This window comes from Mustela lutreola, chromosome 8, assembly GCF_030435805.1.
Source record: "Mustela lutreola isolate mMusLut2 chromosome 8, mMusLut2.pri, whole genome shotgun sequence".
NCBI classification, from domain to species: domain Eukaryota; kingdom Metazoa; phylum Chordata; class Mammalia; order Carnivora; family Mustelidae; genus Mustela; species Mustela lutreola.
In genome coordinates this window covers 133065123-133209301 of record NC_081297.1, presented here as the reverse complement: position 1 = coordinate 133209301, position 144179 = coordinate 133065123, and the positions used below count along the sequence as shown (strand labels likewise).

General features: G+C 41.7%; 3 protein-coding genes across 3 annotated transcripts; 1 reads left to right on the top strand and 2 right to left on the bottom strand.

Moving 5' to 3' along the window:
* Positions 1-39359: 39359 nt before the first annotated feature.
* ASCL1 (achaete-scute family bHLH transcription factor 1) lies at positions 39360-42291 on the bottom strand. Its single transcript, XM_059186688.1, has 2 exons — positions 40904-42291; positions 39360-40529 (listed from the first exon to the last, which is right to left on the bottom strand). The coding sequence occupies exon 1, from the start codon at positions 41659-41661 to the stop codon at positions 40951-40953; it is 711 nt and encodes a 236-aa protein (XP_059042671.1). The 5' UTR covers positions 41662-42291; the 3' UTR covers positions 39360-40529; positions 40904-40950.
* A 24188-nt stretch (positions 42292-66479) lies between these two features.
* PAH (phenylalanine hydroxylase) lies at positions 66480-138251 on the top strand. Its single transcript, XM_059186686.1, has 13 exons — positions 66480-66721; positions 72808-72915; positions 87395-87578; positions 101364-101452; positions 118128-118195; positions 123571-123767; positions 125915-126050; positions 127107-127176; positions 130646-130702; positions 132499-132594; positions 133042-133175; positions 136371-136486; positions 137651-138251. Exons 1-13 carry the CDS (start codon positions 66665-66667, stop codon positions 137692-137694), a joined length of 1356 nt encoding a protein of 451 aa, XP_059042669.1. The 5' UTR covers positions 66480-66664; the 3' UTR covers positions 137695-138251.
* On the bottom strand, positions 92881-93260 carry LOC131839338 (large ribosomal subunit protein eL39). Its single transcript, XM_059186687.1, has one exon. The coding sequence runs from the start codon at positions 93233-93235 to the stop codon at positions 93080-93082; it is 156 nt and encodes a 51-aa protein (XP_059042670.1). The 5' UTR covers positions 93236-93260; the 3' UTR covers positions 92881-93079.
* Positions 138252-144179: the final 5928 nt, after the last annotated feature.

Sequence of the window (144179 nt, the reverse complement as noted above, 5' to 3'; positions counted from 1 at the left end):
CCCTCAGAATCCGTGTTTCTGTTTTATTACTGAGGGAAGGAGGAGATTCTAATCTCCAGTTCTAGAAACTGAAGGTACCTAGGGATCTTGAAGTGTGCTGTTACTGCTGCCACATTGAAGGAAGAATGAAACCAGATGGCAGGTGAACCTCAATTCCAAAAAAGAAGGTCAAGGGCCACATTCCTGAAAATTCAGTCTGGATTTAGACCTAGGAGTCGAGCTGTTTAGACCAAGGAGTTGAGGGCTGACTGTGGAAGTCTCAGAGAACAAATAAATCAGAAACTGGCAAATGGGGCCTGGATAATCACACCCTCTAGCATATGGTCTTTTTATTGACTTCGTAGGCCAACAAGGTAAACCTAGTGATTGGTAGGTTTAAAGGGCCATGACAGGGAAGACTCCTGGAAGGTTTTAATTTTTCTTCTTAGACATTTCTTGATCCACCAACCTCTCAGAAATATTTATTATCCTGGTATCTTCCTTCTCTCTACATAATGATGTTCCTGGATTTTTACACTGAGTTCTTTTTTTTTTTTTTTTTAATTTCTTTTCAGCGTAACAGTATTCATTGTTTTTGCACCACATCCAGTACTCTATGCAATACCTGCCCTCCCCAATACCTACCACCTGGCTCCCCCCTCCCCACCCTTCAAAACCCTCAGGTTGTTTTTCAGAGTCCATAGTCTCTTATGGTTCACCTCCCCTTCCAAGTTATTATCAACAGTTATATGCCAATAAGCTAAGCAACCTAGATGAAATGGATGCATTCCTGGAAAACTATAAACTCCCAAAATTGAACCAGGAAGAAATTGACAACCTGAATAGACTAGTATCTAGTAACGAGATTGAAGCAGTGATCAAAAACCTCCCAAAAAACAAGAGCCCAGGACCTGATGGATTCCCTGGGGAATTCTACCAAACTTTCAAAGAATAGATAACACTTATTCTCCTGAAGTTGTTTCAAAAAATTGAATCAGAAGGAAAACTTCCAGACTCTTTTTATGAAGCCAGCATTACCCTGATCCTTAAACCAGGCAAAGACACTGAATTCTTTTCTTTCCTCATTACATCAGACTTTCCTCCTCTCCCCCTGTGGTAGGCTGAACAATGCCCCTGCTCCAAAGAATATCTGATGTTCTAATCCCTGGAACCTGTGAATTTGTTACCTTACATAGCAAATGGGATTCTGCTGATGTGATTAAACTAAATATCTTGAAATGAACGGATTAGGGGTGCCTGCATGGTGTTGATTGAGCATCCGACTCTTGGTTTTGACTCAGGTCATCATCTCAAGGTCAAGAGATTAAGCCCTGCATTGAGCTCTGTGTTCAGCTTGGAGTCTACTTAAAACTCTCTCTCCCTCTGCCTCTACAACCCCTTAGAATGAATAATTAAGTAAATATTTTTAAAAGAGAAATTAGAGGATTATCCTGGATTATCTAGATTGGCAGGTAGATCAAATTAAGAGAAGGAGATGTGATAGTGGAAACATTGCTTGGTGGTGTACTTTGAAAGTGAAGGAAGTGGCTATGAGTTAAGGAATGAAGGCAGCCTCTAGAAGTTGGAAAGGCTAAGGAAGTAAAGTGCTCCTCTGGAGCCTCCAGAAGGAATATAGCCCTGCTAACTTCTTAATTTTAGTCCTGGAAACTCATTTCAGGCTTCTGAAAGATAATAAATTGGTGTGATTTTAGGCACCAAGTTTGTGGCCCTTTTTTATAGCAGCAGCAGGAGCTAATGATTTTCTAATGATTTCCAAATCCAGTAACCTTCCATTCTGACCCCTCCCTGGGCTCCAGGAGTCATCTGTAACTGACAACTTGGACATCTCCACTTTCACTTTTTCCAGGTTCTTCAAAGTCAACACATGAAGATCTTCTACCATTCTTGTCCCTCTACCTGTGTCCTTTCCCATGTTAGCAGTATCAACACCTACCTAGGAGATGCTCATTCAGGAAACTTAAAGCATTCTTTAGTTCTTCCTTTATTGCTTCTTTCGATGAAACATTTCTCTGTCATGCTCTCTATGAGTACCTATAACTCCCAAATACCCTAGTTCAGGTCTCTGAAATGTAGATTATCTGGACAACCACTTAACTCCCTACCTGCCCCCAGTCTCTCCCCAAGAAGTCATACTAAACAATGTTCACTAGGTTATCACTGATAAACTGAGCAGATCATGATCCTACTTGAGATGCTAATTGGCCATATGTCTTAAGCCAATATAGCAGCAAAGTAAAGCCTGAGCTCATTAGCATAGTCAATTATCTTTGGCATTTGTTCTACCCATTTGAGCCTCATCTTTCCCCATCAAACATACACATGCACACACACACACACACAGGTTCTAATTGTAGTAGACCATACACAATTCCCCATTTAAAGAAAATACACAGTTTTATATACCTCACATGCCCTTTACCCCCCACTTTTCTTTGTCAGCAAATTTCTAACCTTTTCTACCAATGCCACTGTGACATCTTCACCAACCCCGCCACATTCCCAGCCACAATGAAGGGTCCTTTTGTGATCCCACACCATTTAGTTCATGTTTTGTTATGGCATCTATCACATCATGTCATTATCTTTCTTTTATACACTTGTGTTTTCCAGACGAAAAGGTGAATTCCTCAGTACAGGTACTGTGTCTCATTTCATCTCTTTTGTCTTAACACCTGAATTATGCTGAATTACCAACCTTGTTCCTGTGAGAGGCTAAAGAAATGAAATGGACCAGCAGTAGGCTTGTTTCTTATGTCTGGAAAGCATGATGGCCAACATATAATTGAGGAATAACAGGTAAAGCAAAGCAACCCCACTTCTCTGCACTATATGACTTTTTGACTCCATAGTAAAAGGTGATTTGCAAGCTATAAGACAATTAAGTAAACATTTTGTTCCTCATTTAAGGTTTAAGGTTTATTGGCACCGAGAATATATTTATGTCCTTAATGAAGTGGGTTAATGTTTACATGGAAAATGTTAAGAAGAATAAATAGATGTGACTATAATTTTCACTGATGGGGAGATCTCAACAGAGACTAGACCTGAAAAGTTTCTGCAATTTTCTGTACAGCTTGGAGACCCAAACACACATTAGCTCAGCTTCTTTGGCAGAACTGAGGGTGTGAAAAGTCATCAGTATATGTCCTTATAATTCCCCATCTTATGCATACCTCATCTAAAGTGTGACTTAAACAGAATAATACGAAATGGAGAAAACAGACTAAAGAAGGGTGAAATGTCAGATATTAGGATCCTTCTGGAGAGTAAAGTAGAAGTTCACATTAGGGAGATTAGAAAAAATATGTTCCTTAGGAGAGAATAAAAACTGAGAATGGGGTAGCCAAATTAAAATATTGGGATATGTCCACTTTTAAATGATTCTAAAACCATGCCTAGCACATAGTAAATGTCAAATAAATAGTTTTTGAATTTCAGAAATGAAGGATTAAGCGTTTTATATGCTTTCCCTTGGACTCTAGAAAAGTCATAATTATCATACAGCTTTTAGATTTCCCCTTCCAACATTATAATTTTCCCTAATTACTCCTCAACTGTTCATTAAGGGAAGCCATAATCACTGCTGCAGCTTGTGTGAAGCAGTGCTGGGAGGTTAAAGGGGCAGGACAGTCAGGGAGGAGAGTGGTCTGCCCTCATCCATTTCTCTGTGCTCTTCCACAGTAAATCAAGTGGTGACCCAGAGTGAAACTGGAAGTGACAGAGAAAACAGAACACTGAGAAATAGATTCCAAAGCTCAGTTTTAGAGAAACATGGGAGGAAAACTCCTACTGTTCCAGCTACTTACTCAAAGATGGCCCTAGAAAGGCGGGTTAGGGGAGTGGTAGATGAAATAGAACAGGGCCTCAGAGTTGGCTGATACTGGCTTACAAGAGCCAGTTGCTAAGTTTTCCAAATTGTGTGAGCCAGTTTTTAAACACAGCCATTATTAAACATTCAATAAACGTAAACAAAATAAATTATATTAAAAATGAAGATAATGATATCCAAAACTCATCACACGCATTCTATTACATTTTATTATTGTCTATGCTCTTAAGGTGATTTGCATCTATTGTATATGAATCTGCATGATGGAAATATTGTATAATGGTGTGTTACTATTCATCTCTTCCCAGTTCTATGTTCATTGATGTCTTGTTGATTGAAAATCAGCTAGGACAGAATTTTCATCAAGATAATGAGAAATACTAACAATCAGGATGCTTTTTCCCCCTCTCTAGAGTTGGTTGTTAAATATTTTCCAGTATATTTCCAGTGAATCCTGACTGCAGGGTTTTTACTGGAATAGTTTACTGGGATAGTTACTGGGATAGTTTTTTTTTACTGGGATACTTAGACCCATTTACTGGGATAGTTACTCTGAATGAGAGAAAGGTTAACTCATTTTATTAAAACTATGGATACCCAACTTTTGTAGCAACATGGACGGGACTGGAAGAGATTATGCTGAGTGAAATAAGTCAAGAAGAGATAGTCAATTATCATATGGTTTCACTTATTTGTGGAGCATAACAAATAGCATGGAGGACATGGGGAGTTAGAGAGGAGAAGGGAGTTGGGGTAAATTGGAAGGGGAGGTGAACCATGAGAGACTATGGACTCTGAAAAACAATCTGAGGGGTTTGAAGTGGCAGGGGGTGGGAGGTTGGAGGAACCAGGTGGTGGGTATTAGAGAGGGCACGGATTGCATGGAGCACTGGGTGTGGTGCAAAAATAATGAATACTGTTATGCTGAAAATAAATTTAAAAAAATTAAAGAAATGAATTGGGAAAAAAAACATGGTGTGTTAAGGCACCAAGACATACATTTGGTAAATGATGACATTTAATAACCATCTATAATAACCCAATAATATTGCCTCCTTTTTTATAGACAAGGAAACTGAGATTTAGAGACCGTTTTCTAGAAAGTCCCAATGTCACTCAGCTACTTTCTGGTTTTAGTTGCCAGGAGAGACACAAAAAAATTATATTTGGTCCTTGACCTTTAGGACTTTAAATTTTAAGTGAGGAGTCAACACATATGAGTGGAAAAAGTTTAGTATAAACTTAACTTTTATTCTCAACTGAACATCAAGAGATGAAAATCACCGTGCCTCAGGTAAAGAAAAACATTGATAGGATTAATAGAAGACTGGACATTGAAGATTACTTAAATTGAAGCCAGCAATAGAAACTGCCTAAAATGAAATGAGAAGGGAAAAAAAAGATTATAAAAAGTGAATAGAACATCAGCGGGATATGAGACAATATGTAGTGCATATATGTATAATTGGAGTCCCTAAATTCCAGGGGCTTAGGGTGGGGGTGGGACAGTGTCTAGAAAAATAATATGTAGATAAATAATGGCCAGCATTTTTCCAAATTTGGAGAAAACTACAAATTCAAAATTCTAGAATCTCAAGTACCAAGTCAAGAAACATGAGGAAAACTATACTAGGGCACAGCATGATCAAATTACTTAAAATCAATTATGAGTGGAGAATCTTAAAATCAGAGAAAAAAAAAGAAATATTTTGTACAGAGGAACAAATATAAGAATTCCATCAGATACCTCATCAGAGAGGAACACAAGTGAGAAAGTAATGAAACAATATCATCATAAAACTGAAAACAACAACAGCAACAACAATAGCAACAAACCCTTACCAACCTAAAATTCTGTACTTGGTAAAAATATTGTTCAGAAACAAAGATGTGAAATAAATAATTTTTCAGACATACAAATATGGAAAAATGTATTGTCAGGGGAAAAAAAAAGTTAGAAAAAATGCTACATGTGGAAGGAGAATGACACCAGATAAAAATCTGGATTTACCAAAGGAATTAAGAAGATCAGAAATGATAATTACGAGGAAAGAATAAGTGCATTGAAAGAGTTCCAGAAGTCTCATTTCTTCAAACAGTGGATCAGGTTGCATAGGACATACATAGTCCCCACAATGTGAACTGCCACTAACACGTGTGCAAAGCACCTCAGTATAAGAAAAGCAAAAGTTTATTCATGGTAGGCTTCTCTTATAACAAGCTGTTCATATAAATACATTGTAATTGTGTGTCCTACCAGGCTTAACCATTGAACCTCCCAGATCCACTGAAACAACCCTGAAATTGTAAGTCCAATCATTATTACTAAAAAATGATGACAATCTGATACACCCTGTTATGAAACAACTCAGCCAAGGCTGCAAATATGATTAGCTAAGAGTTAATATCTCTGGAGACAAGCATGTGGTCACTCCAGACCAGCTGAGATTAATCTATTATATAGAGCCCTATCTATTAAAGAAATTGAATTTGTAGTTAGGAAATATTTTCTACACAGAAAACTCTGAATCCAGATGGTTTCACTCATACCAAATATTTAAGAAGAAAATAATGTTTATTCTACCCAAAATCCTCCAGGAAAGTGAAAACCCAAGAGAAGGGAATATTGTCCAACTCATTCTTTCAGGCCAGCATTACCTTGATACCAAAATCAGACAAAGACATTACAAGAAAACTGCAGACTAGCATCTCCAAAATATAATGATGATAAATGTACCATGACCAAGTGGGATTTATCCCAGAAATGCCAGGTCATTTTAATACCTTAACATTTATCAAGGTAATTCACCATATTAATAAACAAAAACTGAATATGTATATGTATACATATGTTTTTTCCATCTAGGAAGATTATATATATATATATATATATATATATATATATATATATATATATCAGAAAACTGTAATTAAGAGGAAGTTCTTAAACTTGAAAAGTGACCTCTATAAAGCAGTTTCAACTAATGTCATACTTAATCAGGAAAAACTCATACTTAATCAGGAAAAAAGGTATTCTGTTCAACACTGTACTGAGGGTTCTAGAAAATGCAACAAGAAGAAAAAAAGATATCTAGATTAAGATGGATAAAGTAAAATTGTTATTATTTGAAGATAACATAATCATCAGTGAAGAAAATCTATATGGAAAATTAGATGGAATTTGTGACATAGAAACTAGAGCTAATAGGTTGCAGAATATAAGATAAAAGTACAGAGGGGCACCTGGGTGGCTTGGTGGGTTAAGCCGCTGCCTTTGGCTCAGGTCATGATCTCAGGGTCCTGGGATCGAGTCCCGCATCGGGCTCTCTGCTCAGCGGGGAGCCTGCTTCCCTCTCTCACTCTCTGCCTGCCTCTCTGCCTACTTGTGATCTCTCTCTGTCAAATAAATAAATAAAATCTTTTTAAAAAAAAGATAAAAGTACAGAAATCAGTTTTATTTCTACAATGAGTAATGGACTATTGGAAATTGGAATTTTACAAAATCAATACCATTTGCAATCCTATAAAAACTGTATTAACAGAGTGAAAATAGAATAAAAAATTGAGCAGAACTCAGAGATCTGTGGAACAATAACAAAAAAACAATATCTATATCATTATATTATCAGAAGGAAAGGAGAAAACAAGAGAACTGAAAGAGGATTGAAGAAACAATTACTGAAAATGTCCTAAATTTGACAAAAGACAAAAAGTTGCAGATCCAAGAAGCCAAGTGAATAAACAGAATAATCCCAAAGAATTCCATGCTAAGGCACAACATAATTAAACTTTGAAAAACTAAAGACAAAGGAAAGAAATGGAAATGACACATTATCTATAGGAAATAGGATTTGAATGATCAATTTGAAATTGACAATGGGCTTCTCATCTGAAATGAATGAAGCCAGAAGCCACTGTGCCAGAAGTGGCACACCATTTTTCAAGGGTCAAATTGAATTCAAAGACCTGCTAACTATGAATTTTGAATTCTAGAATAGCTAAAATGATAGTCATAAAAAAGAATAAAGTAGAAATAGCCACTCTACCCAATAGTCAGGCTCACTATTTACCTACAATATTCAAGACAGTGTGGTGCTGATAGATCAATACATAGAGAAATGGAACAGAAGAAAGGATCCAGAAACAATTTCACATAAATATGCCTGACTAATTTTTGGCAAAAGTGCAAAAGCAACACAAGGGAGAAAAGATAGATATTCAACAAATGGTCACCATAGCAATAGGATGTCCATAATCATAAGAACGAACCTCAACCTATACCTCATGCTTTGCAGAAACATTAGGTCAAAATAGACCATTAGCTTAAACACAAAATGTTAAAACTATAAACCTTTTAGAATAAAAACAAGAGAAAGTGCTTAGATCTGTAAAAGGAAAGGTTATTAAATTGAATTGTGACAAAATAGAGACATTTTTACTTTATGAAAACCTATATGAAGAGGAGGAAAATATAAGCTAAGCTTGGGAGAAAAATCTTTGCCCAAAAAAAGGTAAATATCCAGAATATATGAGGATCTTCCAAAATTCAACAGTAAAGAAAATATTAAATTAGAAAGCAAGGGACACGGATAGACAGTTTACAGAAAAGGTTATGGACATGGCAAACAAGCCCATGGAAAAAAATATTCTACATCATTAGCCATCGGGGAAATGAATGTTAAAACCATAATGAGATGTCACTACACACCTATTAGAATGACTAAAATGTTAAGCACCAAACAATAGTAAGGATGTAGAGAAACTGGGTAGTTCATGCATTGCTTGTGGGAATATATGATAGTAGAGCTACTCAGGAAAGGAATTTTTTAGTTTCTAATAAAACTAAACTTTCAATTATTGCATAATCCAGTAATTGTACCGTTGGGGATTTACTTCCAAGAAATAAAAACTTACTTCTAAACACAACATATACACAAAAACAAAACAAACAAACAAACAAAAAAAACCACAACAAAAAAATGTTCATAGCAGCTTTATTTGTAATAGTCAAAAATTGACATAAGAGTACATATTCTTCAACAAGTGAGTGGTTAAACAAAGTGTGGTATATACACACTATGGAATACAACTCAGCAATAAACAAAGAGAAAACTATTGAAACATCGAACAACTTAGACAAATCCTCAGGGAAGTCTACCAATTGGGAAAAAAGAAAGTCAAACCCAAAAGATTAGATTGCATATATATAACTTCTTTAAAATTGCATATATATGACTGCATATATATAACTTCTTTATATTGCATATAGATAACTTCTTTAAAAATTATAAAATTGTATAGATGAAGGAATGATGAATAGCTACCCACACTAGAGATGAGGGGAAAGAGGAGGGTCTATAAAGGGCAATAGGAGAGATCCTTGTGGTGATGTAACTGGTCGGTATCTTGCCTGTGGTAGCAGATACAGAACCCTGTACATGTAGTAAGACTGCACAGAATTAAATACACACACAGAACTGAAGATAAGAATAAGCATACTCATAAATGAACACATTGAATAAGATTGCTGGATTGCATCGACATCAATATCCTGGTTGTGATATTATACTATAGTTTTGCAAAGGTTACCATTCGTGGAAACTGGGAAGAGTGTACGTGAGATCTCTATTATTTTTTACAACTGCAAGTGAATCCACCATTTTCTCAATAAAAATCTCAATTAAAAATAAAAAAAGGGGATGCCTGGGTGGCTCAGTCATTGGACATTTGCCTTCGGCTCAGGTCATGATCTCAGGGTTTTAGGATCGAGTCCCACATCTGGTTCCCTGCTCAGCGGGGTGCCTGTTTCTCCTTCTCCCACTCCCCCTGCTTCTATTCCCTCTCTCCCTGTATCTATGTCTGTCAAATAAATATAAAATCTTTAAAAAATGAAAAATAAAACAAAATCATATACCTACCCTACAATCCAGCCATTCTACTCTTGGGTATTCACCCAAGAGAAATGATAGAGTTTGTCACACAAAGACTTTTACATTAATATTTATATTACTGATAGTCAAAAATCTGTTAGCAACTCAAATGTCCACCTACAGGTGGAGGGAAAAACAATGTACGTTTCTTCCATACAATGGGAAGCTACTCAGAATTTTAAAGGAATGAGTTATTGATACAAACAACAGCATGATGAATCTCAAAATAATTCTGCTGAGCCAAAGAATCCAAACAAATAAAAAAAAATGAGTATATGCAGTATGTTTCCATTTCAAGAAAATTCTAGAAAATGTAAGCTAGTCTACACTGGCAGAGAGCAGATCAGTTGTTGCCTGGGTATGGAAGGTCAAGGAAAGAGAAATTACAAAAAGGCCCCAGGAAGGTCTTCTGGGTGATAGATCTGTTTATTATCTTTTTTTTTTTTTAAGATTTTATTTATTTGACAGAGAGAGATCACAAGTAGAGAGAGAGAGAAAGGAGGAAATAGGCTCCCTGCCTAGCAGAGAGCCTGACGTGGGACTCGATCCCAGGACCCTGAGATCATGACCTGAGCTGAAAGAAGAGGTTTAACCCACTGAGCCACCCAGGCAGCCCAGATCTGTTTATTATCTTAAATGTGGTTATGGTTCATGGCTACACATATATGTCAAGCTTATATTATCCATCTTACACACATGTAATTTACTTATATCTACTATTCCTTAATAAAGCTGTCTTTTAAAAGTGCTATAGGAAAAGGGAAGTAAGAAAGAGATTATTATTCCCATTGCCCAAATAACCGAGGCTCAAGGAATTTTCCCCTAGAGCTCCATAGCTAGTAAATATTGAAAGCAGAATTCCAAAATAAGTCTTATTACAAAATCTTATTTCCATTACACTTTACTGAATGGCAACATATATATATCAGCTATCACCATAATAAGTCTGTGTAATGAGCCATCTCCAAACTAAACACATCTCCCTGCTCAGTCATCTGCAGGTCAGCTGGAGGTCTGCTGATCTAGGTTGAGTTCAACTGGGCTTGGTTCCCAGGTGCAAGGTACATGAGGGTGTGTTCTGCCGAACTGCCAATGTCCTGCAACCTGTAGGCTACCTAGATCACGTCGTTTTTCTGGCAGGATCAGAAGTCCAAACGGACAAAGCCCAGCTTCTCAAGCAGGATTCAAGCCTATGCTTCTTTCCATCTGCATCCCAGTGCCTGACACAAGTCACCCACACACAAGGGGCAAGCAAGTCGGCTGGTCCTCTAGCAGGAGGAGCTGGAAAATCACATGACAACAGCCCTTGATACAAAAAAGAGAAAGGGAATGGGGACACTAGTGCCCTCTACTAATGCCTGACCAATAAAACAAGAAAAAAATTCAGCACCATTTCAAACCAGGTGCAAAGCTTGAATGGATAAAGCAGGACCACTTCTGTGAGACAGGTTCAGGTAAAACTGGGAGGTTGCAGCAGGGACAGGAAGCAGGGTCAGCAGCCACACAGCCAGACTGAGAGGACAAGATGTCTATTTCTTTGTTCCTACCAGCATCCAGCCCACCCATATTTCTGTCAAGGAACCCTAATGTCTGTCAAATGAATTTTCCTACAACTCCCTCATCACAAGCAGGACCACGGTACTATATGCGGTCTATCTCAGTGAGGGTTTAGCTCTCAAGTGGGGGTGAAGTCAGAGTTGCGCTGGACTCACGGAAGAGGAGAACCCGGGATCCCAAGCATGTCGGCCCTCTGCTCTCTGCCAGGCCTGCTTCTTCAATCACTCTTCAGTTCTATGAGCCTTCTCACAGCTTTCTAACACACTTCCTTTTTCCTCAAGGCATCAGAGTTCATGACAATTGCTTATAGCCTAAGAACAAAGTAACAGAGTCAGGATTACTATTTGGGGTGCCTCAAAAACCACCATGTCTGAATTGAGTCTCTGGTGGCTCAAGAGCCACATTAACAACAGTTCCCTCAGAGGGTCTTCATCACAATTCCTCTGTACTCAGGACTCCTTCCCTCTCTCTGTCTCTCCTCTACTTCTCTCTGGACAGGCCTTCCTCTGCTTCTTAGTGTCTGCCTTGTTGTGGCTTCTGGTCACTACTTTCCCTCAGCTGATTCCACTTCACAGGCCACATGTCTTTAAGGGTGTCTCCAGTCCAGCATCTCAAAAGAGAGAGGTTGTCTGGGCACTGAGGTCACCAGGAAGAATTGAGCTCCCCTGCTGGCCAAAAATCTTAAACCAAAGCAGGCACTGGTCTCAGGTCTACAGAGCTGTGGTCAAATTCATGCGGTTAGAAAATATTAAGATTTATGCATAAAGTGACTTCCCTCAGACAGGGCTGTAGGCACGGCAGTCACCCTGAACCTGGCACATGTATCAGTCTTTATCTGAGGGAGGAAGAAGTGAACGTTTAGAGAAGGGAAGGGAATGGAAGCTAAAAGCCCAACTTTACAAATGAGGGCTCCCCGGGGGAATCAGCAGAGGGAGCCAGGCAAATGTTTTCAAGGCTGATTAGAATACCCTGGTGAATACCTTGGTAGACATTCTGTCTTGCCCTGAGTTGCTCGAGCTGAAACAGGTCTAGGGAGGCCAGCCACGTGACAGCTTGGAACAACCAACAGACTGATGCAGGCTGTCAGGTCCTGGAGTGTGCAAACGAGGATGAGCTAATGAGGGACTTGTCAGAGACCCTGAAACCTTATAGTGCCTCCAACAGGCTGGTGGCCCTCCCCCTACTTGGGGAGTGGAGCATTTGGGAACTCTGTGGCAGGAGCTTTTGTCCTCCTATGTGGCCAATCTCCAGCCGGAGAGTGGCTCTACAGAGGTTTAATTGCAGCTGATGGTCAAACCTGGGTGACATTCAGTTAGACAAAAGCCAGAGCGATCACCCTGTCCTCTCAGAGCACATGATTCCTTCAAACCCAAAACACAATGCAATTTTAATAACTGACATTAGTTAAAACTTTGTACTTTAGAAAATACTTTCAAATACCAAAATATAGATCATCTTTAAGGGCTTGCTTACTATTGGTAGATAATGAGCTAAGTGTGTTAAATATAGGATCTCATTTAATCTTTACAATAAACCTCTAAAGTAGGAGATATTATCTCCTTTTTTACAGATAAAGAAATTAAGGGTTGGGGAAGCATATACAAAATGCCCAGAGTTACATAGAGCCAAGACTCCAGTTTAAAGCTGTTTAAACCCAAAACCTAGCCCTTACCACTACATTCTACTTCAATTTTCTAGATACTCATAAAACCAATGAAGATGACATTTATTAGCTCCATTTAAAGAGGAGGGATTTCAGCAAAACTAAGAGATGGAGACACTTACTACAGGTTACATCACTTAGTAAATAATGGACCAGGGCTAGACCTTAGACCGGACACCAAAGGTGATGCACCAGGTATAGTAGAAAGATCATGTGCCTGAAATCAGAAAGACTTCATTCAAATGCCTCTTGTATTTACTGTGTGACTTAGGCAAATTTCTCAGCATCTCTGAGTTATAAGGTGGGATCTATATACCTACACCAAAGGGAAAAAGAAGACATACTGGATGAAGGTGGATCCTGATTGGTGACTGGTGTTCTTATAAGATGAGGATCCAGATTGTGAAATTTGGGATGTAGTGATCTGCCCTTTCAGATCACTACATTTGTATTTTGGGAGTAAATACTTAGTAGTGCAATTCTGGGTCATAGGGTATCTCTATTTTCAACTTTTTGAGAAACTTCCATACTGTTTCCTAGAGTGGCTGCACCAGCTTGCATTCCCACCAACAGTGTAGGAGGGTTCCCCTTTCTCCACATCCTCACCAGCATCTGTCATTTCCTGCCTTGTCAATTTTAGCCATTCTGACTGGTGTGAGGTGGTATCTCATTGACATTTTGATTTGTATTTCCCTGATGTTGACTGATATGGAGCACTTTTTCATGTGTCTGTTGGCCATTTGGCTGTCTTCTTCGCAGATATGTCTCTTCATGTCTTCTGCCTATTTCTTTTCTTTTTTTTTTTTTTTTAATTTATTTTTATTTGACAGACAAGTAGGCAGAGAGGCAAGCAGAGAGAGAGGGAGGAGGAAGCAGGCTCCCCGCTGAGCAGAAAGCCCAATGCAGGGCTCGATCCCAGGACCCTAGGATCATGACCTGAGCCAAAGGCAGAGGCTTTAACCCACTGAGCCACTCAGGCGCCCTTCCTGCCTATTTCTTAATTGGATTATTTGTTCTTTGGGTATTGAGTTTGATAAGTTCTTTATAGATTTTGGATATTAGCCCTTTATCTGATATGTCATTTGCAAATATCTTCTCCCATTCTGTCAGCTGTCTTTTGGTTTTGTTGACTGTTTCCTTTGCTTTGCAAAAGCTTTTGATCTTGATGAAGTCCCAATTGTTCATTTTTTCCCTTGCTTCCCTTGCCTTTGGCAATGTTTCTAGGAAGAAGTTGCTGTGACTGAGGTGGAAGAGGTTGCTTCCTGTGTTCTCCTCAAGGATTCTGATGGATTCCTGTCTCACATTGAGGTCTTTCATCCATTTTGAGCTTATTTTTGTGTGTGGTGTAAGGAAATGGTCCAGGCCCATTCTCCTGCATGTGACTGTCCAATTTTCCCAACACCATTTGTTGAAGAAACTGTCTTTTTTTCCCACTGGGCATTCTTTCCTGCTTTGTCAAAGATTAGTTGACCGTAGAGTTGGGGGTCCATTTCTGGGCTCTCTATTCTTTTCCATTGATCTGTGTGTCTGCTTTTGTGCCAGTACCATACTGTCTTGATGATTACAGCTTTGTAAAAGAACCTGAAGTCCTGAATTGTGATGCCACCAGCTTTGGTTTTCTTTCTCAACATTCCTCTGGCTATTCAGGGTCTTTTGTCATTACATACAAATTCTAGGATTATTTGTTCTATTTCTTTGAAAAAAGATGGTGGTATTTTGATAGGGATTGCATTAAATGTGTAGATTGCTTTACATAACATAGACATTTTCACAATATTTGGTCTTCCAGTTCATGAGTGTGGAATGTTTTTTCCATTTCTTTGTGTCTTCTTCAATTTCTTTCATGAATATTCTACAGTTTTCTGAGTACAGATTCTTTGCCTCTTTGGTTAGATGTATTCCTAGGTATGAAGAAACAGTTTCTGAATTCTGGCTGAGAACACAGGGATTCACCTGTTTCCTCCCCTCTCTGTGTAGCAGTGGCTGGTCCCACCAGAAGGGACCATTCAGAGGGAGCCCCTGGGGATGACTGCAGTGGGTCTTCAGCAGCTAATGTGCAATAATATTTGCCAAATGCCTAGCATCCTGCCTGGCACATAAGAGGTGCTCAATAAATTGCATGTTTTGTATCCCATTATTAATTTCCTACAAATGAGTCTGTGAATCAAATCCAGTCTTATTCTTGGGCTGTCTGAATTAAAAACCCAGACTCTGAAAAAGCAATTTTTCCCTAGATCATCTATGACACATGCTGGGGAGTAAGGAAGGAGGGAGAAGAAGGTTGCTTGCTTGTCTACTTGTTGCTAGATTTCATGACATTTACGTTTTTCTGCTTATATAAATAAAATGTACTCTCACACAGGAAATATTTAAAAAGATAATTAAAACTATCTGAAATCCTGCTACCCAAGAATGTTAGCATGCTCTTTCTTTTCTTCCAGACTCTCTATGGATGGTTGTATACCTATATTTACACAATTGGGTTGAGTACATACTGAATATGCAGTTTATGGATCCTACTTTTTAAATTTCACTTGACATTTTATTGTGATCATTTCCAAATCAGTAAACAGACTTCAAACAAACACTTTTTTCTAAGATTTTATTTATTTATTTGAGAGAGAGCTTGTGTGTGCACAAGAGCAGGAGCTGGGGGGTGGTGGGCAGAGGGAGAGGGACAAGCAGACTCCCCACTGAGCAGGGAACCAGATGCAGGGCTTGATCCGAGGACCTTGGGATCATGACATGAGTTGAAGGCTTAACCTACCGAGCCACCCAGGTGCCCCAAACACTTTTTAATGAAGACCCTAATAGTTCTCAATTATGGCTCCACCATCATTTATGTTACAATTCCTCTATTTCTGGTCATTTAGATTATTCCCAAGTTTTTGCTACTGTAAGTCGTATTTCAATTATGGTCTTTAAAGATAAATTTTTCCTTATATTTTTGACTATTTCCTTGGATGTTAATCCCAATGAGTGGTATTTCTGGTTTATAGGGTATGAGATTGTCAAAATTCTTGATATATACTGTAAATTTTTTTCCCAAAGGGTTACATCAACTTGGATTCCCACACAGCATTGTGAAATATTTATTTATTGAATATTGAATTGAGTATTACCAATTTTTTTCATCTTTATATTTTAAATGGACAGAAAAATATCATTTACATTTTCATGTCTTTAATCACTGGTGAAGTTGAATATTTTTCGAATCTTTACTGACCAAGCTGGCCGGCTAGCTCAGTTGGTTAGATAGAGTGTGGTACTGATAATCTTTACTCACCATCCTTATATTTTATAAATGATCTGTTTGTGTCTTTTGCCTATTTTCTATTATAAACTTTTGGCATCTTATTGGTTTATAAAACTCTTTTCTTATTGAAAGTACTAAATATTTGTAATGTGCGTTACAAATACTTTTACTGGATCATTCTTCGCTTTTTAATGTGGTTATGACAATGTAATATACTTAATTTTAAATTGTCCTTACAGTCTAATCTATTTCTTCTCTTGTGTTTTTTTTTTTTTATAGTTCTTATGCTTAAAAATGTCTTCACATTCCTACAAGTCAGTTAAATAAGGGCCTATTTTGTCTTTTAATTGTTCATGGCTTTATTTTTTATACTGGTCCCTCACTTAAGCCAGATTATTGCATTATGGAGTAAGATCAGAAAGTAACTTACAGTTTTCTCCTCAAATACCCAATTTTATCATATGTTGAATAACATATAGATTCCCCACTGGTTTGTAATGGTCCACTATCTCATATTACTTTTTTTTTATTTCAAGTTTTCATTTAAATTCTAGTTAGTTAACATATATGGTAAAATTGGTTTCAGGTGTAGAATTTAGTGATTCAGGACTTATATATAATAACACTCAGTGTTCATCAGCACAAGTGCCCTTCTTAATGCTCATCACCCATTTACCCATCCCTGGTCCACCTCTCTTCCAGCAGCCCTCAGTTTGCTCTCTATAGTTAAGAGTCCTTTATGATTTGCCTCTCTCTTTTTTCCCCCTTCTCCTATGTTCATCCATTTCTTTTCTTAAATTCCATGTTTGAGTGAGATCATATGGTATATTTATCTTTTTATGAATTATTTCACTTTGCATAATACAATCTAGCTCCATCCATGTCACTGAAAATGGCAAATTTCATTCTTTCTGATGGCTGAGTAATATTCCATTGTGTATGTATACCACACTTCTTTATCCATTCAGTTCATCCAGTTGATGGACTTTTGGGCTCTTTCCATAATTTGGCATTGTTGATAATGCTGTTATAAACATTAGGGTGCATGTACCCCTTCAAATCTGCATTTTTGTATCCTTTGGATAAATACCTAGTAGTGCAATTGCTAGGTTGTTGGGTAGCTCTATTTTCAACTTTTTGATGGACTTCCAAACTGCTTTCCGCAAGGGCTACACCAGTTTGCATTCCAACCAACAGTGTAAGAGGGTTCCCTTTCTCTGCATCCTCGCCAACATCTGTTGTTTTCTATGTTAATATTAGCCAATCTCACTGGTGTGAGGTTATATCTCATTGTGGTTTTGATTTGTATTTCCCTGATACAGATTGATGTGGAGCATTTTCTCATGTGTCTGTTGGCTACCTGCATCTCTTCTTTGGAAAAATGTCTATTCAGATCTTCTGCCCATTTCTTAATTAGGTTATTTATTTTTTGGTTGTTGAATTTGATAAGTTCTTTATAGATTTTGGATGCTAACCCTTCATAGGATATGTCATTTGAAATATCTTCTCCCATTCTGTAGGCTTCCTTTTAGTTTTGTTGATTGTTTCCTTTGCTGTGCAAAAGCTTTTTATCTTGATGAAGTCCCAATCGTTCATTTTTGTTTTTGTTTCCCTTGCCTCCAGAGACATGTCTGGTAAGAAGTTGCTATAGCCAAGGTCACAGAAGTTGCTGCCTATGTTCTCCTCTGGGATTTTGATGGTTTCCTGTCTCACATTTAGGTCTTTCATCCATTTTGAATTTATTTTTGTGTCTGGTATAAGAAAGTGGTCCAGTTTCATTTTTCTGCATGTGGCTGTTTTGCAGTTTCCACAACATCATTTGTTGAAGAGAGTGTCTTTTTTCCATTGGATATTCATTCCTAATTTGTTAAAGCTTAGTTGACTTTACAGTTGTGGGTCCATTTCTAATTTTTTGCTCTATTCCATTGACCCCTGTATCCATTTTTGGGCCAATACCATATTTCTCATACTACTTTTTGTAAATATTTTTTCAGATGTATTCCATTCCATTGATTCATTTACTAATTAGTGAATTATTACTGTACTATTTTCATTATTGTAACTTTCTAAGAATCTTTAACTTCTGGAGGTTGTACCCATACTTTTGATATAATTATTCAGTTAAAACTTCTAAACATTCTGGTTACACATTTTTTTAAAAAGACACTAGTCATTAACTCTGAGATACAAGAGGCTTTGTATCTTATCTCATTAAACAGACAAGTTTATTCATGTCAAAAAAGCTGAAATGACTTGCCCAAGATTTCTGAGTTCCCTAGAAGCTGGGGTAGAAATTGAATCCAGACTGCTACAACCGATTAGATGGCTTTCTACCACTTCATACTAATTTTTGCTTTCACGAGGTGTCAACAAAATGCAGGACTGAATGGTTTCAATTCAGCCAGGGTAAGCATTAACCAAGATGCAAGTACTCTAATATCGTTCCTGATACTGGGGGCACTAATAGGCTATAAATTTCTTCAGTAAAGTATCAAGTGTAGAAATTTTTAAATAAAGGGTAGAGAAGGAAGGAGAGATTCATTCTAATTAGAGGTTGGAGGTTTCCAAAAAGAGATGACCTCTCTTCTGAGGCTCAAATGATGATCCACATTGAGAAAGAAAAGGATGAACAGTACAGAACGGACAAAAACACAAAGCATAAAACAACAGTATCTTCAGGGGCTCTATTTTGCTCCCTTGCCCCCATACCACCCAGCCAATCCATCAGCCCTACTGCTGACACCACTTTAAAAAATAAATCCCAACGATGCAAGTTCTTCATCATGTTAGTGATCATCCCAGATAGCTGAATGTGGCCCTTCAAAATGCTATATATCTCCATGGTCCTGTCTGTCTGCTGAGCTCCCAAAACTGCCTCCCTGAATCTTCACCTTACCTCTTTACCTCATTATTTCCAACTAGTTTTCATGTTTCCATCAATAAAAAAAAAAAAAAAAAAATCTCCATTCTCTCAGAAATCCTATCTTCTGCAGAATCAAGCATTTGGGATAATAGGAGTGTGTTTTAGTAACAACCCAATGAGACTCTTAAATCAAGTACAGCAAGTCACAGTGCTTGTTCATAGTGCAATTGTCTCAACTGTCAATTCCGTCAGTTTCTTAAGTTCTTCCCTCCCCACTTTTCTAATCCACTGGATTATGTGAGTGCAAAATGAGACAACATATATGAAAACACTTTTTAAAAAATATTTAATTTATTTATTTGTCAGAGAGATCACAAGTAGGCAGAGAGGCAGGCAGACAGAGAGAGGGGGCAGTAGGCTCCTCGCTGAGCAGAGACCCCCCCCCATGCAGGACTCTATCCCAGGACCCCAGGATCATGACCTGAGCCAAAGGCAGAGGCTTTCACCCACTGAGCCACCCAGGCACCTCTGAAAACACTTTTTAAAACATAAATGAATCTCCATATGTCACTTACCATTTGTTCCATCGTTAAGATCCTGTGTAATGGCCCTTTTGACAAGTACTGTATGTAAGATTACTATTGTCTGACATTACCTGTTCTCACCTTCTCTGTCACAGTAATGGAACCACTGGTTTTTTTAGCTGAATGCATGACTATATTAACTAACCAACCAACAAACAAACAAAACTCAACATTTTCCAGACACCTTTTCAGATATATGTGGCCAATTGACTAAATTTTGTGTATGAGCAGAGTAAATGTGACTTCAGGGTGTGTCTTCCTCCACCACCCCCTGCCCACCACTATCCTGGCTGGCATGTGGATGTGGTGGTGCACCATCTTAGACCAGATGGAACAAAGGAACACCTTGAGAAAAGTGGAGGAAGATACAGTGGTTTGGGTTCCTACCACCACAGATCTTCAGTGCTATCCCTGAACTTATTAGATACTGACAGCTATGTATGAGAACTTATTTTCCAAACTTATTTCAGCCACTATTATTTTGGAACTCTGTTCTCTGTCATCATTAATGCAATTTGAATGTGCTGGAAGTTTCACAGCTTCTGTGATTTTCTGCCCCTTACTCTAAAATGATGGCCTTCTGTTTAGTTCAGTTGGCCAAAGCACAGTGCTCAGATGAGAAGTCTCATCCCTGCTTGGGCCAGACAATTCCAGTTTCCAACCAACTCTAACAGGCTTCTCTGTGCTGCAGATGAGAGTGTGGATAGGTCTAGGCAAATATATCCCTTCCATGGTGGGTGAGAAGATTTCAATGAACCCACTACCTACACACAGTGGTGCTACATGAAAAACACAACTAAGAAGTGGAACATGATCCTGTAGTCTGGTGTGAGTTGATGAGGTTCTTTTGGAGGCTGATTTGGCAGTATATATTAAAATTAAAATGCTAATGCCCTATATCCCAGCAATTTCACTTTTCAGTATCTATCCTAGAGACAGACTCATTGATGTATGACAAAGTGGTGTGCAAAGCATTTTCATGGATAGTAGGCAATGTTGATAGTGAATATCTTTAGCATATAGATGCATACTTTGAAATTTTGAGAAGCTATTTGTTTAATAAGATGATTCATTTATATCGATTTCACAGGTATTGATAAGGGCTATGGCAAAGTAATAATTTAAATAGAAGCCAAGAGTCAATTTTACATGGATATGGCAAAAATCATGAAGTCATAATTTGAATGAGTTACGTTTGTGATAAACTGACATTCAGCATCCCACAGCAGGATTTACTGAGCTATGTCAAGCTCAGTGAAGAATTGTTACATGTCTATCATCTCCCGAATAGCATGAGCCTTGCTCTCCTTTGCATGGCCAGTGCTACGTATAACGCTTATGCATAAGAAGCTTTAAATGAGATATTGCCCAAGAACCAGGTGACCGTTGCTTTGATATAGTGAATTGAAAGAGGGCATTCCTCAGTGACGAACAGCCTTAGGGAGGTTTATGGAAGGGTTGACATGCTTGGTGTAGATCAGTGGTTCTTGACCTTGATTGCATGTTAGAAACACCTGTGGACGTTTGTAAACTTTCTATGCCAGGGCTGCACCCCATATCAATTAAATCAGATTTTCTGGACATGGGACTGAGACCTCTGTATTATTCTGTCTCCAAGGTACTTTGAACATGTAGCCAAAGTTGAGAATTATGAATTGGGTGATAAAGTTGCAACCAGCCAGCTAAGTGACTGAAATCCAGGGGTTATCAAGGTAAAATAACAGTACCCATAGATTCTCAGACTGTTAAGGAGTTTGCTCTGCCAGAATGTTTCCCCTTTGGATAAATGCATGGCTGACCCTCTCATCACCTAAAGGTCACTGCCAAATCCCACTTTCTCATGGAGGTCTACTTTGACCACCATATTTCATATTGCAATCTGCATCCAACTGCACCCCCACATGTCCTTGTTCCCCCTTATTCTGCCCTACTTTTTCCTTTTCCGAAGCACTTTTTACCCATGAATGGATACCATTTACTTATTAATTACATTTATTGTTTATGATTATCTCATCCCTCTAGGAGGTAAGCTTCTGTGGCACAGGGATCTTTGCTTTCTTCCCTAAATACCTCCAGATCTGAAAGAGTGCCACATACATGGTGGGCCCTCAGTAAATACTTGCTAAATGAATACAACTTAGAGCCAGCAAAGGCCTACGAGAGCGTTTGCTCAACCCAACCTTCTCTTTGAACTGATAACAAAACCAACCGCAGACAAGAGAAGAGAAGAAAGGCATCCAGGGCCAAAGAGTGAGACACTGGCTGAACTGAGACTAGACCATCAACCCTCTGAGTCCCAGCCCAATCCTCCTTCAGTCCAGTAAACCGGTTGCCTGTTTAGAAGTGTTCATGCAAACCGTTCCAAACAGTGAACTTAAAGAGCAGCCTCTGCAAAACTCTACCGGGGTTTTCAAAAATCTCTTTGCTTTTAGAGGGCATTATCAGCATTAGGCATTGATGATTGTGATTTGAGATTTGAGAACACCACTATACGCTGTATTTGTAATCACTAAGAAGCTAAAGACCATATGGAGACACTGGTTTTTTCCAGGCTTTTCTTTTTCTCCTTCTTCCTTCCTTTCTTCCCTGCCTCCCTCCCTCCCTCTTTTTTTCTTTCACAATTTTTGTTTGTTTTTTGTTTTCATTAATCTGGGCGGAAATAAAGAAGCCATGAGATCTGCACTCTGGATTTTGTAAATGAGCCCGCTGCTCATCACACTTTCCAGCAAGATAAGACCCAAATAGCATTCGCAGAAATGCTTCGCTATCTCTCAAGCAATCCGGCTCCTGTGTGGGCCCCTTGGTAACAGCTTGGCAAATCCGCAAAAGGAATGCGACTATATAGTTTGTGTGCGGACCGCGGAGTTATTATGGCTTCCAAATTGCCTAGCAGGTCATTAATCATAGGCCAAGATAGGCCATCGCCGCGGTAGTGGCGTGAAAGCGTCCCGCATAATGCCGGCGAAATCATGTTTAACAGGCAGCCCTTGCTGGCGTAGATATGGAAGGGGGAGAGGCAAGGGAAAAAATCAGTCCCCTTTTAGGAAAGAAAACTTCTACTTATCTTTGATTTGCATTCAGTCCTCCCTCAATAGTCCTTAAGCCTGTTATTTAATTCATTTTGGTGCCAGGGTTCATCACAAAGCAAAACCCCTAAGCGAGACCTATGCAGTCTGTGACCTCCAAACCCCCTGTCTTTTCTTGTCAGTTCTATGTCATTTGTGCAGTTGAACTCCACCAATTTGAAATGCTGACCTCTTCCATAGACAACCTTATTCTCCTCCAGTGAAAGAAAGGCCCAGGGCCGACAAACCACTCAAGCGGAGATGGTAAGAAAAGTGAAAAGTGGTTGACTCGTAAATCAATTTCCACAGCCCACCCAAAACCCACACACACATTGAATTTGTATAAATTTAAAAAAAAAAAATGCTGAATGGATTTATAAAGAAGAGGGTTCCAAGAACAAAATAAAAATATATGAATTGGGGCCAGGAAGAAGGATGTTGGATCCCTGCTCCGAGTGGGCCCACACAGTGCTGAGGGCCTCCCCGCACTTCTTCTACACCTGGACTCCCTGAGGTTGCTTGAAAAGAAACGTTGTGAATAAAATGCTGGAGAAAAGTTGCTTGTCACTGGCAAGGCAACAAAAGAGAGGGGGTGGGGACACGACCAGAAAAACAGAACTTGAGTTATAGAGCCCAGAACTGATAAGCCTGAGACGTGGGATGTGTACCAGGTCCTCCTGCACTGGGCTGTGCCTCAGGACCTACAGGCCACATTTCCCCAGTGCTGGGTGCAGGTCTGGTCAGCCCGTGAACACAGAACTAGGTCATTTCCTGTGGCCTGCAATTTCACACAGCCACTGTTTTTTTTTTCTTGCCATGTCTATTATTTCTCTTTGATTTTAGATCTTTTCTCGTCAAAACCAATCACCCACTAGATAATGTTATTTAATTAAAATCTTCATTTCTTGAGCACCTACTATGGTTTCTGAACTAGGCATTGAGGATATCAAACATAGCTCCTTTACCAAATATCTAACAATCTACTGTGAACTCAAAATATAAAAGCTTCTTTTATAGGAGAAAAAAAATTAGGAGAACAGAAATATGAGTTTTTCTTTTAACATACGAATCCATTTTTTCTAAATTCTCTCCACACCCTTTCTCCTTTCCATGTTACCTGGATTTTTGGGGGCTGAGAAGAAAAGTCCCAAATCAGTTTGAACTTTGCTACAGATGTTCTTACTGTTCTCTAGATCTTAAAAAAAGTTCTCTTCTTGTGTTCTGAAAATTGAGGGTTTCTCCCTAATTTGAAGCACACACTAATAACCTTTTATTCAGTTACTTTTAAGACTTGTGAAGCATTGTTAGACAATAAATGAGGATTCACAAATTGTTAGAGTGAGTGAGAAGCATCATGGAGTTTCCTGGCTCCTTTTCTTAAGAGCTATTGTTCTCAGAGCTACAAAATGCTCATTGTAACTCCTGGTGGTCAATATGAAAATTGCCATCATTTCTCTTCCTGATACAGCAGAGTCTACTTAATAAAAGTGACTTGGGCAGCACTACTGAATTTTAAACACAATTCAAAGTCCTTTTGTTTTGATTTCTTTACAAAGGAAAGGAAGGGCCGTAGTCAAATAAATTAGGGAACATTGTGATAAGGACAACTAAATAACAACAGAATATGTAAAAGTTCCAGAGAAAAAGTGGTTGATCTGTGTAAGGTGAGGTCAAGGAAGGCTTCCTGGAGGAAGCAATGTCTGAACCAGAACTTACAGGGTAAATAAAAACACCAGACTAACAAAGCAGGCATATGCAAAGGTAATGAGGGGAGAAAAAGTGAGAGCGTGCAAGGGATTATAGAGTGTTTGGTGTTGCTGGGATATAAAGGTCACCAGGGATGATTGAAGATCTGCTTGAGACTGTAGGCAGGGGCTAGGTTATCAGCCATTCATAAGTGAGGTAGTATCATGGGCAGTGGGAAAACCATAAAAGATATATGGTCACATTTCAGAGCGATCACTCCAGTGGCAATGGTGTGGTCTGCATATTATTTTTAAAGTACTCTGCTGTCTGCGGTATGGATTGGATGTGACACAAACAAGGGGTTGATCTCAAAGACAGAGACCCAGGGAGAAATGAGAAGGTCCTGAACAAAGATGGAAGCCATGGGCTGGGAAAGCAGGAGCTGAATCTAAGAGACAAATACAGGGTCTCTAAAAACTCTGGAAACAGAGAAAAAATACGTTTAAACAATATATTTTTTACGTTTTCAAATAACATATGGTATACGTTTCCTTCAACTTCCAGACACTTTTACAGACACAATATCTCTAAACTAAAGCCTAATAGGTCTAATCTTTGATCTGAGGAAAGAGATCAATCAATAAACTGAATATTTCCCTGTTTCTACAGATTTTTCAGATACCATATAGAACCTTTTGGATTTGGTGATGCTCACTGGTTACCAGTTGGAGCGAATGCAAGAGAGAATCTTGGAAATGACTCTTGGGTTTTTGGTTGAAGATACTGAGTGGGTGACAACATCAGAAACCCAGATCTGGAAAACAAGTTTGGCATGTTCTTTCAAGACCTCTTAAACAACTAATGAGAGCTGAATTAATACCCTCAGAGGCTCTAAGAATGGGCAAAGATAGGAAGGACTGAACTCCACCAATGTCAGTGTCATGGGCTTAAAATGCAGAATCCACCAATCAAGGAAAGGATTAGAAAAGATTCCATCTGGCCTTGATGGTTTGTACGTCTTTCCATCTCGAAATCCTACTGAGAACATACTCCTTGAAAGTTATACCTGGCAGCCACTCCTCGGGTTCTAATCTTAGAAACACCCCTTTCTAACTGTGTGATGTTGGGTAAGTCAGCTAGTATCTCTGGGCCTTCATCTCACCATCTGTTGCTCAGAGGGTTGAACGAGGAGACCTTTAAATACCCAGTGACTCCACAAATGAAACTGATGATGTTGTGTTGAGAAATCTGGTCTTGTTTACAAGTTAAAAGTATAGACAAATAAGGAAAACTGAAAGGACTGAGAGCTTGGTGGTGGGATCCATGAATTGGTGTAAAGTGTCTTTCTCTCTCTCTCTTTTTTTTTCCCTTAGATTTTATGTATTTATTTGAGAGAGAGGGAGCAAGAGTCTGGGGGTTGGATGTAGAAGGACAAGCAGACTCCCCACTGAACTCGGGCTCCACACTGGCTCGATCTCAGGACTCTGAGTTCGTGACCCGAGCCTCTGAGCCAAAGTCAGAAGCCTCCACCTAGACGCCCCAGTATAAAGTGGTTCTTGGTGTAGAATCTACTGTAGAGGGACCTTGAGTCTCTTTGATACCCAATATTCTTCCTCCTCTTCTTCCTTGCTAACAGAATCCCATTCGTGTTTGAAGCAACCGTGTTCATGGCTTAAAAATCCATTTCTGGCTACATTTGCCCCATTCCCTTAGCCATTTGATATTGTTCTGACCAAAGAGATACAATTGGGGTTTATGGAGGAAGTTTCAAGAAAACACTTTAAGGGAAAACAGCTTCAGCTGGCACAGCCCTCCTCTTTATCCTCGCCTTTCTCGTCTTAGAAACTGGATGGAATCTACAGATGGAGCAGTCCTCCTGGGGCCACAAGGCATCCAGCAAAATGCTAAGTAAGAATGGAGAGCTAGTCAGCACCTGCGGCCTGAGAGCACCCTGAGCCATTATACCAATCCCAATTCCTACTGCCAGACTTCTTGCTCAGAGAGAAAGGAAGGGAAGACGGAGGGAGGGAGCAAGGAAGGAAGAGGCGGGGCGGGGAGGAACAGGAAGGGACAAGCCCTCATATTTGATTTCACCATCACAGGTTGGGTATTCTGCACCTGCCATCCAAGGTATTTCTGGTAAAACTGTTGCCTGACCTCCCCCATATAGTGATGAATAAGCCCATTTCCCTGCAACATTTAGTACCCTTGGGAGAACCAGATATAATAAATGACTGCTTCTGGAAAAGAGCTTGCTTATAATGATAAAACGAATTACAATCCTCCAGGACAGAGACCATATTTTATTCATCTTGATAGCCCCAGTGCCCAATGTGGACATGACATATTTTAGGATCACAACCCCTGTGAGTTAAATGAATGATGAAGAGAAGGAAACTATCTTTTTCTGTCAAGGAGTTATTCCATCTATATGACAGCGCACATTCACCTGTGATGATTGGTCATTAAGTCCATAGGACTGACCCCCATCCCACCCACCCCCCAGGTCACATAAACCAGTCTATGGGAATGTCACGTAGAAAATATAAGAAGCTACTGATTATTTCATCAGTGTATCTGATAGGCCCCAGGAAGAAACTAATCCCCAGTCTCCTGGAGTAAACTAAGGGCTCTGCTGCTACCATCCATGTCAAACAATAATGGCACTTGACTTAAAAGACGGAGCAGTGCTGGAGAGAGAACCACCTGCAAGACCCAGAAGGCACTAGGGGTGACTGTGTAGCAAGGCAGAGACTAAGGAAGATCCTTCTTTTGTTCCTTCTCCTCTGCCATATTACTCACCTGGAAATTAGCCTCTCAACTAATGCTTAGATCTGAACTTCAGTTCTATTTGGATGTAAATAGCTTCTCTGTTTTTAACCCCCTAACAAGGAAATGATTTTCACAGAGAAACCAACAGTTAGGAGTGGCAGGAGAACTGAATGAGGAGAGATGTCTTGCCAGAGCACAATGTAAATATTGCTACTATCTCCAGCTGCATCCATTTCCAGCAAGGACTCAAAGGACAGTTTCTAAAGTTAACCCACTTGTCACCATCATCATCACTCTAAAGCAAATATCTGTAAACTATGGCAAACAAAGGCAAATCTTGTCTTTGTAAATAAAGTTTTATTAGGACACAACCACACTTTCATTTACATATTGTTTCTGCTTCTCTTACACTACAATTGCAGAAAATATCTACTTGTTACCTGTTTTATTTATTTATTTATTTTTAATTTATATGAACTAGATCAAGGGAGGGGCAGAGGGAGAGTTAGAGAATCTCAAGCAGACTTCCCACTGAGGGCACAGCCCACGTGGGGCTGGATCTCACAATCCTGAGATCATGACCTGAGCTGAAATCAAGAGTTGGATGCTTAACAGACTGAACCACCCAGGAGCCCCTCTATTTGTCACCCTTTACAGAAATAGTTTGATGACCCCTTGTTCACAACTGTTTGTCGTTTGTTAATTTGTTTTGTTTTGGGCTACCTGGCATCTGAGTACCCTTCCCTTGAGTGCTCTTCAGCATTTTGGTAGAAAGCAGAGCCTGTCTCCTACTATAAAAGTGGGCAAGGCCAGATAGCATTTTCCTGGTCCCCCTTGCATCTGTGTCTCAACCAATGAGAAGCTCCCACCCCAGATGTGGACTTGATAGCTACTGGCACAAAGAACAGAGATAGCAGAGAATTCATCTTTGTCACAATGGCAGGTGGGACCATGGCTACAGCCAAGCAATTTCCTGGTAATGGCTCCATGGTGCCAGTGGGACATCCAGTGTCTGGTCCTGGAGATGGTGACAGCATAAATGGTGGTATCCAGAGGCTGGAGGCAGAATTGGCTACAACTTCACCCAACTATTGCAGGGAATTATTTTAACCATGATTGTGACTGCTGTCCAGCCTCATCTCTGACCCTTGGAATCAGCCTTTCCAGTTACTCTGAAAAACTGAAAGCCTTTCAATAAGTTTCTTTCAGTGTAAGCCAGTCAGTTTATCTCTGCTGCTTGTAACTGAGAGGTCTGACCAATAAAACCATCTTTTTTTTTTTTTAACCTGTGTAGAGCAAATAGCAGATTACAAATCACCATCACATAACCTGTTTTGTTCTTCCAACACCCTTGCAAAGTGTGTTTTTATGCCCATTTAACAGATGAAGGAACTGAGGCTGAGTGAGATCTCTTTCAATTGACCCTTGGAGTCCCTTTTGATGCAAACATGGAAATTCTCTCTACTATGCCAAGCAAGCAGAGCTCTTTCATAATACCAGGGACATGCTCATTTGGTTATATTTATAAATTCCTCAAAGCCCACAGAGGGTTGAGAGCTCTGTTCATGTTTACCGGTATCTTGTCATTTTTTGCTTCCTTTATTCCAGTCCAGGTGGCCTTATTTTTTCATTTGAAAATGCCATTACCACGTCATTAGCAATGCAGTTACCTGGCAGTAGGAAGAAGCATCCTAGGCCATATGGCTGAGTTTAATCTACATGGTCACGGTGTAATCCCGTTGAAATGGCTTCCCTTTGCAATCAAAACCGAATTTCACACTTTACCAAGATGGGGACAGCTCTTGTCTTCCCCAGAGTAATATAGATCTCCCCAGGCAGCCAAGGCCAATGGAAATGGCTTTCTTCTCTAGGCCAGCAGCAGGTGGGGAGCAGGGCTGGGAGGTCAGCATGAATGGGAAGAGGCTGGAAAGGAGAGAGGCAGGAACACTCGGGGACTCAGAATCCAAAATAATCCTTCACATTCCCTACCTATGGATTACCGTCGGGGACATTCAACTTCTGGAACTTAGGAAATGTAAGTTTGGGATATAAATCACCTTTATGCTATTGGTCATTTTATCTCATTCACATTTGTTACTTCTAAAGCTGGTTATCTGAATTCTTCCCCCAGAAGGGCTTAACGTTACAATCACTTTCCACAAACTGGCCTTATTTCAAAACCACTTAGTTAATTAGACTCCCAGGAATATGTATTTTAAGCAGATAGGCCCCCCATTTATTATAATGCAGCTTTATGATAATGCAGTATAGTGTATGAGAATCCCTGGTGTAAGTAAATATGAAAAAAAAAATCAAATGTCACTAACAATGTAGGACAAGCCGAATGAAAGAAGGAGGCGTCACTTTAAAAAAATTGGTAAAGTTGTTTGTTTGCCTGTTTAAAATATAATCATACTTCATGAGGCTGTGAGGGAGTTGGTCCTCCTCATCCTTCCTGGTGAGAATGTAACTGATTCAGCTTTTCTGAAAACAATCAGGTAACATGAATCCAAAAGTCTTTTCTCAGAAAACACATTTCCTTTAACAGAACAATTCTCCTCCTTAGATACGTCCTCAGGACATAATCATGTATAATTGTTTGGTTATAAAGTTTTTCATCACAGGATTTATTCACAAAGCAAAAAATAAAGAAATCCCTGTATAAAAATACCCAGATTGGTTAAAATATTATGGTACATCCAATGAACATTTGAAATTATTTTTTTGTCACAGAGGATTATGATGAATCAGAAACATGGTAACTATATGATTTTTAAAGTCTTTCTTACCCTACAAACTGAAAGGGGGGGGTCGTGTTGGTCTCTCACTACTCTCACTCTGGTATCGTGAGGGCTTAGAATAGGGCTTAGGAAGATATTTGTTGAATTAATAACTAAACTGATTTATGTTCACATTTTAAGTAGAAAAGTGAGTTATATGAAGCCACTTTGTCAAAAAATAAATAGGTAATTGTACATTGACTCATTTTCTTGGTTGATAGAATTATAGGTGATGGCTATTGTTTTCACTTATGAAAAAATATATCACAAAAAGATAAATCTATATAAATGCTCATAAATATATATTCCATTTACAATTCTGTACAATATGCCATCGTATAGTCCTACCAATATTTATTTGAACCAGAACTCCGATAGCAAAGTTACAGGTTGTTTTATATTTTCAACACTATAAAAATAATAATATTACTACAACACGCTTCGTTGTGGGTCTTTTGAGCATAGCTGATTTGTTTTCTTTCTTAGGAAAAGTACCAAGAATTAGAATTAGCATGTCTATTTTCATCTGTAGAGAATCTCTGGTGACAAGCTGTTCACTGAAATGTTTACCATCTTTAGATACTGCAAAATTAATGCTCTTTGTTTGTGTGTCCCAGTGAAGCAGGTGATATTCCTGAAGATGGAGAGGTGGGTCCAGAGGAGGCTTCTTGGCCACTCCACCAGGAAAGGACTGTTTGGAGAAAGAACCCAATGTGGGCACTACGTTGTCTCCAAGCCTTGCTTCCATTCCCTTGAGAAGTGGAGACATCATGAACTGTCTGAATGCTGAAGGGGGACTGGTCCAGCCTGGCCTCCTCCTGGGGCTTCAGTGTTTGCTCCGGCTGTTTTTTCAAGGAAAAGATCTCATCCTTAGTTCATATAAACTATGACTGGCTGCATCACTGTAGCTCTATAAACCACAGGTCTCACTTCAGCAGTGTTCTATCATGGGCTTGTGGGGGGTGCTCCTGAGATTGACCTGTGCTTCAAACATCACTGCATCCTGAACATCTTCAGGGAATGTCATACTTTCATTAAATATGCTCAAACTAGACCTTGTGCTTCCACTCCTCCATTATTTCGGCAGTCCATGAGGTAATGATTATTTATCAAGGACAGACTCTGTCTTCTGGAAGACGAAGAAGGTTGCTCAGAGAATGAGGAGAAAAGAAACATGTGGGAGAGACAAAAGACATGCAGACAAAGGACATACATCCCTGTTCTCTGGAAACCAAAGCCTCCACAAAGAATCAGTGGAAAAACAATGATGGAGAAGCTGACTGTTGGAATTATTAAAGATTCCTAGAATTACAAACTAAAGCTTTGCTGGCCTGCCTTCTTTCCTTCCTACTTTCCTTCCTTCCTTCCTCTTCTTCCCTTCCCCCCTTTCTCTCTTTCTTTCTTTCTTTTTTTTTTAAATTGGTGTTTATGAACTTGGATGAGCTGCTGGTGGGTGGAATTACAGCAAAGGGGTGACAGCAAACCCAGACGCTTGGGAGTTGATGCAAATTTAATTAATCTCACCAGCGGGAGATGCAATGGGAATGAAGGCCATCCCTTGAATTTCTAAGAATGATTTTCTGAAAATTTTCCTTCTGAAGCTCCGAGAGGAGGCCAAAGTTCTGAATCACCCTCAAATGCTGAGAGGATAAGGCTCCTAGGAGGAAAGCACAACGGCCAGTTCTAACTTGTAGTGCTCGCTTGCTTCTAGCAAAGCTATCACTTCTCGGAACTTCATTTTTGCCTTCCACAAAATGAGCTGGTAATTTCCTGTCTGCCTCACCAGAGAGCAGTAAGCAATAGCAAAACCATTCTGCTCTTACTAGAGGGTGACTGCTCACTCTTGCAGGCCCTGAAACTCTTCCACTCCACCAGACATTCTCCCGAAGACCCACCCGAAGAGATTCTGCTTTAGCTCATACCATGCCCAGGCTGTGAACACCACAGAACAACAGAATACAAAATTGCCTGAAGACTTAACCACAGCCATCATTGTATCCATGGATCATTTTTGTTTCATGGATGTAATTGCCTGTGTGGCATTTATTTTCCTGGTATACACACACACACACACACACACACACACACACACACACACGCACACACACAAAGACTCTATAATTTTAATTTTCAAGTGAATTTTCTTTTTTCTCTTTCTTTTCTCTCCTTCCTTCCTTCCTTTCTTTTAAGAGAGGTGGGGAGGGGCCGAGGGCAAAGGAGACAATCTTAAGCAGGTTCCATCCAGGGCAGAGCCTGACATGGGGGGCTCCTCATGGGGCTTGATTCCATGACTCTAAGATCATGAACTGAACCAAAATCAAGAGTCAGTCATTAACCAACTGCACCTCTCCGGTGCCCCTCAAGTGAAGTGAGTAACCTACTATGTGCTAGATTCCATGCAAGGCACTTTTCCTGTTACACATATTCTATCTTTCCAATTCCCCTCACAGATAAGTATTAGTATCTCCCTTTATGCAGATAAGGAAACAAAGATTCAACCCCCTAGTTAATTGATGGTTCATGGAGAATCCCAACCAGATTTCTTGACCCCAAAATCAAATATCTTTTGGAACAAAATTATGCTCAAAGAAAATCAAAAGCACCATTCTAAGGAATCCCTCCTTTCTTCTTTCTTTCTTTCCTTCCACAGATTTTTGAGAGTCAAGCATACTGTTCTAGAAACAGGAAATATTCGTGGTGATATAAGAAAGATGGCTAAGAACATCTCACATGTCAATCACGTTTTCAGAAGTGGACAAACAAAGTTGATCTCTCGATCTTCTTGGAAAAACTGCAGGCTAGATTATGGTTGAAAAAACATGGAATTTGGAGTCAGGCAAAACTGAATTTCAATCCTGACTCTGCCACTACCAAGCTGTGTGAGCATGGAGAAGTTATATAATTTCTCTGAGCCCCTCGTTTCTTTTTCCATCTATAAGGTAAAAAAATGATAATACAACACTTTATAGGATTGCTCTGATTATGAACAAAATAAGATGCCTGGCACTTGGAAAATGTTCAATCAGGGGAAATGAGGGGGTGGTCATATGTGTAGATTTTTAACCAGGGTCATTGCAAGAAACGGGCCTCCTACACTGCCCTGGTCTGGGAGTGCTTTCCATGCACCCATCCACAGGACTACCTTGTATGACCCCTCCCAGGCATCTTGCCCTGAGTCTTAGAAAGAAGCAGCTGGGGGTATCTTTGCACACCCTGACACTACAGAAACCACACTTAGGCGGGCTCCATCTCCTTCGGCTTTCAAATCTCTGCTCCTTTGGCTGGCGGGTGCTTCACGGGGTGGAGGGCCAATTCGCCATGGCGGTTTGTATCTGCAGCAGGCCTGACAGGCTGGGAGAGGAAGGCGTTAATGTTTTCTGACAGGCGACCCCTAATTGTGGGAGCTTTTCTTCTCGGGCTTTCTGTGAAATTCTGACTTAGGCGAGCAGCATAACAAAGTGGTAGGGCATTGAGCGGGGCTTGCACTACACTGAGCTGGGGAGGCAAGGGGGGCTGGCCCGGCATTATTCATGAAGACTTTCAGCTGTTTTTGTCTTTTAACTAACCTTTGAGTTTGATCAGAGGGCTGGCCGGCCTCCCTTTCGCCAAAGGCCCTGCTGGCACCTGGACAATGGGGACAGACTGTTTTTCCTAGTAAAGAGCGATAGCCGGCGGAGGCCAGGGCTGAGTGTACTGGAGGTGGGAGGAGAGAGCTGCGGGTGAGGGAGAAGCCAGCCTTACTTCTCTCTTGGTCTTGGAAGAGGGGTGGTTACTGATAGAATTTCCAACTCCCAGCACCAGCAGCCACTCTAATGGTGAACAACTTTGGGTTGAACAACTTTATCCAGGAAAATTCACACAGGGGGCCGATTTTCTCATTTGATTTTCAAATCCCACACACTCCCTTTACCCCCCAGTATTTTTCTTCTTCTCTTCCTCCTCAGTCCATTCCCCCCTTCCAAAGGGTCCATGGACTGGAGTAGGGCTCCAGTCTAGAAATGTCTGGGTGGTGGTGTTAACTGTCAATAAGGATGGGAAAACCGCGAGAGAGTAAATGAGTGCAGAAAGGCGATGAGAAGAAAGAAAGGGAGAAAGAAAGAAAGAAAGAAAAAGAAAAAGTGACTCAAAGACGGGGACAGACCCAAAGAAAGGCAGGCAGAGTGATCCCGGCACCGAGTCTCTGGGAAGGTGAGCTGAGCCGCGGCCGCAGTGCCTGCAACCCGCCGGGCTGGGGAGCGCCGGAGTGCGGCGGCGCAGCCGACCGCCCGCCCGCAGGGGAGCAGGGCGCGGGGAGGGGGTGGCGGGGGGAGGTGCTCTCCAAGCGCTCTTGCTTTTGGCAGGTGCCGAGCTTTTGTCCCCGGCATCCACTTCCTGCCCTGACTGCCCGGACCAGGGCCCAGTCCTCTCCAGCGTACTTTGCAGAAAGTGACTCCCTTCAAGGAGTGTGGGTTGGCGCCTTTTCTCCCCATCTCATTCCCAAAATAGCCCTGGTAGCCCGCGCATCAAAGGCGGCTTTGTGAGCGGCCGCCTGCAGGCTGCCTGGAGGGGGGCGCACGTGGGGCGTTCTGGGAGCGCGTCCCACTCCCCTCTCCAAACTCTCTCTATTCTCCCATTCAGTCTTCTCTCCTCTCCTCCTTTGTTCCTTTCTCCTTCTGCTTTTCTCCACTTCTGTGCTCTCTCCACATCTCTGTCTCTCCTCCCCTCTCTACCCGGGACTTTATTTCGGAGTTGTTCTTCCTCCTCTCTGCTGTCTGCCACCCCCCGCCCCCGCCCCCCGGGCCACCCCATCCCAATTTCTCTTCCCCTTGTCCTCTCCCTTTCCTCTCCCTCCCTTTCCCTCTCGCCCACCTCCGGCCTCTTATTCCCTTTCACACCTCCGGGCTCCTTCGGCTCCCACGCCCCCCTCTCCCAGCACCCCCCTACCCTTGCGGTCAGGTAGCGGGGCGAGGCCGGCGCGCGCAGCTGACAGCGGACGCATGCCTGCAGCCAATCAACGCCCCGATGCGCTGCAGCTTGAATAAATCATTAAACCTGACACGCGCTCGCGGCCCGCGCTCGGCGCAGCAACTTGCTTCCTGCCATTAACCTACACACCCTCTTTTGTAACAACCTAATCTTGCATACAAAGGAAGAAGGAATATAACTTCGACCTGCCTTAGAGACCAACCCTTCGCCTGCGCAGCGGGAAGAGAACATTACTGCCAGCGAATCCACGTCCCCCCCCCCCCCCCGCCCCCACCTTCGACTTTGATAACCTGGAGTTTCTGGGGGAATCCGAAAACGGATCATTTCTTGACCCAGGAGTGGAAACCGGGAGAAAAAAGTTGAGAGACGTCTCAACAATAAGAAGAGGAAAATACGGTTGAGGGCATTCACTATATCAGAGACACATCCATAGTGTTTTAAAAAGAGTTTGCAATAAAATAAGCTTCTCAGAGAGCTCACTCTAAAAGATATATAGAAAAGTCCTAGAAATGTTGACTAAATTTATTAATTTGTTCCTCCATTTCTAAATGAGTACATAAATGCCCGAGTGAATGAATGAGTGGCTTCCCCACCGAAGCATGGTCTTTGTTTATCTTGGTACCAAAGCTTCCAGCACCACCTTTCTGAGTGGTTCAGAAGATCAAGAAAAACAGTTGTCTCTTGCACTGGTATTTCTTGCATTGACAACTTTAAAATCTTTTCGTTTTCTGCTTATCAAGGGAAGCTATTATCTTCATTTTCCAGAAGAAAACCCTATAACTGACTTCTTTTGCGATCCTTGAGGTAAGTCATTCTTAGCTGAAAAAGAACTGATTTACCAAAGTTAGGTTTAGAACGGAATTAGGTTCACTTCTGCCCTAGTTTCCTACTGATAACCCTATGTGTCCCTGGAAATCTTACACAAAACTGATACATCCCTGAGATCCTGTGGGAGAGTAAGTAGTCCATGCACCAGCCAAGGTCAACAGAACCAGATGGCCCGCTTGAAAGGGTAAATGAAAAGAGTTTAATGGAAAGAGGAGAGGTGGGTGGGGCTAAGGGAAGCAAAATGGTGCAGCACCCTGAGACTACTAACAAGAGGGAGCCATTACCTCCTCTGTCCCTGAAGAAGCAAGAGGAGGAAGCTGTCACTACATCTCAGCAAGATCTGTTCTGGGAGAGAGGCCTTCTGACAAGAGCTGTAGCCTTAGACCCAGGAGCAGAGAGCCACTGTCAAAGCAACTGAGCACAAGCAGTGAGGAACAGGGGGTATAAAGGACCCAACCTACCTCCCTTACTACCTCGCAATCTCCTATTGGTGCCTTCCACTGGCCAAACCCAACAGAAAGACAGAGGTCAAGGGAGCCCTAGTGATGAGGTCCATAGCAACCAGCCTCCTGAAAGACAAAGCAGAGCAGAGAAGGTGGGTTTGGAGAAGGAAAGGAAGATAAGCAGCACTGCCCTCAATCTGACAGGGCAGACCATCCATTCAGTCAGCAAACACCTGTCTCCCCAGGGGCTGTGGAGATGCCAGTGCTCAAGACAGGTATGGTCTCTGTCCTCCTGGAGTTTACCCTCTAGTTGGGGAGGGGGCAGTTGAGAGCAATCATATAACCAAAGATACAGTTTTTTCACATAGTAGTTAATGCCAGGAAGGAGAAACAGTGGAAAGGATAGAGAGTGAGGGTGGCCAGGGGGGAAGCTGCTTTAAACAGAGTGTTCAGGGAAACTTCTGGGAGGAAGTGACATCTGAAGTAAGGTGACCTGACCCTCCCAGTAAAGCCGAACTTAACTCCACATCTACTGCCAAACTTCTTTCTGTGTGGTTTATGGGTAAGTCTCAAATCTAGGCTGTGATTTAGATGCATCTGTGGACCAGTCCTGTGAAAATGAGAGGCAGGGCTGGAAGTCGAGAATAACAACTACAGGCACTCATATTTACATAGAGCTTGTAACCTCCCCCACAAGGCAAGTGCTAACTGCTTTACATTGTCTCCTCTTGCTGCCGTGGGTCCCATCAACCCCATGTTACAAACAGGAACACTTAAGCTGGGAAGGAATTGAATTGCTTCTGCTTCTGTGTTCTAACAGCCCCAGGTCTGCAAGAACAGCCAGGTGGGAATGCACATTGCACTCCCTTCTTATTACATCTCCGTCCTTTTCCTTTGATGCTTGCTGAATGCAGAGAGCAGACGGGTTTCTTCTCTCTTCTTTGGTGGGCCTGCCTGATGTGAACTTGAGATAAGTTCTTCTCCAGTTCTACTCCCAATTTAAAAGTTTTAAAAGGCTTTGTCACGGAGGTGCAACGTGCATCCCAGTGGCTCCAGCTCCAGCCTCCCATAGTACTGGGGTCCAGCACTTCGGCAGCCAGGGGCAGGTAGACCTTTTCTTTCCCCACTGCCCGCTCCTCCTTGTCAATTTCAGGCGTGTCTCCAGTCTTAACTCAGTGGTCTCCTGGCCTTTTTTTGCATAGGTAAGATTTCTCAGTCAGTCAAGTCAAGGCAGTTTTCTTCTCCAGTACCCACCTCAAAAAAAAAAAAAAAAAAATTGTGAGGTGGGGGCTAGGACAGGGGAGAGACCGCGATTGCTAGCCGCTGGGGTCTACATTTTGTATTTCGCTGACAGCCCAGGGCCGCTGCAAAGCCCGCCGCGCAACCAATGGGCAGCGGTGATTTATGGAGCTGACTAATGCTGGCTGAATGCGGCCTGTCAGAGCCCTGTGAATGGCTTCCCTTCCCCGCACAAGCCCCGGCTTTGTGTTGCTAAGCGATTAGAGCAGATGTAATGAGATTTTGCCCAATCCCCGCTTTGCCCTTTCCTAGCTTCGGCAAAATTGTGTGTGTTTTTGTGAATTTTTAGAGTTTGCCTTCGCTTTGTGGCAAACAACGGCTAACTTTGCCTCGAGTTTAACGAGACTGGATATTTCCCATTCAGAAGTGAGTAAAAGAACACCTGTCTTCAGAAGGAGAAGGGGGGAAAAATCCCCTTTGTGGGGGCTGAAACATTATCCTAATGTTATATTCATAGCCATAAATGACTTGCTACACTTTCTTTGCATACCTTATCTGGAAACTTGCAAAGGAGCTAAATTAAAAGAAAAAGAAATGGGGGGGGGGGACCTCCAGCTCTGGTCCTCCAAATGAGAAGATAAAAATAAAAGCAGGCATCACAAAAGCATTACTTCCCTCAAGTAAGCTCTAAATTGGCCCACTGCTGGCAGAAAGTCCGATTATTTATGGCGATGAGGAATTTACTGATTTTTTTTCCCCTTAATTACGCTCATCTCTTTGAAAGGGACTGAAGCTTCAATGTGCATTCTATAGAGGGTCATTTAGCAAAATGACATCAGACGCTGTGGCGTGCTCCGTGCATCGCGGCTTTAAAAAATGATTATTCTGTGCCACTAAATGGTATAGATGTACCAACACAGACTAGATTTTTAACTCTGGAAGACGTGCTGGCTCTCCGTTCTTTGTTGGGTTTTGTAAGATGCATTTTGCGCTAGGCTTTCCGCTTGGCTGGAGACACGCAAACTGAATCTGCAAGTAATGCAGGCGGCGAGCTAGGAGCTGGCGAGAGAGGGGGTAGGATTCTGATCACGTCCTTGCTAACTGACAAGAAGCAAGCCAGCCAAAAACCCACCAATTTCTTTTTGAATCTTGGTAATTGGGTACTTTTATACGCAGCTCACGCTATTCGGATAGAGTCACAAGCTTAGATAGGCCAGTGTCTCAAAGCGACCACACATTTCTAAGGCTTTCATTCATTTAAATCTAACTCCTTCTGCAAGGAATTCATATCATACGTGTCCTTTACTTAAAATCAACATGGAAAGTGTGTGGAGTGGGGCAAAGGAAGAGAAAATGTGTGCCTAGGAGTGAACGAAGAACACACCCACCACTGGGAGAACGGCGGGCGGGTGGGGGGGCGGGGGGGGGGTTGCTACCACCCCCATGCCCAGGCTTCAGTACCACCAGCCTTCCCTCCACCCCTAATGTCCATTATCCCATCCAGCCTTTCCAGTTTCACAAAAAGAAACTCCAAATTGGGGTAAGGGTTAGAAAGTAAGGTGAGGACCCTCTCTTTCCAGTTCACTTTCTGGGGGATTTTAAAAATGCACAATCAACCCATCAAAAGACATCACAGCCATTATAAGTACCTGTTCTTGAGGTGTGTGTGCTTGCAGCATAAAAGGGGAAGAAAGCTGTCTTTGCTTATGCAAGTATTTCCCCCTGCAGTCATCATAGAGTCTCCTCGGGTAGGACTTGTCATAGCACTTATCTTTGTCATTTCTGCCCCTTAGCATGGTTTATACCACCCTCTTGTCCACCACCCACTCCTTCCCTTTGGCATTTCGAAAATAACTTGGACAGGGACAGTGGAGTCAAGGAAGACTTGGAGGCAGCTGATTATTTTCATTTGTAAAAAAAGAAAAAAGTTTTATTACGAAACTAGTTTGTATAAAACAGGGTTATACACGTTTCTTGTAAGTTTGTAATAAAACAGTAAGAAAAAAAAAAAAAAAGGCAGTGATAGAAATTTCCCAAAGGGCAACCTATCAAAACCAACTGGCTGCCACACTTTACGTTTGGACAGTAGCTGCATAAACTTTGTTCTTTTTGAACAGTATTTGATAACATCATTAATACATTAACAAAGTTTCTATAAAGTAAGACACATTGGTGCTGAAGTACATCTGGTGGCCTTTTGATCTCACCTATGAGGAGAGTTCTTTACAAAACCACATAGGGGGAATGGCAGTTGTAACGTGAACTACACATCTAAAATATGCAGAGGTAATAGCATTACATGTTAAAGTATCAAGATATACACATTTTAAACCATTTGTACAAAACTCTATAAATTTTTTCTCTCTTTCTCTCTTATGTACAAAAATATCTTAATATATCCCCAAACTGGTTAGGATAGATACAAATAGATTTTTCTTATAATAAAAAAATTCACAAAAGATTGGAAGCATTCTATGACGAAAATGGTAGAAAAGATGGTGTGAGGAAATGGGATTTAGGGAGTTCCCCCCCACCCCCACCCCAGGAGGATCTGAGTTTGAAAGGACTGAGTAGAGCATGATTTCACTGCAGACAAATGTCCACAGCTTACTGGGATGGGGTATACTGAGATGAAAGACACCAACCCATTTCTACAGGGCTAAGAACTGCGCTTTCAGAGAGGGCAGGGAGGTGAAGGCACCCTAGCAAGTGCTTTCAGTTCTGCCTGTTACTGTGGGTGGGAGTTTCTGTGGGGCTGTGCTGCTCCCTTCTGCCAGGAGCCCACTGCTTTTGCACACAAGCTGCATTCTGGGCTTTGACTCAGGTCCTAGTCACCCTTCATAGCTCCGTTAATGACTGGAGTGCAAAGATACAGTTCTGAGCGTATCCCCGCCTTGCAAGAGCCTTGCTTCTCAGGCATGCCTGGCTTAGTTGGTCTTGGGGTTGGTTGCCTGATTTTATTTTGTTTCATTTTTCTTTCCTTCTTCTCTTCTTCTTTTTTTTCATTTTTTCTCCCTTCAACATCGCTGACAAAGCACTAAAGATGCAGGTTGTGCGGTCACCCTATAACTTAAGAAGAAGGGAAGAGGTTAGTGTGAACTTGGAGGATGGCGGTGGGGGAAAGTGAAGGGTTGGAAAAGGATCTGTCAGGTAGAGCATCTCTTTTGACAGGTCGGGGTACTCGAGTCTCCGGCATCCCTCCACCTCACTCCACCCTTAGCCCTCCGAGAACTAGGGAAAGCCACTCCCAGGGGCCAATATTGAAACAAACCAACCAGCATTTGAAGTCGACAAACTTTAACAATTTTTTTTTTTTTTAATCAGCCGCCACTCCTCGCCCCCTCCCCCCCCCCCGCCCAATCTCCGTGGAGAAAGTCTCTGTCCTCCAGACACTAAGAGGGAAGGTAAGAAAATCATTCTGTTCGCTCCCAAATGCGACCTACCTGCTTCCAAAGTCCGTTCGCATCAGAGCCTGACCAGGCCGAGCCCCTCAGAACCAGTTGGTGAAGTCGAGCAGCTCTTGTTCCTCGGGGCTGAGTGGGTCGTAAGAGCCCTCGTCTGACGAGTAGGAGGAGACCGGCGAGCCGGCCATGGAGTTCAAGTCGTTGGAGTAGTTGGGGGAGATGGTGGGCGACAGGACGCCAGCCTGGAAGGCGGCGCTCACCGCGTCGTGCTCGTCCAGCAGCTGCTGCAGTGCGCGTATGTACTCGACCGCGGAGCGCAGCGTCTCCACCTTGCTCATCTTCTTGTTGGCGGCGCCGTTGGGGACGTGTTCCCGAAGGGTGGCAAAGCCCAGGTTGACCAGCTTGACGCGGTTGCGCTCGCGCTCGTTGCGGCGCGCCACGGCGGCCGGCTGCTGCTGCGGCAGGCTGTAGCCGAAGCCGCTGAAGTTGAGCCGGCGTTTGCAGCGCATCAGTTCGGGCGAGGACGAGCGCTGTCGCTTGACTTGCTTGGACGCTGACTTGTGACCGCCCCCTGAGGGCTGGCCGTCGGCCGCCGGGCTCAGATGCGGCGCGGGTTGCTGCTGCGGCTGCTGCTGCTGCTGCTGCTGCGCGCTCTGCGCCGCCGCCGCCGCTGCCGCCGCCGCCGCCGCCGCCGCCGTGGCAAAGAAGCAGGCTGCGGGCGGCAGGAAGGGCTGCTGGGGCTGCGGCTGGGGCTGCTGGCCGGCGCCGCCGCTCTCCATCTTGGCAGAGCTCTCCATGCGCAGCGGCCGCCAAGGAGTCGCGGAATGGGAGCAAGCGGGGACGCGAGGTGCGGACGCGCGAGGCGACGCAGACAGGACTCGGGTGCACGAACAGAGAGGGAAAGAAGGGGAGAGAGGAAGAGGGAGGCCGGAGGGAAGTTACAAAAAAAAAAAAAAAAAAAAATCCCCGGGAGACTTCTTAGGGTGGGAGCAAAGAAGGTGCAGACGCTTTTCCTCCTCCCTCCACTCCACCTCCTCCCTCCCCTCCTCCCTTCGCGGGGTTGGCTTCAGGAGACTCGCGTGGCGCTCGCGTGTGAGGCTGCCGCTAGCGCCTTCTTGTTAAAAAAAAAAAAAAAAAAAAAAAAAAAAAAGCCGAAGAAGCAAAAGTCAGTGGTGAGCACGGTCTGTTGAGTCTCCCGTTCCTCGCCCCCTAGGACTGCTCTCTCTTGCGCCGGGCCTCGGTCTCTCCAGCCGTGGCTCAGGCTGTTTTTTTATTATTTTGTTAACTCCCTTTCTTTCTTATTTCCTTCTTTCACTCGCCCTCCCTGGCCGGTCCCCTGTCGGTGCGCCTTCCACGTTCCCTGGCCAGAAGTGAGAGAGTGCTGGGCGGCCGGAGTGCGGCCGCCTTTTCAATGGGACACCCAGCCCCACGCGCAGCCCTGGCCCCGCCTCGCCCCCCACTCCCCGCTGCTACAGCGAGCGGCTGCAGCCCCCACTCCCCCCCCTCCTACCTCCTCCTCCCACCCACTCCCTAAACTCTCCCTCCTCTTCTCCCCTTCCCCCCCGCCCGGTCCCTGCGCCCGCTCCATGCAAACTCTCCATTCAGTGGGGTTTGTTGTTGCAGTGCGTGCGCCTGGCGCGTGCCGGACTCCCGGCTGAATAAACAGGCGGCGCGCTCAGGGCGGGCTGCAGCCGGGGGTGGCTCTAGAAAGGGGGGGGCAGCGTCCCTGGAGGGGCCAATAGCCCTGGGAATTGGGGGTGTATGGGTGGAAAGGTTTGGGGGTGAAGTGCCTCGGGATTCTCCTGACAACTGGAGCAGAGCACAGAGAAGGGTTTGAGCAGACAAGTGCCATGGGTGGTGGGCAGGTTGGGGAGAATGGGGCTCTATTTTTCCTGCTTTCATCTCCCATCTACTGTCATTCTCTTGGGAGTCTTTGCTGTTTGGGGGAGCTGAAGCAAATTTGCAGTTAAAGTTTAGAAAGATGGGGAGAACTCCGTGGGAATTACTGGACTGTTAAGTAAATAAAATTGCGGTTAAGAGTGGGTCCCAACACACCCTCTCGCTAGCTCCGTGGCCCCTTGGTAAGTGGCAACCTCTCCGAGCCTCAGTTTCCTCATCTGTAGCAATAGAAGTTTGGATTAGATGGTCCCCAATGTCCCATTCAGGTGTACAAACTAGGATCTGGTCCCCACAACTGAGTAAATGTGGAGGGGACCCTCAAGACCAGAGGTGTTCTCATTGGGCGTGGTTGTGATCGGTGCTATACGTAGGGGTATGGCAGCGATTTCCGCCCTCCCCCCTCATGACCTCGGTTGCCTGTAGCAGGGACCCCCTTCCCAAAGGATTGTTTCCGGACCGGCTGGGGGATGGATAAAGAGGGGAGTACTCTTGGGGTATTCTCAGGGTAGGTCTGAGAAAAGAGATGGGGGTAGAGGTTGAGGGACCGGAGGAGCTTCTCTGGTTGTTCAGCGCCGCCGCAGGCACCTCGGCGGCCTTGGCGCAGCCTCCATCTCGCCCCAGGCGTGTGCCCGGCTGGCCGGTGGCAGGCGACTGGGAGCGGAGCCCGGCGGGGCCGCGTGCTGGCTCCGCGAGGGAGGGGGAGGCGCTTGCAGCGGTGGCTCGGCCGCTTGGACAGCGCCCACCCAGGCGCCCTTCCTGGGCTTTGGTCCTGGCGCTCTCTGGTAGGGCCGGGTCCAGCTTTGGGGCGCCTTGGGACGGGGCTCTGCAGAGAATGCGGACCCAGCCACCGGTCCCATCTCGGCACCGCTCTGGTGGAGGCAGGGGAAGAAGTGTGGGGCGCCTCTCAGGTCGAGTCTCCATAGACAGAAGGAAGAGGGCAATCATCCGTGGATTTGTCCGGTAGAGACAGACAGTTTTGATCAGAGACCTGCAAGCAGGGCTGATTGTGGGGGAATTATCCAAATAATTGCTTCTCATTGGACTTCCTTTGTGGAGAACGGTCTTTCTAAAGGCTCTGTGGGGGTGACCCAAGGAGCCGCCTTTGGTATGTGTGACTGGCTTGGAGTGTTACCAGAACAATAGCGGTGGTGGTGATGGGCAGTGGAGACGGATGGCTCCGGAGATGAAGCACCTCTCTTCTCTGCCTCAGTTTCCTCTTCAAAAACGTGTGGGTTTGGGAAGCATCGGACGGAGCCGTGACCAACAGAGACCAGTTCTGTGAACCTCCTTCCCCACACAGTAACCTGTGACTTCACCCCACAGGACTGCTGGACTCGGTGAGGTTTACACCTCTGTCCTCTCCTCCCACCCCCAATCCACCCCAGGAAAGAAGTTGAGAGGACTCCAAGATCACTTTTGTCTTCCCTTCCGGGAAGTATAGGAAGTTGTGGGGCCTAAAACAGAGCCACACCGCCGTCTTCCTCCGTGGAAGCCTCAGACCACCTGGAGAAGAGAGGTTACTCAGGCACTCCTCCCCACCCACGAGCCCCAGCTGGGAGCCCCGGGTGCTGGCCGCTAGGAGGCGTCTAGGAAAAGCCTCCTGGGCCCTATCCACGCCTCCGTAGCAAAATGTGGGGAGTCGCCAACACCGACCCATCTGACTGTTTTTTCTTTCCAAGGCGGATTCAAGCGCCCTTCCATTCTGACTCTAACATTCCACATTTGACCAAGGTCTATAATCCTGGTTTGCACTGTAACTTTGAACAAGCCCCTCTTCCTCGACTGCCCTCACTTGCTCCATCTGTGCAGGAGGGGCTACACCAGCTCATTTCGAGATGGGTCTGCAAGTGCGGAAAATCTGCCAACAGCCAGCACGCGTTCTCAGCTTCCTTTTCGGGTGCGGACTTCACGCGTTATGGAGATCCTAATTATCAAGGACTTCAAGGGCAGAGCCTACTCCCAACTCCCACCCCCCAAACACGCCATAAAATGGGCGCCCAAATAGAAGCTCCAGCTAGTGAAGCCATGCATTGTAGTGGCCACATGCGTTTGCCTCCGCCCAGGAGAAAAGATGGCGGGCACTGGGATCCTTCCGGCCCCAGAACATGTGCCCTTATTCTCCCTGTTCCAGCCCAGAACCAAATCCCATCCTCACCCTCCCCACACCAGCGTCCTCAGCCTGCTTCTTAAGGGCTTTGCAAAATCTCCAAGAACTCAGGTGTTCCCTTCTGCCTATTTGAGTAAACTCAAAGGATGCTCCTCACCATAGCCCTAACCCAGCAACATCCTCTCCATCTTCTCCAACCAAAAGGTAGAGTGGTTTAGTATTGTTTTATAGGGGCTTGGCCTCTGTCTTTGGAGACTTTGCACTACCAAAGTGAGTTTCCCACTGAAATTGATTTTTGGGTGGTGTCACCAGTTTGGAACAAAGGACTGAAGTTTAAGAGCCCCTGAGAATCTTGCCTCTGACCCTGGGGCCTAGATGATCACACACACACACACACACACACACACACACACACACACACCTCTGAGAGAACTGCCCTGTACTGTCCTGGGCCCTGGGAACCCTAGTCCCTGCACTGAGAGATGAAGCAAATGGACTTGATTTGATATCCAGTTTCCATTGCCTAACAGCTTTGACATGGAGCAAATAGCTTATATTCTGAGCCTTGGTTTCCTCACCTGTACCATGCCCATACCTACACTACACTACAGCTACCATAGTTGTAGTACGACCTCCAAGTGTTGTGAAGTTTCAACAAGATAGATGTGGCGCGCTCTGGGGCAGGTCTCGATTGGAAGGAATTGATGAGAACGGCCTTTCTAAAACTATGAGAAAGTCACTGTTCAGATAGCCCACCCAGGAAGGGGCTTGTGGGAGGATGCGGGCTCTAAGTTTCCTGGAACCACACTGTGATAATCAGCCATTTTCCAGCAGTTGGAGATCCACTGTCACCCTGTCCCGCAGTCCCAGCACCTGGAGGTGGGTAATTTCTGTCAGTTTGGAGAAATGGTGGTATGGTCAAAAATCAAGGAGATAGAGATAGGACCCAAGATTTTAACATAAAACAGAAGCAAGTGAGTTCAGATACAGACATGCTTCAGGGCCTGCACATTTAGGGGTTTAATAGAGCCATTGGCCCTTACCCTTAGCTTTCTGTGCCTTCCTTGTCAACCAAGGGTCCTGCCTCTAAGCAAGTCCCCGGGGCTTTGCTTGACTAGGACACTCAAAATGTCATTTATCTAGATGTGGAGGGAGAAGAAAATGCACAAAAGGAGTGTTTAATACTTTCCTCCATAAATGGAGTAGTGACATTTTCTTTGCTTATCTGTCAAGGCTGTCAGGAGAATTAAATCTGATGTTGTTCGTGAATTCACTTTTTAAATCCCTCCACACATGTCAGGGATCGCCATTCTTGTGATAAGGTGGCCGGACACTGACCTCCTTTGGTGTGTATTACCCAGAATATAGACATCCCAGAAAAATGGGAAGGTTTCTCTTTCTCTTCAAAAACAATAAAAGCCCTTCCCTACCTTCTCTAGCATCTCAGGCCCCTCTTGTATGCTCGGGAGTCCTGGAAGAGGACCTTACCTTAGATGAAACCTTGGATATATTCAGCTCCTGTACTTACGTGGGGACACAGCTTTCCTAGTGATGCAGGGGGATCTGCCCTCTAGGGCACCTGAGGTCCTGATGCCCCAAGTCTGCCACCTTCATTTCCACTCACAGTTGAAGGCCAGGCCCGTGCCACCTTTGTTCACACACTATCCTCCAACTCCAGAGTTGTGCACTGTCTCTCTGTAGAAAGGAGTTCAACCACATCTTTCTTAAAAGGTTCCATCTGTGCTTTTTTCTTTTGGAAGGAGGGGACTTACCATTAAAAGTGAAGCTAGCTTTTCCATCCAACAGATTATTTGGTAAAATTATATTTACGGTGGATCCTGAACCAAGAGCAAAGAAAGTACAAAGATGAACACAGGCCTTCGATTCTTGATTTGGAGACAAGACTTTTAGTGCAACCCTTAATTTGAGTGAGCGCTAAGCCTCAGAAGCCTCCATGCCTCAAGAAAAGTGAGTGTACAGGGTGTTCATAGCAGATACTTGGTTTCCAGTAGCTGGAACACAGGGTCGCTGGCCTGGGGTAGACACTGCTCTAAGTCTGTACTTGACACTATCCTATCCAGGAAAACGGAAAAGTTTCTGACTCTTTAATCTATTGTCTCCAAGCTCAGCCTTCCCAAGGTAACCCCAGAAACTGCTGCTGCCTAGCCTGGTTGGGTCTGACCAGCCCGGATTGGCCTGGGAAAAGGGGTTTGGGTGTGGGGGGAGGCAGAACAGCATAAACCGTGGCTTTGGCTTGCCTGCTTGGTCACAGCAGGCCTGCACCTGCATTAAGGAATCCAGGCTTCAAACAAATCTATTTGCTTTTTCAATAAGCCTTAAAAAAAAAAAAAAAGCTGGAAAAAACAAAACAAAAAAAAGCACAAACTATTATTTTATTGTGGCTTTTTGGTTGGGGAGGGGAGATTCGGGTGGGGTGAGGGAGTAATTTGCAGCCACTCTCACAAGTCCTTTTGAAGTTCTCCAAATAAGGAGAAGTAACGCTGCTAAGTCTTTATTTTTTTTCTAAAGCCCCATTTACATTATGATTAAATACCTTCCTGGGATAAGCATAAAGAAAGTCGTTAATCTATATAGCTCTCCAAAGAATCAATACATTCTAAACTTTTGTAGGATTTGTTACACTCTATTTTGTTACAGTAGGCCAGCTCCTCTAGGTCTAGGCACATGGCTCTCCTTCCCTCCTCCCTCTCCACCTCCTCCAAGAATGAAAATAAAGTAAAGGTCTTTCACGGTAAACAAAACCAGCTGATTCTTCACAGAGACCCCATGAATAGCTGGAGAAGAAAAAAAAAAAAACTTACAATAAATGGTGCATTTTTTTCTCTGCTGGGTATAGTATTCAAGGATCAGGGCAGTATTCAAACAGAGGTCCATTTTTTGCTCAGCAAGAGAGTTTAGAAAAGAAGCGTGGGGTCCATTCAGAGCTTTCCCCCCTTCACAATCACAGGGTTCTATGAAACCTATATTCCATGCCTTGTCGGAGTGTTTCTGGGGACCAATTATTGCTTTGTTGCATGGCTTCTTTGCTGAATCTTTGAGCAGCAAGAAAAAGCGCTCTCGAGTCTACCCTTATTTTGACCATTTCAGTCATTGCTCAGTGTAATAATTAATATGACAACTGGACGCTTGAGTTTGTATAGAAACACCTCAGCTACAGGAGCGAGCGTGCAGTGGGTGGTAACGAGCCGCACATCAGCCAGAGAAGCCACACACACAAAAAAAGGAATGAATGGCCAAAGAGAAAGAGAAGGAATAAAGATAAAATAGTTGGCACAACGCAGAGGAACATAAAACAGACTCGAATGGAGAGTGGGAGGGGGGAGGGGGGACAATTAGAAGGGGAGGGGGAAAACACCCTACAGAGGTTAACTTATTTTGAAACTGTTTTCTGAATAAAACCCCGGACGGGAGTGACCGGCTTTCAGCCGCTCCTGTTTCCCCCAGCATTTAGGAACTCTCTCGGAAGGAGGCGGGGGTGCTGTGGGAGGAAAGGAAGGCTCCCCCAAGCTTTAGGTTTCTCCAGAACAGGGACCCAAAGGACCACCCCTCCCAAGTTCCAGCTCCTTGTATGGCTTCCATTTTTGCAAAAGTGCAAAAATCCTTTTTCCTTCCTTCAACTTCAGTCTTTGGAATTGGCAATACAAAAGATCTGGGGACCAAGTGTAGACGACTCTGTGGGTCGGGGGTGAATTTTGGGGAGAGGGTCTTTCTGATGCACCCCAACAACTCCGCAACGTCGCCTCGGGGAACAGCGCCCTGGCCCTGTGGGTCTCCTGGAGGAGAGGATCTCACCCTGGGAACTCAGGGCTAGACTGGGCGCTGCGCCCCGGCCCCGCGCTGTGCCCGCCTCTGCGGGTCCCCTGCTAGCGCGCCCCGGGGTTGCGACCTCCTCCGTGACGGCATAATAAATAATTAGAGGGTTTAAGCGCGTTAGCCACAGCTCATGCTAATGAGCCAGATAAGGACTCTTGCTAACCCAAAGTGACAGTTTGCATATAGGAGGGGGAAAAAAGCCCTGCTATTTCCCCCCAACTTGATTGCTCCTTCTCAAATTCATACGCCTTCCACCACCTTCCCCCTTTCCTCTCCCTAGCCTCTCTTCCTACCCCCTCACGTCCCACCACACACACAACACGCACTCCACCCCCTTTTGACCCTTCCTCTTTCACCCTCCCTTGCCCACTACGGTGTCACAAAATCCCCGGGTGCTGGGTGCTGATATTTGACATGTGAGCAAAGTTCCCTCCCAGGCGCGTCCTGGCCGGTCTCAGCCCCGAGCCGAAACGGTTTCGGCGCTTTTCTTTACACAGTGTGAAACGCATCAGGACTCCCATGCTCTGCGAACGACTTTGAAGGTCAGGGGCCCTTCGGAGCTCTGGCGTCCCTGAACGCACTTCGGTACTCCCTGCGCTCAACAGGGTAACTAACGGGAACTACGGGCTGGGGCGAAATACGCAAGCGCCCCGGGTTCTGGAGTTCCCGAAGGGCTCCTGCCGCCTCCGGAAAGCAGGGGCAGTTTGCCGAAGTGACTGAGGTCAGTCGTGTGTCCCCATTGTGTGGCCACGTGTCCTGTGTCCATCATCACCTCCCAAAGTCCAAGCTCAGCCCGACTCCTTGCGGCGCTGCCCGGGAATGCTCTGGCCTATAAATCAGCCGGGCGGCTGTGAGCCATCTCCACCTCCCAGGCCGACCTGGACGACTGCCCCAAGGGCCAAGGGGAAGGTTTGCTCACGTGAGGTTAGGAAGGAAGCCACCGCCAGGGCCCGCTGTCTGCTAGGAAAACTTTAGGGCCCAGGTGGCCCTGTTAACTCTTTCCTTCTTCCACACTTTCCTAGGCCTGGTATTTGCAGGGTCTTTATTGGGAGGAGGGGGGGGGTGCAGGGGGAGGAAGAGGGTGATTTCTGATACATGGATATTTATTGACATGGACCCTTAAAGAAACAGCAACAAAAGCAAAATTAAATGAGTTAGTATTTGTAAAATGCTGAAGACAGTGCCTGGCACACAGTGGATAGTGTACACCCATCTGTTAAAAAGTGCAAGCATGCTGGGCGCCTGGGTGGCTTGATGGGTTAAGCCTCTGCCTTTGGCTCAGGTCATGATCTCAAGGCCCTGGGATGGAGCCTGCTTCCCCCTCTCTCTCTGCCTGCCTCTCTGCCTACTTGTGATCTCTGTCTGTCAAATAAATTTTTAAAAAATCTTTAAAAAGTGCAAGCATCCTGAATACATAACAGGAGGTATATGCTATTCATCTAACATGTTAGAAAATGCCACTGGGATCCAAAAATGTTCAAGGTTGTTATGCTCTTTGATTCATGAAATAACTACAGATCATAGTTAGAAATAAGAAAATCATTGCCTTCAACAAGATTGTAGTTTAGCAGGCAGAAGAGGAAATGTGTAAGAAAGGAAGACCATTAAAACCACAGTGGGACCACGACGGACCCTCTGCCTCAAGCTCCATTAGTCTGGACTCTCACCCTGCCTCATCCACCAGGTTACCCCCAAGGAAATATACAGTGTTACAAAGGGTGGATTTGTTATATACACACATCCTAACGCCGTCCCCCTCCCCAACCAAACAGTCATCTGGAGCTTCTCCCAAGTGGTGAGGAGATACCAGCAAACGAAACACATGGACACCTGTAGTGTTAGGTACAGTGAAAAAGCAAGCTACTTGAAGTCAAGAGACAAATTCCAGGTTCTGGAACTTTCTAGCTCTGTGTCCTCAGACAAATTACTCATCCTCTTTCTAGATTGTCCTTCCTCTACAAAATGAGACACTGCAAAGATACCTCACCTCCAGCTCTGACTATATAGACAATACAGGCATTATCATGTGAGCCTCTAGTGGCAAGGGCTCCCCTCTTTGAGCAGACCAACTTCTTTTTCCGTTTTTTATGGGAAGAACCTCAGGGAACATATGACCTCGTTCACAAATTCATCCTGTGGACCACTACCTACCTGCTGGTACCAGGATTATGGCTCCTGAGGCCAGGGAAAGATGTGGGCCATTGGTTCCCCAGGGTTCGGGTGTGAAGGGAAGAAACGCACCACTCTCACCGACAGTTTTGCTTGGGAAACAGGATTCTCCTTTTCTTGGCCTGACAAGTTTTTGGTCAGGGATTTGGGTCCCGGGAAATCTCATAGTCCTCCCTTGCGGGATGTGTGAGTCGCTCGCCACCTGCCGGTTTTTTCTAAAACTGCAGGGAGAACTGCGTGGAAATCTTTTGAATTCCTTCTTTAGGAGTCCATTCTATTAATTGTACGATTACAAATCTTGTACGATTCATTTCGACCATAGAGGGCTGTGCTCCTTGTATCGTGTCCCCACAATACCCACATTCGATATATATGAGGTGCTTGTTAATTTTCAGATTCTGAAGCTTCATCTCAGGCACATCAAGGCATAATCAGGGCCCATAGTCCCTTTTTTTAAGATTTTTTTTTTTTTTTTTTTAAGAGAGAGAGAAAGATAGCACAAGCAGGGGGAGGGGCAGAGGAAGAGAGAGAAGTAGACTCCTTGCTGAGTGGGGAGCCAGACATGAGGGTCCATATCAGGATTCTGAGTTCATGACCTGAGTTGAAGTCAGACATTTAAGCAACTGAGCCACCCAGGTGCCCCCAATTGTACTTTCTGACAAGCTATAGAGTAAGCCTTTTGTACTATGAAGATGGAGGACTAATACCCTACAGGTATTCTAGGTGATAAGATACAGCATCCATTATTCAGAACTGTGAATAACTAATCTCCCCATAGATACACTTTCTTTGCATAAAAGGACATCCTAGTGACTTCTGAAGTGGGTGGGGAGGATTAGTAAGTTATTACAGAGATAGTCTTTGATGTTGGGTATGAAGAATGGTCAGAAGCTTTCAGTCTGGATGAAAGGACCATGGGAACAACCCACCCAGCATGGAGCCTTTTGCTTCCTTGACTTTTGAGACTCCAGCAAACTTAACCTTCACTCCCCTTTGGCCACTCCTTTTTTTTTTTTTTTTTTTTTTAATTAAGTGATTTTTTAAAAAGATTTTATTTACTTATTTAACAGAAAGAGGGAGAGAGAGTGATCACAAGTAGGCAGAGAGGCAGCCTGAGGCGGGGGTGGGGGGGGGGGAAGCAGGCTCCCTGCTGAGCAGAGAGCCCAATGTGGGGCTTGATCCCAGGACCCTGAGATCCTGACTTGAGCCGAAGGCAGAGGCTTAACCCACTGAGCCACCCAGGCACCCCTGGCCACTCCTTTTGAGGCTACATTTTAGGCTTTGTCTACACCCAGAATAGCTCCATCTTGGAAATCATAGCTTTTATTCTCCACTCTGATTCCTTCTCATCCCCATTTTTGCTGGACGTCTCTCCAAGTTCTATTTGGATGTCTTTCTCAAGTTCTATTTCTTCCTATTCTGGTCTCTCCCAAACTCAGCCTGGAAAATGCGACTGATTAATTCCTAAACCTGTAACATAAAATGCTTATTTTCCCATCCTTAAAAACAGGCAAACCATTCCTTGATCTTATGACTGCCTTCACCTCTCCGTCAGATTTTTGAGAACAGTAGTCTACACCACAGTTCCATTTATTTAAATCTAATTCACAGTCTAAGATTCGTCCCTACTGGAGTTCCTCACTGTGAAGGTTAATTTTACATGCCAAATTGACTGAGCCATGGGTTACCCAGCTATCTGGTTAAACAGTATACTGAGTGTGTCTCTGAGGATGTTCTGAGCAAAATTAACATTTGAATTGGTGGATTAAGTAGATTGCTCTCCCAGTGTGGGTGGGTATCATTCAATCCATCTTTGGCCAGAATAGACCAAAAAGGATGAGTAAGGAAAAGATCTCTCTCTCTCTCTTCTTCTCTTTCTCTCCCTGATTGTCTTCAAGCTGGGACCTTGGTCTTCTGTCTTCAGACTTGGACTGGAACTTACACCATTAGTCTTACTAGTTCTCAAGCCTTTGGACTCAGACTAGAACTACACCATCTGTTTTCCTGGGGCTCCAGCTTGTTGACTGCCGTTTGGGGGACTTTTCAGTCCTTGTAACCATGTGATCAATTCCTTATACTCTCTCTCATTATCTATCTATGGGTACAAATATAGATACAGACATAGATACAGATATCTCCTATTGATTCTGATTCTCTGAAGAATACACATTAATACAACCACCGGTGTTCTACTTCGCTAAATGTAATAGCTACTCAGGTCCTGCACTTGGCCCTGCTGACTTCTTACCTCTTCTTGATGTTCTTTCCTTCTCTGGCTACCATGATTCTTATCCCTTGGGTGATTTTTTTCTCAGTACTAGTTTTTAGTTTTCCACTTAGTTTCCATTTAGTTTTAGTTTTTAGTTTTCCTCCATAAAGTTTCCCAATGACCCGTGTTGTCTGTAGGTCTTAGCTTCCATGTCTTTTGCTTATGACTCTTAAATTCTTTTTCCTACCCTAGGCCTCTCTGTGGATCTCAAACTGTGTGACCAGCATCACTACAGGGGGCTCCACTGGTATAGCCAGTGCGGCATGTTTGAAAATGGGCTCATCGTTCTGACTCCCTCAAATCTTTACCTCCTTTTTGTCCTGTAATTCAGGGCTGGGCATCATCTACTCATGCACTGAAAACACAATTGTGGGAGTTGTCCTACACTCTCACTGCTCTCCCACATCCCCTCCACCGAGCCTTACCTATATATAACATACATCTTAATTATATTAATATATTATTTATATTTATTAAATATGATAGATAGATAGATAGATAGATACCATTTCCCTCCTGTCTATTGCTAATATCATTGCCCTATTTCAGTAATCTTCCAACTGGTCATTCTGCTTCCAGTTTAATCTCCCTTAAATACATTCTTCTCACTGCCCCCAGAACAATCTAAGTAGATGACATAGTCAAATGTAAAAAAGGCACAAGAGTGTAAAGAAATGGTATTTTTTATATCCCAAGCAAAGTAATTTTTTCAAAGTGTAATGTGCCCTGTTGCTCCTCTACTCAAATCTTTAAATAGCTTCCTAATTTTCTTAGGACAAGAATCCACAGCTCTTGATGCTCCATAATAGTAGGGATTCTGCTTTACCTCCATTTGCTTGCCCAGCATGGTATCTGGAACAAGGCAGGTGTTCAAAAAATGCTTATTGATAGAATGAATGGACTTGGTATAAGATGTATGCACATCTGTAATACAGAGAATGGCATGCAATGTTTTCCATAAAAAATGTAAAGAACTCAGAAAAACTATCCCCCTCCTTTGGTGCATCTACCCTTTCACTTACGAGTTGTCGTAGGCTCCCTAAGATCAGCAGGACCTTTCTATGTGAGTATCTTCTTAACCTCAAGAAAGCAATCAGATCATCTCTCCAAGGAATACATAACCTGGTATGCAGCAAGTACTTAATCAGGATTAAAGTGTAGTTGACATTGATGGTATCAAATCATGAGGGTTGTTAACTTGTCAGAACTCTTCATGTATATTTCCACAAATGTGTGAGAAGGGGCATGATGGGAGGAGCAGGAGATCTACACTAAGGGATTGGGTTGGACTGGTTGGGCACGGTAGGTGGGGCTATGGGAAGCCTTGAATGACAGACCAATCTTCTGAGTGTTACAGTCTGGGAGATTTTTTTTAAGATTTTATTTATTTATTTGACAGAGAGAGACACAACAAGAGAGGGAAGACACGTAGGGGGGAGTGGGAGAGGAGAAGCAGGCTTCCTACTGAGCAGGGAGCCTAATATGAGGCTAGATCCCAGGATGCTGGGATCATGACATGAGCCAAAGGCAGATGCTTAATGACTGAGCCATGCAGGCGCCCCTGGTCTGAGAGATATTTATTCATTTATTTTTTTTTTAAAGATTTTATTTATTCCTTTGACAGAGATATTTAAACAAGAGAGTGACATCATTATGTCCACAGGGGAATTCTGGAACTAAGGAATAGGGGTTGGTAGAGACAGACTGATTAGATCAGTCACCTTTCCTACCATCTCTTTCTGTGAGCTGTTTTAGCATGCACACTACCATTCATCCGTTCTCTCAACGGACACGAGAATGTAAACCCCAAGAGGGCAGGGACTATGTCTGTTCGATTTATTAGTGATTTCCAGTGTCCAGAACAGGGCCTGACACATAACAGGAGCTGAATAAATATGATTTACAAAAACATTTATTGAATATCAGCTATATGCCAAGTATGTAGTATGCTCCAGGATGCAAAAATTAAAAAAAAAAAAAAAAAAGACTCAGTTCCTGTGTTTGGAGGGTTCACACAATATCCCTTTCGCAAGAGGGCAAGGCGAAAGGCTATTCAGGGAATCAACAAAAGAGGAGGAGTTCCCAAGCTGTTTAAAGTCATCAAAGGTTTCATTAAAAGCAACTCATGAACACTAGATTAGTTAGTGAAGATTTCATGCTCTTCCTATGTGAGGCTCAGGCTGTTCTTTCTACCTAGGACATCTCCCCTCACCTTTCTGCTTGCGTAATACCTTCCTTTCCTAACTGTCATCATGGACCCTGGACATAGCAGGGCACCTCCTCTGTTCTCCCATAGCTCCAGCCCTGACCTAGCTTACCCTTGCTTGCTGTTACTACTTGCTTCATTGTCTATTCTCTCACTGGACTTTAAGCTGGATTCAGGCAGGGTATTTTTCCTGTCTTAACCACATAAGTCCTATGTGGGGCAGATTCAAATTTTGGGATCCTGAAGCTTATAAAATTTTAGGGTTCTATTTAGGAAAAGATATATGGTTACAAATATTATATAGAAAAATGAATGTATCTTTAAAGCAGAAATACAAATTACACATGACTTAAAGCTAGCAAAATGCGACACATTTCAGATAAATTAACATTTTTATAAATTAAGTGTCAGATAAACTTCTGTAACTAACTTCTATATTTTTTAGAGCGAATGAAAATGTAAATCTTTTTTTCTGTAACATATGATTAAAATTTGTTCTTTAGTATTGATAGTTTGGATGCTGAAAGCATATCACTTCACACACAAGTTTGTAGAACTACTGTATATTTGTGCCATTTAATACAAGAATTCTGTTACATTTCCTTGACAGAATTCTTATCAAAAAAGGAAAAAATGTTGTGTTAATTGTTTTTCATACTTTTTTATCAAGTATATTCCTAACAAGGAAAGAAATTCTGTTCTTTTTTAATGACAGAGATTGCCCAGGCATATAATATTTTTCTCCAGCTATATTGAGGTATGATTGACAAATAAAAATTATGTATATTAAAGATATACAACTGGATGCTTGAATATTCATATCACTTTGGTCAAGTTAATTAACATACTCTTCACTTCACATAGTGACCACTTACTTTTTCTCCTTTTTTTTTCTGTGTGTGTGTGTGTGTGTGTGTGTGTGTGTAGTAATAAGAGTTAAGATACACCCTTTTAGTAAATTGGACAGCTATGTTTAGAAGAATGAAACTCAACCATTCTCTTACACCATACACAAAGATAAACTTGAAATGGATAAAAGACCTCAACTGAGGCAACAATCCATCAGAATCCTAGAGGAGAGCATAGAGAGTAACCTCTTTGACATTGGCCACAGCAACTTCTTTCAAGATATGTCTCCAAAGGCAAAAGAAACAAAAGCAAAAATGAACTTTTTAGGACTTCATCAAGATCAAAAGCTTCTGCACAGTAAAGGAAATAGTCAACAAAGCAAAGAGGCAACCCACGGAATAGGAGAAGATATTCATAAATGACACTACAGACAAAGGGCTGATATCTAAGATCCATAAAGAACTTCTCAAACTCAAGTCACACAAAACAAATAATCACATCAAAAAATGGGCAGAAGACATGAACAGACACTTCTCCAAAGAAGACATATAAATGACTAACAGACACATGAAAAGATGTTCATCCTCACTAGCCATCAGGGAGATTCAAATCCAAACGACATTGAGATACTGCCTTATATTAGTTAGATACTGCCTTATATTAGTTAGAATTGCTAAAATTAACAAGACAGTAAACAACATGTGTTGGAGAGGATTAGAGAAAGGAGAACCCTCTTACACTGTTGGTGGGAATGCACATTGGTGCAGCCACTTTGGAAAACAGTGTGGAGATTCCTTAAGAAATTAAACATAGAGCTTCCCTAAGACCCTGCAATTGCACTACTGGTTATTTACTCCAAAGATACAGATGTAGTGAAAAGAAGGGCCATCTGTACCCCAATGCTCATAGCAGCAATGGCCACAGTCGCCAAACTGTGGAAAGAACCAAGATGCCCTTCAGTGGACGAATGCATAAAGAAGATATGGTCCATATATACAATGGAGTATTACACCTCCATCAGAAAGGATGGATACCCAACTTTTGTATCAACATGGACGGGACTAGAAGAGATTATGCTAAGTGAAATAAGTCAAGCAGAGAGAGTCAATTATCATATGGTTTTGCTTATTTGTGGAGCATAAGGAATAACATGGAGGACCTGGGGAGCTGGAGAAGAGAAGGCAGTTGGGGGAAATTGGAGGGGGAGATGAACCATGAGAGACTGTGGACTCTGAGAAACAATCTGAGGGTTTTGGAGGGGAGAGGAGTGGGAGGTTGGGTGAGCCTGGTGGTGGGTATTATGGAGGGCACATACTGTGTGGAGCACTGGGTGTGGTGTATAAACATTGAATTCTGGATCACTGAAAAGAAATTAAAAAAATAAATAAAAATTAAAAAAAAAGAAGAATTAGAAAAAGAATCCATGCCTAAGATCACATATTTGTCTTACCAAGAAACTGAGCATTCCATGGTCTGGTAGGTTGAGTGCCTCAGGATATGTGTTTCCCAAATTTATGACTCAACAAGTAATGAGTGCAAGTGCCAACACCTTAGCTTTCTTTCTTTTTTTTTTTTTTTTAATTTTATAGTTTATTCTGTTGATGAGCAAGGTTGACTTCAGGAAAAACAATAAGTGTAGATGTCATCAGATGTATCTTCACTAAATACAATCGAAAAGAAAGTTTTTCTTTTTATTTTTCTATAGCATAGAATCATAAATGCAATCTCTGCACTTGAAATTGCATTCCAAGGGTTTCAAGACCCAGACTTCCCTTGTCTTTTCTTTTCTTTCTTACTTTTTTTTCTTTTACTTATTTTTTGTTTATTATTAACATATAAAGAGTTATTTGTTTCAAGGGTACATGTCTGTGATTCATCAATCTTACACAATACACAGGACCCACCACAACACTTACCCTCTCTAATGTCCAATGTCCACCACTCAGCCACCTCATCCTGCCCACTCCTCTCCCCGCCAGTCAATATTTATACCCCTAACATGGGAGCAGTCAATTATATAAGACCTTAGTTTTCTAATGGTCAGATCTAACGAGGCTCCACAGGGGCTAGGAGTTTCTGAGTGGACAGAGGTGTTTATACCACCTTTGCCCTCTGCAGAGTGCTCTGGTCATTCAAGAGTCAGAGAGAAAGGAGAAGGGATAATTTCCCCAACCCTAAACCTCAGCACCCCAAGTCTTTTTCTTCCTATCCCACAAGACCACAATTCCTCATCCATCCTGTGAGAATACTAAAAACCTCTCTTACTGGACTGTAGCAAGGATTAAATAAGATAACCTTTGAAGTGTGCCTGGCGCTAAATAAATATTTAATTGCTGAATAAATATTTGTCCCTTTATCTTCCCAGAGAGAAGGAGATGGAAAGTAACACTGAGAGATAGCTTCATTTATATCTAACGAAAAATCCAGTATTGCTTTAGGCAAATTCTCTAGGCAAGCTACTTTCTCCCTTTGGGACATTTCTTATTCCTTACGTACATAAATATAAAAGCATAAATATTTGGAATATGCATAAAAGCATAAATAGAACCAAAAAATCTCTTAAAGAAACTGATAACATCTGTTGTCTTTGGGGAAGAGACCCAGGTGCCTGAAAGATAAAGGAGTGTGAGAAAATGTTCACTATTTATGTTTTAACTTTTTGATTTTTGACTTACATGAATATTTAACTCTTGAAAAATAAATAAATGATATAAAAATTATATCTAAATAAAAAAATGAATGACTTAGAGATTACCAGTTTCTCAGGCAGTTCGGATTGCTATACCAAATATACTACAGACTGGGGGGTTTAAACAACAAATATTTGTTTCTTACAGTTGTGGAGGCTGCTGAATCCAAGACCAAGTGCTGGCAGATCCACCATTGGGTGAGGACTCCCTCTCTGGTTTGGTCATCTTTACATGATGGAGAACAGAGAGAGGAAGCAAACTCTCTCATGTCTCCACTTGGAAGGGCACTAACCCCATTCATAAAGGCTCCACTGTTATGACCTAATTACCTTCCAAAGCCCTCAAATACCATCACACTGGGGATTAAACCTCCAATATAGGAATTTGGAGGGGTGGAGACACAAATATTTCAGTCCATATAACCAGAAAATGAATAAAAATAGAAAGGAAAACTTTCAAATCAACAAAAGAAAAACTGACCTATTCCTCCAGTCGAAGGTTAAAAAGGAGAAAATGAAATAAATATAAAGTGTGGGAAGTGGAAAATATGAAATAAAATGGCAGAAATATGTACTAGCATAAAAGTCTTTATAATAAAATTTATAGGCTAAACTTACTAATAAAAAGAAACTCTTAGATTAAATTAAAATGCAAGTTATGTGATGAACACTGGGTGTTATATGTAACTAATGAATTGTTGAACAGCATGTCAAAAACCAATGATGCATAATGTTGGCTAACTGAACACAATAAAAAAATAAATTAATTCTAAAAAAATAAAATACAAGTTTTATATATATATAATCATACATATTTATAATCTGTGTATAAATACATGTTATACAACTTTTTGTCTGATTGATCTATTCATTTCTTAAATAAGAATTTTAGAATATCATAAATATAGGGGCTCCTGTGTGGCTCAGTTGATTAAGTGTCTGCCTTTGGCTTAGGTCATGATTTCAGGGTCCTGGCATTGAGCCCTTTTTTGGGTCCCTGCTTAGCGGGAATCTGCTTTTCCCTCTCCCACTCCCCCTGCTTGTGCGTGCTCTCTCTGTCAAATAAATGAATAAAATTTTTAAAATCTTTAAAAAAATCATTATATATTCATACATCCACACATATATATTGGTATCTTCAAGAAATAAAGAATACTAGCATACCTGAACATTTATAAAAATGGACTATAATATGCCTGGTTACGAAGCTTTGACAAACTCCAAAGAATCACAATCATGAAGATTAGGCTATTTAACCATAATGTAATATAGTTAGAAATTAAAAAATATATATATATATATCCCAAGTAACCTGAGTTTAAATAATACACTTCTAATAAATCTTGGGTTATTGAGAAAATTTTATTCCAAACTTAAAACCAAACAACAGTTAAAAACACTAACTGCATCGAATTAATGATACACAGCTAAAATGGTACTTAGGAATATTTCATTTACAATCCATTTCTCAGGAAACAAAGAACATTGAAAACAAATAAGCTAAGTGTTCAACTCCAGAAATTGGGAGAAGAGTAACAAAGCACGCTCAAACAAGGAAATAATAAAGAAAAGTGGGGAGAAAATGCAATAGAAAACATTAGGGGAAAATGCAGTAAAAAACCAAACATTAGGGAAGATCAGTCTTATGAATGTTGATTCTTCATAGACAAACATCTGGCAAGATGAAAGAAAATACAAATAAGCAAAATATGGAACTAAAAATTGAAAATAAATACAGAGACAACAAACTTTTAAAAAATAAAAGGATGCTATGAACAGGAATATGTCAGTTTTGTGGAGACCTTGACAGACTGAATTAATTTCTGAATGAGAAGAAATAGAAAGGATAAGAAGACCAATAATAGTTAAATACGTTGGAATATAAACTTTTCCTTTTCTTAACCCCTCAAATTCTAGACCCACTGTATTTATAAGAGATCCTACCAAATTTTCAAGAAACAAATAATTTCTACCTTGTGTAGTTGTTCCAAAAATGATAAAAATAGCAAAATATTTTTACCACTCCTAGTGTGACTACTGTAATCTTTATTTTAATATGGAAAAGAGCTTCACATTTAGAAACTCTACTAATGTAAATTACCATGTTAATAAACTAAAAGGAATCCATCATGTAATTTTGCAGAAAAGGCACTTGCTAAGTTCAACACTGTGATGAAAATGAAAAAACCTCAGTACATTAGAGACAGAGAGATTTCATAAATTTAAAGATGGTTCAGACATTAAAACCCTATATCATGTATAATAGTAATGGAGAAATTTTGGCTGCATTCATATTAAATAGGAATCTAGCATGTATGTCTGCTGTAACTGCTACTGTTTAGCACAAGTGTGTCGCGGCCAGCGTGACAAATCGACCAGGAAAACGTGAGGGTTAGAGGATGGTGAAAAGAAATTAAGAGACAAAGAGATGGGGCAGGAGGGACTCTGAGGACGATGTCCAACAGTGCTGATTTTATTCCACCTCTTACAAGCATTTATAAGGCAGATCACAATAGAAGGAGTAACCGCAAGTTCCTATAACAAGTTTTGCATTAACTACAAACAAATCTCGTGATGTCAGGTAGTCAGGGCTAATGCCATTAGCTACTATTGATACAAGAAGATACAATCAACCAGGGAGTGGATTATGGGAGGGACGGGAACAACAAGGACCAATTAAGAACTCATGACCCTGACCACATTGTTCCCTTCTGTAGGGAGAGGGTGTGGGAAGTCACGCGGGTGAGCAAACGACACATAGCACAGACCCTCTCTCAGTGTTACTCAACTTTCCCGTCCTTGTCCTTAACCCCTTATTAAGGTGTCTGGACTTTGAAGGAGACATAAGTCAGGGCCTGGTTTGGTCCTTGTCTCAAGCTTTATCGTGGCCTCCAACACAAGTGTCCCCAGATTAACCAGTAGAATCAGAGGAAAATCAATCCAAATTTCATCTGGAATATGAAAGAATCAATGTGTATTAATCGATAAGTACATTTTGGGAAAGAATGGGGACTTGCCAACTAAATATTAAGATCCACTATTGAAGCACCTGGGTGGCTCAGTGGGTTAAAGCCTCTGCCTTCAGCTCAGGTCATGATCCCAGGGTCCTGGGATCGAGCCCCACATTGGACTCTCTGCTCAGCAGGGAGAGAGAGCTTCCTCCTCTCTCTCTCTGCCTACTTGTGATCTCTGTCTGTCAAATAAATAAATAAAAATCTTAAAAAAAAAAAGACCTATGAAATCATACTGTAATATCAATAAATGCGGTATGATAATGACACAAGAAGAGACATAATGGAATAAACCAACACGATAAAATTAAATCTTAGAGACAGACTCAAGTTTAAATGGCAATTTGAAAAATTGTACATGTATGGGGCACCTGGGTGGCTCAGTGGGTTAAAGCCTCTGCCTTCAGCTTGGGTCGTGATCCCAGGGTTCTGGGATCGAGCCCCACATCAGGCTCTCTGCTCAGCAAGGAACCTGCTTCCCTTCCTCTCTCTCTGCCTGCCTCTCTGCCTACTTGTGATCTCTGTCTGTCAAATAAATAAATAAATAATCTAAAAAAAAATTGTACATGTGGTACCAGAAGTCACAGGGGTATCTCTTACTGTGTATCTCTGAGATCATTTCATCTCAAGTCAGAAAATTCTGACAAAAAAAGTCAGTGAGGGAAAGTCTTTGCCAGTGTTGTTCAAAAGCTGACTCATGACACGAAGAGAGGAAAGAGAGAAAAGAAACCCTGGGTCATTATTGTATCCCATCTGCAAAAAGATGCAGATACACTAAAGATCCTAGTATGAAAGATAAAACTAATGATGAGGGAGGAAGAGAATATCTTTGTAACTTGGGGATGAAAAGGACTTTTTTTTTTTTTTCCCTCAAGGAAGAACGCCAGTTGACAGTAAACTGGCAGTGATCTATTAGGATAGATAGGTTAGTGTCTGAGAAAGGCCCAGTGCTAATATCTGGACTACACAAATTATTCCTGCAAGTCAACATGGAGAAACAGGAATCCCAATAGAAACATAGGCAAAGGATATAATGAACTATTCACAGCATGGGAAATCTCAGTGGCATTAATCTTTAAAGAGATGCTCAAACCCAGTTGTCATAAGAGAAATGCAAAACACAACAAGGGCATACTTCTTCAAACTGATCGGATTGGTAAAAAATCAGACATTTGGAAAAATGCCAGATATTGGGGATCCCCAGCAACAGGAACTATTTGGTCTTTTTTGATAAGGGTGTGGACTAGTATAAGCCATTCTAATGGGCAATTTGATAGTTGTGCAGTTAAGAATGCATGTTCCCTATCCAAGACAAATTCTCACACAGGTCTCTAAGGGAACAAGTATGAAGGTGTTTATTGCAGAATTGTTTGGGATGGGGAGAGTTAGAAGCAGCCTAGGGGAACACTGGAGTCAAATGTGGTAGATACACACTGGAGAGACTCTACCTGGTTAGGAAAGCAACGAACTAGATGTACATTCATAACACGGTTCTGTCCCAAGAATATGGTGAAAGAAAAAGTTAGAAAATATGAAATATTTATGAAAATATTTCATAAATATGAAAATTTATGAAATAAATATTTATTTATTTATTTGACAGACAGAGATCACAAGTAGGCAGAGAGGCAGACAGAGAAATGTCAGAAATGAGAATCGGCCTGAAGGAGTTTGCTTGAAACAGAACATCTTATGGTCAATGGGATGGACGTCTGAGACTAGAGCCGTATACGCACCTATTCCTGCTCACCACACAGTCAGTCCCAACAGCTTCCTTCTTTATAGACTGAGCACTGCACGAATCCCTCCTAAAGCACACTTCCCTTACAAGGTTGAAGCGTTTTCAACACAGAAACAGAGTATGGATCACAACAGGTCATGAAAATCCAACATGTGTTTGGGAGGCCTAAGCTTGCACTTCTATAGTACATCTGCATTCTATAGTAAAACTATTCTACAATATCACTCATATTCATGGAAAGTACACACAGGCACTAATATTTCCAGGTATTTTAAAAATCCAAGGCTGAGTATTAAAAGTTTTAGAGATATCACTTCTGGGAGGAGGGAATGGAGGTAGGGAATGAAGATAAAAGAGAATGAATAAATAAACCAAGAAACGATCTTGTAATGTGTCATGAAATCATGGATTATGATTAACTCGATCCTCCACAAATGAGGTTAAATGAAAAGAGATTGCTTGATAACCTGCAGTAGTTGGGAAATCTTCACCTTCCAAATCAGTGAAGGTCAGCTCTAAGTGTACCAGCTACACCACTTGCAACATGGTGCCAGTCTGTGTGGCTATTCACAATACCTCAGTGGTCTACATGTTGCGTTCTCGGATGCTCCTTCTAGATTTTTACTGAGGTCTGGTGCAATCATCTTAGGACTCGGCACAGCCCTCACTAGTAAGACCAACACATTATATTCCATCCAATTAGACAAAAAGATAATTTAAACAATGTCTACAAAAGTTTCTATCACAAGCAATGGGAGTTTTTATCTTACTGCGTAGAGAAACTTTCCCTTTTTGCTGGAATAATTTTTTAAAAAAATATATCAGTGTTTTTCTCTGGGGTATCTGCAAATCAAGTGTGCTCTGCTCCCAACCCAGGTCTGGGGCATTTTTACGTGAGATTGGATAAAGCATTTTTTGCTGGTGTGAGGAGAAAAGAGATGTGTTATTATTTTTGCTGTTCCAAAAATCATTCTTGTTTTATATCTCAAAGAGGAAGAAAAGAATATTTAAGAGCCAGTGTCTTGGAATTGGGTGAAATGTAGTTCAATTTTGGACTACTTATTTAAACTACCTGGGTCTCAGTTTCCTTATCTGTGAAGGGGTGCATCGGGCATGGCGCTGTTGAGTAGAATAAATGAAATTATGTGCGTGGAGAGGTTGGCGTGGCACCCAGCATACAGTGTGCATGTAAATAAGTAGCTGTCATTGTTTTCCTATATTTACTGCATGAGCCTTTTTTTACTGCAGGTGCTGTCCTGCCCATTGTTCTCAGTATGATAGCGATAGCATGGAATGAACGGTGCTTGTCAGGCAGTCCTAGAGCTCAAGGAAACTCTTTATTTCATGTCTGCTACACTAAAAAAACAAAAATGAAAAACTACTGGAGGTAGTTAAAGGATACAGTTTCTCCTGAGGGTGGAGGTCAGGGTTTGCTCTTCTGTGTTCAACAACACGAATCTTCCAGTTACCATAGAACATATGAATCAGACACTCAAGGACACCTTTTAGACAGAAATTAGACTTAGTTATGTCTATATTCTTAGCAGTCAATAGAAAGCTCGGCACATCATAGAGGCTCAAGGAATCCTACACAATAGTCCTTAAAACCCCCATTTTAAAGACTAAGAAACTGAGGCACAGATTTGACCAAAGCTACACAGCTCATCAGTGGTGGAACTGGGAGTTAGTCCATTTGTTTTGAATCTCAACTATGGAATATTTTCCCCCCTTTGGAGATGCTTGGTTACTCCATCAGAGAATTGTGGGAGGGGAGGGGGTGGATTTCGAGCAACCTCTGTTATTGGCTTGTTTTCTGTCCTGGGTAAATATTAGGCAGGCCCTCAAGGCTTTGATGCTTTGATGCCCCTGATTTTTTTCACATTTTTTTCTGAACCTCTGACTTTGCAGCGCCCTCCCCCTACTTTCCCCTCACCCACCCCAGGCACTGGCAATGAATGCCTCATCTCAGATTCCCGATCTGAAAATACAGTGGGGAAGGACATCGTCCTACCTGTCGGAAGGAGTCCACTCTTCCGTACCCACCAGCTCAGTCCTTGCCTCTCCCTGTTTCATTTTCTTCCCAAAGCTTAGCTCTGACTAAATTTATTAATTTATTTTCTGTCTCGCACACAGAACAGCAGGCTGGCCGGGGAGGCAATATCCTCTACTTCATTCACTGCTTGCTCCTCGGCGCCTGGAACACTGGCCCACAGGAGAGGTCCTCCGTGATTACTGCTTGTCCCATCCTTCTAAACAGTACCTTCTATTTATTGAGTGTTCAGCTATATGGCAAGAACTGTACTAAATGTTCAATGCATTACCTCATTCTTACTCATATTCTCTCAAGTTCCTGGCAAGGTGGCTCTAAATCTGTCTCTTCTACGCTCTCAGCAGTTATGTAAACAGCTCCAGGATGTGTCAGTGCATTGCAACTCACCTTGTGCTCTTCTTACCTTTGCTTTTTATTGCTGTGCTCAGCGTTCACAATGCTACCTCTATGTAGCTTTCTGAAGTCAAAGCACGGAAAAGTAGTTGGCTTAATGGTTAATAGAAAGGACCCTGCCCCTGACCCCGGATCGAAATCTAAATCAGGATTTCAGCTCTTCTCCCATGGGGAGGTGGGTGGGGGAAGGAAGGATGATTTCTTAAAATTTTTTCATCAGCAGATCTCAGGGTTATTTGCACTGCAGAGAAACCACTGCCCGTGCTCTTGAGTCTAGGACTTGCCAACCCTGCTTAATCCTCAGCGCACAGGTAGCCCCATTCAGGCTCCATTCAGGGCCTGCAACCAAGTCCAGCCTGCAGGTGTCAGCCACACCTTCCCCTTGGTAGGGGCCGCTGGGTGACCTGGAGTCTACTGCGTCAGAACAACGCCTACCGAGGGTGTTACTGTGGCCTGTACTCGCAGGGGACATCCTTGGAATCTGTCCTCCCCTCCCAACGCCAGGTTAAAAACCTCAGCAGCACATGCTGTTTGCTAAACTGCCTGCCACCGACCAGAGATCTAGCTCACGAGGGGAGCCAGCATGTCAGCTGTGGTCCTGGAGAACGGAAGCCCTGGCAGGAAACTCTCTGAGGGACAGGTGAGCCAGAGTTGGCCTGGCTGCATGCTGCCAGTGCTCAGGCAGGGGAATTTGGTCCCTAGTGGTAAAAGGTCTGAGGAATGTTGATGTTTCCTACTCCCTTAAACTCATGGAGAAATCGGAACTTATTTGAAGGTGATGAAAATGTCTGGGAAGGCAACAGATAACACAGGTCCTCGACAGCTCTTCCCTCAGGAGGGACATCTGTCCTGTGCGGCTTTCAGGGAAAGAGTGCTGTTTAGGGGTTGGGGATCTGGCTTTCAGAGCTGCCCCCAATCAACTGTGTGTCTTTGGACAAGTCACTGTCCCTCTCTGTTGCCTACTCTCTTTCTAGCCTGAAGTGGCTGGTTTGTAATCTGGAATGGGTGATGGGATTCTTCTAGATCTGCTTTATTGTGGTACATACGAAGTGCTCTCAGCCACCTATCAACATGGCAAAATTGTAAGAAATTTGAATCCTTTTTTTTCACCATTGGGAGAAAGTGAGGCTTGAAGAAGTCTCAGACTTACTCAGACCTGGGGAAAGAGAAAATCAAACAGAGAGGAAAATGAGCAAGGCTTAGCCCTGGACTGGGAATGGGAGAGAACCCTAGATGTGACTTGGGATGTGAATAATGCTCCGGGTGCATTCTGTTCGGGATTTGTTGCCTTTCTCTTGAGGTGAAAAATTGCAGAATACATTCTTTACATTCTTTAATTGATTTATCATACTCCTAGGCTCTCGGGTTCAGACTTAAAGCCCAGCCCTGGGAGATAACACGACTTTACAGACATGTGTCATCTGCAGGATTAGTGAGAGCCATCTGGAGAATAAACAGCCTGGAGAGGAGAGCACAGTTGATGTTTTATTATAGCTAGAGAGACCACAGAACTTTGCACTGGCTTTTTTTTTTTTTTTTTTTTTTGAGTCCAGTGAGAAAATTTTCCTTTAAAAAAGGTTTGCAGTGCTTGGTAAACAGAACTTTGTGTTGAGGAGGGATAGCATGGGCGTCAGACAGATCCCAGAACAGATCCTGGCTCTGTCATCTTTTAGTTCCAGTGCCATTGGCAATGGAGGAAGTGGGACAGCAATCTGGTTAGGGAGACATGGGAGCTTAAAGATTTATTTCTTGAATAGTTAGAAGATTGAGAACCACAGATCGTTACTCTTGAAGACTGGGGGTAGAGAGGAGGGTTTAGAGCAGGCCTGGTAATACCTCTGCATTGAAAGCACTATGTTAAACTTTGCAAAGCCTCAGGTTTGTCGATTTGAAAAATTGGAATAAAAATACCCATACCCTTGGGTTGGGATGAGAATTCAATGGAATAGTGTCTATAAAGCTCTTAGCACAGTTCCTGGAGCATGGTGTCTAGCCAGAAATTATTTGTTTGCTTGACAAAATGTGTCTGGAACACTGGCAAGAAAGACAAGCTTGAGTCAAGCACAGTGCTTGGTACAGCTACACCATGGAGGGATGTTGGACATGGAGTGAGGAGGTGAGAGCTCTGTTTTTTTTTTTTTGTTTGTTTGTTTACTGAAGTTGTGTAGTGGGGAAGTCACCTAACTAGGAGGAGGAAGCTCACTTTGGTATCTGTAAAACTGGGGTGGTGGTGGGGAGGAGAGTTTGGATTAGAATAGTCTTTAGGATTCCTGACAGTCTGCAAAAAAGATTTGGTTTATGCCTTCTCGAATCTCCTGACCCAGATGAACAGACCATGCTGGACGTAATTCTGATACAAGGCTGGAGAGCATGTGATAGGATATGTGATCTACACACACAACAGGCATGACAACCCTGCAATAGATATTTGGTTCATTCATTCACCCAGGAGACTTATTGTACCCCTACTATGTGCCAGACACAGCAGAGTTTCTGTGCCAGTAAAACATATTCTAGTGGGTAAGAAAAACAATACAAAAACGAATGAGATGGACACGAATTTCATGTATGAGAGAAAAGAGCTGTGAAGAAAAATAGAATGGGGCAATGGAATACAAAATGAGGGAAACTCAGAAATCAGAGCTTTAAATGGTGAAACCAGGGTTCAAACACAGATCTCACTTCCAACTCCCCGGGGCACCCTTCTCCCACACTGCCTCCTCCTGCAGAGACACACTGGAATATAGAGCTATAGCATGTCCATGGAAGGATATCCACATCTTGTTTTTGGCTGTCTTCCACTGTGGATGTCTATGCATATAATCCCATATGCAAATAGAAATCTCCTACCATGGCTCCAAAAAGCACTAAGATCAAAAGGAATACCTAGCTAAATTTTGTTCCTAATTTTCAAAAATGCTCTTTTCCAAAGATAACAGAGTATATTTATTAGACACAACCATAGGGAATATATTTTTCCTGTTAAATGGATTGCCCAATGATCAAAATTCTTTCTCTTGGGTGTTAGTAAAGTTCATTTTCCCTGCCCTATTTCTTCTGATCTAGTTTCTGAGTTACTTCTCTACCTTTACCCTCCCTGGGTGTACATATTTCTAAGTCAACTCTCATGCCTTTTGAAAGCAAATAAGGTATAGATTATGAGCCAGTAAAAATATATTCTGGGAGATGGGGTGCCTGGGTGGCTCAGTGGGTTAAAGCCTCTGCCTTCAGCTCGGGTCATAGTCCCAAGGTCCAGGGATCGAGCCCCACATCAGGCTCTCTGCTCCACAGAGAGCCTGCTTCCTCCTCCTCTCTCTCTGCCTGCCTCTCTGCCTACTTGTGATCTTTGTCTGTCAAATAAATAAATAAAATCTTTAAAAAAAGATATATATATATATATATATATATATATATTTTTTTTTTTTTTTTTTTTTTTTTTTTTTTCTGGGAGAGATTTGCCCAAGGTCCCATGTGGGATGAACATAGCAAAGCTGGAATCAGGATCCACCCAAGGCCACACCATATCACAAACATCCATGAGCTTCTTTTCATTTAAGTCCCCTCAAGTTTTGGAAAAAGGGAGCTGTTGTCTCAGTTGGTCTGTCACTGGGAGGCAGAATACGGATTGTGGAAGTGTTGGACCCATGTTCAAATCCAAGCTCTGCTACTCATTAGCTGGGTGTCTTTGGACAGTTCACTGAACCTAGCAGAGTCTATTCCTTCACTTGCAAAATAATAGCACCTACTTCATGGTGCTATTGTGAGGACTCGATGAACGGATTACATGTGAACTCTTGTAATAGTGCTAGTTGCTGCCAATGATGATGTCTATTAACTATAAAAAGCACCAATATGGCTCCTGGTACATAGTGGGTATTCATTCAATGGTAAGTTCCATTATTAATATTAATAACAATGAAAGTAGTACCTTATCATATGGTAAATGTGAGTTTGCAGACATATTTGGGCAAAGTCACAATTAAAAAAATAAGCTGTGCATTTATCAGTGGTTTCAAAATCTTTTGTGGTTAAGAATCATCTGTGATCTTTTGAAGATGTGGGTGCTGAGAGCCTATACCCCAGATACTCAAATTTAATGGGTTAGGGTGAGGCCTTGGAATCTGCTCTTGAACAAGGAATCCCCAGGTAATTTTGAAGTGGAGAAACAAGGAACGCTTTTTGAAAATCTCTGATCTAGAAAGTGTATGGGGAGAAAGTGAAAGGAACAGGAGTGGGTAAGAGTAAGCTGTTGAGAGAGGTATTGAATAACTGGTCTACAAGAAATAGGGAAAATAACGGGGAGAAACTAGATGAACCCTAAAAACAGGGCCAGCTCTGCGAGTCAAGTCCTATGTCGGCATCAGAAGCCAAATAGAATGCCTAGAACCTGGAGGGATCGTTCACCTTAGCTGGGGAATACAGAAGTCTCCTGGCAGAAGTGAGACCCAAAGAGAGCTTTTGAGGCAGGCTAAGATATTTGAAAGGGGACGAGGCAGAGTGGTGCATGGCGTTTGCTTTAATGAGAAGCTGAAAAGACAGGGAGAAAGCCCGTTTGCTGGCGAGGTCGTTCCTGTGGGTGGGCCTCTGGAGATGAGGTCTCAAGATACTCCTGTATATCAGAAAGAGGTATTTTATCCTGCTGGCCATGGGGAGGGTTTGAAGAATTCTGAGGAGAAGAGGGACACAAGCAAAAGTCTGTTAGGGCCAGATCGATATAGATCACTAAGAGCTGGATTAGCGTGGTAGCAGTAGGAACAAAAGGAGGACATAACCCCAAGGGTCATTTCTGGGGAAGGTCAGATAGGACTCAGAGCTACAGGAGCAGGAAGGTGGTGGTGATGGGAATCTTGAGGAAGGGTGCATTCAAGCCTGAATTGCCCCAGTCATAGTTGGTGTCTGTTGATGTCTATCTGGAATGTGTAACTTTTCTTAGAGGCCACCAGAAGAGAATGTTGCCAATTGAACCAGAAATGGAAATATTTCATCTTTTCAAGGAAACCAGAAAGGACTAAGGGCTTAATGTTCTCTGGGAGGAAGAAGACTAACGTCAGAGACTCCTCTGCATATCTCTGGCAGGGTTTAAAAGAGGGAGAGGCAGGACATAGTCCTGCAAGAAGAAGCTGTGAGTGGTGGACATAGGCTGGGGTCAGATGGTGTGAGGTCCTACCCTGGCTCCATTGCTGACTGCGTAACTGTGGACAATTACTTATCTTCCCTAAGGCTTCATTTTGTTGTCAATAAAAGCTGACACTTGGTAGATAGTAAAGCCTCCTAAATTGTATCAAAATTAAATGAGATAATCCAAATCAAGTGCTTACTATAATGCCTGGGATATTACAGGCTCTTAAGAAATGATAGATTAACTATACTGAAATTTTTTTAAAAGAAAAAGCTTTTTTCAAGAAAGAAAATCATGGTCCATTTAGGGATGTAGATTAGTTCAATCTTCAAGTCATGTGAAGCTCCATCTAATGACACCTGCTGATAATTTTGGTTCTTGCCCCCCACCTCTGTTTGGGGTGTGGTTCTGTGAAAATCTGAACTTTCTGAATGAAAAGAATTTCATCGTAGGGGCCATCAATTTTCATGCAAGGCTTATTATGCTGAGTCACTGGGAGAACCGTCCAACACAGCCTTCTTACTGAGCTGATGTAACATCTATTCCATTGATTTCATCAGCTTTCTTATAAGAGAGTAATTGTTCTGCACGGGTTTTTCTTCCTAGTTTTAGGTACATACTGTTGATTTGTGGGCACATATGGAGCTTTATATATTACTGTAAAACTTGACTATACAATTTTTAAAGTTTGCAGCAAACCCTGCAATACCAACCCTAATCCCACCTTAGTTTGCTGTCACATGCATGTAGAAAGTGCTAGATCCTTGTCGTACTTTGCTTTGTAGTGTAGGATATCCATCTTCCAACAGATTATTTGTATTACTTTTATGTATTTTGTGACTTTAATTGGATATCTTGGATCCCAGCATACAGAACAATGTTTCCTGAGTGTGATGCTTCCTTGAGATCTTTGCCAAAGGCCAAGAAGTCATTCTTGTATATATATTTTTTCTTCATTTTTATATGTAAACTATTTTATCTTTTTTGTTTTTTTCATTATGTGAATACTGCTTTGACAGAGCTTATGATTACCAAGAGTTTCCAGATGAGGAAACTTAGAAGGCCAAGCTATCTGCCTAGACTGTTTGAGCTGGTAACTGGAAGACAGAGAATTTCAGCCCAGGTCTTTAGTCTCAAACACCCATTTTTAGTACATTCCACACCATATTTTTCATTGTTTTCCCGAACACTTTTTGAACTGTATTATACTATCTCTGAGGATCTTTGTGTGGTTTATGTGTCTTTTAAGCCAAATATTGAGCTCCTAAATGATGGGGCATTGTCTTACTTTTGGATCTCAGGGCCCTAATGGTGTCCAGCACTTGGCAGGTGCTCATTAAAAGGTCTTGAAGCTATAGAATGACTGGTGATATCAGTAAATAATTAAAATTGAATTGAAATATTTTCAATAATGCTCTTAGGTCAGTATTCAATTCAATAATATATCCCTTGACTTCTTTATTTTCCATCAGAAATTATATATTTCTATGTAGAATATATGTAGCTTACTGTATTCTAAGCCTTGACAAGAAGAGAGAGTTCATGGCAGCCTCTTCCTTGGAGGTTTCACAGAAAAGCATTTTAACCAAGAACACTTCATTTTTTAGGAAACAAGCTATATTGAAGACAACTCCAGTCAAAATGGTGCCATATCACTGATCTTCTCACTCAAAGAAGAAGTTGGTGCCCTGGCCAAAGTCTTGCGCTTATTTGAGGTAATTTCCATGCCATTCTGTTTCCATCTTGGATAATGCATAGCAGACTTCTGGGTTTCAGACTTCTGTTTTCTAATAAAATGCAGTAAGAGAAACATGGGATACGGAATTGGAAGAATTCATTTTCAGCTCAGATGCTGGTGTTAACCAACTGTGTGACTTTAGTAAAGCCTTCCATTCTATCTGGGTTGCTCTCTATTCATAATTGGAATCGTTCAGAATCACTGGTTACATACACAGAAAGCCGGCCCTGGTTTCAGACTTTTTTTTTTTTTTTTTATCAAGCTCTCCCTGAATAAGTTACTATCTTCTCAGTGCTCCCAAAGCACTTTACTTTTAACTATAGTACTTATCTGCCTTGTTATGTATATACATTTTCTGTCTGGGCCTGCTTTTCAGGAAAGGAATCTTAGCTCAGTCAGCCTTATCTCCTCTACAGACCAGTTTTATACAGATTTAATGTTCAATTAAGAATGAAATTAAATTTCATAGAAGCAAAGCAAATTAAGCTTCATTCTTTTTGGTCCTGGATTTTAGGAAGGAATATCTTTGAACCAATTAATTTTTACCCCAAGTTCTTTAATAAAATTATATCTCATGGTGTGCCTGTGTAGCATAGTCGGTTAAGTATCTGACTCTTGGTTCCAGTTGGGGTCCTGATCTCAGGGTTGCGAGATGGCATCCCATGTTGGGCTCAGTGCAGAGTCTGCCTGGGTTTCTCTCTCCTCCTTCTGATCTCTCCCCCACCTCCTGCTCATGCATGTGCTCTCTCGCTCTCTCTCCCTCTCTCAAATAAATAAATAAATCTTTTTAAAAATTGTATCTGGTGACTGAATACATAAATCAATGGAGAAAAGACACATCTCCCATGCAGAAGAGTTCTAAATCATTTAATTAGATATTCTATACTCAAAGAAGAGCATCACTCCCCACTCTTTAAGTACGGATGGCACAGCGTGACTTTTTTCCAAACAGGATAGGATGGAAAGGAGGTGGAGACCCTAACAAACAGTAGCTCAGCCAGGCAATGAAGGTCAATAGTGACTACTTACGTAAGAAGATGAACCCTCGATATGACTTGATGAAAATAGTATTTTACCTTTGTGGTCTTCCTCCCCTGAAACCATAATCCCAGTCTAGCTATGAGAAAAACATCAGACAAGTTCCAGTTAAGGGACACTCTACAAAATACCTGACCCATATTCCTCAAAACTATGACTATCAAAATCAACAAAAACAAGAAGTGTGTGAGGCATTGTCAGTCAAGGGAGGAGCCTAAAGGGATATAACATCTAAATGTAATGTGGGTCTAGAATGGGAGCCTAGTACAGAAAAAGGACATTAGATATGAACTAAAAAAAAAAAAAAAAAAATTCAAATACAGGATGGTCTTTATTTTCTGAAAATGCAGCAATATTAGGGCATTAATTTTAACACATATTCCATACTAACATAAAATATTAGTAATAGGAAAACTGGGTGCAGAGTATATGGAAATTTTTCATACTGTCCTCTTAATTTTTCTATAAATCGAAAATCTATCTAAAAAATAAAGTCTGTTTTTAAAAATGTTGAACCTGGCTTTCCAAAGGAGGTGGGGGTGGGTAGGGGAATGTTTGCCTGAATGAGAGCAAACAGCACAGAGAAGAGAGGCAAGAGGACTCTCTGAACGAGGAACTACTCAGAAGGAAGAAGGTATCTGTAAGACGCTCCTATGAAACATCTTAGCCTTTGTATTATACAGTTAATCAGCATTTTCCCCTTGAGAGGTCAGGCCTTAATCAGTTAATAAATTAAATAATAGTAAATTAACAGGATGTTTTCAACCTAATAAATAAACCATAAGTAACTAAATTACCAGGACTAGATAAAATGCACCCAGAGGGTGTGTGTGTGTGTGTGTGTGTGTGTGTGAGTGTGTGTGTGTGTGTACTCTGGGTGAACATTTAAAAGCATTATTCAAAACTCAACTGCTCTGGTTAGTAAGTGGCATTTTTTTAAAATTTTTTATTTTTTATAAACATATATTTTTATCCCCAGGGGTACAGGTCTGTGAATCACCAGGTTTACACACTTCACAGCACTCACCAAAGCACATACCCTCCCCAATGTCCATAATCCCACCCCCTTCTCCCAAACCCCCCTCCCCCCAGCAACCCTCAGTTTGTTTTGTGAGATTAAGAGTCACTTATGATTTGTTTCCCTCCCAATCCCATCTGGTTTCATTTATTCTTCTCCTACCCACTTAAGCCCCCATGTTGCATCACCACTTCCTCATATCAGGGAGATCATATGATAGTTCTCTTTCTCCGCTTGATTTATTTCGCTAAGCATGATATGCTCTAGTTCCATCCATGTTGTCGCAAATGGCAAGATTTCATTTCTTTTGATGGCACATTCACAGAGGAGGAAACAGAGGTCACTGTATCGGGATTGGTGAAGGGTTTCTTGATAGTGTGTGTTGCACTTTTTTCCAAATATATTTCAGAAGTTGCCCTAGACATTGTATAGAACAACCTTTCTACCCTTAACAGACTGGCAAAATACAGAGTTAAGTTAAATTTATTGAAGTGTTGAGGGAAGATAGAAAATTGAATTCCAGTGTCTGCAGAACCATAGTACCTGATAAAGCAGGCACAGAGGATCCTTGGTTTGGTCCCCATTCAACCTGTGAAGGTAGTATTACTATATTTTGTGTGAAGGAAGTAGTTCTGAGAGGGTGAGTCATTTGTTCAAGGTCACACAGCTAATGTATGCTGGTGATCGGATTCTGAATTTGCCAGCCATAAGTTCTCTCTGGCACCCCACACCTCTGACAGATACACTTGTCCCAGTACATCTGAATACTTCTGTAGTCTTTTTTTTTTTTTTTAATACAAATATCATGACCCCATCCTCCTATTCTTTGAGGGAAAGGGATCTGTCACTAAGTATTCCTTCTTTCCTTCAAATTGAAATGTGTACCAAAGTGCAAGAAAAATAACTACCCATATTCCCCTCATCCACATCAGCCACTGTTAACATTTCGACAAGTTCACTTTCATGTATGATTATGGTTTCAAAAGTTACAAATTAACATACTGTTTCTTTAAAACGAATCACAACTTTAAAGATGTTGCTGAAGGGCGCCTGGGTGGCTCAGTGGGTTAAGCTGCTGCCTTCGGCTCAGGTCATGATCTCGGGGTCCTGGGATCGAGTCCCGCATCGGGCTCTCTGCTCAGCAGGGAGCCTGCTTCCTCCTCTCTCTCTCTGCCTGCCTCTCTGCCTACTTGTGATCTCTCTCTGTCAAATAAATAAATAAAATCTTTAAAAAAATATATTAAAAAAAAAAAAAAAGATGTTGCTGAAGTGCTTTCTGGTCTCCTCTCAATCCTGTCATGCTGTGAACTTCCTGGCCAAGGCAGCCTTATTGTGAGTTTAGTATACTTTTCCCCATATTTCACATAATAAGGATATTGGCAAGTATTGGGCTGTGCTTGCTGTTCTGCAGCCTCTTTGTGTCAGTTCAGTAGATCCGTCCAGAGCACGAACTCTGGAGAAACAGCTGTGGCTTTGGGAAAAGCGTTTGACTTCTCTGTACTTCAGTTCCTCTTAATAATAATCTCATCAGTTTCAAAGGGTAGTTCTGAGGATTAAATGACTTAATGCAGGTAAAACCCTCAAAATAGTTACACATGAGATGTTCAGGAGGAATTGCTATGTATTTTTTTTCTAAATGCAGTGTTTTGAGATACATACTTGTTGATACATACGGATCAAGTTAATAACTTCTGAAGAGTAGTTTTTTTTTTTTTAAAGATTTTATTTATTTACTTGACAGAGACAGATCACAAGTAGGCAGAGAGGCAGGCGGGGAGGGGAGCTGGCTCCCTGCTGAGCAGAGACCCCCCCCCACCCCCGCCCCATTCGGGGCTCAATCCCAGGACCTGAGATCATGACCTGAACCGAAGGCAGAGACTTTAACCCGCTGAGCCACCCAGGTGTCCCTTCCTTTCCTTTTCTTTCTTCCTTCCTTCCTCCCTATCCATCTGCCTGCCATTCCTCCTGCTTATGCTCTCTCTCTGAGTCAAATACATACATACATACATAAAATATTTAAAAAAATAAATGTTTACTTTTATTTCTATGCACCACAATTTTAGAGAGTCATAGAACTTCAGGGATTCTTAAATTCCTAGCAATATGAAAAGGAGTTAAAGGATTAGGATTTTATGTCTTGAAGAGGGTGGACGGGGCAAGGAAATATTTAAAGGGCTCTTATGGGAGAAAAATACTACTTACTTTTTATTACTTTAGAGGTAAAAGGTCAAGGTGTAGAAATTACAAGGAGCATATTTCAAATCAGTTAAAGGCAATGTTTCTACTGTAGAAGGATGCCAGAAGTCATTGATTTCTAGTATTAGTACTATGAAAACAGCCAGCAAAAGGAAGGGCAGAATCAAAACCAAAATGATGGTATAAATAAGCTTACTTATCCTTAATAGAGACAAAGGATACAAATCTATCCAGCTCCCCCAAGATTGGCAATGGAAGGAGAACATTCCATAATGGGAGAATCACCTGTACCCTATGAATCTCTCACAGTGGTTCTATCTATGTTTAATGAGCAAGACTATCCTTTGATGGCTTGCAGCATAGCAGAGAGGCAACAGGGACATTTAACTTAACTTTAATACATGCTCAGAGTAATAAATGAAACACCAACAGTTGTGTGAACCTGGACCATCTGGTCCCCCTGGCCTGACTCCATATGGTGACAGCTTTCTTAGCCCCTAGCCACCGGGAGCACATATAGACATCCTAGCTCCTCAAACAAAACGTGAAATCTGCAGAGTAAGGGCAGATTTCTCCCAGCATGGTCAGGCTCCATTCCCTGCTTGAGAGCCCTTCTTTTCCTCAGATGTTTAACACCCAAGTCACCATCCCATTAAGGGATGATGTTGCCTGCCAATGGACTTGCATCCTTGTCAGCCTTAGCTAGTAACTACATCAGAACGTAACACAATCGGTTTGGTATTTATAAGAGATATACAGAAGTACTGTGTTTGCATGTGTTGGCTGAGTGCTGAGACAGTGAAACCTTTGTTTTTGTGACTTGGGGTCAAATAATTAGAAATACACCCAAACCTCTACCTGCTAATCTGCCAACATCCCACTGTTCTCGGTTGTTCTAATTTTCAATTCTTCATGCTTTTATCTAAACATTGTCTGTAGCTCTCTATATTGTTAGCCTCTGCTAGCTCATGTCTTGCACCTTCTTAGAAAAATAGTCCCCTGAGAGTCTTTGCTGCAAGTGCCTCAGTAATGGACTGTAAAATTAGATACCAGCTCCCTGGGGAGATGGCAAAGAAGAAGTCTTCCTCCCTCTGCTAGCATTACACTAATCACCTTACTATAGATTTTATAAGGAAGGGAACAAGCAAATATATGAATATACAGAGTGCTGAGGTTCATGGGTATGCTCAATTAGCATCATTTAATTGATGGGGACACGGAGGTTCTGACTAAGCAACCTGCCTAATGCTAGACACTTGGGGCCAAAACCACTTCAGAGTTGACTTTCCATTTTCACAGTGGTCAGGGCTTTTGGAAACAAAAGGAAAATACCCAGTCAATATTGGTCATATTCACTTCCCATATTCTCCCTGTCCCCCGATGATTCATGCCTTTTCCCCATTGGATGTTCAGTGAGCTCAATCTCTCTCATTTATGCATTCAGTTAATATTTTTTGAGTATCTACTGTTATCAGACTCTATAAAGGTGCTGGGGAGACTGGGGTGAGTCATAGCCATTCCCTGTCCCTACAAAAATGAGAGAAGCTCAGGGTTCCATGAGGCAGCGTTGGCCAGGGAATATTTTTTGCAGATGTAGTGGTTAAGCTGAAACCTGAAGGGGGTGACCAGGAGAGAGGAAGGGAAAACTTAATTCTAGAACAAAGAAACAAATAACCTGAAAGGAGAGAATAAACAAGTGGTCAGGTAACAGAATCCTCACAGCCTTTCTGTCTGCCAACCTCAGCGTTTCTGGGGACTGAGTCTGGGTTCCAAGAGGTGGGGAGACCTCTAGGCTTATGTGTCATGTTTACCACCTGAAGTTTGGATTTTAAGGTCCTGCCTGTGACCCCTGGGCCTGGAGAGCGGGACTGGATCTAGAATGAATCACGAGGGCTGCCTTTACCCCTCTGGCCATAAGTCCAGAGCGGTCGTGAGCGGTACACGTGTTTACAGGAACATTGCTGCTTTAATCAAAATAAGAAGAACGTTGAGCTCCAGTGGAGGAAAAAATAAAATCTTACAACACAGATGACTTTTAAAATATTCTCTCTTTTTAAAATTATTCTCCCCCTTGCACATTCATGGTATGACTATATTTGGTCCTCTCCTGTTGGTGGACATTTAGGTTGCCTTCATTATTTACCTGTACAGATGGTGATGCATTTAACTTTCTGTACACGTCAGGTGACTATGTATTGACTAGGCTCAGTTGATTAAGCCACTGCCTTCAGCTCAGGTCATGATCTCAGGGTCCTGGGATTGAGTCCCACGTTGGGCTCCTTGCTCAGCAGGGAGCCTGCTTCTCTCTGTGCCTCTGCCTGCCCCTCTGCCTGCTTGTGCTCGCTCTCTCTTTCTCTCTCTCTCTCTGATAAATAAATAAATAAATAAAATCCTTAAAAAAAATATTCTTTCAAGCCCCCAGTATTTATCACAATAGAAAGAACACCCATGCAACTCACCCCCTGCTTAAGAAAGGAAACATTGCATGAGTGACCCAAGTCTGGATACCCTTCTCCATGAGTTTCCTCCTCAGATGTAGCTACTAATCTGAATTCAATGTTACTCCACATATCATTTTAGCCTTTGCTATGTTTAGTTACCCATTAGCAATGCATGGCCTACTTTTGCAAGCTTTGACTTTTTGGAAAATTGGAATCGTATTTTAACAGTTCATTTGTAGTTTCTTTCTTTCTTCCTTTCTTTTTTTAAAGATTTTATTTATTTATTTGACAGAGATCACAAGTAGGCAGAGGTGGGCAGAGAGAGAGAGAGGGAAGCAGACTCCCTGCTGAGCAGAGAACCCGATGTGGGGCTCGATCCCAGGACCCTAGGATCATGACCTGAGCTGAAGGCAGAGGCTTTAACCCACTGAGCCACCCAGGTGCCCCTGTAGTTTCTTTCTTGATGACAGAGTGGTGAATGTTGCTTTGGAGATTGGCTCGAGTCCGTAGTGTTCTGGCTCATTTATTCTCCTCCTTGCACATTCGTGGTATGACTATACTTGGTCCTCTCCTGTTGGTGGACATTTAGGTTGCCTTCATTATTTACCTGTACACATGGTGATGCATTTAACTTTCTGTACAGGTCAGGTGACTATGTATTGACTAGAAGAACCTCAGATTGAAAACTGGCACTGTTTTTAGCTGCAAAACCCTTCAGAGGTGGACATATTTGGGAAATAGCAACACAGAGCTTACAGTTTGAACTTTTCTGATGAAGTTCAATCTCACATGGTGAAAATTGAAAGAGTGCCATGACCCCCCTGATGGTCCATGAGTAGTGATTGCTTCTCAGGAGCCCTGGACTGAAACATGTCCTTTTTCATTTTATGATCCTTTTGGCAAGAAAAGGTGTACAAAGAGGAACACAGGAACAAAAAGGCTCTACTCACCAAAGCCTCGAAAAGAGCTTAGATTAAGCTGCTACTCCAGATCTCTCCAGAAAGGGTCTCCTCTGAGTTTGATGCAACCCCAACCCAATGGAGGGGAGGGCAGAGAAGAAATAATCTAACAAAGAGGGAGAAGACAGAGGGAAGAGAAGTCCCAGAGATTACAACAGAGGTTCTTCCAGAGCAAGCAGCATCGTGTCCCAAAAGATGGTCTTCAGGGTGTATTAATCCGGCTGACCATCCAGCCTGAACCTAACCAAGAACTCTCCTCCAGAGCAGGGTGGGGAATAATCTGGAGCCCACTCTAGAATTTAGTTGTGCTGCCCAAGCTTTCCTGAATGTTCTTGGTTTCCTGTTCATCCCGGTGGGTTCGGTTTCCATATTCTTGCTCAACCAGAGCTGTTCCTGGCCCTCTCCCAAGAGGAGATCAGTAAAATAAATAGGAAGCCCACCTACATCTCCATAAAATCTCTTCTCAAATCCTTATAACTGTCATTTCTTACCCCAAATATTGTAGGGGTCTCCAGACTGCTTCTGCTTCTGCCCTGGGCCTAGTACAGTCTATTTTTTTTTTTTCAAAGATGTTGTTTATTTGTTTGGCAGAGAGAGACACAGTGAGAGAGGGAACACAAGAAGGGAGAGGGGGAGGGAGAAGCAGGCTTCCCGCTGATCTGGGAGCTAGATGCCAGGTTCGATCCCAGGACCCTGAGATCATGACCTGAGCTGAAGGCAGAAGCTCAACACTTGAGCCACCCAGGCACCCCACTATAGTCTATTATTAAAACAGCCGCCAGAGTGCTCTTTTCAAAACATGAGTCCCAAAATGCACCTTTTCTTCCTCATTACCTACTATATGTATCTTCTTATTACCAATCTGAGTGAAAAACTAAGTTCAGATAATGGCTGATAGGTCGTGGTCAGTTACTGCTCTTCCTCCTGTCCTGTTGCCCTCCTCCTTGTTCATTCTGCTCCAGACACTCTGGCATGCTTGATGTTTCTGAGTCATCTTGTGCACTGTCTTGCCCCAGGACCCTTGCACTTGCTGTTTCGCTCACAGCTTGCTCTCTCATTGACTTCAGATCTGTGCTTAAATGTCACCTGTTTATTTTTTGAGCCTTTCTTGATCACACTATTTAAAATAGCACCTTCATGGCACCCCTGGAATATCCAATCCCTCTTTGGTTTGGATTTTTTCCATTCCATCTGAAGACTGTATATTCTATTTGTTTTTCATAGTTACTGTTTGTCTCCTGCTTTGAGAATGTGACCTCCCGAAGAGCATGGACTTTTCCCACTCTGTTCACTGTTGTATCCCAGCACTGGGACAGTGTTTGGCACATGGAAGGTGTTTGATTGAATGAATTATTGAAAGCTCCTGTTTACTTCAGACCAATGATTTGGGACATTCTTTGTGAATGTCTTTGATTTGCCCTCAGAAACCTCTGGAATAGGTCAGAACATAACTCTTTCAAGTTTATTCTAAGGCAACAGCCTGGAGTGGTCCAGAAGCTCTCCTTTTCCAGCCTCATTCCATCTGAAAATGTCTTCAACTTTCCCTTCTCCTTTTTGAAACATGTTTTCAGGAAAGAAGCTGAGAAAAATTTAGATAATAAAGGGTGAAAGAACTCATCAAACATAATGCATTTTGCCTCCCGGGGGAATGTATATCCATACCAAGCTAAGAGAAGCAAAGTATCATAAGTCCTTATTGGGTATCTATCAATGAAGCCAAAATGGTGTGAGGTACTTTTTCTCTTTTTCTTACTGAGCTACCAGGTAACACTATTGTCTTCATTTTAAACATAAATAAATAAGAGTTCAGGATGACCAGCTAATGCATACAGAGGTGATGAGCAGCAGAACCAGAAGTTGAACTCAGAGTAGTTTCCAAAGCCTATCTTTCCTCTGTTACACCATTCTCCTTTTCTTGAGGAATGAAATGGAAGAAGAAAGAATGAACCCCAAACTTGAAGAGATCCACAAAGGCAAGTCCCTTGTTCACCATTGGGAATTCTGTGTATCTGCAGTTTTATTCACTACTGACCAAGACCCCTGTAGAAAGGTTTTTCTTAAGGATGGGAACAGGAAAGGATTTCTGGCCAATTCCTTTTTTTTTTTTTTTTTTTAAGGTTTTATTTATTTATTTGACAGAGAGACAGAGAGAGATCACAAGTAGGCAGAGGCAGGCAGAGGGGCGAGGGTAAGAAGGATCTCTGCAGAGCAGAGAGCCCGATGCGGGGCTCAACCCCAGGACCCTGAGATCATGACCTGAGCTGAAGGCAGAGGCTTAACCCACTGAGCCACCCAGGCACCCCTTGGCCAATCCTTATTAAAAGAGGCTTTTCATTTCAGTTTATTTTTCTCTGAGTCCCTACACTCTCTGCTCAAGAGTCCTAATTAATTAAGGTGTTACACCGTTATCTTTTATGTGTAGATTGGCTATGGGACAAATCATGAAATTGTCCTCAAACTGTTTAGCTTTAAACTTTTCTTGCCTCCACTCAGATGTCCATGTCAATAACAAAAAGAGTTCTTTCTTTGTCCCTCACCCAAAAATATGGTGAGTGTATGTGGGTCCGTTTGTATACCTACCCAGTCCCCTTGCTTAAAAATAAAAGTTCATTTACTAAAAGGTAACTATGATCATAATCAGCTTTGAAGGTTGATTTCTAAAGTCTCTCTTAGCAACCAAGATTATTGGTATCTGAGCTGGAAAAACTCCAATAATCAAATTGCATGCCAAACTTGAGAATTAATTTTTAATAGATTGATTCAAATGGGAAAGAAATAGCTTAGAGAGTTTGGCGGAGTGTTCTTAGCCAAAAACTTCACTCACATTTAAAAGATATATTTTTCTTTTCATTATATGTATAATATAGTAAGTCTTTTGACAAATAAATAGAAGTTGTACATAATTTCATAATAACTCATTTTGATGCATTTTATTCTAGTCTTCTTTCTTTCTTTCTTTCCTTCTCTCTTTCTTCCTTTTTTGTTTTTTTTTTTTAACCTGGGCATAGTTTTTTAAAACATGTTATAATTATCACATACTTAAATTAATCATAAGTATTTTCCCAAGTGGTTATCATTGTAACCATTTAAAAAGCAATGTTAATTTTTCTTTGTAAAAGTGTAAGTGTTGTTTTTAGAAAAGTTGAACTATGATGAAAAAAATAGACAGAAACAAAAATCATCTGTAGGCCCATTGTCTATAGACTACTACTGTTAACATATTTTAGAGTGATTACTGATACTGTTTTAAGCATTTTTTTAAAAGATATTATTTACTGGGACCCTTGGGTGGCTCAGTCAGTTAAGAGTCTGCCTTCAGCTCCAGTCATGATTCCAGGGTCCTGGGATTGAGTCCTGCATGGAGCTCCCTTGCTCAGCGAGGATCCTTCTTCTCCCTCTTCCTGCTGCTCCCCCTGCTTGTGCTCTCTCTTTCTCTGACCAAATAAATAAATAAAATCTTTAATTTATAATTATATGTGATATATAATTATATTATACATAATACCATTGTATATCATATGTAATTACATTATATATAATTTATATTTATATATATAAATAAAATATTTTATTTATTTATTTGGTCAGAGAGAGAGAGCAAAAGAGAGAGAGCATGAGTTGGGTGAGGGGTTGGGGGCAGAGGAAGTTTCTTTTTTTAATTGAAGTATAATTGACATACAACAGTCTATCAGTTTCCGATGTACATCATAGTGATTTGATATTTTTATACATTACAAAATTATCTCCATCATAAGTCTAGTTACCATCTGTCACCATACAAAGTTATTACAATAATATTGACTACTTCCCCATGCTGTACAATACATGCCCATGACTTATTATTTTGTAATTAGAAGCTTCCAACCTGTTAATCCCCTTCACTTATTTCTCCTGTCCCCCAATTGGAAGCTTCTAATTTTCTAAACATTTTGTATCATATTGATTGATTTGTGAATGTTACCTGCTTTTCAAAAGCGGCATAATCTCCACTGAGTGATTCCACTATCATTTTCCTAATTGTTTCCCTATTGTGGGGAGTTTGGTTAGGTTATGAGTTTTGGTGAATTTTTTTCCCCCATAAGTTTGATCTCCAGCCTTATAAAAACTGAGTCATGGGGTCTATGTTGTTTTATGGCTATTCCTAAAGTGAGAGTCTTCTCTCTGGAAGTGCTTTTGCGGAGGGCGGAAGTTTGGTGTTGAACACAGCAGCCTATAGTTGGTCTTCAAGCCCTTTCTCTGGCTCCCACCTTTGCTACTCTTTCCATCACCTGCTCTATTCTTGAAAACAAACATGCCAGAGGTGTGTCCACTCTTGGTTCTCAGCTTTGCTGTATTTTCTGCTTTATACAAGGCAGGAACAGGTAGTCTCTTCTTTTAAACTTTCAACTTGGGCAAATAGTAGGTGGATCTTCTCTTTCTTTCTGAGCCAAGAAGGGTGACATTGCTCTTTGCTTTGTTTAGGGAGTTACCTCTGTTTGTCTGGAAAGCTCCAGAGCAACCGTTATCTCTGGTCTTCCCTCCTCCACACACAGACTCTCTTTCTCTAGGTGGGACCCTCACATTGGGCTTCCTGGCTGGATTCTCTTAAGCTGGTGCCCACAAACAATGGCTCTATCATGTGCCCTCCGATCATGAGGAAGAAAGTACAGTAAGAGTACATGTTTGGGGTTACTTATTGGTTTGCCATACCCAGAACTTTTTATCTTTGTGCTTTGCACACTAGTAATAATAATGATAAAAGCTGATATTTGCAGAATTCTCATGATATCCCTGGCAGGAAGGCAGGGTGAGTCAGAACACCAATGACTCTCCAGCCACTTCTGGAAAAGCATCATTATCTCTGATTTCATATTTTACAACTTCCTTAACCTACTCAAAGCCTTTTTAGAAAGGCCACGGAACATAATTCTAAACTGTGAGGTGATAATCAAAACAAAAAGTGTCATCATTGTAATTCTCCATGTTTTCTCTTCAACCACATGCCTTTAACCATCAAGGATAAAGTTATACCTCCTGGGGCACCTGGGTGGCTCAGTTGGTTAAGTGTCCTACTCTTGATTTTGGCTCAGGTCTTGATCCTCAGGGTCATGAGATTGAGTCCCGCATCATGCTCCACGCTGGTGTGGAGCTAGCTTGGGATTTTCTCTCTCCCTTACCCTCTGCCTCCCCACACTCCCCTGCAAAAAATATACTTCCTGAAGTACAAGATAGATGAGTTTCATTTTTTGGAATTATAGAATCAATCAAGTAAGTTTTGTTTTTATTTTATTCATTTAAATGTTTGGGATAACTCCTATTATTTATTTGTTTTAAGAAAAGATAGAGCATATTCCTTGGTTTTCTTCACAAAGGAGGACAGTCCGTCAATGAAATCAGACTTTTCAGAGTAAGAAGCAGATGACTACCATGCATTTAAATTTGAGGATCAGGTTACATAAATGACTTTTTCTTTTTCATGACAAAACTGATAATAGCTAAAACATGATAGCCAAAGACATGGAAGTTGAGTAGCTTTAGTGATTATTGTTTTAATAAAACCCACATGTACATGAATGTTCCCTTCTCAATGAAGCCTCATGTACCCACCTTATTTAGTTCTACAATTTGTCCTCACTTCCCCCGCCCCCCCACACCCAGGACTGCCTAGCCCCTTCACCATGCTCGGCTTGGTGTTTTTTTTTCCCCTTGGGCTTTTTCATTACAATCATTATAATACATAAATACATAATAATAATTAATATAATACATAATAATATATAATAATAAATATAAATATTATAAATAATATAAAATAAAAATAATAAATAATAATATAATACATAAATCCATTAGTTATAGTTTATGTTTGTTATTTGTCTCCCTCAATTTAAATGTAAGCTTTATAAGGGAAACTATCTTGGTCTGTTTCGCTCACTAATATATACCAACTCCCTGGAAGGTTGGTCAGTACCTGGGAGGTACTACCTACATTTGTTGTATAACCTGAATGAAAATTAATTATATAAAAATATGAATGATAGTCATACTACCATTTTTATACTAGCTAATTTTTACTGAGCATTTACCATGTACCTGGGGTTATACAAACACATGTCAACCAATGCTCCCAACACATTTATGAGGCAGGTATCATTAATACTGCTAAATTACAGATGGAAAAACTGAGCACTAGAAACATGAAAGCAAATTGTCTAATCTTACAATCCATATGAGAACTCTGATTTAAACCCAATAAGCCTGATTCCTGGGGATCCTATTTAAGCTGGGCAATGTTGCTTCGGTATTATTAATTTACTGAGATATTATCATTGAGATTCCAGGGTATTTCATTTGGGAAGGAGGTTTTCCCTATGAATACATTTTTTGCCAACTTCTGCCCTAGACATTTGAACCAAACCAAAATCCTAGGTTTGCAGCTCTAAGCCTTTAGCAGATTTCTGTAGCATTTGCACTTTTCCCTCCACCTTTTATTACTTGGTTTTGCACAGAGAAGTAAACAACTTTTGTTACTTTAAGGACTTTCTTCTACTCTTATATATAAAAAAAGTCCTGTTCTTTCTCTCTCTGCATTTTATTGTGTTGCGTGTTTTGCTCTGGTTATGTGTGTGTGTGTGTGTGTGTGTGTGTTTAAGCAGGTTACAGCCTCAACCTGGGGCTTGAACTCACGACCCTCAGATCAAGAGCTGAGCTGAAATAAAGAGCTGGAAGCTTAACCAACCACCCAGGCCCCCCTCTAGTTGTGTGTGTTTTGTCTGTATTAATTCCAGTGACTGTCCCCTTCACACTCCCACTTCTCTTTTCTAGGAGAATGATATAAACCTGACCCACATCGAATCCAGACCTTCACGCCTAAAGAAAGATGAATATGAATTTTTTACCTATCTGGATAAACGTAGCATGCCTGTCCTAGCAAACATCATCAAGATTTTGAGGCATGACATCGGTGCCACTGTCCATGAGCTTTCTCGGGATAAGACAAAAGACACAGGTAAGGAACAGAGGGATTTTGCAACACAAGCAACTTTTCATTCTCTTCAAAAAGTACTGGCAAAAGTAGTGTCTATTCTTGTAGACCACTGCAGGGGGCTAAGCTGGAGGAAGTATGTTAGGGACCTAAAGGAGTACCTCGCATTTTAGACATTTAATAAACGTGCTTTTTTTTTTCACTTCCTTAAGATAACTATTCCTTATATTAGTAATTTTCTTTCTCTTGCTGCCGTTTTATATATTCTAAATTTTAGCAAACATGAATAAAGCTGTTATGAACATTCATGTACAGGTTTTTGTGTGGATATGAGTTTTTAACTCATTTGGGTAAATACTTAGTAGTGTGATTGCTGAAATGAACTGTTTTCTTTTTTCCTCAATAATCAAAACACTTTGTTCTACCATTAAAGTTTTTTTTTTTTTTTGCCAGAACAGTGAAGACTGGGACCTAAGAGGATTTCAAACTCTGTAGCAGAAAATAACATTTTAATTGGCAGAGATGCCTTAAAATGAGAGAAGACCCACCTCTTTCTACAGACCATTGAAACATTTTCTAAAAGATACCTGCAAAGCCTTCCTAGGAGAACTCTCTTCTCTTCCTCCCCTTCTCTTCCTGTGGCTGCTACCAAGACAGGGAAGTTTATTCCCAGATTCTGCCCCTGCAGAGCATAGAAAGCCAAGCCCACGGGCTCAGGTCACTGAAGGGCAGGCACTTGTAATTCCTTTGGAGACTAACCGTATTTGCCTTCCTTCCCTTCCATCTCCCGAACTGCTTTGCTGATGAACGCCTTCTCTTGCTTTTCCGGCCACCTGCTCCCCATAGGAGCTGCAGGCCTTCAGGACAAAGGGCCTGCCGGATCCTGGGGCAAACTCTGCCCCTGCTTGGAGCAGGTGGAGGCTGGGCCAGCTGGGGTCCTGGGGTAGGAAATCGAAGCAATTGACGAGCAAGGCAGGCAGCTCCTTGGGGAGCCAGGGAAGACACATGTAGATCAACTGAAGGGTGGGCAGCCTGAACTAGAGGCTCAGAAAGGAAGTTCTTAATGGAACCGTGCAAGAATAGTTAGAAGTCCAGACTCCAGAGCCAAGGTGCATTACACTTGGTGTAACTTTGGGCCAATGACTGACGTTCACAATCTCCCACTGTATCAAATGGGGGTAACAAAAGTCGGCCTCGTAGGATTAATGAAATAATACCAGTGGAGCATCGAGAACCTCGCAGATGGTGATTAAGGGTTTAATATATGTTCTCTATTCTTACCATCACCTTCACTGTTATTATAAATCATGACCCCAGCACAGGAGCCATGAAAAGCCAGCCTGTACACAACCAACTTTTTAAGAGATTCTGAGAACTGCCAAATGACCTCAGAGGTCGTTCAGCCCAACAAACCCCTTAATTTTTCATTGTAAAAGACTGAGGCCATGACTTGCCTGAAGGCACAGAGTGAATTCTGTATGGTTATGGGTAAGCCTGCATCATGCACCACTCTGCACCAGGCATCCTGATAGGGGCTGGGGGTAGAAAGGCTCAACACTCAACATTCTGAAGATGCTCACTGGCTGACAAGGGTGAGGAGACACCCAGGTGAATAGCCCAGGGGCAGGTGTTGTGATGAGAGCAGGTGATGGAATCTGGCAGGGGGTTGACCTTTGAACTGGGTTGACATATGACCTAGTGAAGACAACCCTGGTAAGACAAACCCTTGAAAACAACACGTGTCTCATTTCATTTATTCATGTGGTTGATCGTCCCAGCCCCTATAGGCCTCCCCCATCTGGCATAGTTTCCTGACCCCAGTGTCCATGGAACAGAACAGTTGTTCAGGGTGCTAATGGTGCTAAAACAACACAGTCTTGCCCCAGCAGAGCGGGGTGGCTCTTTGGGTTTCTTGGTTTTGTGACCTGGAGTCTGGGCCCAGAAACAGATCCTTTTAGGGAAAACAGCCATCCCTTTGCGGAGCTGTTCTTTTTCATGGTACTCAGTGTGAGAATGATTAGAGGAAGAATATCATTATGGTAGATCTGAACCTTTGGTTCTTTTACTCGACAAAAATGCCCTTTCTTTTGAGGGGCTTAGATATCAGGTGTGAGTTTGACAGAAGGTTGAAGTGGGAGAGCTGAACCCCTCGAATCAATTAGGCTAAACCACTTTCCACTCTCGTTTTTAAACCATTCAAAAGGACATGTGGGTGATAGAAAATGAAAGTTTCCAGTTTCTTAATTGCTAAAGTTCCCCACCCAAAACAGCTTAAGGGAAGGTTAATTATGGTGACATGTTAAAGAAATCCCAACCTTCTAAAATGCCTCCTGGAGAAGCTGATGTGACTTTAATAGGATTTTAATCCAGAGAGTCTTTTGAATACTTGAGGTCTATTCTCTTGCTACCCTCTCTCCTGATGACCTCAAATCCTTCTTCAACCCAACATGAAAGAGCATTAATATCTTCTATCGATCAATCTACTAATCCTTTTACCTTTCCCTTTGAATCTTCTGCATGACATTACGTTTAAAGGGGGATGGAAAATTCCTACATGGAGGCAGATTGCAGCCAGGAGAAGCAGACGGACGGACTGATTTGGCTAGACAGAGGTATAGGATTATCACCTTTTGAGAAATTTATCCGATTGGAATTATTTTTCCAAGAGCAAATGGACATCTGGTGGATTTTGTTCAAGCTGTGGTAATTATAAGAGTCTGTGGTGGAGGCAAAGGGAGTCCACACTGCCAGTATGACCACATTTTCTGTGGGGGAATGGGAGGGCTACTTATCTATTTTTTCATCTATCTATTTATCTGTTTACCTGTCTGTCTGTTTGTCTGTGTTTCTCTCTGTTTGGCCTGGGGGCACTTATAGTTTTGTCTTTTTTTCTTTTCTTTTTAAAAAATATTTTATTTATTTATTTGACAGAGATCACAAGTAGGCAGAGAGGCAGGCAGAGGGAGAGGGAGAAGCAGGCTCCCTGCTGAACAGAGAGCCCCATTCAGGGCTTGATCCCAGGATCCTGAGATCATGACCTGGACCGAAGGCAGAGGCTTTAACCCACTGAGCCACCCAGGTGCTCCAGTTTTGTCTTTTTTATTGGATTGATTCCTGAAGCAGTGATTTAAGGAAAATAGTTACTGTGAGAAGACAAGAGCAACATCATGACATTCATTCCTTCCCCCTTACACACCCCTGCCTGCTTCCAGCCCAGCAGTCCAGCCCCCTTGCTGTTCCAGTAGGGCTGCCCTGATGGGCAGGGCCTGGATAAGGCTGCAGTCTCAGATCAGTTGTTGGGGGAGGAAGACTAGAATTCCTTGAAGATTGGGGGCAAGATGGTACATATACCTGTGCATGCATATTTTTAAAGAGCGATTTTCAAAGGGATCATGGTTCCCAAGGAGTTGAAGACCCTTAGAGAGAAGCTGCTTAGGGCTGTAGGGGTTTCCAGATGGCTGAGGGGACGGGTTCCCCATTCCTATCGCCCGTGCCCACTTTTCCTCTCTCCCTGCCTCTGTTGTTCTGTTCTGTGCTGCCGTCTTCCCTTTGTCCTCTTCATGGTTCCAAACCTACTCCTGTGCATTTCACTTTGCCCCAAGGGCACCTCTCAGGGCTGAAGATGCTTGTTTGTGGCCCTGGGCCTGCAGGAGACCAAGGATACGCATGTTTGTAAAAACACACAGGATTGACAGTTTTTTCAGTCCGCCTGGATGCTTGCTGGGTGCGATTGATGTCATAAGTCATGACAGCTGGGCGTGAGACTTTTGCTTCAGCAGAATGCTGCATTGATACGAGCAGACCCACAGCTAAGAGGATAAACCAAAGCAAGGGGTGTGTACCAGGCCCAGAGCTGGAAGCAGAGCTGGTATTGTTGGTCTGGGGCTCGATCCCTTGCAGTCTGTTAGAGGCAGCTCAACTCACTGCCAAGGGAAGATCCAAGGCTAACGTTATTTCTAGAGCCCACTCCATTTGCCAGGTCACAGGGCTTCAAGCTAAGGAAGATCATAAATTTATAAGCGGTCTCTTATTTGCATGCCCAATCCCATGTTTTCAAAGTTCTTTTCTATTCAGTTGTTTTGTTTAAGCTTTGCAACAGCCAACTCAGATTGCTGGAGCGAGAAGATAACGGTATTCCCATCTTCAGTATTAGGAAAGGAGACACAGTGCTCATTTGGAACAATGAAGTTTCTGCAGTCCATGCGGTCCTTCAGGTTTACCCTGTTAAATACATTTTCTCTGTGTGACAGGTGTGATTGGAGGTGATAAGAGAATATGAAATGATTGTAACAATGTCGATTTGCCATTCATGTTGCATTGAGGGAGCACCATAGTGACTCAGAAAAAAACAGGAATTTAGAGTCAAGAATTAGCACTTGGATTCCTCTTCTGTGAACTGCCAGCTAGATTTGAATCCCATCTGACCACCTGACAGCTGGGTGACCTCCTAATCTCTTGTTTCTCCCATGTGAAATAGAGCTAAGACCAACTCGGCCACTTTCTAGGGCTTATGGGAAAGATCATGCAAGATACTCTGAAGGTTATGGTGTTTGATGGCTTGAGATTGCTTCCGTTGAATAGCCCTTGAACTTACACATCCTTAATCCTCAGTAGGGAGGGACTCTATAATCCACAACACCAGCCAACTATTAGGTTATTTGACACCACCAGCTGTGTAGGTATGGACAGTGACTAAGCTAATCTATAAGGAGTTGGTGACAGCGACACCCTCACTGGGTCCAACCTTACCTGGCAACTGGGGACCCAGCTTCATGTGTAGGACGATGTGAGGGGTGCTGGGAATGACCTGTCACCTCCAAATCTTACTTCCTGTGAATATGCTTTTGATGCATACCCTTACCAGCTTGTCCATGTCTTGTATTAGCAGTAGTACTGGTCTAAGAGATAGAAGGCCAGCTTCTCATGTAGGTTCCTTCCTTCTTCCTCCCTTGCTTCTCACTTCCTTCTTTCTTTCCTTCTCCTCTTCCTTACCATTCTGGCAACACCGATGACCCAAACCAGTATCCTCTTTTTGTTGTTGTTGTTGTTTTCATTCTCTTTGAAATGTTTGTAGCATTGAACCGTGGATTAATCATTTTTTATAGCATTTAGCCATGGATTAAAGATTTAATCCATGATACCCCTGGAAATCTCTCTTTCCTTAGTATTTTATAAATTATGTGGTTCTTACTTATTAAAATCCTGACTCTTGAGGGTTTCTTTCTTTTTCTTTTACTACTCCCTCTCAAAGACCACAGTCAGCTTTGTCACTTTCTTCTCTTTCATCCACATCTATGTTCTTTTTTTTTTTTTTTTTTTTTACAGCTCAAAGGCCTCACGTTTATTACCAAACCAACCCACTGGTGCAGAGCTATAGTAACAGAAAAATCTTTCGCTGATAAATGGTATCTATTGGCCAGGCAGAAAGGTGTTTACAGGGTGATGGAATAGAACACATGATCCTCGAGTAGCTTAATTAAATACGTGGTGCCAATTAGGTGTGTCATCGCGTGATGTGGAATGCCTTAGAGACCCAGCTTGGTTCTCCTCCAGTGCCTCCTCTTGGAGTTGTACCTGATTTTATTACCAGTTTTCATCCGAATCCACTGGGGAATGGGACGATTCTGCTTTTGTTTCTTGGCCAGGAATCGCTTGATCCTGAAAGTCTTGTGAGAAGACATGGGCAATTAACAGCGCGCAGCACACCCACATCTATGTTCTAATTCAGTTAAACATTCATTTGTGTAACTTACAATCATGGGGTACCCATTCAGTGTCAGCCACAAGATAAGGATGCAGTAGGGAAAAAACCAAACATGGTGCCTAGACCCTTACGTGTCTTATAATCGAGTAGGTAGTTTCTATGTGGCATGATACACGCAGGAATAGGAAAGCATGGGTCGCAACAAGAGCACCTAGGAGGTGCACTGAAGCCAGTGTTTGCCATGGTAGTGAGAAGGGAGAGACAGACAGGGTATGCAAGAGCCTTTCAATGTATTCTGTTTGTCTTCAGGTAGATCGTCCATAACTCCAGTTGTAAGTGGCTGGTACTCAGACTGAGTGACAATGTAAGCTTTCAGAAACCAGAACTTGGTATCTGGGGATATAGTGGGCCACTTGCCAGTAGATGTCTATAAGATACGTGACATCTTCACAAGGATATTGGGAGGATAGTTCCAGTTTAGGATGGTGGTTGGAATAAAGGATGCTGTGGGTCATTCTTTTATTTTTTTCATGATTTTTATTCATGATATTATTCATGATTTCACACATATCCATTCATTCTTTCCACCATCAATTTATTGCAGCATACTTTTACCTCTTTTCTTCATGCTAAGGCCCTTTCGTTTGTCTGGTTTTCATTGTATTTTAACATGTGAAGAGATCAAATGCTTTGCCTTTCGCATCACTGATAAAAGCGAGCCCTGAACCCACCACTCCTCTGCTCTGTCCAGAAGGAGGAAGGAACTAGCTTGACACCAACAGCCAGAATTTGGTTCACCTGTTCTTGCCAAGACCTTCTTGAGGGACCTTCCTTCTCTCTTCCTTCTCCTTCTCTTCCTTCTTCTCTCTTAAAAGAGAGAAATAAAACCGCCAAAAGCCTTCAACCTGCATGTTGTTGGCACACTACCCTTCTCCTTTGGGGGGAGCTGTTGGGATCAGCACACCAACGCTTCTGCAGGAGGCTGGAGGCCATTGCTTCAGAGGAGACATCCAGGAGCCTGGAAAGAGGGAGTGAGAACACCCTTCTATTCTGGGCCCAGGAAAGAAGGATTTATTGCCCTCCCTGAGACAGGCTGGAGGCAGAAGTCTGGGGCAAGTCTCGGTGCCTTGCTGGCTAGCCCCTGGGGCTGGTGGAAGTCTGCTGGAGGGAGAGGGTTCATGGGACTCAGCCTGCACCTTAAACTGCTATAAATTTAACGGGCCTTCTCTGGAGCTCCCCTAGGGATTTTCTTCAAGCACTTTAAATTCCTGCTTTAGTGTCTGACCTCCTTTCTGTCTCCAGGTAGGAGATCAGGAATCTAAAATCAACCCCCCTGCTGCCCCCTCACCTTATGCTAAGCCCAACGGAGTAGATCTTCAGAATCCTCATTTCACAGTAAGCGCAGTGATCTTAACAAGTCCCTTCTCCCTTCAAGCCTCAGTTTGCTCATCAGAAAAACAGAAATAATGTCCACCCGCTAGCATCGCTTTGAGAATTAAACCGGTAGAAATAATACCCTTACCATAGTATCTGGCGCATGCTAAACTCGCAAAAAATTAACTTCAAAGGAGAAAAAAATAGCTCTAACTTTTGCTGGGAAAATTAGAAGATCCCAGGTTCATAGGTACGAGCTCTGACCCTGCAACCCGTGGCCTCTGAGACCCTACTTAACCAGAGAAGTGTTTCTGGGTTTTCTTTGTGAGGTTCACGTGTAAAGATGGGAGTTCGACTTACTGTGCATGGGTCCATCGCTCGCACCCTAACCAAAGAAGCAGGCCAGGGATCGGCCGCCTCACCCATTTCACAGAGGAGAAGCTAGAGCCTCAGGAATCAAGTCACTTGCTCAGAGTCACGGAGTTTGTGGGTGGGAGAGATGAAACTTGAACACAGACCTGCCGGCTTCAGGCCCAGGATGTGCACACACTTTGCACAGGGTAAGGTGTAAGCTTTACAGCTGGGCCTACAACCAGTCCACTTTCCCTGGAGCTGCTCAGTCTCGCCAACTCTTGGGCTGGGTGCATCTTCAACTGCAGATCAAGGGCCCCTGCTTCTACAGGACACCTGCTCCATCAAGGGTCGGGAAGCAAGAAGGACTGGCGTCTACCAGCTGTAGGCTTCTGCTGCTCTCTGAAGACTAGCCATCTGTCTGTCCTGGTGAGGTTCCAGCCTTCATCTCCTCCTTTTTACCCCAGTCTTCCCTTCTGCCTCCTGCCCCGGGGACTTCAAGCTCTGGCATCACACAGGAGACTAATGGTCTTACAGGTACATAAAAACAAATACAGATACGTAGATATAGGGGCATGCAGTACTTCGACCTCTCTGAACTTTGAGACACATGCCTACCTGCATAAATAAATATGTATGATATACGTATATAAATGTATGTGTAGTATTGGAAGAAATAAATATGATAGGCTCTAAAACAAAGTGTAGGCTTCATACAAAAAGGAAAAGGCTTGTTCCTGTTTTGTCTGGGGTCCTCTGTAGTCCCCTTTCCTTTAGTGCTTGGTCACTTCATGTGCTTCATGGCCACATTGAGGAAGTGAACCATGTTGGGACCTTGCTTCTCCCATCCCCAACAACCAGAACTTGCCTCTCTTGGGTCTCATTTCTTTAAGCCTTGCCTTGCTCTCCACGGTGATGCTGGTGAACTCCATCTCTTAGTTGTGAGCCTGGCCTGAGTCTTCTTTCTACCCCAGATGACACATAGGCATTACACAGTGTCCTCTGGGAGATGATGCTTTAGCCTCAGGTGAGGTCTGGGGAGGGGACAGGTGAATAGATCCAAAGGTAAGGTTGCTGCCTGGGAAAAGTGTGTACCAGGATTGTCACCCCTTGTCATTTGGCCTTCTACAATGATCGTAATGATAATAATGGAACCAATTACTTAAAAAGCACTTGTTGTGTGCCACACATGGTTCTAAGCACTACTCACGCATTAGCTCATTTACTCCTCACATACTCTGAAGGCCATAATATGATTATAGTCATTTTACTAGTGTGGGACACTGGAGGATAGAGGTTAAGTAATTTTTCTGAAGTCCCAAAGTTATCAAGTAGTAGAGGCAAGATTTGGACCCAAGCGATTTGGCTCTGAAATCCGTATGATTAGCCACGAAGCTTCGCCACTTCTCTAGCCTAGCTGTGTTCTGGGTCTTTTCTGGTTGGTGACAAGGCTCCAAAACTACCAGAGTTCCCTGGACAGGGGTTAGTGCCCCCACAGTCTTGCAGTGCTGCCTGGGAGTCCCTCATAGTCTCTGTGACAAGGACTAGGGGCTTGGTGGGCTGCTCCCACATTTGTCTCCTCAAGACTCGAATACTTTGAGGTTTTGCAATCTTCTCATATTCTTTGATTTTTTTTTTTTTCTTTTCTTTCCTGGGTTTGTCTGAACTAACCCTTTGATCCATCTAGTGTTCTCCCTTTAGAGGAGCTAAAAAAAACAGAAAAACACCCAGAGCTGAAAATATGCTGATTCTGCTGCCCTCTGGCGTTCAGCGGGGAGACGGCCGCACACACACCTCTGAATCCCAAATCTGTGGAGCAGAACCTTGTTCCTTCTGGAGAGGAGAGAGAAAGGGGAGGAGCAATGCATTTTGTGCTCAGTATTCCCAGAAGCAAGCAAGATGGGCATCCTGAATGAACTAGAAGCACATCTTTCACATGCCCTCTGGCCAGCCTCAGCCCTTCACAGCATTCTGGTAGGGCTCAAAAATACAAAACCCAAAAAGGATTACAGTAACAAGTGAATCCCATACCCCAAGTAGTATAGAAGGGGGGAAACTGAGGCTCAAGATTTGAAAGCCTGTTAGTCTCGGACCTTAACTGTGAACGGGCTTCTGACTGCAGTCTCCCTTCTCTCCTCTTCCTCCTCCTCCTCCTCTTCTTCCTCCCTTTCCTCCCTCCCCCTCCTTCTCTTCTTCCTCTTCCTGCTTTTTCTTTCTTTTTATCACCATCATTAAATTCTTCATCACCCTCATGGTTAATACAGAAAAACATTTACTGAGAAACACGTACTGTGCTAAGATAGATCACATTTGCTATAGTATTTAACTCATGCAAAAATGAAGGAATATAGAAAGATGATTCTAATCTACATTGTAGATACAACACTAAGGCTCTAAGAGATAAAATACTTGCTCAATTACACAACAAAATAAGCAGCGGACTTTCTAGTTTTGCCTGAAGGCTTCCTACTCTGCTTGCTAAGCTAAGGGCAGAGTTAACAAAAATTCCCTGGAGCTTACTAGTGAACCATAACTGTGTTTACTATGTTCCAGTACTGTTCTCAGTGAACACAACTATTAACTGGTTTAACCTCGTATTGTTCCATCAAGTAGTACTGCATTGTGCTATCATTGGTCCCATTTTTACAGTTAGGGAGACCGAGGCACAAAGAGGTTTCATAATTTCTTCTGGGCGTCACAGATAAGAAGTACAGAGACAGCATCCCAGCCAATAGGTGGCCAGCTCTGTTGCACTGGGTCTTGAAGATTGCCAGACTGACTCTCTCTGAGACAAACAGGGAGACAGTTCTGGATGAAAGACAGATCCTGACTATCCCAGATCCCCTTGAACTATGGCGAGGCAGTGTCAGGGTGCCAAGACCCTCCCTCTGGGATCTGGAATCACAGGATGATATATGAAATAATATCTCCCTCACTTTCCATATCCTTACACTGCTTTCTTTTTCAAGAATGTCCTGGCAGGGGCACCTGGGTGGTTTAGTCAGTTAAGCATCTGCCTTTGGCTCAAGTCATGATCTCAGGGTCGTGGGATGGAGTTTCACATCAGGAACCTTGCTCAGCAGAGCGCCTGTTCTCCCTCTGCCTGCTGCTTCCACTGCTTATACTCTCTTTCTTTCTGACAAATAAGTTTTTTTTTTTTTTTTAAATCTTAAAAAAAATAATGTCCTGGCACTTTATCTATTTAAATGTATTTATTTTTACTTTCTGGCCACCCACCCCCACTAGAATGTAAGCACCACGGCGGTGAAGACTCCTTCAATGTCTAGTGCCCTAGTCGTAGGTGCTGAACACTTATTTATGGAATCGTTTTCGACAAGATGAAGAGTGCCCCAGGTCAGAGGTGGGGGCAGCAAGACAAGGCTGGCTTGCCCTGTCTCTGGGGGCAACTGTGACTTCTGGGATTGTGGATGATCCTCAGGCAAGAGAGAAAAGGAGTGAGTGGGGAAGGGGAGCCCTGGAAGAGAAGTATGGGATGGTGACATTCTGGGGAAGCCGGAATGGTCTCAGAGGGGATCCTGGGCCCTGGATGACTACAGTAGATGTCCTTTCTCAAGTCCTTTCAAACCCGGGTAAGAAATAGCCCCCATTTTCAGTGCTGACTACAGAGATCCATTGTACAAGGCAAAGCAGTGGACTCAAGAAGAAAGAAAAGCCTGGAGAAACATTGTGGAGACAAAGTGGGAAGCCAGGTGCCATGCTAGGTGAAGAGTCTGGTGCGGAGTCATCTCAGGCTCCAAAGTCTAACAGTTGGGGCCCAGGAGGTGTATGAAGAGACTTATCTTCCTTGTTCCTCCACATCCCCATCTATGAAATGGGAATAATAATAACACCCAGCTCCTGGGGTTGCTATGTGGAGTGGGTGAGGGGGAAAATAGAATATGAGAGGGCGGCGCCTGTCAGCAAGCCAGTGCTAGATAAGTCTTAGCTGGATACAGCTGCAAGGTCTGTTCCTGTGACTCTGACCCCAGAGAGCCAACCTGGAGAAGTGGGCTGGGCTTTAGGGGCATGGAGCCTCTAGGTGGGAGACAGCAAGAGCACTCAGGCAGTCAGGCTCCAGAGCCCAGCTAACAACGTACTCTAACTCCCCAGAGTGGCAGGATGGATTCATGGTCACAGTGGAAACCACCAGGTCATCCAGGCCTGAGTTTGAATCCTGACTCCTCTGTTTCCTAGCAGAGGAAGCCCTGTATCTGGGTTTGCCACCTAACCTCTCTGTATTTCAGCTTCCACGTTTGTGATCTGGGGAGGCCAATAGTACCTACGTCGCAGGTTAAATATTTAGAACTGCACTCAGTGTTACTTTTTATCATTCACGTATGGGTAGACAGCTTTGCACCTTACGGCTGTGGAAACAAGGCTCTAAATGGCCCTCTGTTAATGCTGTTGGAGTAAGCATCTCATTTTTGTGGAAGGTGGCTGATTTCTTGCCTGCCTCTTCTATGTTGAAATCACGAATGGCGCTTCCCCAGTTCGGCCACTAGATGGCAAGCGTGTGCTTTCCCGCCCTACTTGGCGGGGCCAGAATCCGAAAATACCTGCCTGAGATGGGAAGCTTCCTTCTATGGGCAAAACATTGGGTTGTGCCCTTTGCCTACATTCTCACTTACTCCTCTCAGTAATACGCAGATTAAAACAGATATTGCACTAATATGGTAATCACGGTGGCTGACACGTGGTAAGGCCCCCCAAACATCTGCTACTCTTCCTGTTATTGTGGCTGTTATTCCCATATTTATAGTTAAGACTGAGGCCCAGAGAGCAAAAGTAGGTAGATGCAGCCTGGATTTCAAGTCAGACCTTACTGACTCCAAGTTCAGCATATTTTCCCCTAAACGTCATTTCAGGGGAAGCACTGGATGCCTTGGCCTCCCTTCACAGCCCCCCACCCCCCTCCCCTGTCTCCTTAGGCTCCATGAGTTTTCCAGGAGCTCTCACTTTCTTACTTTCTGTGTGGCTGTCCACTAGTTCTTTAGACTTTCAGGGCTGCAGTTTTTCATCCGTGCAATAGAGGTCCTAATGCCTTCCTTATTTTGGAGATACTTCAGAAATCAGAAACAGCAACTAGACCAGAGTTGGTGCTCCAGGGATGGTAGTTACTTTTGTGAATGCCGTACAAGTTAGCATAACCAGACTTCATTCCTTCCTTCCTTCCTCCATTGCTTCTTGCCCCCGACCCCCATGCCTTCCCTCCCCTCTGGGCACATGAACTACAATACACTCATGGTTTCTGCCTTCATGGACCTTATAGTCCAGAATGTCTTAGTCTCTGTGAATTCCTGGGACAATTCCACCCCCCCACGTGTCTTCTTCCCCACAGACCACATAGCTCAGGTCTCATCTCCTTCCCCACTATGTTACTCCAAAAGTAAGCCTGCAGGTTCGTTAGGTGCTACAAGATACTGTCAAATCCTAAGCTGCCCGACTCCATTCTGTTTCATCCATGACTTTCAAATTGGCTTGGGCATCAAAAGATTCTGCCAGGATGATGCCTGGGAATATTTGGGAGGGCTATATTTGATAGAAAGATAGGGTCTCATGGGCTCATCCTTGTATAAAAGAGAACAGCTCTGGTTTTATCTGATGTATATTCTGGGATTACATACTACTAAAGAAATACTCTGCTACTAAAGAAAATCTTCAAAAACCACCCCACTAGACTAGGTAAATTTTGAGATAATTCAGAGGAAATCTTCAGGAAAGAGAATATGTCTGGCAAGATATTTTAAAATTCGTTTCTGAGGTGTTAAGTGAAATAAGCCAGACAGAGGAAGACAAATAATGCATGGTATCCCTTATATAAGGAACCTAAAAAAAAAAAAAAAAAAAAAAGTACCAATCTTACAGAAACAAACAGTAGGTAAATGATTGCCAGGGGCTGGGGGCTGGCAAAAAGAGGGGGAGGCTGGTAAAAGGATATATTTTAGCTAAAAGGTGAGTAAGCTCTGAGGATCTAGGGTAAGACATGGTGACCGTTGGCGATAACACTATATTATATAATTGAAATTTGCTAACAGATTAGAACCTAAATGTTTTTACTAACTGCCAAAGATAAATATGTGTGTGTTAATTAACTAGATGGGGAAATGCTTTCATATTGTGTACCTGTATCAAATCACAATGATGTGCTCTTTAAATATCTTATCATTTTATTTATCAGGTATACCTCAACAAAACTGAAAGTTTTTAAAAAATTAGTTTCCAAGGAACATTTGAATAAATAGGGGGTTATAGGGGGCCCTACGTGCCCCCCACCCCCAGTGGTTTGTCTAACTGGGGCTGATCCATGCTTCTGTCTTTGCTGAGACCTTTGGCCATGTCCTGCCGATCTTCCACTCAGGATTTTGCCCTTTCTGTTCCAGTGCCCTGGTTCCCAAGAACCATCCAAGAGCTTGACAGATTTGCCAATCAGATTCTCAGCTATGGAGCAGAACTGGATGCAGACCATCCTGTAAGTCCCCCATGTTGGTGCCCCTTCCCACGAGACCCTTCCAGTCCTCCCCTCCCTGACCCTACTCCACTCCCTGATCCCCAGCAACGTGTCTTCATTTGTTTGCTTGTAGGACAGACATTTGCAGGCTCTCTTCTTATACAGCATCACTGCCATAGTTAGCATGGTTGTTATTATTATTGGTGCAAATATAGATTGGCCTCTGGAAACTATTGTTTATATGTATACATGTGTATGTATGTATGCACACATACACAAACACACTCATATAAGTAAATCTTCTTTCTTTCGGTTTTCATACAACTGTACAGGTTTAAGTCAGGAGCTTGAGACACAGTAACCCACTAACAACTCTGCCAGGTAGAGAAGGGCAGTGGTGACATTGGACTTGGATCCTAAAACCTGAGAAGAAGCTGAGGGAACAGTATTGTGCAAAAGTTGAGTGTCCTGAAAGTATCCGGAATATTTTGAAATGCAGAATATTTTGAAATGACTGGCTGCTGCATTAGGTGTGAGGGCCAGATTTTAAAAGGTCTGATGGGGGGGGCAGTCCCTGGGTGGCATGGTCGGTTAAGTATCTGGTCTTGGTTTTAGCTCAGGTCAGGATCTCAGGGTCACGATCTCAAAGGCAAGAGATCAAGCCCTGCGTCCAGCCCTGCACTAGGCTCCGATCTGAGCTCAGCAAGAAGTCTGCTAAAGTTTCTCTCTGTTCCTCCCTGTGCTTGTTCTCTTTCTCTCAAATGCATAAATAAATCTTTTAAAACGTAATAAAAAGAAAAGTAAAGTTCCGATGTACCAGACAAAGTACTCAAACCATGTCCTGTGTCTGGTGGGCAGGGGAGCAGGTCCCCCACTGGTTTCTGAAAAGACCAGGGTGAGGGAACTTAATCACTATTTTTTTTTTAAGATTTTTAGTTATTTATTTGATAGACAGAGAGAGATCACAAGTAGGCAGAGAGGCAGGCAGAGAGAGAGGGGGAAGCAGGCTCCCCCGCTGAACAGAGAGCCCGATGTGGGGCTCGATCCCAGGACCTTGAGATCATGACCTGAGCTGAAGGCAGAGGCTTAAACCACTGAGCCACCCAGGCGCCCCTAATCACTATTTTTTGTGGGGCGGAGGATTCCGGGGAGAAGCAGGACTCAGGCCAGTGCCAGGTCTGCCTTCCTCCTTAGGTGAAAAGGGCCACTATCATATGGCCCATCACTTACTTTTTGTCCAGGCAAATGGCTTCTTAATCTTTAAAGGACTTGGAAGCTGTTTTCATTTACAGTGGTTTAGCGTAACTCAGTGAGAGTGTCTACATTTCATCTGGAGTCTGTTTCTTACATCTCTGTGGGTCTTTACAGTTGTATAAGTTGTGAACTTGATCTTCACAAAGGTTCTTTGCAGTAAGCAAAGCAGATGTTCCCATTTTACAGATAGTTTCGCTGAGGCCCAGTGAGAGTACATGACTTTTCTAAAGTCCTGTGTTAATCTTTGGGCCTTAAGACTCTTAACCCAGTGCTCACAGAGCCAGAAGTCAAATGTCCAGCCAGTGGCAGAAATTCCAGAGCTTTCTCAGAGACAAAGAGAGAGTTATTTCTGGAGTAGGCTGGTTTTAAAAATATGAACACATGTTGCCTATTCTCATTCAAATTGTAAATCCCTTATAGTGGACTTTAAAATACAGAGAAGCATGAGGAAGGAAAAGAAGATAATCCATGGGGCACCTGGGTGGCTCAGTGGGTTAAAGCCTCTGCCTTCAGCTCGGGTCATGATCTCGGGGTCCTGGGATCGAGTCCCGCATCGGGCTCTCTGTTCAGCGGGGAGCCTGCTTCCCTCTCTCTCTCTCTGCCTGCCTCTCCATCTACTTGTGATTTCTCTCTGTCAAATAAAATAAATAAAATCTTAAAAAAAAAAAAAAAAAGAAGATAATCCATGATTCCAGTTATTTCTCTTTTCCTCTTGGTGGTATTCTGCATTTCTTTTTTTACTATGAGAAACCATTTTATTAACAGAAACAAAGTTGAATTCCCTCCTGACACCCAGATGTCAAATAGGGGGGGGAAAAAATCACCTATTCTCACACTGTCCTGAAATAATAGGTGTTAATTTTGGTATGTTCCTTCCTCCTCCCCATGTCTTTCCCCTGCCTCTCCTTCTATTATTTAGACACTAATATGAATGATTAAATTATGTATATCATAAAATTATTATATACAATTTTGTATGCATTGCCGTAACTTCCTAAGCAGACCCCAATGGCAAACATGTTTCTAGTCTCCCTATTACAGTAGTTATCTGGCCTGCGCATCTTGGCGAGGATGTCCCATAGCTTCCTTGATTCTCACTTGTGAAACTATTTAGCTCGGGCTCGGAATCATATTTCAGTATCATATGTGTGTGTGTGTATATATATTTATCTATATACACCTTAGTACCTTTCCCCTGAAAAACTAAAGGTGAGGTTGGAGGATTTTCATCCCAATTCAAGGCTGTATCATTCCTGGGGATGGTACAGCCTTCTCCTGGGGGGCCGTAGACGTGCTCTGGGAGAGGCCCCAGATCCCCTTCCACAGGCCTTTGGCTGTGGGACTTGGGAGCAAAGTGTCTGCAAAGCGATCATTCCTCTGGAAAAAATCATCTGGCCACGTTGACCCAGCCCATGGAATTGGCCCATCAGAGTGTTTCCTCCTCATACCAGTCTCTAGGCCTCCTGGCAGGACCCAAGACCCTTCCTTTGGCCACACTTGCTGCTCGCTGGGGGCAGAGAGGAAAGAGGGAAGAGGTCACAGACGCGGACATTTCCCTCCTCTTATTCTTGTGTCCCCTCACGCAGATGAGCTGGTCTTCAGATTCCCTGGACTTCATTTCTTCTTGCAGCCCCAGCCCACATTGTCAGTTCCCAGGCCTCTCGCTCTGATGAACTTTATCCTAATTGAACAATTTTGTCAGGTACACGGTCTTCCCGCGGAGGAGGCCAGGCTCTCTCTGTTCCTTCCTGAGAGCCTGGGAACCCGTGTGCCAAGGACAGAGTAAACCCTCCGGAGTGCTTCTCCACACTCCCTCAGGCCACACAGGCCTTGGCTGCCAGCGTGAGGAGTGGCGGGTGTTCTTCCCCAAAGGACCCTCTGTTCCTCTCTGTCCCTGGCGCAGTCCGCTCCCCTGCTCTTGGCAGTGTGCGCTGAAGTTTAACTCAATATCTCACTTCAGAGCCTCCAAAACAACCACTCGGAGAAATGCAGCCAAGGAAGGGTTGTTCCTGCAACAGAGGGTCAAGGGCATTTCCCTCCCAGCCTTCGCCAAGTGGGAGAATGAAACAGGATCACTGCATTCCACTCGGCCTTTCTTTTGTCGCCAGTGTCTTGCCCTCTCTCCTTCCCTTCTGCCTTCCCCCCTACCCCAGACACTTACTAAGGAAGTGATATCCACAGCTCGCATTTCTTGAGCATAGACTGTAGGCCGGTCACTGTGCTAAATGCCTTACCAGCATTTTAAAAATTTAAGCATGATAGCCATCCTGGGAGGGTTGTGTTTTCACATTCAGAGGAGAAATCTCAGACAGGAAGCCCCGTGAGCTGGGTCCCAGGCTATGTAAAGGAACAGGAGCTGAAATGATTCATAAGACATGACCCCTATCCTTCAGGGACCTCCGGTTGTGGGAATACAGGGAGGAGTGGTATCTATTCTTTCCCAAGGGGAGGGTCAGACGTGACGGGGTTGTAACTTTACAGCTCATAGGTTAAGACTTTATTAAGTGGTAAACTGTACAGTTGCTTGGCAGGCAGAATCCAAGTGGTCTGTTTGGTTTCCATTCTAAAACTGAGTCTCTTTTCTCTGACCATTCCCCAGCCTCGGTGGGACTGTCTGTGTGGTCTCCTTCATGGGGATACTTTTCCTTTTCCTCTCATGTGCTCTATCCCTGCCGCAAAAACCTCTATTCGCTTCCTAAGGCCCAACTCATATGTTGGCCTCCTTGAAACCTTCTACCTACCTCTTCCCCAGGCCAAGTTTTTAATGCTGATACTATAGAACTGTGTGTGTGGTGTTTTAAACTTTGAGCACAGAGCATCAGAGAAAAATAAAGTCACTTCCTCATGAACTATAACCTCATAGAAGGCATAAGATATAGTTATATAAATATAGAGATACACACACACACACACACACACACACACACACACACACGTGAAAGGGTTATAGACATGCTTCCCAAACTATAATCTACAAAAAAAAAAAAAATCATCTCACTATCAAAGTGAGAAACACTATATTCTTGAACCCCATTTTAAGCATATGTAAGCCTTGTTTATCTCATTAGGGGCTTTGGCAAGTCCTACAAACATGAGACTCTTTCAACTTAATGCCCATCAAACTTTTTTCCTTATGGAGCTCCCTTTTCTTGGAATACCTAGTAACATTATCTTAAATGGTAGTGTTCCATGGAACTCAGTTTGGGTTTAAGTCATAACACACAAAAGTACATGATTAAACACCAGGTTTAATCATGGTTTAGTGAATCATTTGGCATGTGCTATCAGTTCTAAGGTCACTGCGGACTGGAATGGTTAGAGAGGACTTCTGGAAAGAGGAAAATGTGAGTTGAGCCCTCTAACAACTAGGGTAGGCTAACGGCTTATAAAACAATCCCCGAAGCTCCATGGCTTAGCCCACTGGATGGTTATTTCTAGCATAGGTCCATAAGGAAATTGCTCCACACAGTCTTTTAGAGACTAAGCCCTTTCCACTTAAGGTCAGCACCTTTCTCCAAGTCCTCAAAGCCCTTTTCATTCTGCCAGCACATGGGAAAATAGAGTGAGAATCACTCCCAGGTCTTATGGGCCAGGTCTGTAGGGGACTCATCTCTTTCCCTCAGATTTCACTGAATGTAGCCTAGTCACATGGCAACTATGAGCTTCATAGAAGACTGAGAAAAGTGGTTGAGAAGTGTCCTCTGAAAGAAGGATGAGACACAGATCTTGGAGAGCCTCTGCCACACAGATCTTAAGCCCAGAGTTCCCGATTCCAGATCCCTTTGTGCCTACACCAGTGTCTAAAGCTGAAGATCTGCACTGGGGGGCTTTCTGGGGAAGAAAATATTACTTAACTCAATTGTCCTTTCTTCTACTGTCTGAACTTTCCGACTGTTTTTCCGTCTTTCAGATATAGATATTGAGTTTCTATTCTCTCCAGGAAGAGACTTGCCCTTCCCAAGAGCACAGCTATATTTCTAGTGCTTCTCTTCTCTTCCTTTCTCCCATTCAAACTTCTCCAACCGTGGGCCCCATTAGAGTCTGTTCTAAGGATGTCAGTCATCAAAGACTTGTTGCATTCCTCCTAAATTGCTCTGTCAAAGCATAATTTTCAAAAAGTTAAAAACAACTGTGTCACAGTCAGCCGACAAATTGATCAGGAAATGTGAGGGTAAGAGGATGGTGGAAAGAAATTAAGAGACAAAGAGATGGGGACAGGAGGGACACTGAGGAGGATGTCCAGCAGTGCCGATTTTATTCCACATCTTACAAGCACTTATAAGGCAGACCACAATAGAAGGAGTAATACATCAGTATCTCGTCAGATGACCGCAAGTTTCTATAATAAGTTTACATCAACTACAAGCAAACCTCATGATGCCAGGTAGTCTCGGCTAATGCCATTAGCAAGACAATCAACCAGGGTGTGGGTTATGGGAGGTACAGGAACAACAAGGACCAACTAAGAATTCATGACCCTGACCACATTGTTCCCTTCTGTAGGGAGAGGGTGTGGGAAGTCACGTGGGCAAGCGCATGACACATAGCACAGACCCTCTCTCAGTGTTACTCAACTTTCCTGTCCTTAACCCCTTGTCAAGATGTCCAGACTTTGAAGGAGACACAAGTCAAGGCCTGGTTTGGTCCTCGACTCCAACCATGCCGTAGCCTCCAACACAACTGTCATACAGGTATATAGTCAAGATTTGTCAAAAATTCATTAAATTGGTAGTGAGGAAACCAGCCAGATGACAATTTTGGTGTGAAGGAAGCTACAAGACCAAAGTGTGGATGATCATTGAAAAATTGAGTGCTGGAACAAGATAATAGAAATTGCTATACAAGTGATCAATATTCTAGAAGGCAATAAAGCCATAACCACAAATGTTCCTTTTTTCTTTTTTTTTAAATTTTTTATTTCTTTTCAGCATAACAGTATTCATTGTTTTTTGCACCACACTCAGTGCTCCATGCAATCCATACCCTCTCTAATACCCACCACCTGGTTTCCCCAACGTACCCCCTGCCCCTTCAAAATCCTCAAATTGTTTTTCAGAGTCCATAGTCTCTCATGGTTCACCTCCCCTTCCAATTTCCTTCAACTCCCTTCTCTTCTTCATCTCCCCTTGTCCTCCATGCTATTTGTTATGCTCCACAAATAAGTGAAACCATATGATAATGGACTCTCTCTGCTTGACTTTTTTCACTCAGCATAATCTCTTCCAGTCCCGTCCATGTTGCTACAAAAGTTGAGTATTCATCCTTTCTGATGGAGGCATAATACTCCATAGTGTAAATGGACCACATCTTCCTTATCCATTCATCCATTGAAGGGCATCTTGGTTCTTTCCACAGTTTGGCGACCGTGGTCATTGCTGCTATAAACATGGGGGTACAGATGGCCCTTCTTTTCACTACATCTGTATCTTTTTCTACTGGATAGAAGTCACTTGCAACTTGGTCATAAAATAAGTATTTTGCTACTTGTCCATCTTCTATAAATCAGCATCTTACCTTAAGAGTTTGGGCCTTACTAAGCAGTAAATCGCACACCAAACAAATACACAGACTCCTTGAGTGTACAGTGAGCTTGTTAGGCAGTGATCTAACTTTTTGGCATAATTCTTAACAGCTCCTACTCAGAAGTATGATGATTATGCCATGCACTGAAAATCCAATGATAACTGAAACAGATTCCTGAGTTTAATGATAGTAACAAGCATAATGATTATCTGGAAAGAGAAACACTCAGGTTATTGAGAAATTGTATTATAGAGGAAAACCAATAAAATTTTGAAAAAAGCAAAGGTCTCTAAAAATTCAGTTTAACCCCTGTCCTTAGGTGAAGTCATAGTTTATTGGTCTGGAAGAGTGGTTAAGAGTATTCCAGTAAGAGGGAGCAGCATGTGTGAAGGCCTTAATTCGGGGAAAACATGATGTGTTTAAAGAATTAAAATAAGACCAATTTGGATGAATTGGAATGTAGTACGCAGAACTACAATTGTAGTTCTACACAGAGTTAGAAACATAGGCAGAGCCAAGTCACACAAAGCCCTGTGGACTGTGTAAAAATTTTGGACCTTATCCTAAAACTGATGAGAGGCCATTGAACGTTTTTAAGGATGGGAACAATCTCACCAGATCAGTGCTTTATAAATCTACTTGGGCTGCGTGAGGGGGGACACAGGGAGAGAACCCAAGAAGGGTCACTTGAGAAGCAGTTATGGTAGTCCAGGCAAGAAGTGATAGGGACCTAAAGTAAGGGATAGCAGTGAGAATAAAGGAAAAAAAAAAAGATAGACTTAAGATATTTGGGAGAAAGAATGGACAAAAGTTGATTATCAGATATGAAGGAAGATTGAAGGAAAACAATGACTCCAAGTTTATAGGCTTGGACAACCAGGTATCTGAATAATCCTTCCCAAAACAGACTTCTTGGCCTTATTAGTGGTGGCCAAGGCCAGCAACAGAGAGTGGGCGAGAGGTGGGGCTGTTGTCTGTGCAGCCCTGGCCTATTGGTTTGCAAATCTCTGGCCAGTGTCTTCAGGGTGGTATTGGTAGATAACTATACCTCTTTGAACCTCTTGTCTCCCGTGTACCGTGCATGGTTCCTTTAGCTGGTGTGGGACCGATGGAATGCAAACAGCCTCTCGTTATTGGCATATATGAAATGGAAGTTGTAAGGTAAGAATTCTACAGATGTTGTTTGTTTAGAAGGCTCAAGGTTGGGTGACAGGGCTCAATGACCCATTACAGAATTTATCCTTTTTGTCTTCTGAGCCAGATTTCTCAGCTTTTGGATTTCCCACCATTTTGTACAAATACATCATTTTTTGATTCAGAATATTATTTGGTGCCCTGATTATGTTATCTGACCTAACCCACCCAACACTCTGAGGTAGCTGACAGTCTCATCTGACTGATGAAGAAAAGTAGGTTCTGAGAGTTAACTAACTAACCTTAAGTCAAGCTCCTAGTAACTGGGGTTAGTAAGCCACCCAACCTGTCTGACTTGAAATCCCCTGTTCTCCTTACTAGTCTAAAGATGGCATTTCTGAGGTTTAACCTCAGCCATGACATAAAAATGATAAAATAAAGATCTCAGTCTAGAATACCCAGAAGACTTTACCATATCCAGTCCCCCAAATCCCCACAAAAACAAAGCCACACACTTCAACAGCCAAGTTGCAACAATTCTGAGATTAAAGAAAGTTGATTGCATGCAGACAGCAGGTGATATTATAACTTTGCACCCTATAAAATTCTCTCCATTTTGTCCCTTCTACTCCTCCCCTCTTCTCCCTCCTCCCCTCTCCTCCTTCACCAACAATATATTTTCCTGTCAAAACATACTTGGTTACATGCAGTGCAACCAAAATTGCTGCTATTAGCTTAATTGAGACAGGGTGATTATAAATAAATTACATGCAGTGCTACTGAAATTGCTGCTATTAGTCTAAATTGAGACAGGATGATTAGTCATCATCAAGGGAAGCTTAATTCAGAGTGTACTTAATTCAGAGTGTACTCTGCATGGCTGCAGAGGCCCTGTGGTCATCTGGAAGTCCAACCGATACAAGGCCAAACCACCAAGACATGGACTTCGAGGCCACGGCTTTTTTTAACTGGTAACTGAGGGACAGAAGCCCTTGCATCCTGGCCAGTGGGGGCTTCTTGAAGACCGATAATGAACTTCTTAGATACTTTGAGCGGGAAAGGACTGTCGTCAGAAAATTTCCCTATGGAAGATCCATGTGGTATACTACGTGTGTATGTGTGTGTGTGTGTTGATATAACTCAGTGTGTGAATCTTCTGTTACTTCATAATGGTTTGACTTGGATTTGTAATACTCTTACTTTTTTACGAATTACAAAAGAAATATACACTTACATTACAAAACTTCAAAACATAAATAGTATAGAAAAATAACGCACTTACTGTTTTTCATTTTCATAACATTTGTTAGACTCTGGTATACTTTTTCCATTATTTCATTTGTATATTCCCTTTCACAGAGTTGACACCTACTGGATATGCAGTAAGGTTTTTTTCCTCCTAATGGAAATATCTTTCAACTATCTAGACAAAGTGCATTGACTGATGAATTGCTGAACTCTGCACCTGAAACTAATGATGTACTGTATATTGACTAATTGATTTTAAACTTTAAATAAATGGAATGGGAGAAAATCCTGCAAACCATGCATCTAATAAGGGGTTAATACTTGAAATATATAAGTAATTCATACAAACTCAACCAAAAAATTCCAATAAGAAAATAAGCAGTGGAACTGAATAGATATTTTCCAAAAATGAAATACTCATAGCTAGCACTCAACACTAATCATCAGGGAAATGCAAATCAAAACCACAATGAGATATCACCTCACACCTGTCAGAATGGCTATAATCAAAAAGGCAGGATGGGGGCTTAAGTGGGTACGAGAAGAATAAATGAAAGAAGATGGGATTGGGAGGGAGACAATCCATAAGTGACTCTTAATCTCACAAAACAAACTGAGGGTTGCTGGAGGGAGGGGGTTTGGGAGAAGGAGGTGGTATTATGGACATTGGGGAGGGTATGTGTTTTGGTGAGTGCTGTGAAGTGTATAAACCTGGTGATTCACAGACCTGTACCCCTGGGGATAAAAATATATGTTTATAAAAAATAAAAAATTAAAAAAAAAAAAAGGCAGGAGATAACTTTTGGCAAGGATATGGAAGAAAGCTAACCCTCATGTACTGTTGATGGGAATGTAAATTGATGTATACACTTAGGGGCTGGAGAGAGCCATTTATTAATGACAATTAAATAAGCCTGGTAGGTGAGGAGAACTGTGATGATCAAACCTTAATGACTGGCAAGCATTAAGTTTATATTTTGAGTTTTAAGTATGGAGATTTGTCCTTCATTTAGTCTGATAGGAAGGTTCCTAAAGGGGTGCATTTAGTGGTACTTGGAAATCAGATCACGGTGTCCAGTTTCCTGACTGTACCATCCCAAGGCAACTTACCTTCATCCAGCAGAAGTGCACCAAGGGTAGTTTTAAGTTTTTAGATTCCTAAGCCTCCCTACCTGTAATGAATGATACAAAACCATTTAGTATTCTGAGGATATGTGAAGAGCTATGCTTTGTAGTTACTGTATCATAGAATCTTGAGATATAGGTTTGGAATAAACGTTTATGGTGATTTTGATTTTCCAACATGAAACACTTAAATTTCTCTCTTTCTCAAAATGTATCTTAATAAGCAAAGAGATTCTTTCTTCCTTCCCTCTGCTCATCCCTCTCTCCCTCCCTCTTCTTTCCTTCTTTCTGTCTTTCAACAGCTGTTTGTAGTTCTTTCTATATGGCAGACTCTGTGCTATAGATTCTCAGATTATATATATATATATATATACACATGCATGCACACATATACACTCACATACACACACACGCACACACATGCACACACACACACCACACACACCTGTGGTTCTTTGGAAATGCTGGCAGGCCCTGATTGATTGATTGATTGATTTTATCTTTTTGGATGTGATTTTTTTATCTTTTTAAATTAACATGTAATGTATTATTTGCTGCATGGGTACAGGTCTGTGAATCATCAAGCTTACGTATTTCACAGTACTCACCATAGCACATACCCTCCCTAATATCTGTAGCCCAGCCACCCTAGCCCTACACCCTCACCCCTGAGCAACTCTCAGTTTGTTTCACGAGATTAAGAGTCTCTTGTAGTTTGTCCCCGTCCCTGATCCCAACTTGTTTCATTTTTTTCCCTCCCTACCGCCCACAACCCCCTACCATGCCTCTCAAACTCCTCATATGATAATTGTCTTTCTCTGATTGACTTATTTCACTTAGCATAATATCTTCTAATTCCATCCACATCGTGGCAAATGGCCAGATTTCAGTTTTTGGATGGCTGCATAGTATTCCATTGTGTGTGTGTGTGTGTGTGTGTGTGTGTGTGTATCACATCTTTATCCATTCATCTATTGATGAACATTTAGGTTCTTTCCGTAGTTTGGCTATTGTGGGAATTGCTGCTATAAACATGCCTCTTCCGATCTATTTTATTTATTTATTTTTCAGAGAGGGAGCTCAAGCAAGACGATGGGCAGAGGGAGAAGCAGGCTCCTCTCTGAGCAAGCTAAAGAGGCAGATGTTATTGTTTATGGAAAATGCTTGGAAGGAACAAAGCAAATCCAATAGTGATGATGCTAGTCTCTTGTCTTTGTAAAATTCATATTATAGTCATTTTTTTTTTGTAGAATGCTTCACTTTCCAAATTTATTAAGATATAATTGTCATATCACATTTTGTAAGTTTAAAGTTATAACATGATGATTTGATACACATATATATTGAAAAATGTTTTATAACAGTAGGGTTAGTTAATGCCTTTGATTACTTCACATGTTTAATATTTGTGTATACATGTGTGTGAAAGAGATAAGAATACTTAAAATCTACTCTCAGTACATTTCAAGTGTATTATACAGTATTATTAATTATAGTAACTGTGCATACATTAGATTCCCAGAAGTTACTCGTCTTGCAGCTGGAAGTCTGTACCCTTTAATCAACATCTGCCTTGGCTTGTGAGAAATGCTGTAGTGAAAGTGAGAGAGAAAATATCTCTTCAATATATGTTTTTAATTTCCTTTAGATACATACAGAAGTGAGATGGCTGGCTCATATTGGTAGTTTTGTTTTTAATTTTTTAAGGAACCTCCATACTGTTTTCCATAGTGGCTACACCAATTTACATTCCCATCAACAGTACATGAGGGTTAGCTTTCTTCCATGTCCTTGCCAAAACTTGTTATCTCCTGCCTTTTTGATGATAGCCATTCTGACAGGTGTGAGGTGATATCTCATTGTGGTTTTGATTTGCATTTCCCTGATGATTAGTGTTGAGTGCTAGCTATGAGTATTTCATTTTTGGAAAATATCTATTCAGTTCCACTGAGTTTTTTTTTTTTTTTATTTTTGGAAATTTTGTTTTTGAGAGTTTTTGGTTGAGTTGTATGAATTACTTATATATTTCAAGTATTAACCCCTTATTAGATGTATGGTTTGCAGAATTTTCTCCCATTCCATTGGTTGCCTTTTTATTTTGTTGGTTGTTTCTTTTGCTGTGCTGAAGAATTTAGTTTAATAGAGTCCTGTTTGTTTACTTTTGTTCTTGTTGCTTGTGCTTTTGGTATCATATCCAGAAAAATCTTTGCTAAAACCAACATGAAGGAGCAATCCTGAAAAAGAAGGACAAAGAGGGAGGTATCACACTTCCTGAGTTTAAATTATAGTTCAAAACTATAGAAATAAAAACAGTGTGGCATTGGCATAAAAACATACAGACCAATCAATAGAACAGAATGGAGAGCCCAGAAATAAAGCCATGCATAGGGAGTCAACTAATATTTGACAAGGGAGCCAAGAACACTTGATGGGGAAAGGATGATGGTCTCTTCAGTAATTGGAGTTGGGAAAACTGGATGATCACATGCAAAAAGGACAACGTTAAATACCTATCTTTTTTTTTTTTTTTATGTCAGACAACCCCTTATTTTATTTCTCTAGTACACTAATTCAAAAAAGGAGGGGCTTGACCAGTATAAATAAGCATTTTAGTCTTAACAATAAGCACATTTTCTATTAGATATCTTTTTTTTTTTTTAATTTCTTTTCAGCGTAACAGAATTCATTGTTTATGCACCACACCCAATGCTCCATGCAATACGGGCTCTCCATAATATCCACCACCTGGTACCCCAACCTCCCACCCCCAGCCCCTTCAAAACTCTCAGATTGTTCTTCAGAGTCCATAGCCTCTCATGGTTCACCTCCCCTTCCAATTTCCCTCAACTCCCTTCTCCTCTCCATCTCCCCATGTCCTCCATGTTATTTGTTATGCTCCACAAATAAGTGAAATCATATGATAATGGACTCTCTCTGCTTGACTTATTTCACTCAGTATAATCTCTTCCAGTCCCGTCCATGTTGCTACAAAAGTTGGGTATTCATCCTTTCTGATGGAAGCATAATACTCCATAGTGTATATGGACCACATTTTCCTTATCCATTCGTCTGTTGAAGGGCATCTTGGTTCTTTCCACAGTTTGGTGACTGTGGCCATTGCTGCTATAAACACGGGGGTACAGATGGCCCTTCTTTTCACTACATCTGTATCTTTGGGGTAAATACCCAGTAGTGCAATGGCAGGGTCATAGGGAAGCTCTATTTTTAATTTCTTAAGGAATCTCCACACTGTTTTCCAAAGTGGCTGCACCAATTTGCATTCCCACCAACAGTGTAAGAGGGTTTCCCTTTTTCCACATCCTCTCCAACACGTTAAATACCTATCTTATACCACTCACAAAAATTAACTTAACTGGATTAAAGACTTAAATGCAAGACGTTAAACCATAGAAATCCTAGAAAAAAGTGCATGGAAAAGGCTCTTTCAATCAATTGGGCTTACCTCTGACTAAAGGATATGTTGTACTAACCCTGAAAAGCACTCTTGGATACCTTTTACTGTTTAGAAATATGTTGCTTATGAATTGTTGGGGGAAAGGCTGCCTGCAGGTGTGTCTCAGGAGAAATGATTATCTTCATTTTTACATATTGGATTGGTTTCTCCGTTGATCCCTTGCCTTAATACAAAGGTTACCAATTACTGAAGTGTAGTGAAAAGAACATGAAACTGGGTGATTCAACCCTGGCCTCATCTTTGCTTGACTCCTCTTTCCCTGAGCCACTGTTTGTTCTAGAAGGATGTGGATAATCATACTGATCTACCTTACGAGATTTTGTAAGACTTAGAGATAAATGAGTCCCTAGCTCACATAGATAGGCACGTAGCAAGCACTAATAAATAGCATTTTTAAAAATTGCAACAGCACCAAGTATGTGCCTGTTTGTTTATTAAGAAGTCAGGAAGGGCTCCTGGGTGACTCAGGTGGTTAAACATCTGCCTTCAGCTCAGGTCATAGTCTCCAGGTCCTGGGATGGATCCCTGAGTTGGACTCCCAGCTTTTCCCTCTCCCTCTGCCTTTCTCCCTGCTTCTGCTATCTATGTCTCTCTCTCTTTCTCAAATAAATAAATGTTTAAAAAAAAAAAAAAAGAAGCAAGGAAGCAGTTCTAGACACATACCATTGGCTAGGAATTTAGTGGATGTTGTATATTTCTATCATGGACATCATTCCTGATATCTGCCTAATTAGTCAAGTTTGTAAATTAGAAATGCTGTAGATGAGATTTTTTAAAAACTTGTACACCTGGATATCAACATTTTGTCTGTGCTGTCATTTGCAAATATCTTCTCCCATTCCGTGGGTTGCCTCTTTGTTTTGTTGACTGTTTCCTTTGCTGTTCAGAAGCTTTTTTTTTTTTTAATTTTTTATTTTTTATAAACATATATTTTTATCCCCAGGGGTACAGGTCTGTGAATCGCCAGGTTTACACACTTCACAGCACTCACCAAAGCACATACCCTCCCCAATGGTCATAACCCCACCCCCCTTCTCCCAACCCCCCTCATAGCAGCAACTCTCAGTTTGTTTTGTGAGATTAAGAGTCACTTATGGTTTGTCTCCCTCCCAATCCCATCTTGTTTCATTGATTCTTCTCCTACCCACTTAAGCCCCCATGTTGCAAGCGGAGAAAGACAACTATCATATGATCTCCCTGATATGAAGAAGCTTTTGATCTTGATGAAGTCCCAAAAAGTTCATTTTCACTTTTGTTTCCTTTGCCTTTGGAGACATATCCTGAAAGAAGTTGCTGTGGCTGATGTCGAAGAGGTTACTATCTAGGATTCTGATGGATTCCTGCCTCAGTTGAGGTCTTTTAACCATTTGAAGTTTATCTTTGTGTATGGTATAAGAGAATCATCAAGTTTCATTCTTCTACACATAGCTGTCCAGTTTTCCCAGCACCATTTATTGAAGAGACTGTCTTTTTTCCACTGTATATTTTTGCCTGTTTTGTTGAAGATTATTTGACCATAGAGTTGAGGGTCCATATCTGGGCTCTCTTCTCTGTTCCACTGGTCTATGTGTCTGTTTTTATCCCAGTACCATGCTGTCTTGGTGACCACAGCTTTGTAGTAAAGCTTGAAATCAGGTAACGTGATGCCCCCAGTTTTATTTTTGTTTTTCAACATTTCCCTAGCAATTCGGGGTCTCTTCTGATTCCATACAAATTTTAGGATTATTTGCTCCAGCTCTTTGAAAAATACCGGTGGAATTTTGATCAGAATGGCATTAAAAGTATAGATTGCTCAAACTCAACACACACAAAACAGATAATCATATCAAAAATGGACAGAAGACATGAACAGACACGTCTCCAATGAAGACATACAAATGGCTGACAGACACATGAAAAAATGTTCATCATCACTAAAATTAAAACCACATTGAGATACCACCTTACACCAGTTAGAATGGCCCAAATTAGCAAGATAGGAAACAACATGTGTTGGAGGGGATGTGGAGAAAGGGGAACCCTCTTACACTGTTGGTGGGAATGCAAATTGGTGCAGCCACTTTGGAAAACAGTGTGGAGATTCCTTAAGAAATTAAAAATAGAGCTTCCCTATGACCCTGCAATTGCACTACTGGGTATTTACCCCAAAGATACAGATGTAGTGAAAAGAAGGGCCATCTGTACCCCCGTGTTTATAGCAGCAATGGCCACAGTCGCCAAACTGTGGAAAGAACCAAGATGCCCTTCAACAGACGAATGGATAAGGAAAATGTGGTCCATATACACTATGGAGTATTATGCCTCCATCAGAAAGGACGAATACCCAACTTTTGTAACAACATGGACGGGACTGGAGGAGATTATGCTGAGTGAAATAAGTCAAGCAGAGAGAGTCCATTATCATATGTTTTCACTTATTTGTGGAGCATAACAAACAGCATGGAGGACAAGGGGAGAAGGAGAGGAGAAGGGAGTTGAGGGAAATTGGAAGGGGAGGTGAACCATGAGAGAATATGGACTCTGAAAAACAATCTGAGAGTTTTGAAGGGGCGGGGGGTGGGAGGTTGGGGGAATGAGGTGGTGGGTATTATGGAGAGCACGTATCCCATGGAGCATTGGGTGTGGTGCAAAAACAATGAATAGTGTTATGCTGAAAAGAAAAAAAAAAACTTTGGTAACTTTGTATACCATTAGCACTTTGGAATTCCATAGCAGAGAGGCCCACACTGATTTGAAGGTGTTGCTAATAATGTATCATTCATACCTGGTGGGAGAGGTTGCCTAACATGGTTTCACTGAAAACTTATTTTCCAGGCATAATTTGAGGAAGGAGACCTGGACTGTTAGAGTTCATGAGCCCCCCCATTTGAGTCATACATAAATATGCCAGACCTCTCTGCTCAAGCCTTGAGAATTCATGTGTCTCCTTTCTCCTAGGGTTTTAAAGATCCTGTGTATCGAGCAAGACGGAAACAGTTTGCTGACATTGCCTACAACTACCGACAGTAAGTCTGCTTTGCTTGTCTGGGGGAAGAGAGAGGAACACACTCCTAGCTTACTTTTTCCTCGCCCAAGTTTGGAAAAATACTAACATAGAGAGTCCTGTCTTTCATGTGTGTGTGTGTGTGTGTGTCTGTATTTAAACCCTCCCTTTAATAACACATGTTTTTTTTTTTTTTTAAAATGCTGCTAGACAAAACAAAATTACCCACTGAGTAGGGGCCCAGCTCTCTCTCAGCTTTGTTGCTTCCTTATGCACTAATGTCTGAGGTAATTATAAAAGGCTTCAGCCCTGAATAAAACAGCCTCTGGTATTCTCCACATTAAATGGGGAAGAAGGAAAAAGAGAATCATTTACATTCAAGGAGGAGTTGGCTGCTTTACTGAAATAATGAATCATTTGAGGTTTCAGATGAGCCCTGCCTCAGTGTTCTACTTTTATCTGATCTGACCCAGCTGCGTAGGGCAATTTTTGGATGAGTTTATTTTTTTCTGTCTGGGATTCTACCCTATTTTAGCCAAAGGAAAATGCAAATATCAAAGATGTCATTTGGGAAGAGAACTGTTCGTGCTATTTTGAGTCCTTCGGAACTATAGAAATGTTACCATGAGGAACTTAGTGACTAAGCCCTGAGCTCCATTCCTGAGTTAAGGGTATGAGAAACGACAGGTTCAAGAAGAGGCTTAAAAGTTCACCCAAGCCCTAACAGAATGGTACTTGAACAGCTTTGATGAAATATGAGGCAGATAAAGAAGAAGATAGAGCTGTGTTTACTGAAGACAAAGTGACCTTCCTGATGGAAAGACCTCCAGAGAAGATAAGACAATTTCCTTCTCTGGATGATTCCTGGCAGTGTAAAGATCCAGAATTTTGCTGATTTTGGTTAAATCTAGGCCCTTCTGGGCCTTGGCTTGTGACAAGCAGGAATCACAGAACATGGCCAGCCCCTGTCCCTATCTTTGCTTTAGTATTGACAGGTGAACACCATCAATCAGGGACAGACACGAGCCCTTTTTCAGGTAATCAACAAAAATACATTGTATTTATGATTTCCTTGCTATGTCTGGGGCTTTGCTACATGCTTTGCCTCCATGATTTCTTGATTTCATCTAGTCTTAATAATAACTCCCTATTTTCCACATTGGCGTGCTCCATGCAGTTAAGTATCTTGCCAAGATCATTTAACTCATAGGTGGCATCATCCAGTTTTGAATACGGGACGGGTTTCTTTAACTCCAGAGCATTCTCACCCTCTTCCCTGAGTGCTAGGATTCTCAGATTCAGGAGATCACAACTTGCCATATAATCCAGGAGCTCCTTAGGAAGTATATTCAGTTACTACTTGGCTGTTGGGACTTGAAGGAAGAAACTGATCCCCTAACCTCCTTTACATAAAAATGTTAAACCTAATGAAGAAGCATGGAATTGATTGAATGCTTCACCATCCTGGATGTTTATCAAGTAAGTAGAATGGATTGCTGAAAACCGTCCATGGATGGCTGGCTCTCTGAGGAAAGTTAGAGACCTTCTAGTCAATTTCTCAATTTTTACAGATGAATCTAAGATGTTTAAGTTATGTGGCCAAGGTCATGTGGCTAGTAGGGTTGAATATGTTCTCAAATTTAAAGCCTGTTTCACAATACATTTTACCTACCCTTTTTTAAATGTTTGATGCTGTTTATCATTTTTTTCTTCTTTGAAATTGCCTCCTGGCTCAGTATTTGGCACAGTGGCTTCTCATTATTCAAGGATTACTTGCTTACATTTATTTGAGCAAGTATCAACATTTGTGGCACTTCTGTTATCATTCCAGGACATGAACAGAATGGGGAAAAATTTATGTTGCCTTGTTGAACAAGTTTCCAGGTCGAACAAGGTGACACCACCTTCTTATTTCAGCTCTTAAACTGTAAACAACCATTGTTTTTGTGATCTATGTAGATTAGATCCACATTTGCCAAATTTTTATATTTTTCATTGGCAATTTTGCTGCTTAAAATGCCCCCCCCCCCAGAATGGAGGTGAAATACTTTGTGTGGTTCCTAAGTGCAAGAAGGCTGAGATGTGCCTTGTATAGAAAATACATGTTAAGTAAGCCTCTTGCAGGCACGAGTTATAGGGCTGTTGAGTTCAATGTTGGTGACTCAACCATATTTATTAAATAAGATTTCTTTATATAAAAGTTCACACAAAGTAAGATTTGACTAAAATGTGACCAGAAGCTAATGGGACTCTAGTCATGGTTTCCTTTTGGATTAGTGGTCCAATGTTCAGAGTTCATGATGACTGTACTTAACATAACTAACATATATAATGAGAGTCAAATGTATCAAATGCATTCTACTCTTTACCGGTTTCCCTCCTGATTTTTTGAGGCTCCTACTCAGTTCTCCATGGCCTGTTCATCCCACTCCAGAAGTTGTAATGTCTATCAGGACTCAACTTTGGCCCTCTTCCTTGGCGTCTGCCACCCTCTATGCCAATAGCCCCTACATTAAGATTTCTGGAACTTTCCCAATCATTATTCCACAAAGGGAATAAAGCACAGACTCATGCATCACTAGTCATAGAATCACAGGATATTGATCAGGTCATAAAATATGTCTACTAAGTTCCAGAGCCTACCCAAGAGCAAGATCAACAGAGCCCATGTCCTCTGGAGGACCAATGGGGATGACAACGACAATAGTAGCAATAAATGTGATAGTTTTGACCAAAGTCAAAACTCAGGTGTCTTGAGGCCATATCATTAGAAGTTTAAATGTAGACTGAGTGAACTGGTCTGTCAGATGTAAAGTTTAGGCTGAGAATTAAAGATTGAGTTAGAATTTCCAAAGAGAAAGGTGGGGGATACAGTTGTGTTTGGGGACACCAAATTATTTGTCTTTTAATAATTCCATGAGTGGGAGGAAGGGCCTGGAGTAAAATAAGACACCAAGGAAAGGGAAGTCTATTCCAGGTCTTGGAGTATTTTGAATGCCATATTTGGTTGGCAGAATAATTCAGAAACAATGTCTTCTACTTAAAACTTTTTTAAAGAAGGATTCTAATTGGCTTAGCTATAAATATCCTTTTTGTTTCAAAACAAATTGACACTCTTCCTAAAAATATCTTAGTTTATTTTACTTAATGAGATCATGATTTGGTAAAAAATAATTGACAATTTCTTCAAAGACCAAGGACCTTATAGAACCTCAGGTCTCATAAAGGAAATAGAAGATGGAATAAAATGTGTTGTGTTTAATTCCCAAGCAGACCATGGAAGTTAGTGTATATGTGTGTGTGAGAGACAGAAAAAAAAATTCTGAAATATTTACTATATCCAGGTAACACTTCAGATACGATCTACTTGATTACCATTACAACATTATAAGATAGATTTGATTGTCTTTATCCTGAATGTATATATGGCCCAGAAAGTAGCAATAACTCACTCAGAGTCCCACACACTTCCTTCCCTCTCTCTGACTCTGAAGTCCTTTACTTTGGCCTTAGTCTCTGGCATTGGTCTCATATCTCTTAGAGGTGAGCCCAGTGCCACCACGCTGAAACCCCAACTCAATCAGAGGTTCTAGCTCTTTTCAACAAAAGTCCACACAGGTTTTCTCACTGAGTCTCACTGGCTCTGATTAGGATATGGGCCCACCTCTCAGCCAGTCTCTAGGACCAGGGAAAGGAAACAGTCTAATTAGCCAGACCTGGTCACATGCCCAGGTGGCAGTGGTAGAGTTTCTTCCCACCTGAATCTCAGACTGGGAGGGGAGGAGTGTGCTTTACTGAAAGAATGGGGAAGGGATATTGAACCTCTAGATCAGCAAATACCAACCAGGGAGACATCTTAATACTCAGGATGTTGTTATCTCTTAAAAATATGTTACAAAATAGCAAATAACTTTCTTTTCAAATAAGAATCAGTTATAATGCTCATCCATTATCCAGTGGTATTATTGGTCAGCACCATTATTAGGTACTTTATACACAGTTTTTCACTTAATTTTCTTTTATACCCTCCAAATAGTTACTTATTATTAACCCATATAATAGTTGCACAGACTAGGCTTAGAGAGGTTTATTAAATTTCCAGAGGCTATCCAGTTAAGAACTGGCAGAGCCAAGTAATGAACCCATCTCTGAGTTGATCAGAGTCATGATCAGAGCCTGTTTTTTCCTTCCATTAGCTCATGGCCCAGAATAATGGTGCATCCTCAGGCAGGAGCTTACCTGATGTTCTATTCACAATCCCTAGTGGTCATTATAGAGTCTTCTGAAGTTGTCCTATTTCCAATTCTTCACCAAAACTCTATCGTTTTTCCCTAATCTCTGCCCACCTTTCTGGGGAACATACAGTGTCTTTGCTTTAATGACTTTGGATGAGCTACAACTTTGAAAGGGCAGGAGAAACCTACTTTGGAGCCTGAAGATGATCCATAATTCCGAAGTAAATAGTGCTGCCTTGTCCCCAGACACTGTGTACCCTGTTAGGAAACAGGCCTGTGGTGCAAAGAACAGTCACTGATTTTTAAGGTCAGGCTTTGTTTTTTCATTTGTTTTTACTGTTAAGAACACAGCTCATTTTTAGAGAATTTTCAAAAAGATTGTTTGAACTAATGACTCTCAAACTATACTATGTCCCCTGGAGCTTATTGGAATATATGCCTTGGCTTTCCCTCCCCAAAAGATTCAGGATCTATGGGGCAGAGTCCAACACGCATACTTTAACCAGCTCCCTATAGTTCTGATGTGTCATAATGGAAATGCTGCATAAGTGGATCTTATACTTAGCCTGCATTTAAATACCTTTTTTGTTTCCTAAGGTCAGAAATATCAAATCCAGCAAGTGCATGTCCACAAAAAAGGGTCTCAAACTCATGGTCCACAAATTAGATCTACTTTATTCAACAGATATAATTACATTCGTTGACACAGTACAAAACATGATATTGCTTTATTTGTACTTGGATGCCTTTGTTTAGAAAGAGGATGCCTTCTTCAGTTGTCTCGGCTCTCACCCTCTTATTGTCCAAAACTGCTACATTACCCATTTATGTTACCTGCTGGGTCCCTGCAGTTAAGTGAATTTCCACTCTGGGTAAATAATTGGAGAGATAGGGGAGCAGAAAGGCCAAGTGGTTTCCAAAGTGAGAACAAACTTTGATGTGCAGGTGAGCTGAGAGCTTGTATCATTGCTTAACCAAACTGCATGAATGTTTCCTATATCATGAAATAGAGCTTTCCTCTTTCAAATAACTTATGAAATCCCCTGTAGCCTGGGTGGCAGCAGCTCACAGACTCTGTATCTGTCTCTCTCTGCTAATGCTCCTTCTTCCTCTTTTTTACATTTGCCCTGCTGGAGACAAATAATTCATGCCTGTATTCTAGTGGTCAGCCCATCCCTCAAGTGCAATACACGGAAGAAGAAAAGAAAACATGGGGGACGGTATTCAGGACCCTGAAGTCCTTGTATAAAACCCATGCTTGCTATGAACACAATCACATCTTCCCACTTCTGGAAAAGTACTGTGGCTTCCGTGAAGATAACATTCCGCAGCTGGAAGATGTTTCTCAATTTTTGCAGAGTAAGTCTACTTTAGGGACAAAAGGGGAGGAGGGGGGTGAAGGGATTTGGAAGAAAGTAAATCGAGGCCAGTGTGAGTGTGTTTGTGGTAATGCATGCAGGTTAATTCTCGGAGAAATATTTCTCTGCTGTGTTCTGCCTCACCGTTAGCTTCTGCATTCATCCACTGTCATCCAAAACAAGGCATCCTGTATGGGTTTTGCCATATCCACGTCTCTGAAAAGCACTTTTTCCTATACTCAAAGCCCCAGGTGCCCAGACAGGGCTCCCTTGTAGTTCCTGCTGTGTTGTGAGATGGCTGCAATGTGCATTTGTGTAAGAAATGTGATCTTTGTGGCAATGACAAGAGCCCTTAACTCTAAGTCTGTACATCCAACTGGTATGGCTCTTGCTTTGACCCTCTCTATTTGGGGTAACCTGCCTCAATTTAGTCATCTGTCAAATGGAGACTGTCTCTTAGGGAAGTTATGGGAATGAAATAAGACATTGCAAGTGAAAACATCCAGCATGGTGCTACATATACAATAAGTGCTCAGTGAATTTGGGCTGAACTGGAATCTGAGTAATTCTGTGGGGAAATACATTATTGGGATGACTAGTCTCTACACACCATTTCCAAGTGAGATAAGTATTTTCTTTTCTGCCAGAAAGCATTAATTCAGCAAAACTGAAATAAGACTATCAACTAATACATATTGAACATCTAGTATGTGTCAGGTAGAACTAAAGAAAGTAGGAAGACAGACCACAGCTTTACAGAAATGAAGAAGCTTCTATGCCTCTGAGCTATGTGGAGATGGTATGGTTGACTCTGAGGCAAGGGTCAAGGGATATTATGTAGCAGGAATAAAAGTGGCAGCTGGGATAGATTGGGGATGGGCTGGATGACATTTCAGGTCCCTTCTATTTGGAAAGTCTCTACCTATCAGATAAAGAGGGGAATGAGAGGCCAAGCAGAGTCAGTTTTAGCCAGGGAACATGTCCAGGGAACATGGCACAGGGGCAAGGAGGTATTAAAGACATTCTCTGGCCAATTATCCATGTTTCCATAGCCAATAGTGAGATAATAAAAATAGTAATAATAGCAGCTGGGGAGTTATAGAGAAGTAACTAAGGAATAGACTTTGAAGCCAGACTGACTGTAGCTGAGACCTTGGACAAGACTTTTTAACTCTTTGTTCTCAACTTTGCCATCTGTAAAGCGGAAATGATATGAACATCTACCTCATAGGGTTATTAGGAGAACTAGTTAGTGTTTATAAAGTGTCTAGAACATATGGTGTCTGACATACGGTGCACAGTATATATAGTGTTAGCTACCATCATCATCATCATCACCATTATCACCGTGATTATTATTCTCCTTCCAAGTTTGAAACAAACTGAGAGCCAGATATAAGAATCAGAGAGAGGATCAAAATATCAACTTTATTACTGACAAAACTACTTAGAGAATGTGGTATGGATGTACAAACAAAATGGATTTTCTAGTATTTCACCTCTGAATTATGTAACCTTTTCAGAATATACACTGGTGAAGTGTATATTCTATTGCATGACCCAGGGCAGACCAGAATGTGCTCCTCTGTGGGCAGACAGTTATGAGAGAAAGGACCAAAGGGGTCAAATAGAGAATATCCACTTTCACTTCCCAACTGTTCCAATCAGAGAAGTCCTTGCTCTTTCTGGGGTGTAGTGTGTGAAGGTCAGTAGAGAAGCTAGAAGTGTTCCTTTCATACTCTTTCCTTCTGGAAGTAGAATGAAAATTCCATCCCTAGTCTAGAGACAAGAGAAATAAGGAATACATGTTTCATCCTAATAAACTATAATGAAAGGTAAATTTTTTAAATGCTCCAGTGTGCTAGGCTCTGTGATAAGTACATTATATTTATTAGTTTATTTGATTCTTGGAATAACCCTAGGAAGTATCTATCCACATTTTGCAGAGGAGGAAATGAGGCTCAGAGAAATGAAGTTGCATGACCCAAATTGCCCAATTATATAGGTGCAGAGATGTGAACCCAAGTCTACTTGACATCAATATCCCTGCTGCTAGACAGTTGGGAGTATTACTTTCCTACCTAAGGGTCTTCAGGTGCCTCTGGCTCTGCCATGACAGGCTTTGAGTTTTCTTTCTCTGCTTTGCAGGTTGCACTGGATTCCGCCTCCGACCTGTGGCTGGCCTGCTTTCCTCCCGGGATTTCTTGGGTGGCCTGGCCTTCCGAGTCTTCCACTGCACTCAGTACATCAGACATGGGTCCAAACCCATGTATACACCTGAACCGTGAGTGTTCTGCTCCTGCTGCTAGTATCCAACAACAGTGAGTGCCATTTCTCACTGCTTCAGAATGAGGTTTGGGTTCATCAAGGGCTGATCTACAGATCATTTTCTGGATGGTTTGATGTTAGCACAAAGAGAGAGATCATCTCTCTTGGGTATTTTCTCTGTCCAACAGACCATACTGATTGGAGATTTGGGCATCTTGTGAACCACATATTCAGATCTCCCTGGGTCATGAGAATAAGAAGTCACAGTCAAGCTCCAAAGGGATTTTAAGAATCAAAACTATGATGTCCCCAAAGAGAACAGGAACAAGTGGTGGCCAAAGTATCTCAATACCTCCAGAATATACCTCTAGATGATTCTAATATTTTTATGTCTAGATGTGTCTTGTCTGAAGGTAGAGAATGGCTGACCACCATGTCCCTTATGTTGGCATTTAGCCATCTTCTTAATCAAAAATAACTTACTCAATTTATACAAAAAGTTAGCAGCCTGTCCACAAAGTTTATAACTACAAATCAGAAAATACCTATTCCTCATGAACCTGACACATAATGTATTAAATAAATGTAAATTTTCTTCTCTGAATGACTGTTGCCCCCCTTTAGAATAAGAAAACAAGCACTATTTTTAATTTAATTTTTGTTTCTTATGGGGAATAACTGAGCACATTTCATCTGCTCAAGATGCCCAGGATGTCAATACCAAGATGAAGACTTGGGATAGGAAGTGCTCATGACCCACAACATGCGCAGGTGTATAGGAGAAAGTCCAAAGGAATATTGGCTCTTCTGTTCTGCACCCTACTGAGCGTACACCTAAGACCCTCTTGCTGTTGTTCTCTGACTTGCCCCCTACTTTTCTTTCCTTCCTCCTTTTCTTTTATACCTTGCCTCATCTGTTCCCAAGCTTTACATACCACTTATTGTTGGGAATAAGGTCTTAAACGATAATGGCTCACTTCCTTTCTTTTGTCCACTTCTCATGTAGAAAAACTGAGTCTCACTTGACTTATAACCCTCTTTACCTTCAAGCTCTGTGCTTTCTCTCTTTCAGTGACATCTGCCATGAACTGTTGGGACACGTACCCTTGTTTTCAGATCGCAGCTTTGCTCAGTTTTCCCAGGTGAGGAATGGATGCTTTTGGCCTTTTAATTATAAGATTGAGACCTAGATTGCTCAAGTGAATTGAGTCTATGGAGGGGCCCTTGTGTCCTCTGCAAGAGTGGAAACCAGATACCATTCTGTGATCCCACCAGAGATGGGCATATGGTCCCATGGAGATGGCTAAATACTCATTCCAGGGATCACAACATGGGGGTAGTGAGCCACTCATCCTATGAATTATATATGTGCTGCTGAATTTGCTAATCTCACTAGGTTAGTGAGATTTCATCCCAGAAATCCTGCCTGATCCCCACAGAGAAATAACCTTACCTTCTTCCAAGTTCTCCTGGCACTTTTCCCCTCCTCTTTAGGGCCTTGCCATTTCCAACCTTGTCAGGCAGTTGTTTTTGTATATGCTTTAATTAAATAAGATAATATTTGCTGAGGATCCAGTTCTAATAACCCAGCTCCTACTTGGCAAGAACTGATGTGCCAAATGTCTTGCCATTATCATCAAAACAACAGACTATGCCTTGATTCCTCTATCACAGTGGTGAGCTTTTTACATGAGAGAAAGAATCCTAGTAATTCCTTCAGAGCACTGAGAGGGTAAGCCATGTTTGGGTAGCTGGGATCATGGGAAAGTTGAATGATGCACCCATACATCCCACCCTGCCATCAACCAGCTGTGTGACCTATGTGTGTCAGTCTGCACAAGTGAAAATCAATACAAAGTTTTGACTGCCAATAATCTTCCTCATAGGGAAGGATAAATATCAAATGGAATGAGTCATAAGCAAATACTGCACCAAGCATGAATTTCAGAGTAATGGGATTGTGTGTGAATTTTATATCTTTTCCCTCAGCAGGAAGAAATAAATAGTTTCACTGTTGATTGAAGAGGTTACCACTTAATATCTGAAACAAACAAACAAACAAACAAAACCTTGCTTTTATGTGGGGTTTAGGGAACTGTGGTGTTTAGAGATTGTTGGACTTTTATGAGTTGAGTGGGGATTAGCTGAATTTAACTTGTAAGTATCACCATTTGACTGAGGCTATTGTTGACTGGCTAACATTCAGAAGAATGGTTCTTGCTGTCAAGATGTCACTGATTGCTTGGAACAACTTTAAAACTGGGGTTTCTTCCTCTGGCCAAAGAATAATCAGTGATTTCTTTAGAGAATAGGAACTTTTTATTCTCACTACCAGAAGCTCTTCTGCTCAGTCAGAGGTTAAGTGACAATCCTCCTTAAGCCATTTCCATTTGGGGGAGTTCCCTAAAGGGGCGGACAATTACATGAGTCAACAGATAGATGCTACTGGGCCATAAGTGTCACATGGCTCCAACTTATACCTGGATAGTCCCAAGGGAGGTGTAATTTTGAAAGTTCCCTGAGCAAATTCTTTTTGATCTAAAAGGAGGATTAGCTTCCCACTAGAGTGCAAGAAGAGATGGGGATTAAGCATAGGGAAATCTTGGGACCCTTTTTAAGGCAAGCTTTGGGCTCACAAAGAATGGTGACCATGAGAACAGAGCACTGTTTCAGTGACTTCTGTTAGACTGTGGCATGTCTGGACAGGAAGGGTGGACAGAGATGGGGATAGGGACAAGAAAGGAGAGACAACCGTCTGAATTTAGTTCACTCTACCTCAGCATTTTCTCAGCATGCAGTATGGGCCAGGCTCTGAGTTTGACCCAGAGATGAAGACCATGTGGCCTCTTGCTCTAAAGTAAGCCCAATCCTTAGTCCTTCTCTGTCTACCTCAATTCTTTTGGTTATCTCACCCAAACTCCCTGTGTTAAATACCATCTCTGTCCTGATGACAAGCACATTTGTATCTTCAGCCCAGACCTTCAATCCCCAAACTCAGACTTATGTATCTAAGAACCTATTCAGTTTCTCCACTTGGGTATCTATTAGACATCTATATTCATCCTCTCCAAAACTGAATGCCTGATCTTCTTGTCCAAACCTTCTCCAACCACAGCCTTCCCTGTGTTAGTTCATGATAACTCTATCCTTTCAGTTGCTCAAACCAAAAGCACTTAGGGGACATTATTAGCTTCTTTCTCTCTCAAATACCCATAACCAATCTTTCTGAAAGTTGTATGTATTTTGCTTTCAAAATATGTGTAAAATCTGACCATTGTCCATCATTTCCACTGCTGTCAAGCTGGTCTCAGCCATAATTGTTTCTCACCTTGGGGACTGTGGTAGCTTCTTAAGGCCCTACTCTCAACCCCCTACAATCTGTTTTCACATAGCTGCCAGAATAAATCTTGGATGACGTAAATCAGATCTTGCTGCTTTTTTTCTCAAAACCTTGCAGTGACTACCATTTCACTGAAAAGAAAATCCTAAACCCTAAAATTCCAAAAAATTTGTATATGACTGAGCCCCACATCCCTCTTTGATACCACCTGCCTCTCTCCCCACCCTTATTCTGTTCTAGCCATACTGGTCCCTCCCTGTTAATTGAACCTACTGACATTTCTCCTCCTTAGAGAGCATTTTCATGGGCTATACATGTGATCTATACAACGCTGTTCCCTCACATGTCAGCAGAGCCAATAAGCTCACTTCCGTCAAGTCTTTGTTCAAATATCACCTTCTCAATGACGTTTGCTCTGAAACTATTTTTAAAATTGCAGCCTCTTCCTGTTCTCCTGGCACTTCCACTCATCCTTGTCTCCTTCTTCTTTTGTTTCTTCTTTTCAAATAACATATTCCTTCTAATATACCTATGTATATGCTTATTATTTATTGTCTGCCTTTAATGTAAACACCATGAGGTCTAGGATTTCTTTTGATTCTGTACACTGACAACTACATAGAAGACATTCAGTAAACATTTTGGAATGAATGAATGCATATAGTAGGGAAAGCAAATATATTTATTTGTGTATATATACTCTGTCTGATACAAAGCAAGCTGGAGCAAATATTATAAAAGAGACAAAGACAAAGAGACCACTCAGGGAATCCTGTAATTGGAACTGGAATGAAAAGTGGTCCATAGCATTTCAGACTCTCTAGCTAGATGGGTGGATGTCAAACATTTCTCTGTAATTCTTCTGTGGTGTCTTGAGGATACTTGGCTTAAGACTCTCATCTTGTATTCCATGAATGTTCTGCTTGAGCTGTGGGAGAATAACCACTGAGTTGGAATCAAGGAATGAAGCTTTAGACATAACCTACTGTGTGACCTTAAGTAGGTCACCTCCCTTCTCTGTGCCTCACTTTTCTCATTTGTAAAGTAAATATAAAGGACCAAGTGACGAAGTAAGGTTTCCTGCTCTAGGGATCTATGATGTGTGGCTAGACAAGACTTAATAGAATAATCAGGGTCTATCTGGGCCCTTCTGAAGGCGTCTGGTCACCCATCACCTTCTTGTGCTATAGTGCAAGGTGGGAGCTGAGGGTGAAGTTTTAAGCTATGCAGACCCCAGCCATGCCAGTGACTCTGTTTCTTTACAATTACAGGAAATTGGCCTTGCCTCTCTGGGTGCCCCTGATGAGTACATTGAGAAACTCGCCACAGTAAGTTCCTTCTGCCTCTGGTGGATAGTGAGAGGCTATAGGCTAGAGCCCTCGGGTCTTCAAAGCTTCAATCCCTCCCTGAAAGCCAGGTCATTTGGGGGGACATATCAGAATGTGCTGACTTACATTCACACAAGTAAAATTTCATATTTTGATTTTTCCTTCATGGTCTGATTTTGAAATCAGCTGCATGCAAATGTTTACATGTAATTTTAAACAAAGTATCTTAAACACGAATGGGCTATAATGATAGCTCTTGAGAATCTTTGGGCATAAAGTGTGCATGTGGAAGGGGAATGGCCTGGATTCATGGCTTTGAAGAGGAAATATTTACACCCCTCTTTTGCCCTGGAGCCAGCATTTGGATTTTTCCTTTACTAGACACAGGTGGAAATGGAGGTGGGCTTTCCTTGTCTTATCAAACACTTCCCTCTCTTCAGTGAATGTGATGACAGTCATGGATTGAAGCGTGGAATCAGCAACTCTGCACAGCAGGGGGTTTTCTTCCTACAGACTCCTTTCCAATGAGTTTATCCCTCCCCAACATCTGAGTCACATTTCTTACAATTTGATGTGTATCCGTTTAGAAGTTTATGAATTCAGTTTATCCAAAGAGCAAAAATTTCCAGAAGTTTTTTTCTCACTGAGCAGCTGCTCTGAGCCTCTGGGCAAGTGGCTTTTGCTTCCTCATCTCTAAAAATGGTTACATTAGTTTATATTCTGCCCACGTAAAAAGTATATAATAATGGTATGAAGAGTTACATGTGTGTGAACATGGATTTTTAAATGTCAGATTCTATATAGATGCAAGAAGCAGCTTCTCATCTGTAGGAAGAAAACAAACCCAGAACTCAGAGCAGTATATTACCTGTTATGACAATGATAAGAGTACTTATCGCCAACATAAATTCTCAAAAAACAAAAACAAAAACCTTACTATTGAATATACTGGGCTGGGAATAGCTCTAGACTCTTGCTCTGACTTTGATTTGCTGTGTAACTAGATGTATATTGCTTGACCTCCCTGGGCTGAAAACACCTCATCTGTACATGAGGAAGTCTATGTAGGACTAAGGTCTACAAAGGACTAAGCTTACAAACTTCACATTCTGTCGTGCAATAAACAGACTTAACTAGTAATCCATCCCTAATTCTCCAAGACCATGACTGTCTGCAGCAGCTAACTGGACCCAACGTTTCTCTTGGCCCTGGTCAGTAAAGTTATGCCAAAATGCCAGAATCACCTTCCCCAGGCCAGGCATCTAGGACATGTTGGACTGGGAGCTGTTTAAAGAAAGGACTTGGTTATTTGAGGAAGATAAGTGCAATTGTTGGCAGTACATCAGAACCCGCCCAGGTTTTAGCATGGATGGCAGGATGCCGTCAATGATTTTATCACTACCAAATCTCCTACCTCCCATGACTGAGCTTGATGGGATTGCATGATAAGTCTGGCCAGCTAAATGGAACATCTCATTCTAGTTAATGCCACAGAGAACAAAGCAAAAGGGGTTGAGGATTTCCTGTCATTTAGAGTTACCTGTTAGTGCTATCTTCTTGGGCTTCCTTAGCACTCCCTCTCTGCTTCCTATCACTTCTTACATTCAGCCAACTCTTGATTCAAGCAGTGACTGGATAGAGTGAGACACAGAACACAGAGAAGTGACCCCAAGTCATGGTGATTCAGAGAAGAGACCTGGACAAACTCTCACCTGGACAGTCCTGTCCTTATCCCTGGGGCATCTGCTGCCTTTCGCTTCCTTGGGGTGTGCTCTCAACTTCACATTCCATTCCAGATTTACTGGTTTACTGTGGAGTTTGGCCTCTGCAAACAAGGAGACTCCATAAAGGCGTATGGTGCTGGGCTCCTGTCATCTTTTGGTGAATTACAGGTATGACCCCATTAATATCCATTTTGAGATTCAACCTAGGGGTTAATCCGCAAATAATTGGTACCTTAGCAGCTATGATTTGTTCAAGACTTTGGGTGTTAGATATAGAAGTTGAACTGCAAGTACACAGGTCTACAAAACAGAAGGGCCTCCAGATCCCAGGGCTGACCTGTGCATACAGATGTCTGTAAATCCTTGTAGTTGGCTCTTACATCCTCTTTTGATCATGGCTAGAGGGAATTACTCCTTTCTATCTGGACTGTAGGTTTTAAGATGGGCTATGAGGGTAGGATCTAGTGTATGTGAAATAATTTAGTTAAATGCATTTGGTGGGGGGTGTGGAAGGAGTCAGGATGCGATAGGAGAAGGTACACAAATAGCCAATGGAGGCAACAGGAACAACTGACCCAGACTTACCTGTGAATACGTTCCCCTTTCTACCTGCAGTACTGCTTGTCCGGCAAGCCAAAACTCCTCCCCCTGGAGCTAGAGAAGACAGCCACCCAGGAGTACACTGTCACAGAGTTCCAGCCCCTCTATTATGTGGCTGAGAGTTTTAATGATGCAAAGGAGAAAGTGAGGTGAGGTGGTGACCAAGGTGGGTCAGAAGAACTTGGGGTCTCCTGATTTTGTCTGGTGCCATTGATCTGTGGGTGGTTGTCCAGGAGAGTAGACTCCAATGCTTATAGTAAGAGTGTGCAGCAGTCAGAGCCTCCCCATCTTTATTCCTTTTCACTTTCTGTTTGGGAGGGGTTCCTTAGTGGGACACCATTTCACAGATTATTGTCTGGACATGTTGGCCTATGCAGACAATTCTGCCACTGGATCCTTGTTTTAATGCAGCCACTAAGTCCAGGCACTGAACTCCCCATATACAGAGTAGCCACAAAGGCCCCCAACAAATCACTCCTAGGATTCTCCTAACCTGGGGGAATCACTTTATTGTTCCAATATCTGCAAAATTCACCCCCCAACTCCTTCAAATCTTCACTCTCATTTAACCTCAGTGTGTCTTTCTCTAACTGACTTACTTATAATCCCTACCCATCCCCATCCCCATCCCCAAACTCCTTGCCCTTCTCTGCAGTATATTTTTCCCCTTAGCACCTGCTAATGTTAGATATATTACATGATTTAAGATTCATTTGGGTAGGAATTATCATCCTTTTGTTTTCCTGTTCTTTCCTCAGTCTTTGGAACAGTGCCTGATACATAATGATCATGCAATAAGTTAATAGGCAAACACATCAATCGCAGAGGCAGTCTAGCAAAAGGCTGATAAAGATGGAAAACTAGCAAGACTCAGATTCTCAGCCCTCTCAGCTGACAGCCCTATCTATAATCTGCTCGAGTGACTCTCCTCCCAACAAGAGACAGGTCAGGCAGAGGTTCCACCTAGACATGACTATCCTGATAGTTGGTGTTTCTTTTGTTTTATATCTTATCCATGAGGGATGATAGACATAGATATACAGGTTTCTGGGATCCCATAAAGCTGGGTATGCCAGCTTCCCCTGCATTGGGCTTAGGTGATGGAAGGTAAAATTTTTGTCCATAAGTCCACATGGTTTGGCCTAAGATGTCTCATTTTCTCCTATCTTTCCAGGGCCTTCAAGTTATTTCAGTTATTCGTTTCTAATTATTTCCTAAATCTCCATCCCCTGCTGGTAGTATAGCCTTCCTCTAGCCCCTAAGGATTCATCTCTGTCATTTCTGAGACCCTTTTGGGGTTATGTATTTAAGTGGTTTTGTGCATTACCCCATCTGGGTATAATAATAATAATAATAACAAGAAGAAGAAGAAGAAGAAGAAGAAGAAGAAGAAGAAGAAGAAGAAGCAGAAGCAGCAGCAAGTTAAATACCTAACACCTATTATGTACTAAACACTGTTCTAAGTGTTTTTCATGTATTGATTCATTTACTCTTCAGATAAGACTATGAAGTTTGCAGGTGGGGTTCAGAAGCATAGAAGGGGTAAGAGACTCACCCAGAATTATAAAGCTAGTAAGGGGCTGACTGAATCAGAGATAGTACTCATAACCTCTCTGTCAAACCAGGGTCACATTTAAGTGGGGCCTCCTGGTGATAACTTTCTAACCCAGGAAGTGATCAGTCCCAGACCAACAGAGAAGAGCTTGCCAGAACCTTGATTTTTGGGCCTTAGAAATACCACACACTCTGTCAGTGCCCACAGCCCAGAGGAGACTACCACAAAACCCCTATCCTGCTGAATGGTTAACTCACAGAGTCAAAGGGAATGCTGAAAAACAGGGTTCAGAAAAGGGAGGTATTCTCTCAAAGTCTCCCAGCTAAGAGAAACCACTTTTAACCATTTTCAGTTTCAAAATTCAAGTTCTAGGTAGAAAGAAACATGCTGAGTGTGATCATGTGCCCCATCCCTGTCTGGAGGAGAGGTGGGCTCTGAGACTCACTGCCTAGGTGAAGCACTTCTAACGGCATAGAGGCAAATTTTCCAAAGCAAAGATGAGGCAAACTATGGGAATAAGAGGGAAGAGGCTCAGAGCGGGCCAAATCACAGACATGCATTACAAGCTTCATGTCACCCGTGGAGTTGAGAAAGCTCTTTTCAGAGAAGCAGCGGTAGAGAGACATACTTAACCATTTGTTCTTCTGGAGTCCCAGTCACTAATGAAAGAACAGCTAACACTCATGTAGGATTTACTCTATACTATAAGAGCACTTGCCATGACCCTCTCAGGTAGTACTGTTCTTAGTTCCACATTTATAGAAGAATGAGGACACCAAGGTGCAGCCCATAAGGGCTGTCACTGGCAGAAGCAAGGTTTGAGCTGAATGTCTGGTTCTAGAACTTGGGTTTCCAGCCACTTTGATCCACCACTCTTGGCAAACATGGAGAGAGCCCACTAGTTTCCCTTACAGTTGTCTTCTCAGTATGGCAGCTTTGACTCTGACTGGAAGCCAAATTAGAAATATCATTTCTGATGCCATTGCATTTTATAGGCTATTGGGGGGTATCTTTATTAGTTGTATTGCTTGATGTCCCTCATAAGGACCTCCTGGTACATTCCTCCAAGACCCAGATGTAATGAATGCATCAAGAAAGCAAATAAGTAAAGAACACAGGCCAGAGTCGGACTACCTGGGTCCATTTTCAGTTGCACAATTTATTGCTAGTATGATTTGGTAGTCATTGAATCTCCCCAAGCTTCAGTTTTCTCATCAGTAAAATAAGAATAGTAATAGTACCTTCTTCTACAATTTGTATGAAGATTAAATTAGGGATGATAGTTGTAAAGAGAATAGCACAATTAGGACTTCACAGAGTTCTTGGTACATAAATGGCGCTCAATTCATGTTAAATTTCATTTATAACATAATGTTTTCTTCCATTCTTGAGAGCTATGTTTCCCTCCTTGCATTGATTTCCAAGCATCTCAGAGCTTATTTCTTTCTGTAGCATTCTTTGTTTAGATTTACTTGCTTTTTTGGGGTTTTATTTAATGGTAAGAATTTTGGTTTTAATGTCTTCTGTGCTTTTATTTTGATATCTCTTTTTTGGAGGTAGGTAACTAAATAAATACGTGCCAAAGTGTGTTTGTATATACACCTAGATACATACACAACACACAAAGTCTACCCAAGAGGATCTCACTAAAATTCCGTTTCTCTTTTCAGCCTGGTTTCTAAAACCCTTGTTCTAGTGAGATTGAAGTGAAATTCCACCGAGAAATCTTTTTTAGAATTATTTCCCCCTGAATTATGCCCTTTACTAAGCTCTATGGATTTGGTTTCAGGAACTTTGCTGCTACAATCCCACGGCCCTTCTCAGTTCGTTATGATCCATACACTCAAAGGATTGAGGTCTTGGACAATACGCAGCAGCTTAAGATTTTGGCCGACTCCATCAACAGTAAGTAACTCACACCCCAGGAGGCCACTCTCTACCAGAAATAGAGAGTTAGATTTTTCTGACCCTCACCATAGGAACAATAGGAAATTTATCAAATATTGAATTAAGGAGAAAAGCATCTCCAGGTAAGCCATTTGTTTGTCAAGGGAGAAGAGCTTGGCAAAAAGGTCAGAATTGCTTTGAGGGTCTTTTCTTCTTTGACTTTCCTAGATTCCATGCTACTCCCAGCACCACACCAGCTCTCCACTCTGTCTTCTCACTGTCATGTTCCTCTTTCTCCTTTGCCTCTATACTGTCTTGCCTCTAAGTGCCCAGTGGATATTGCTGTGCCTGGAATTTCAGCCCCTATAAGACAGGTTCTAGCTACTTTATTGGCCATCTAGTGGCTCATCCATGGGACTACCACTCTTCCAGGACAGTGAGGATATTATAATAGTTACTCATAAAAAAAAAGCAGAGTGTTACATTGCTTCTCACTGGATTCCCTTTCCAGTGCTTCAGACTCCGCTCCAGGAACTTGAAGTTGAAGTATCTCTCTAATACTCCACTGAAATTGCTTGTCCATCTCCAGGGCTCCTTCCACTTCTTTGAAGTATATTTGTTCCTGTGGACCCTTGGTCTATGCATGAATGGGAGCAGCTCCATTGTAGTCCAATGGTCTAGCAATCTAGGCTGATTTATCTGCTTAGACCATGCATTCTCAAACCTAGTGTACATCAGAATCATTTGGAGAGCTAATTAAAAATTAACAACCCTGACTCATAGTCCCAGACTAAATTTACTAAAATTGTGATAAGTCTTGGGAGTTTGTATTTGTAATAAGGCTCTATGTGATTCTGACACAGGGGGTTCTTGTGAACTACACTTTTAGATTTCATAGCTTAAGTCCTTACAAATATCTATAGATGGTCCCATAAAAGAAAAAGAGAGAAAATTGTTAACTCCTCCCATGGAAAAAGGAAGGTAATTACATTAAAACTTGTAAGTCCCTATGCTATAACTGCCCAAATCATATCACCATAACTAATCTGTAAGCTCCTTAAAGGCTGGGATCGTACCCAGCATATCTATACATCCAATTGATCCCCTAATGTGTTACACATTGTAGAAATTTAAAGTGTGTTTTCTCACGATATGAGTGGCCCATTTTTTTTTTCTTTGTAGGTGAAGTTGGAATCCTTTGTAGTGCCCTCCAGAAAATAAAGTGAAACCATGGACAAAACCTGTCAACTGAGAATCTGTTGATAGAAATCTGTTGATAGAAATTTCATTTCATCTGAAAAAGTTTGAAAAGTAAACCTTAATTTGAATTGACAGCCTTAAATCTTTTTTGGAACAATATGTAGGATGAACAAATAAATCAAAATAACTTGAAATGACAGCATATTAATGCATATCCAAAAGCATAATCTTCTGGGGTCATCTTTGATTTATAGATGATAATCCCATACTCTCAATTCAGTTAAAGTCAATAATCTGTCACCTTTCATCAACATTAATTAAAATTGGGAACTGATTTACTCAAGCTTCATATATGCTTTTGTTATTGGCCATAGAAAATTCCTAAAGGAATACATATCACTCAATATAAAACACAAGCCTCTTATTAGAATTGAATTTGTTGATTTAATAGAAATTTAACCTACAAAAGTCATTTTCTGTTCAGTAAACTATAATTCTAAGTATTGTTGTGTTTTACCCATGTAATTTCCTTTAATTCAAGAGCTCATTAAAATAGTTATAAAGATTGAAGTTCATAACATAATATTGAAGTACTTCTGTGTATGTTATTGTAATCATAAATACTGCCATGGAAGGTAATATAAGTCCTCACCTGACTCCTACAAATTTCAATATCATCTTCCAATTAATTGTCACTTTTTTGTAGATATTTTGTAGATACATGAGATGCAACTGATGTTAACTGAAGGTTTGGCTGGTAGATATTCAATAAATACTCAGTGAAAGAATAATGGAATATATTATTAAATAGAAAATCCTCAACAAAAGTGAGAATCTTAGTTATGTTTAAAAAAGTCAAGGGGTTAGAAAATTTTACAGTTTCAAATATTCCTCTCCATTGTCTTAGAAACACATTAACTGGATAATCTTGTGGCATGAAAAAAATGATCAGTCTCAGATTTCCAATGCATCACAGAGTTCACTGTGATAATCTAAGTTATGTCTGATAGTCAACAGACTTTGATTTCTGTTGGCTGTACATTTTATACAAATGCATGACTATCTGAGAAATAGGAAAAAATACAGCATCTTTAAAGCTATGCTTTGAAATTTTCACACCACCTTATCATTTTACTTTGGAAATAGTTAGATCTCAGAGGACTTGCATAGTATGTGTTCATGGGTGATTCTCAGACCAGCTATATCATCATCAACAATAAATCCTGGGCATATCCCAACTCTATCCAGCCAGAATATCTGGAGATGGACCACAGAGACCTGAATCTTTCATTACCTCAGGTGTTTTGTTTTGCTTTTGCTTTTGTTTTTGTTTTTGCTTTTTTTTTTTTTTTTTCTTTTTAATGCCCAGAGAGTCTATTGGTACATTAAATTTGAGAGAACTTTACTTCTGGTGGCCAGTGCTGCCAATTGCCAGTTATGTCACTTTTGGATAATTTACTTTGGATCTCAGTTTTACTTGAACCGTAAAGGAGTTTAAATGGATGAATCAAGGTTTCTTCCAGCCTTTAAATACAATTCAAATGCTGACATGTGTCTTTAAACCGACGTCCCCGACCCACTAACTGTGTAATAATACTAGCTCAACTATGCTACCTGGGTGGAAAGATCAATTTGGTCTGATTGTGTCTGGGATCTCATTGCTTTGAATTTGGGTTTTCATATCTGTATTTATTTCCTCATGCCTCTGTAGAACCTACTGACAAATGCTGATTCTAAAAGTGGAAATGTTCTTTTATCTGTTTCTTGAGACCCCAAACACCCTGCAGAGGGACTATTTTGATAAATATTTCTTTACTTTATATTAAGTTCTTGATTTTGGAACTAAAATATTTTATGGTATTTTAGACTAGATATTTTATTTGGTAGTGCTTCTTAGTCTTACTGAAAATAATTTAATGTGTTTGAAATTAAAACTTAGGTTTGGGTTGCAATTTTGCAGAAAAAAATTGCATACTGATTTTTTAAGTAATGTGTTACTCAGTACTTAGCTCTTTTTATCTGGACATAAAAACCCAACCTAAAGCAATGGATTCAACATATTTTCCTGTGTTAGTATTATTATCTGTTTAATATTCAGTAAATGAGCTTTTTTTTTTTTTTAGAAAAAATAGTAATGCTTTACTGATAACTAGCCAATTGCATCTAAAAAAGAGAAATACACAAAAATAAAAAAGAGAAATACATATAACCATTATACATTTTTAGTATTAGTGTTCAATAAGTTTCTAAATAACTTATAAACTTTCTCAATAAGTTTATAAATTTAAATTTTAATTCTAGGTTCCTAAATTATATAGCTTAACTGCTTATCAAAGAATTTAACACTAAAATGTCAACTTCATAAAGCATGAAACTTGCCTGTCTTCACCTCTAAAAGTCTTAACATATAGTGCACAGTAGGTGTTTAATAATCTTTAAAAAATTTCTAAGTGAGGTGAATCATAGGGCATGTAGTGAAGATTGTCTCTCACAAATAAGCTATTTTGAAAGAATAAGTTGAGAAACAACTAAATTTGCAATTTTCCCGTTTAAATGCAGTAGAACATTTTGCATCTTAATGTAATTTATGATTAAAAAAAGATATTGTGCCTTCAAAATAGATCATGGCTAGGTAATTTGTGTTTATACTGCTTGAACAATAACTGACATATGAAAGTGCTTAATAAATGTTTGCTAATTAATAAAGGAACAAAATTGCATCAATAAAATGTTTCAGTTATCCATGGTGGGGCTGAAATGATCATAAAGCAATGAGTGATTTGCCTAATGATTGCAAAAAATTATAGAGGAGACAAAATAGAAAAGACTATGAAAATGGACTCTGTAAAGGAAAGAGGAAAAAAAATGATCAGAATTTCTTTCCAGTGGAGTGTGTACCCACCCTACCTCCACCATACACACAAGATCCCTGTCTTTTTTTTTTTTTTTTAAGATTTTATTTATCTATTTGACAGACAGAGATTACAAGTAGACAGAGAGGCAGGCAGAGAGAGAGGAGGAAGCAGGCTCCCCATGGAGCAGAGAGCCCGATGCGGGGCTTGATCCCAGGACCCTGGGATCATGACTTGAGCCGAAGGCAGAGGCTTTAAACCACTGAGCCTACCAGATGCCCCAAGATCCCTGTCTTTTAATAGCTTTCTTGTGCAGTTTCAAAAACTATAAGCAGTAGTAGACTTGATATATGCTAGTAATGGCTCTGATATTTTTTGTGCTTTGAATTTTCTCATTTATAATCTTAACTTTTAATTCTGCTAGCTCCAAGAAATAGTTTACCTTCTCATGTGTGGTAAGCTTAAAGAATAAATTTAGAGTGGTAAGTAATTGTAGAGAAGATCGAATTGAGCCCTCTAGTATATACATACAACTCTTCTCTACAATATGATTTATAGTAGTTCAAGGTTGTTCTTCAACAATGTTTCTTTTGTATGTTTCTTTCACACTGTTTATTTTATGACAACAGTCTTTAACTAAGAGAATATTCATGGGGGAATAAAAGGCAAAAGATATACCTCCCTGAGTCCTGCGATCAAGCTCCTCATGGGGCTCTGTGCTCAGTGCAGAGTATGCTTGGGATTCTCTCTCCCTTTTCTTTGGTCCCTCCCCTTGCATGCTCTCTCTCTAAAATAAATAAATAATTTTTGTAAAAAAAAGAAGTACGTCCCTGAAAGATGAATGGATTTCTTAAGTCTCCAAGTTGAAGATGCTCCTACAGGGGGCACAACACCTCCTTATTTTCCAGTTTGCCTAAATAGAGAAAAGATAAATGATTATAGCTTGAACTGCAGCTTTTTTTTTTTTTTTCTCAGATCTTTCTTTGGAGATAGATGATGTCTAAAGAAAATAAGTGTATCAGTATCCTCTATTGAGTTTATTAAAATTGGTGCAAACTTTGGATGTTTATGATTTACTCTTCCTAGAAGTAAATTAAGGAAGATCTATTTAAAAAGAAATATACTTAGTCCTCCCTGAAGTCTCTTTATTCCTAAAGTTTCTCAAAGAAATATCGGCTGCAGCCTGTCCTTTCATGGAATCACCTTGCAAATGGAGAGGGCTGTGACAAAGGGCAGATTTCCACTATTGCTTCTGAGTGGTCAGGGGAGAGTGGAGTTTGGATTTAGGGATTAGGAATGCATCTTCATTTGTGTCTTTGAGTTTTTCTCTTATGACTCTAAAGTGTGGGTTTTGGTGTTTTTTTTTTTTTTTTTGTTTTGTTTTTTTTTTTTTTTTTGAGAAATCACTCATCCTATCACACCAAACACACACACACACACACACACACACACACACACACAACCATCCCTTTGACCTCCAAAAAGCCACAAGATGATTTGGAACTGAGCTGAAGACTCCACCAAAATAAGCACAGAGCATTTGGCCTTTCCCATAAGCCTTTTACCCACCCTGTTTGTGGGAGAATATATGTCAAAGCCATTCTTTGGAGGTCTTTAAGGATTGGCACCACCCAGGAGTAGAGAATCAGACTAGAGCAAAGGCATTAATTGTAAAGGTAACTGTTGGACTATGAAGGCTTTCTATCTCCTCCAGGGTCCTAATGCTGCTCTCTGCCACGAGCCCTGAAGCTGTGATGCCTGATGAGCTCCATTTCCTTGGCCTAACAAAAAGTCAGATTTTGGATCGGGAAGAAGACAATCTTTCCAAAAGTATCCATTCCCTGAATGTCCTTGGGAAAGTCAGAGAGACAAGAGGCTCTGTGTTGAGTCCCTCTTGGGAAAAAAATTGCTTTCTAGAGCAGAGAGCAGTCTGATTAGATTAGATTGAGATGAGAATATAGTAGTTTTATGATGTGAAGTGCCTCATAAGAGAGCATGCTGAGGCCGGAGAAGAGTGAGAGGACAGGACTATTCACACCTTTCAGAGCAGAGTTTCTTAGCACCGTGGACAGCCAGAAAGGTACCACTGGCATGGAAGAGAGTGGTAAAGTACCAAAGCCTATCCTTTTTGGAACAAAATTCTGGATAGGGTAAGGTCCTTAAGACATTAGTACAGAGGCCAGGAAACACGACTCTGATAATTGTCTCTGCTCACTGCAGACTTTGAATAAATTTTGGCTGTTTGAAATGAGAGGGTGTAATATTTCTCAGTAGTGCTGCTCTGACAACCCTGATTCAAATGCCAGCTTTTCCATCAAGCTGGATCTAGTTGGTCGGACTCTTACTCTCCCTTAGTCTCATTTCCTCCTTTGTAATATAGCGAAGATGCATGCTTACATCACAAGATTGTCACAAAGATAAAATAGCATTATCATGTGCATGGAAGCCTCTCAATCACTTTCAGCAGTATCTAGCAATTTCAAATGTTTATTATTCTGTTATAAAACACAAATGAGTTCCCCCAAAGAATTGGTTACTATATTTTTGTACATCTTGGTCCAGCAATATGATCTCAGTTGGTTCTTCTTTCCAAAAAATATGGGCAGTTATTGAAGTGCCCTACATAAGAACTCTCTGGCTTCCATTTGAGAAAAGAACTTGACCAAAGTAGAATTTAAAACTTTCAACAAGTCCAAATCTATATGTACCTATAAATTAATATTGTGAGCAGTAAAATAAGAAATCTGCATCAACTTGAAGCTAAAACAGTATTACAAAAAAAGACAACTCTGGAGATTGAAATGAAAATGTCCTGCTTGAAGCTAAAGGCAATAGAAATTCACTTTCCACTTTCATTTCTGGTATTCGGACACCATTAGGCATTTCCCTTCTTCCAGAGCTATAGTATTACCAGTATAGTTTTAATCACAATGTCAAAAAATCCAGCATTATCTCTGGTGCTAAAGACATTATTTCTCAACTGAGAATATCATGTGCTCAATTTATGAAACAGTTAACGTAAACAAGATTGATTTAAAAACCAAACATTCTCCAGACATATTGTTTTACTAAAGAAAAAATACAAGGAAAAAAAATGCCTTCACTTTGCTGCTTAATTTTAAGATCCCCTTAAGAAATGAAATTTGGGGGCGCCTGTGTGGCTCAGCAGGTTAAACATCTGCCTTCTGCTCAGGTCATGATCCAGGGTCCTGGGATCTGCCCGCCTTGCTCTCTGCTTACTGGGGAATCTGCTTCTTCCTCTCCCTCTGCTCCTCTCCTTGCTTGTGCACATGCTCTCTCTCTTAAATAAATAAATAAAATCTTAAAAAAAAAAAAAGGAAAGGAGATTTGGGAAGCTATTTGTCTTTCTAAGGGCAAGAAGTAGAGACCAATTATAGAAATAAATGTCATTGAAACTGTGGGTCAAGCCGTTTCCCCTTCTGAGCACTTTGTTCCAAAGTCGACCCTATAAAAAGCCAATGTATATGGCAAAATGGAAATAAATATTCCTGCAAAATAGGCTAGAACAAATTAGTCCTTCAAGTAAGTCGATGTAATAAGAAGGACTCCTGTTCCTGTAAGAGTATTGCTCCATCCCCATTCATTAAAGGATTGTAGGAAAAATGTCGCCAGAAATCTGGCATCAACTGTATAGTTTG

What these genes read in the sequence shown, in the direction of transcription:
- ASCL1 (XM_059186688.1), bottom strand. Translation starts at nt 41,661, where the DNA reads ATGGAGAGCTCTGCCAAGATGGAGAGCGGCGGCGCCGGCCAGCAGCCC.
- PAH (XM_059186686.1), top strand. Translation starts at nt 66,665, where the DNA reads ATGTCAGCTGTGGTCCTGGAGAACGGAAGCCCTGGCAGGAAACTCTCT. An exon ending in CCCATGTATACACCTGAACC is followed by an intron (nt 126,051 to 127,106) that starts GTGAGTGTTCTG and finishes TCTCTCTTTCAG; the next exon opens with TGACATCTGCCATGAACTGT. An exon ending in ACATTGAGAAACTCGCCACA is followed by an intron (nt 130,703 to 132,498) that starts GTAAGTTCCTTC and finishes ATTCCATTCCAG; the next exon opens with ATTTACTGGTTTACTGTGGA.
- LOC131839338 (XM_059186687.1), bottom strand. Translation starts at nt 93,235, where the DNA reads ATGTCTTCTCACAAGACTTTCAGGATCAAGCGATTCCTGGCCAAGAAA.